The sequence below is a fragment of the Anolis carolinensis genome, chromosome 1, assembly GCF_035594765.1.
Source record: "Anolis carolinensis isolate JA03-04 chromosome 1, rAnoCar3.1.pri, whole genome shotgun sequence".
Classification (NCBI taxonomy): domain Eukaryota; kingdom Metazoa; phylum Chordata; class Lepidosauria; order Squamata; family Dactyloidae; genus Anolis; species Anolis carolinensis.
The window spans coordinates 169,292,661-169,436,839 of NC_085841.1; the positions used below are offsets into that span (position 1 = coordinate 169,292,661).

Below are 144,179 nucleotides of genomic sequence, written 5' to 3' on the forward strand. Positions count from 1 at the left end.
GAAGGGAATGACAGAATAAGTGAGTGATGTAGTGATGCTGCCCTATATTCACTGGAGTGAAATTTCTACCTCTTCTTTTTGGACTTCATCACATTTAAGCAGCGAAGTGATTGGTAGAATATATTTATAGTAGTGCTCAGTTATACTCTGTTTAGAAATGAAATGGATGATTTTCCTACCTTCATTATACTGTTAAATCTATGAGTGTTACTCAGTTGTACTCAGCAGTCTTTAGTTGATTTGCCATCACACTGTAGATTTGGCTGCACCTACCCACTGTCCCTCCCCTGTGATCTTTGTTGAAAAAAAATCTCCTCTCTTTGAAATCTTATAGTGGATGTTGCATGCAATGAGGTTATGGAGAGGTTTCCCACTTCTTTACAGGTTTAAAGACACACTACTTTGGAGTATTAAGGATTGAGTCCATAAAATAGTAAGAATATATTAGAATAATGCTGCCTTGGAATGTGTTGGAAACACATTCCAAGGCACACCTCTAATAATTACTATCATTTTTGTGATTAATCACAATGCTTTAATTATTTTCAATTTGTAACAATGAAAATACATCCTGCCTATCAATATTTGCATTATGATTCATAACAGTAACAAAAGTACATTTAAGAAGTAGCAACAAACCACAACATGAGGAACCGTATTAAAGGGTCATGGCACTAGGAAGACTGAGAACCACTGCGCCAAAGGAAATCAAAGTAGAATCCTATATTTCCTGCCAATTAGATTCAACCTCTCATTGCACATGGAACTCTCTTATGAGTTGTTGTTTGTGTGCCTCCAAGTCATTTCTGACCTATATCATGAGATTTGATTGGCAAAATGTGTTCAGAAGAGGCTGTCATTGCCTTTCTTTGCTGTTGCAATAGTAAGACTTGCCCAAGATCACCCAGAGCGTTTCATGTCCAAGTAGGAAATTGAATCATGGTTTCCAGAATCTTCATTCAATACTCAAACTATTCACTATGCAGGCTCTCAAATGTATACTGAAAGGCATCAAATGAAAACAGGAAGATCAAAGAGGGAGGGAGGACAGATCACAAAAGCCTCCCACAAGGATGGTAAAAACACCAAAAAAATCCGGGCGTCCCCTGGGCAACGTCCTTGCAGACGGCCAATTCTCTCACTCCAGAAGCAACTCCGGTTGCTTCTGACACTGTGATGACCCATGGGCCTTGTAGTCCTGCTCAGGACATTGTAATTCCTGATGAAGATGAAAACTTGGGTTTTTTACCTTCCCAGTCTGAACTGGATTCCTCTCAGCCAGATCTTTCCCAGGCAGATCTGGGAACCTTGCACCTGCAAGAAAGTTGTCTCCCAGAAGTATGTCAAACAAGCCCAGAGCCTACTTCTCCCGTATTCTTGCGCCGGGAGTTTTGTAAACAACAGAGAAGTTTGGATTCAGCTTCGCGCAGGAGTGCAAGGATTGCAGCTAAGAATGTGGCCAATTAAGTCTGCTTCTCGTGAGAATCTTTGGGGAGTCTCACATCTGGTCTCAGAGTTAGCTTTCGGTTCTGATTCCCAGAGAACTGCTTCGGCGGGAAAGCTAGACTCTATTTAGGTGTTTTACCCGCGTAGTAACTTCGCGGAGTCAATTCGTCAGCCTTCGGAGCGAGTTGTGTCTGGACAGCGCGCTCCGATTCAAGCCTCGCTCCTGCTCAAGCCTTGCCTTGCTATCCAGCCTTCGCCTTGCTTCCCAGCCTTGTTTATCTACGGACTTTGCCTTGTTTCCCAGGATCAATCCTTGCCTTGTTCCACGGATTTATCAAGTTATTCCACGGACCTTGTTCTTGTTCTTAGTTACCTTGTTCCACGTTCAAGCCTTGTTTCAAGTATCAAGTTATTTCCTAGCCTCGCTCAAGTTTCATGGACTAAAGGACCTTGTCATCTCCCCTCACTTTGCTTGGCAAAGTGAGTGTTTCGGTTATTGGATTACAACTTTGGACCTTAATATTTCTTATTGGACATTGCTTTTTTGGACTAATTCTGACCTTTCCTGAAAGGTCTAATTCTGAACTATTTTCTACACTTGTTTTTATTAACTTTATATATTCCTTCAATAAAGATATTAGATAGATTCTGGCCTCTGTGTATGGTTATTGGTGCTCTGCAGCCTGGGTCGTGACAGTTTGACTCCGCCACCCTAAGCACCAATTAACCTCGGCCAGAATGTCTACCGGAGTCGTACCTGGGCCGAGCGGCCAGCCGATTACCTACACCATCGACAAGGGAGAGGTGGACCGAATCCGTGATAAGCTCAATGCACAGGATGGAGAAATAAGGGGTTTGAAGGAACGCGGAGTTCGTCTTCCGGCCATGGCGTTGCCAACCAAGTTTACTGGAGAAGCTTCTAAGGTTCATGTCTTCCGTCGCCAATGTCAAGCTTATCTGGAGGCCCGTGCTGCCGAGTTTCCCCAAGAAGACATCAAAGTGGCATGGGTTTACAGTCTTCTAGACGGGCCAGCGGCCAGCTGGGCGACGGCACTGTTCGACCAAGTCTCTCCACACCTAAGATCAGCGCAACACTTCTTGGACCACCTCAAGGAGACTTGGGGAATCGAGGACAATTTGGAGGCAGCCGGTCACAAACTCCGTCGCCTTTTCCAAGGAGACAGACCTATGTCTCAGTATATAGCCGAGTTCCGAGTGCTGGCCCACAACACCGGCTGGAACGATGTAGCCCTCAGGGGACAATTCCGGGAGGGTCTCAACATTGAAATGCTGGAAGAAATCTCCAAGGTGGATCCTCCCCAGACCCTCGAGGCACTCATTGATCAATGTTTACGGGCTGAAGTCATGATTGCCAACAGGAAACAGTGGGTTCGAGGCCAGGGCAGTAGAGCCGGGGCAAAACCCCCCGCTCCCGCCAGCGTTCAGCCACGTCCGGTGTGGAGACCCCCACCGCCAACCCCATACCCCAGAGGAGGCGAGGAGGTGCCGATGCAGTTGGGCAATGTGCGTCCCAGACTAGATGCCGCCGAGAAGGCCCGTCGTCAACGCTTAAACCTCTGCTGGTACTGCGGGAACGGGGGCCACTTCGCCAGAGAGTGCCCAGCCAAAGGGAAGCCTGCCGCCCGTCTTGCGGCGGCGTCCTCCACGGAGACGAAGGCGTCTGAGCCGACTGGCACACAGCCGGCGGGGGAAGCCAACGACCGGGTGTAGAGAGGCTCGCCAACCCGGTCAAAAAATCCATCCAAGAGCCGCCAACCGGGGTCCTGTTCCTTCTCGTGGTCACATTATGGTCAGCAAAAAGAGGACCCGTCATGATCCACGCCATGATAGACTCTGGAGCTACCAACAATTTCATCGATAGAGAGTATGCCGACTCTCTGGGATTACAATATCATGATTTCAAGAATGCCCGTGTGGTGCAAGCCATAGACGGCCGTCCCCTCAAGACGGGCCCCGTAAGTCAGTGGTCGGAACCCACCAGGATGTGGATAAGGGAACATATGGAAGAGATTTCCTTCTTTGTTACCGAGGTCCCCCATTTCCCTGTGATTTTGGGAATTCCATGGCTGACTCTCCACGACCCTAACATCTCCTGGTCCAACAGAGAACTGCAGTTTGCTTCACCGTATTGCCAAAATCATTGCCTCGTAGCCAAGGTATGCCATGCCACAGACACCGAGCCCATCATCACCTTGCCAAAGAAGTACTCCGAGTATTGGGATGTATTCAATGAGAAAGAAGCCGAAAAATTACCCCCACATAGACCTTATGACTGTGCCATTGACTTGGTGGAGGGGGCCCCGATCCCGCGAGGGCATCTCTACTCCCTGACTGAACCAGAGCAAGAAGCTCTCAGGGAATTCCTAGAGACAAACCTTCGCAAGGGATTCATCAGACCCTCTCAATCCCCAGCCGCCTCCCCAGTGATGTTTGTGAAGAAGAAGTCAGGGGAACTACGCTTGGTGGTGGACTACAGAGCATTGAACAATATCACCAAGCGGAACAGCTATCCCCTGCCCTTAATCTCGGATCTACTGGATCGGCTTCGAGGAGCCAAGGTTTACACCAAGCTGGATCTTCGGGGGGCTTACAACTTAGTTCGCATCAGGGAAGGGGACGAGTGGAAGACCGCCTTCCAGACCAAATTCGGATTATTTGAGTCCCGAGTTATGAATTTCGGTTTATGCGGAGCCCCCGCAACGTTCCAGCATTTTGTCAATGACATTTTTCAGGACTATCTAGACAGGTTCTTGATAATCTACCTGGACGATTTTTTGGTGTTTTCCAGATCACAATCAGAACATGAGAACCACGTCAAAATGGTGTTACAACGATTGCGGGATCATGGACTTTATGCCAAGCTGGAAAAATGCGCTTTTGATCTACAAGAGGTAGATTTCCTTGGTTACCGCATCTCGCCTCTAGGCCTTTCCATGGATCCAGCCAAAGTTTCAGCAGTATTGGAATGGCGGGCGCCAACTAACAAGAAAGAGGTGCAGCGTTTCTTGGGGTTCGCGAACTACTACCGCAAGTTCATTCCAGATTTTGCCCGCTGGTCCGACCCCATCACTAGCTGCATCCGTGGAAAGCAGCCTTTCCGCTGGACTGATCAAGCAGAGAAAGGGTTCCAGCAACTAAAGAAACTATTCACCTCCCAGCCAATTCTACAGCACCCAAATCCTGGAACCCCTTTTGTGGTGCAAGCGGACGCCTCTGATGTGGCAATTGGGGCTGTACTCTTACAACCGGTGGGAGATCACCTCCACCCCTGTGCCTTTTATTCTCGTCAACTAACCACACCAGAGAGGAATTACACCATTTGGGAAAAAGAACTACTAGCCATAAAGGCAGCCTTTGAAACTTGGAGACATTGGCTAGAAGGGGCCAAATTTCCCATTGAAGTCCACACTGATCATCGTAATCTAGAACATCTAAGAACTGCCCGCAAACTAAATCAGAGGCAGCAACGTTGGGCTTTATTCTTTGAACGTTTCAACTTCCAGATCCATTATGTGACCCCAGCCCAAACCAAGCAAGCAGACGCCCTGTCACGTAAACCGGAATACGCTGCAGGACGCAAGGAGACCTTTGAATCCCAACTGCTACAACCTGAGAACTTTGCCACGCTCACGGTGGGGAACACCAAATCCATTCCCATTGGTTCAACTTCCCCTACTCCAGGACCCATCTGTGCTCAAGAAATCAGGGCTAGTCAGCAAGCAGATGCCTGGGCGCAGGACCAACTTCGCCAAGGTCTGCATTTCCCCTTTTCGCTTAAAGATGGGCTGCTCTGCTATAGAAATCATGTTTATATTCCACCCGGACCGGGCAGGGAAAAAGCGCTTCGTCTGTGTCATGACTGCAAACCAGCAGGACACTTCGGACTATTTAAAACTATGCATTTGATCCTAAGGGATTTTTGGTGGCCCAAGATCCGCAAGGATGTGGAAAAATATGTCAACACCTGCCCAGTATGCCAGCGCTCCAAGATACGAAGGGAGAAGCCCTCAGGGCTTTTACACCCCCTTCCTACCCCATCTCGCCCATGGGAAATAATTTCCGCGGATTTCATCACTGACCTACCACCTTCCTGTGGATTCACCACGATCTTAGTGGTGGTGGACCTATTCACCAAGTTAGCCCATTTCATTCCCTGCGAAGGCCTCCCCACGGCCAAGGAAACTGCGGATCTATTTCTTCAACATGTTTTCAGACTACATGGATTGCCCAAGAGTTTAGTCACAGACCGTGGATCTCAATTCACCTCTCGTTTTTGGAAGGCACTACAAAAACTATTGGGCATAGACTCTCGCTTATCTTCAGCTCATCATCCCCAAACAGATGGGCAAACGGAGCGCACCAATGCCACTTTGGAGCAGTATCTTCGCTGTTATGTAAACTATCAACAGGACAATTGGGCTTCTCTGTTACCACTGTCTGAGTTTGCCTACAACAATGGAGTTCAAGCTTCTACAAAAGAAACGCCGTTCTTTGCAAACTACGGCTTCCATCCACGTTTCTTCCCCCCTGTCATTGAAACTTCAGAGGTTCCCGCAGCAGAGGATTGGCTGCAGGAACTCACAGCGGTGCAACAACTTTTGCTCCAGCAACTGGATCAAGCCAAGGAGGACTATAAACGCCACGCTGACAAACATCGCCAGCCGGGCCCCGAAATCAAGGTAGGAGATCGGGTTTTCCTGTCCACTCGCTTTCTGCCCTCCCACCGCCCTTGCCGGAAGTTAGATGCCCATTTCATTGGTCCCTATCCAGTGGTGGCGCAATTAAACCCCGTGACTTTCAAACTCCAACTTCCGCGTTCAATGCGCATTCACCCAGTGTTTCACCGTTCCCTGCTCCTTCCGGCGGATGGTGTGCGACCTGATACAGACCAACCGGCCCCCCCTCCTGTTTTGATGAATGGGGAGGAGGAGTTCGAGGTTGAGGACATTTTGGATTCTCGCTTTCACCGCCGCCGCCTACAATATCTCATTGACTGGGTGGGTTTTGGCCCTGAGGAACGCTCTTGGGAAGACGCCTCCACAGTCCATGCTCCTGATCTAACCCGTCGCTTTCATCAGACCTATCCCACCAAACCACGACCTCGCGCCTCGGGGAGAGGGCCCCAGTTTGGGAGGGGCCTTGAGGAGGGGGATAGTGTGATGACCCATGGGCCTTGTAGTCCTGCTCAGGACATTGTAATTCCTGATGAAGATGAAAACTTGGGTTTTTTACCTTCCCAGTCTGAACTGGATTCCTCTCAGCCAGATCTTTCCCAGGCAGATCTGGGAACCTTGCACCTGCAAGAAAGTTGTCTCCCAGAAGTATGTCAAACAAGCCCAGAGCCTACTTCTCCCGTATTCTTGCGCCGGGAGTTTTGTAAACAACAGAGAAGTTTGGATTCAGCTTCGCGCAGGAGTGCAAGGATTGCAGCTAAGAATGTGGCCAATTAAGTCTGCTTCTCGTGAGAATCTTTGGGGAGTCTCACATCTGGTCTCAGAGTTAGCTTTCGGTTCTGATTCCCAGAGAACTGCTTCGGCGGGAAAGCTAGACTCTATTTAGGTGTTTTACCCGCGTAGTAACTTCGCGGAGTCAATTCGTCAGCCTTCGGAGCGAGTTGTGTCTGGACAGCGCGCTCCGATTCAAGCCTCGCTCCTGCTCAAGCCTTGCCTTGCTATCCAGCCTTCGCCTTGCTTCCCAGCCTTGTTTATCTACGGACTTTGCCTTGTTTCCCAGGATCAATCCTTGCCTTGTTCCACGGATTTATCAAGTTATTCCACGGACCTTGTTCTTGTTCTTAGTTACCTTGTTCCACGTTCAAGCCTTGTTTCAAGTATCAAGTTATTTCCTAGCCTCGCTCAAGTTTCATGGACTAAAGGACCTTGTCATCTCCCCTCACTTTGCTTGGCAAAGTGAGTGTTTCGGTTATTGGATTACAACTTTGGACCTTAATATTTCTTATTGGACATTGCTTTTTTGGACTAATTCTGACCTTTCCTGAAAGGTCTAATTCTGAACTATTTTCTACACTTGTTTTTATTAACTTTATATATTCCTTCAATAAAGATATTAGATAGATTCTGGCCTCTGTGTATGGTTATTGGTGCTCTGCAGCCTGGGTCGTGACAGACACGGGGGAAAAAAATTACAGTGAACCACCGCTTGCCTTTGCCATTTCTCTCTCCTCTTCTCTTTCAAGCTAGAGGGAGTAGCTTGGTCTGCCTTGCAGTATTACTGAATTTGGAGAAGGGAAAAGTAGAAAAATACGAGTCCTCTTTGGGCTGAAAAGAAATTTAACTATGTAAACTGCTTAACCCAGACTCTGAAAAAAATTCAGTTGAGAAAGTGTTAGAAGAACAAGATTCATGTTGGCGAATACTTTCGTTTCTTGCTTTAAAGAAGACACATTTGCTGCTGTGTTTGCAACCCTTTCAGAAGTTTGAAAAGTACTGCAGTCATGGAGATGCATGGGTGTTGTCCCTCTGCTATCTGCTGGGGTTAGATGTTGCTCTTTTGACCCAATGAGTGGCAAACAGAATCTTTGTTTTTCTTTACAAAACAATTATTGTGAAAGACAAAATAAAATGCAAGCCAGACAAATCTGGAGTATAAAGTTGGTTTTCTGGGAGGTATGCTTTAACGGGAGGCAACAGAAAGCCCTTTTCATACACTTTGGGAGATTTGGGACATGACGTCATCACATTAAGGAAATGGATTTTTTAATTAAACGGATGAATTACTTACCTTCGCCACACTTCCATGCAGTTTAGTATGTTCTCAGCATTCCTTGAGTAAATTTCTCACCACATTACAGATCTGAGACCCCCCATTCCCCCCCCCCATTATTTGTTGAAAGAAATCCTCCTCTCCTTGAAATCTCAGCCTCGCTCTGTATTAACGTGACAGCTGAGAAGTTTCTGAGCATACTCAGTTTGTCCCTTTGGGATGCTGCCTAAAAGAGAGGAGGAAGTAAGTAAGAAAGATAGCAACAAGAGGAATTTCGGTGTTACTTCTGGCATAAGGGAAGAGGGGAAGACACTGCAACTTAGTTGTATGTGCTCTGGGAACAAAGTGTTATACACTGTATAATACTTTCAAAGTCATAAACAAATTACATGGGGATACTTGCCTCATAGCATAATTGCAGCCAGGCTTTGAAGCTACAAGGCTATTCAATGCCAATCAAGGCGGCCAATTGCAACTTTCCCTCTTGCCTCTGATATTAATGAGATAATGCTTTTGGAACACTGCCTAGACAGCTCTGAAAGGCACTAGAGTTTAATGCAACTCAGTGGGTCTTATTTCCAAGGAATTTTATATTGAAGTGACATTATCAGCACTGCCATATAATCCAGCTTCTGAATCCCAAAGATCTGGATACTTGGATCATTGCAGAATTGCAGCCAGGCTTTGAAGCTTCAAGGCTATTCGATGCTAACCAAGGAGGCCAGTTGCTGAATTCCCACTTGCCTCTGATAATAATGAGATGCTTCTGGAACATGGCCAGGCAGCCCTGAAAGAGTTTAATTGAAATCAGTGGGCCTTATTTTCAATGATTCCCACTTGCCTCTGAGGATGCCTGCCACAGATGTGGGAGAAATTAAACCCAGCTTCTGAATCCCAAAGATCTGGATACTTGCTTGGTAGCATTACTGCATCCAGGCTTTGATGCAGCAGGGCTATTCCCCCCTCCTTTCTTTCTTTCTTTCTTTCTTTCTTTCTTTCTTTCTTTCTTTGTTTCTTTGTTTCTGTCTGTCTGTCTGTCTGTCTGTCTCTCTCTCTCTCTCTCTCTCTCTCTCTCTGACAGCCATCAGCTGCCTTCCTCCCCTCCTCTCGCCCCCTTCCTCTGTCTCTTGCTCTTTCTCCCTCCGTCCCTGACAGCGATGCATCGGGTGCCTTCCTCCCCCCTCCCTCTCTTGAGGAAAAGATAATAACTGCAGAATTCTTTTTACCAGGGTGGGTGGTTTAGCTCCTCCCACAACTTCCCCTCCCACATTTTCAACAAATGACATTACATTACAGAAAAGGCCAACTTCCAGATAATTTCAAAAAATCCAGTTCCTCACCACCTTCTGAAACGTTGAAAAAGACTGCTGGCCACCACACTTGAAAATACACAAAAAATGCTCTCTTCTACACTTGAATGTAGTGGGAGCAGTGGCTTCCTGGATTTTAAGTGTAGCAGTCAGTGGAATTTAGTACATGTGGTAAAGTGGATAATTGCCTTTCAGCATATGTTTGTAGAAGTTTTCTGTCAACACAAAAGGGGGGGGGGAGACCCCTACATATTTGTTGTACTGGATGATGTATTACAGGAAAAGATACACAGTAATTACTTATGCTTGATAAACCAACATAAATGAACCAGGAATTAAACTGATTTAGCTGTTAAGAAGAAGCTTTATGATATACTCTTATATACCTCATAGTGTTCTCTTCATTTAACTCAAACATTATCATACATTTCAGTAGTGAAAATAACAATTCTCAATGTAAGTCCCAAAGCCTTCTGTCACAGCGCAGCCAACAGTAATTGGTGGCATGAAGTGCTACAGCTTCCAACACAAGATCATCCCTCTGACAGAATCAGCTATGGAGGAAAGTGCATTTGTAAAAATGAATAACAAACATATCGCAATCCTCTTATATGTATGTGTATTATTCAGGAGCAGGAATTATTCACTAGTGAAATTCAGCCACCTTTAAGCTTTTTTATGCCATCCACTTAAGGAGGAGAGTGTAAGTTACCTATTGTAGTCTATTTTAACTGTGTAGGACTTTAACTTTGGCTGGATTGTCACCATTCATTTATTTCTTCATTTGCTCTTCAACAATGAGCATAAATCTGTTTTAGGCAAGTATCATGCCAATCTTACAATTCTGTTTTCCCATCTTCAGTTCAAGAGTTGCACACACAAGGAAACAAGAATTTAAATCAATCCTAGAATGAAACATTTAAATTTAGTTCAGGGCATTTCATGTAGATCAGCAGAGTACGTGCTTTTCAGTTTCCTCGATTTCAATGAAACCATGAATATAATTATTGCTTGGTTTTCGCAAAATCCTGTGCTTCTTTCAGAAGTGTATCTAAATCCTCATTATCCTGGTCTTGAAAATCTGGTTCCCAATCAGAATCTTCATCAGTAGCTTCACACTCTTCTTCCTCTTCATCATCATCTATAAAGCTGTCATTCAGATCATATTCATTTGGCTCACCATCATCATCACTATCCTCCAAAGAAATGCCTTTACCTGGAAAACAAAATACGTTTAAAAAGTCATTTGAAGCCTGAAATTTAGTTGCCATGACATAATTGTAATATTATTTGACACTGTAAAATGCCAATGTTAACATTTGATACTTTATTTTCCATATACAGGTTGCTTCATATTCATCACAGCTTTTCCCATAGCAATAGATAACTATGGACTTCTCAGATAAGATAACATTGAAGTTTGATGCAAATTATGGTCTGATTACACTCTAAATAGTGCCTTAAAGCTATCCATAGAATTCTTCCAAATTAAACCCCAACACAATCTAAAGAGATAAGAAATTCCACAGTTTAGCCTGTTGATCCACTTATTCGATATGTACAATGAAGCATCCGGTATCACTACCTCAATGGTGATGGAATACCATAATCCTCTCTCAGATGAGCATGACCTTTATATGTAATACAAACTGCAGTTAAACTCCAATTTCTAGATGAAAACATTAATCCCATTTTTAAAAGAAAGTGGAAAGCCCACAAAAATTAATTTATATGAAAAGATTAAAATGAGATATACATATACATATACATATGGGTATCTACATTATTCAGATAAGGCATCTCTTCAAGACTGCAGATAAAAGAAGCACAACCATATAAAGCTAAGGGAAATAAGGCTATGTTAAACCCCTCCCCAAAATTAACTGACAGATTAGTTCCTGATTTGTTATTACAAGCAAGAATGAGTAATTCCAAAATATTGGGACTTCTCTTGTCAAAAAGACATTCCAATTGGTCAGCAATGCGTTTGCCAGTTCAAGCTTTAATGATGTTTTGTATCAATTTATCTGAGATAATTATTTATTTCAGACATTTCTACCCACCTTTCTCAACCCCAGAGGGGACTCAAAGGACTGAAGTTGAGAAATCTAACACTCCTTCTCTTCCTGATCTACTTACTGTCTTTCTGTACCTCTCAGAGTATATAATGAGAGTGATCATTATGAATTCTCTAACAAATTCAGCTAGCTACTGCATGAATCCCACAACCATATTTCTCACCATATTTAGTCTCTACAATATATAATTGAAATAGTGATGAAGGCAAAATTCTTTGCATCAAGAGATATGAGGAAAACGTATGCTCTGTAATACCAATTACAAATGTAATCTTATACACATGGGAGGCAGGAGTACGTGTAGAAGTGTATGAAGCTGAATATATCATTGAAAGTCTGATATGGATCCTTGTCCAATGATTACTATTGCTGAATTAGGAACAATATTTTTACAAGATCAACTGCAGTATGTGAATAATAAGATTATGCTACCAATAGTCAAAAATTATTTCAATGTGTTATGCATAATCCCTTAAAATATTAAATGGATAATTTCCCATTTTCTAGAGCTTATTCATACATATAGCCTATATGTAAATTGACCGACCTGGTCGCAAAGCACATCACATATCATCATCTCTTTGCCTGCATCCTTTTTTACACACAGAATGATGTACCAAAGGTTTATGGAAATCATTGTACATTTGCTGAATGACACTTCATAATAGCTTACAATGAGCCAAGCTAAGTTTCAGTTTTTAAAAGTTACTAAATAGCAAATTACATCTTAGCCACGCTAACTTTTTAACAAGTTCTTGGCTTCAAAAATGCTGCAAATTTTTCCAAATTAGCCAAAGAGATTCCACAACATGATCTGAAGGCATATGGTACAGACATATTGCTGAAGGGAAGGAGGTCTACCCAGCATCCAGATGGGAAATAGCCCAGGATTTCTGTATATGAAGCCACTTTCTGAAGAAAGGGGACATATTACTGTACCGAGTAACCTTCATTTATTTCTTATGGAATACTGTTCATTACCATACATTTCAAAGGGGAACATCTGTTTCAAAAAGCAACATTGGACAGCAGCAGTGAACAAGCTCATTCATAGAACTTGTTCACAGCTAAGGTATACAATAAAGAAATTATTAAGAACTATTGCGTTTGTTCCATCTGGAAAATACAGATTCCTAACCTTTTTTAGTAGACTTTGCCCTCAATTGTCTTTTCTCAGATCCTAAAGAAAGAAAAAGAAATTACATTACTAAAATGACTACAAAGAAAAATGAAGTGTTATTCAAACTAGAAGAAGAATGCTTTTCTCTCTTCTGATTGGAGCCTTGTTGCCATACTGTGTCCCATATAAGCCCCAAAAACAGGTTTTCAAGAGGCTCCAGAGTGGAGAGGCAGGAAAACCTCATTCTGTGGACAAGGTTGATATCTGGATTTCTTCACTGAAGAGTGACATAGATATACATCTTGCGCCTTTTCTTTCTTTTCTACCTGTCAAAAGTACTTAAAAGGAGGCCTGAGGGATCTGAGACCTTACGGATGCTATATTGTAGATGGCAGACATCGCTAGATGATCTAGTAGTGAGTTTGGCAAATGGGGCCTACAGAGGTCTGTTAAGAAGGAAACTCCTTCCCCATAAGAAAACTAAGAGGGAGAACAAGAGAGGATAAGAAAGAGAAAGCCTTGCCAACCACTGGGATGTTGTTGAACTCCAACAAGCCATAGCCAACATTAACAAATGATGAAGGATGATGTGAACTGCAGTTCAATAGCATCTGAAGTTTCACATGTTCTGCACAACTGTATTAGGTACCCTTTCCCCATATATGTCCTCCATAGTATCTTATCCTCAATGCTACTTATTGAATTTGAGGTATAATAAACAAGTATGGTCTTGGGCCAACCATGGAAATATGGCAGCAGTGTCACTGCTGGAGAAGCCCTTGGTTATGGTTGTTTACTGAATAGCCTTCTAAAACATTGGCACATGACATGCACTGCAGACTACAGCTACCATTTCCCCAACTACTGGCCATGCTGCCTGTGCATAACAAGAGCTGAAATGCAATGACATCTTAAGAGAAATGGGGCATATGTTTTGCAGCCCTAATGTAAAATAAATACATGGAGTGTAAAGCAATGTGGAGACTTGCACAAAGAGCTTGCAATGATCACATTCAATTTGTAACCTTTTATCTGAACAGTAGACACCTGCGCCCTATTCATTTTGAAATTCTCTTCAGTGTGCCATGATTGGGGAAGGAAGAGGACCCCTGTTTGTGGCAGGCAGACAGGAGTTCAGTCTGAGCTTACATTTTTATAAGGGGGTAAAGCCTTCTACTATTCAGTTTGACATACATGGAAGTAAGTACAAATAATTGCAATAGAAGACCTCAAAGCTAATAATAATAATAATAATAATAATAATAATAATAATAATAATAATAATAATAATAATAATAATAATATCTTGCTTTTCTCTTCACAAGATGATTCAAAGCCATATATATTAACAGCAAAATAAAATCCTACTAAGCAGAGCAGAACATACAGATGAATAAATATATGTAAAATATGCTGAGATTCTTGTTCACCACACAACTCAAAATAAAGGGATATTTTTTTCCTCCTGTCTTAAACCAAAAATAAAAACCAGTCCCAGAAAACTAAAATGTGAATGAATCCCATTACACCTATCTAGTTTTTATCATCTGTCATCTCAGTGTAAATCCTAAACAGTTTGAAGCTAATGCAGAAACAGGACAACCTGAATACTGAGAACAGGAGGATGTGGTATATTCTTACTGGTTTCCCTTTCTCCGACAACTGTAAACCTCTTTTAAAATGTCCTGGTTAGTCATGACACTCTCTACATGAGGATGAAGATAAGCTGTAGAGGTGATGGAAAAACCTCAACCCCCACCCGCATTCCCATTCCTGCTTTGGAAGCCTTCTCTGAAGCCCTTCTGTTTACAGAGAGTTTGGATCTATCTTAGACTATTTGTACTAGCAAGCTGAGAGTTTTTGTTTAAATATTGGTAAACTAAGGAACAATTTCACTCTCAAATGTCTGGTGTAAGAGAGAGAAGATCTCATGTCTGCATTGGACAGAATACAATGAAGAGGATTCAATTGTATCACCTTACCTGGGGGTGCTGTGTGTTTGTATTCCAGCTTATGCTGTGGATTTTTCCTGCAAAGAAAGGGAGGGAGGGGGGAGAGAGACTGATAAAACTTCAACTTCCTATCATATTCTCTTTATAACTTGAAAAACATGTTTCTGAACATTGAGAAATCACTGCAATCATAACACTTAAATTAAATTCAAAGGGGTATATCAATCACTGTGTGCATTAAAACTTCAAAACGCTCTGCTAAGCCTTTCAAATAAAAAAATGGTTTTCATCCTGGTATAAAAGTAGAGAAAATACTTTTAAAAGGAGTTTTCTACCTCATTTACAGAGAAAGAAGATTTTTGCATAATGTATCAGTTTTGCCTGTTGGATCTTTATTAAAAGGGTCTAATAATGTGCATATCTACCCACACCCACCAATGGAAACAAAATAAGGTAGAAAGCTCTAATGACACAAAGTTCTGGTTGTTTTTAAATCACAGAAAAATGTAGAAACTTAGCATTTACAAAACCACTTGAATATCATCTGAGAAACTATAGGGTTTTTTGGCCCCTCCCTTGCCCCCGGTTTCGCAGAATTAACATTTGACACATAATACATTTTCATATATGTATTTATGTGCATATACGTGGTTCTTCTTCAGAATTAATTGGAAACCTACACAGCACCCATCAGATTTGGAAGTCTCTTTGTGGGAGAGAGGATGTCAAATACATACAGATGTGTATTTGACAGAAGGACACTCCTGTGAAACATTCCTTACCTGTAACAAGCAGTTCCATAAGGACATTCGGGTTTGTTATCATTCTCAGTTTCTGCTACAACTTCTGTGTCAGGATAATCATTGTCACCAGGGTGACTGAATTGCTGGAAATGTATAGGATTCTTCCTACGGATGTAAGAAATACACCATAAATGACTGTCGAGTGGTGATTCATATAAAGATTTAATGCCACAAACGAAACCAGGGATGTGGGTTCAAAGCAGAATTGCCCCCTCCACACACACACACACACACACACACACACTTTGGTTATCCATAGGTTGCACAGGGGCACCCTATCATTGTCATATAAGCCAAAAGTTCATTTCAATTCACTTTATCATTTGTATGCAGTCCCGAGTTACAAACATCTGACTTACATATGAGTCCTAGTTACAAACAGGAATGAAACAATAGGAAGTGATAGGAAATCTGCCCTTTGGAGGGGAAATTCACTCCTGGAAGAGTTATCATGGGGGAAAGGTGTCTCCACTGAAGCTCTATCACCAATCCTTGCTTCCATGACAACCCACAATTTCAAAATCACAGGGACAGAAAGTGAGGTGAAATCTTCTGAACAGGAGCAAAGACAGCAAAACAAACTTTACAGGGGCGTTGACCCTTCCCTATGCTATTCAAAGCTTAAAAAATTGACTGGAGTTACATTTAAAAATATACCTGTTCTGACTGACATCCAAATTTAACCTAAGAACAAACCTACAGAACCTATTTTGTGTGTTACTCTGGGACTGCTTGTAATACACAGGATTGTTCATATACAACTCCACTTGAAAAGGTTTCGCTGTTTCCTCTTTATAAAGAGCTATATTTGTCTGACTTACTTTCTGCCAGAACTGTGACGAGTGGTTCAAACAAGATTAACCCTCGCAAATAAGACATTTCAGTACAACAGAGTAACATTTTCTTGCAGCATTCATACAAGTCCAGCATTTTATGACACTATCACTTTAAAGGTTTATATTTTAAAAAACCTATTCAGTTGGGATAAAAATTGTTCTAATAACCTACTGCATTTTCCCATTGGGAGATTATCCTTTTTGGTCAAAAAAGTATTGGAATAAGAAATGTCATTTGCTGTTTCACAGGTGAAAGAAAAAAAACAACATCCTTAATCATAGAAGGGAAGGCAGCAAGTAGACACTCTCTTGAACCTGGATATGAAGGACCAAGAGACACTGAGATCATAAGAGAGGAACATGAAGGGACAAGGGCAGGTTTGAACAAAACAGTTCACTGTAGATCAACTCAAGACATCCTTCAGGAAAATTCAGGACTGAAGAAGGATCCAAAGGCACAGTGCAGTCAAACATCTGAATTGCTTTTCAAGAAATACAGAGAGAGGCACTACACACACCTATCCTATCTTCTGGACATGGAGCAGGAAGAATCCACTTCTGACAAAGTGAAGATGCTCCTCAATGCTATCAAGCTGAAAGGTATGCATTGAGCTATAGTTCCCGGATGAGTAAGTTGTAGATATAATTCCACTCACATTTGTGTTTTAAAAACTGAGTAAAAAGACCACAGTTACTGATACACTGGTTGCCTTTCAGGACATGTGGACTATATTTTCTGAGCAGTTTCAAAAGGAGTGGACACCAGGGACAGATAACACACATGAATAGCTGGGTTTAGAGGTAAATGTCCATTTCAGCAGTATGTGCCAATTAAACCATGAAAGTATGGCATTAAAGCGAAGTGCTACAGTACATGAAGAATAGTATATCCTCTGAAGGGAGGCAATAGATCTTGCTAGACTAGGGAAAGTCCCACTTAGTTAAGAATGTTAGGACAGCAGTGGTTGAAGCTTATTTCCGAACTGGATGAAATGTAGTGGAAGGCATTTTTTTCATCAGTTTGGAAATGAAAAATGATCTGCTAACTAAAGGACTATTGTACTTTGGCACCATCTAGCAAAATAAGCCTGCTTTCAATAAGGGTCTGCATTTTCTTAAAATTCACTTTTAAACATACTTCCAGAGAATCGACTTTTCCTTTCAGAAATACTGTTAATTCTTATGCACTTATTTGAACAACAAATATCACAGACTTATTTGGGGGGGGGGGGGGGAAATCAACAGGATGAGCCATCTCTAGAATCTTCCTGCTGTGACAGAGAACCATTTGTCACGGCTGAAGCTGCTACAAATTAAGGGTGATTCAATTGCTGAGATTTGTTCAGTCATTTTCTCTCCCTACATATTTATTATGAAAGCACTTGAGTTTGAACAACTCTCATATCACCTACATAGCAACCACCAAAACTAAGTTATAACGCTATTGGCTTCTGCGAGATTTATAAAAGTACCAAGAGACTCTGCCTGGCATTTTTCTTGAAATGTGGCACACTTTCTTCTCTTAAAAATAATTTCCCTCATTTACTTATATCCAGTACTGAGAAATCAGAATAAATATATGCTCAACTAGGTTCACTGAGTAAAGTTTTTTTATTTTACTCTCCTGCTGAAATTTTGGAAACACTGGGGCTAGAAGTAGGTGAAAGCTATTCCCATTTCTCAGAAAAACCATCAAATATACTGCAGAAGGGTTTGACTAATAGTTTTTTAAATTTCTGTATTAGCAAGGTGAGCTGTACATTTTCAGTCATGGTTCATGTACAGAACACTGACAAACTTCCAAAACCATGGAAAGAGAGAGTGTATAGCAGTGGACAAGATATAGATATGAGCTTTTGTAAATAATAAACCACTTCTTCGGATGCAATATCAAGTAATGTTAAGGTCACAGGTGTAAAACTTATTTACACAGTTGTGGAAGTCAGATTGGATGAACAGCAGACTCAGTTAACTGGCACCCATGGTGATTCGTAAAAGTTGGATAAATGTAGTTTCAGGTTTCTTTAGAGTGAGTATGAAATCTAACTGTTTTACTGTATTATAAAAACAGCTTTGTAAATGCAGTATTCTCTGTTTGATTTTTCTGCCGGTTGCTTGAGCTCCAGTTAACTGAGAGTCTACTTGTAACAAGATCCACAAAGATGCAGATCATGACCCTTTCTCTAAATTTTCAAAGGGCTATAGAAGTTCTTTACAGTGGTCAGTTAGTGTTGGTGTGTGAAAGCAATAACTCTGCATACCAAAAGTCTGTTTCAATGGGCTCAAAATATTTTCAGAGAAGATTTTTATTGTTGTTTGTGCAGTAGTAATCTTATATTATAAAATATAATGTGCCATAAAGCCATTGTCTTTGCCCATACTTCAGTTAATGGACTGGAATGGCTATTTCCATTCTTGTTTTGTAATTTTCTTGTTCGAGGACTGCAACCTATAAATCTCTTACTGTGCAACCAGGAAGGTTGAAATGTCCTGCAACTGATTTGGGGGCATTGCTATTTCTGCTGTCAGATCAGTGCAGTGACCATTGTCATGTGGCGCAGACTGAAGAGATGGTTGTAGCTTTTGCCCTGATTGGAATCACTCTCTCTGAATTCTTTTGGTGACTTGTAGATAGTGAAAAGGCAAATTTATAAAACAATTGTGTCCAGAATTCATTCCTAGCACTGAAAAAATTATAAGACAATTACAATGCTTAGATTCAGTGTTTCCAATTCAAAATTCTCCTTGATGACTCTATATTAAAGCACAAAAAAAGGATTGCCTTTTACCGCCAAATGTTAAGAGCATGAGTAGGCAACATGAGGACCCTAGGGTCCTAACTGTGAGAAGTGATGAGAATTACAATTCAACATTGTCTGGACAATCACACATCCTTCATCTGTGTTAAAGAGAACAACAGGTATGCCCATTTATCAAAATTCTCAACATTTGCTCAGCTATTTGAGAAACTAACTCCAAAACATTATCACACTTTATATAAAATACACAGAACAGCTGCTGTCTTCTGGTATATGCTGTATGCCTATATAAGCCATCACATGCTAAACAGATTGGTGATGCTGTGACAAGGTGCCCAGACTCTGTTCTGCAGACTTAATGTCTGCAGACGTAAACTGATTTCTTATGACCATCATCCTATACAAAAGTGTGGCACTTGCAGTGAGAAAAAAGCTGAGGATCTTTTAGCTAAACATTGTCTTCTGCCTTAAATACTCAGAAGGAAAACAAAATAAATGAAAGTAAAAGCAAAACAGGTCACAACACTGCCTATTCAAATAAGGTTACAAGGGTATAACTGCCCTGTAAAATTATTTTTTGCATTTCTTGTTACAAGTTGGACTTTTGTGTTCACTTCACCTGCACTATGTCTTTTGCCATGTTGTGTCATGACATCCATGACTGGCTCCCACAAATAAAATTGCCCAGATTTGCTTCCAAAGAGACAACTTATCTGTTGATTCCATCTTAATTAAAATATGCTCCCAAACACAAGAGCTGGCAGTAGTCACCACTGAATAAAGGCTATATTGCAATGTTTTCAACAAATGTGACCCCTCCCCAGGAGATTTACATTTTGCTTATTTTACCTGTAGCAGTTTTTCCCGTACTGGCAAGCTCTCCTCCGCTGATGAATAGATATGTTGGAGTTTTGCAGAACATTTTGACTTCTATTTAAATTAGAAATATCCGTTTTGGTAATCTGGTTAATCTGAGGAAGTTCCTGGATCTCGTCCTTATTACTAAGAGATTGTGAAGGCCTGTCCTGAGAAAATTGCTCTGTTTTAAAGCTATCGTCTTCCCAACTGTTATTAACTGCACCCGTTATATTGGTTTCTGTGAGCTGACACGTTCGTACATTTTGAGGGCTGAAGTCCACCTCTTCATTCTCGGACAGACAGGTGAATTGCCCTGCAGAACTTCCAGCTTTTTGTGGCTGTACTTTGCTTTCATTCCTTTCCAGTTCTCTTACAAGTTCTTCAGAGATTCCTGGCATATCCTGTAGAAATCGGGAGTAAAATTTGATGTGAAACACGTTTAGTTATCAACGTTTTCTGTAAGAGAAGAGTCTAGTGAAGATGGGTTATTTTGGGGAGCAAAATCAAGACTGGTACAAGAAAGATGAAACCACAAAAACTTGGGGGACAGAAGGAGACAAGCATATTAATGAATGAACGTGAGCGCACATGGTTACCTGTATAGAAACATGGGTTATGCCTGGAGTAAGGATTAAAGATTTAAAGAGTATTAGGAAAATGCTAGTCTTGATAAAGGAGTTCTGGAGATGGATTTGAAATGAGTGGCTGGAAACATTAACACCTTCTTTACATACTGTATATCTTTGAATCTCCTAACTACTTTGAGTCTCCTTGTGGAGAGAAAAAGCGGGATATAAATAATAACAATAACAACAAGAAGTACTTTTTCCTATATAAACACCTCAAAGAAATGGCCTTTTAGAATCTCAGGTGTATCTTATGTATTTTTATTGGTGGAGGTGCTACTGAAATTAGGGTGCATCTTACAATCAATGGCATCTTACAATTGAAGAAATAAGGTGTTAGGTAAATGCTACTGTGTGGAGAGCAGTAGATGGAAAAGACTGAACTCATGTTAAAGAGTAAAACAGTTCAAGCAGCAAAGAGTAAGTCAAGCTACTTAGGATATGGGTCACCAACTAGGATATAATGAATAAAGGCCGAGATAAAAGATGAAGCCAGGCAAGGGGGATATTTAAAATAAGGGGGGAGGTACTGAGAAAGGGCTTTGGGAAGAGGACAATGCTGCATGTTTTCGAATGGACTGAAAAGAAAAAATGTTTCCTAATATGGAATAAGTGACAATAATGTTCCAAAACAGAATTAGCTTACCCAATCCATATGTCAGGTCAAAAAGAGAACATCTACTTTTTGGTCCCAATTAACTCACATACAGGAGAAGGACTCACAGAAGAACAAAACAATGGTGGTTCTAACAACAAAGAGTGGATCTGCTCAGACCAAGATAGAAATCTGTGGTCCTTTCAGATTTAGTTGAAGTGTGCCTCCCGTAATTCTTTTCCATTAGTTTTGTTTACCAGGACAAAGCCTGGTGAGAATTGTAAGGCAAAAATGTATGGAGGAACACCACTGTCCCATCCCCCCCCCCCCCCCGCCTCCAATTAAAACTTTTGAAAACAAGATGTATCGTAACACAAACAAACCCTGAAAAAATATGAACTCATATCCTTTCTTCTCCTTCATTTTTCATTCACAACAATTTCAATCCTTGTTTGTAGCAAACCCTACTTTACCATTTCAAAAGAATAAAGATCAGAAGCAGTGAATTGCCCAGTGAAAGGACAAAAGAAAGTGGGCAGATATGCACCCAAAGTTTCTTAGGACTACTTTATATGCTTCTGAATAGACCCAGTCTCCTTTTAATACAGGAGTGTGTAACACACAAACTGGGAAGGGCAGCATGCAGCCCTTTATCCACTTTTGCACCTTCACCCTATTTGTTAACTGTACTGCTGTAGCATGTAGCATGTGGAAAAAAACCCACTTTATCTTTATCTTTCAACTTGAAAAAAGAATATATATGTTCCCTGTGCACCTTATTTTAATGGTCTTTTGCTATTTTGATTTTTTTTCTTATTATTGGTGGAGTGGCAGTAAATGAAGTGGCATTAAAATGTCAAGTGTATACACACAGGATTAAGGGGTGCAATTCAATTCAGAAGTTAGCAATCCCGGTATTAAACAGGCACATGCAATAGGACTCTGATTGTTACCCAGAGTAAAGCACAATTTATAGCTTAATGTGAAGCAAAACCAAAGCAAAAAGAGGAAGCAAAATTAAAATCAATACCACTGTTATAAGGGGAGTATCTTCATTTTCACTCATCTTCCGCTTTTTTCCTGAGTCTTTTATAATCTTGACACCATTTCCTATGAAAAAATCAAAGAAACTAAATATGAAGAGCTGCAACACTTAATACAGAGGTGAGAGGTAGGTGAAGAACATTGTTCATCACAGGAGAATTAGCACCAACATCCTTTTCAGAAGTATCCTTGTAATATATTAATATTATTCATTGCACTTTATTAATGTAGCTCTGGAAGGATTCAGATCCTGAATTGTGAGATGCAAATAATTCTAACAAGTAACAAGAGAATAAAACAATGCAAAATACAAAGCAAATAAAGAAAGGGAATAAACCAGGAATTGATGATAGCATATCTTATATCAATTTCTGTAGTTTGAGCTTCAAAGTTCTCTGCAAAACCAAGTAAATATTCTCAGTGTGAAATTTCACTGAAATGATCATTACCAATATTATCATTCAATCTGTGGAGAAACCTATCCAATATATGTGTCCCAAGCAGATGGTGTTTCAGAAAAAGATCAAGCAAAATTACCAACCAATAGTTATATCATATAAACCGTGTAACAAAATAATTGATGAATTTCGGCTAGATATAAATCTTCATTTGTTCAGTATTCCTATCAAATACTATAAACCATCTGCCACTTCCTCGTTGGCCAAATAAACAATTTAAAAATAAAAAGTGCCTGCACATTCCCTGTCCAACAGAACTGATTGGCTTATTCTCATGTGTCATGACACTACCAGTAGCTATCAGTATGCTAAAATAGTTGCCTAATGTAACATTATATAAAATAACATCAATACCTTTTTTGAAAAGTACAATCAGATGCTCTCAAAGAAGGATCCTGATTACTCTTGAAGTGTAAGAATGAGCATTATAGGGTATATATAGAAATTAAGCTGCCTGTATGCTATTAATCTGACCTGATAAAGACTAAGAAGTGGTTACATGACAGTAATGTGTATTAAACTGAAAGAAAAAAAGGCAGAAGGCAACAGGTAAGTCTTTCATGATAAATGTATTAAATATCTACCTGTTCCAGAGACGGAAGCTGATGGACTAGGATCTGCTTGCAGCATCCATGTTGGAAGAACCCTTTTCCTCTTTTCAGCCGGCTGTACTTCTTTCGTTTCAGAAAATCTAACAGAGAACTGAGAAGAGACCCATTGTGTATTTCCTATTAGGTATCAAATGTATCACAAATGATAGCCAGTGGTTTCTGTAGCTTTCCATATCCCGTGACCTGCAGAATGTTCTTTCGCTACCATTAAGTACTTGTACATAATTATTTAGGTGTACCTTTAGGACTACTATAAAAGAGAGAGGCCCTTCCTTCCTATAGTATCAGTGGAGGTCTACTTTCCCTTCATTACCTTCAACACAGAGGAAAGAGAAGGGGAAAATAGAAATGCATCAATAGCACCCTGAAGCTCGGAAGGACTATTTGAGAGTTGAATGAATTCTGCCATATCTGCACTGTGCAAATATTTGAATGTCATCCTGCAAAATCACTAATCTTGTCAAATTGTACATTGTCAGCTCTGCCAGCATAGCAATTACTATAGACAATTGTACACTGCATATCTAATGCGATGCACAAAAGAACATAAAAAACATGGCTGGTGATGGTTTGCACGTGGAGGTTGAGCAGATAAAGTGAATGTGTTATGAATTTATGCTTTTAGTTGCAACAAACATATTAGATTTCTTCAATTCTACAGACACACTTTTTCCTATATAAACATCTCTTAAAATGGGGTGTATCTTACAATTGATACGGTAAAGGTAAAGGTTTCCCCTGATGTTAAGTCCAGTCGTGACCGACTCTGGGGGTTGGTGTTCATCTCCATTTCTAAGCCAAAGAGCCGGCATTGTCCATAGACATCTCCAGGTCATGTGGCCAGCATGACTGCATGGAGCGCCGTTACCTTCCCGCTGGAGCAGTACCTATTGATCTACTCACATTTGCATGTTTTCGAACTGCTAGGTTGGCAGGAGCTGGGGCTAACTCCGGGCGCTCATTCCACTCCCGGGATTTGAACCTAGGACGTTTTGGTCCGCAAGTTCAGCAGCTCAGCGTTTTAACACACTGTGCCACCATTTCTTACAATTGAAGAAATACGGTAGTATTGGGATAACTAGGTTCAATGTTAACAACACAATCCTGGTGTTAGACTGCAATCCCATCAGGATTTTCCTAGGAACAAGCCCCATTAATTCCATTGAGTCTGAACAGAATTGAACAGAATGGTTCTCTAGGACAACTTTACAGAAATCTAGGCTTTATTCCATCTTTCAGGTGAAACTAAGATTTTTTTTAAAGAAAAAAACCTTGCTTATCTTGATACAACAGACGCATGGCTAAATTTATGTAAATAAATTCTTGAGATATACTAATTGCAGCACTGTCACAAAATTCCACTGACTTGCTTGTTACAAAAAAACACAACTTATTGAGTATTCTATGTATCTTAATAATGGCAAATTACCTTCTTTGGGGTTTCAGCTGCTTTCTCCAATACTAAGTGTGTTTCCAGAAGCTGGTGATTCTTGGAAGGGGTTGATTGCTGTCCTAGATCCTGTTGGTGAGGCATCCTGCTTGGCTGAAGAACTGAGGAAGTTTGATTTGGTATGTCTTCTACAAGGAAGTGACAGTGCTTTCTATAACATAAATGGCACAGTTGAAAGATGCAGTTGGCCTACCAATCATAACAGATAATAGTAAAGCAAAATAAAAATGGAAACCAGGACATGTATTATACGTTCATAACATTCAGTTAACAAGCTTCTACATATCTCATGATATTCTCACTTTCCTCCCATAGGAAAATTTTCACCAGGGCCTGTTTTGATTTTCTTCCCAACTTCCATATGGTTAGACAGACAGGAACAGTGTAATAACCTCCATTAAGTTGATAAAATAAAACGCTTCTGCACTCACACATTGACCACAGTTCACTACTGGCAAAAGATTTTGCTGGCACAGGTTGAGTATCCCTTATCCAGAATTCCAAATCCAAAATTGTCCACGTGGATGGATAATGAAATCTTTGCCTCCTGATAGTTCAATGTGCATAAACTTTATTTTATGTCCCAAATTATTTAAAATACAGTAGAGTCTCACTTATCCAACACTCGCTTATCCAACGTTCTGGATTATCCAACGCATTTTTGTAGTCAATGTTTTCAATACATCGTGATATTTTGGTGTTAAATTTGTAAATACAATAATTACTACATAGCATTACTGTGTATTGAACTACTTTTTCTGTCAAATTTGTTGTAAAACATGATGTTTTGGTGCTTCATTTGTAAAATCATATCCTAATTTAATGTTTAATAGGCTTTTCCTTAATCTCTCCTTATTATCCAACATATTTGCTTATCCAACGTTCTGCCGGCCCGTTTACGTTGGATAAGTGAGACTCTACTGTACTACATAAAATTACCTTCAGGCTGTGGGTATATGGTGCATATGAAACATTACTTTCATATTTAGATTTAAATCTCATCTTCAAGATATCTCACCAAGTACATGTATGCAAAGTCAAATATTCAAAAATCCCCCTAAACCCAAAATATTTTTGTACCCTTGCATTTTAAAAAAGGAGTAATGAATCTGTATTTTTTTTAGGAAAATGGGCCCATTAATTGCTCTAAAACAGGAGAAAGAAAAATATTTTGCCTTAGTTTTTTTTTAAAGTCTTCCAATTTACTGGTCAGATCCTCAAGGTCAAAGAAGTGCGATTCTCAGCTGTATTAACTTTAAAAAATCAGAAGCCCCTTCTACACTGCCATATAATTCAGTTGAAAGCAGATAAGCAGCAGCATAGAAGGCAGCCAGAATCTCCTTCTCTGGAGATTTTTAAGCAGAGGCTGGATGGTCCATCTGTTGGGGGGTGCTTTGATTGTGTGTTCCTGCATGGCAAAAGGGGGTTCGACAGGACAGCCACTGGGATCTCTTTCAACTCTATGATTCTATGAAATTGACAATGTAAAACTTCACGTGCCTTAATGTACAAGCGTTTTATTCAAGTCAATAGTTTAAATCAGCTTTCCTATGATAGCACAAGCCTAGGCTATTAATATATATAGAGAGATATTTCCAACCACTGATACTAATATGCCTGAACATTAGATGCACTATCACAATATTGCCTTTAATAAAATTCACGGAAATGGAAAATTCATATTACATTCAATGCACTTCATTTATTGTTTTCTAAACTGAAAGCAATGTTTCATACCCACTTTAACAGAGCCAAGAATACTCAGCTCAGTTCATTTATCAAAACATTAATAAAAAAGCAATTTCTTCAGTTCTGACCTCATACGTTTCTACTCTAATTTGTAATTTTCACTATTTGTTTTCCATTCTTGGAAAAAGATTCATTTTTCAATTACTCCAGGATCATAGGAGGAAAAGAGATTTATGTTATATAGTAACACTATAACTTTTCAAATTGCATCTTACATACATACAACCTTTGCAACACCTTATCGTTTTTTAAGTGTCCCTAATTAAAACTCAATATGGCTGTACTAGATAATATAGAATGTATATAAAAATCAACATCACTGGTGGGATTCTACCTCAGATATCATTACCTTTGAGTTTCCACTTCCAAAGGAGCGAAGAGAACCTTGAAGGCATATTTGTCTACCAACAGAGAAAACCTGTCACCAGGGCTTAGTTGGTGCCATTTATCAATGTCCAATGGCGAGATTTGGCCATTTTCAGTTGGCTGATAAAAGCATGGGTTTACATGCACCTGTTAATAAATAAAAGGGCTGCTCTTAATACAGATGATTCCACCACAGTGCAATCTTCTCAGTTACTCACATGCTAATGGATGGATCCCATTCAAACACTTGGAAATCAGGCTTGCTAATTATATCCTTCACACTTGGTTAATAGACATTGGTTCTTTCTCCCACTCTGGACACTCCACAGGTATATATACTCCACTTGCTTTATCACCATCAGATCCTCTGAAGATGCCAGCCACAGATGGAGGCGAAACATCAGGAGAAAATGCTGTTAGAACACGGCCATACTACACTCCAGTGATTCCGGCTGTGAAAGCCTTCAACAAAACGTGGTTGGACCGCCTGAAAATCTGACATCTGGTTAATATGTGATGACTACAAGTGCTTCCTGATTTTTATTTTAAAGAGAAACAGGTTTCCCCAACTTATGGTGACAACAACAAGAGACAATTTTACATAAAGCACTTCAGAAGGAAGCCCTCCCTCAAATCTAATCCAGGCATTTTGGTGCTGGGATCAAACTAAAGTCCAAGTTGTCCATCATTGTTCTAGACCAGGGGTCCTCAAACTTTTAAAGCAGAGGGCCGGTCCACAATCCTTCAGACCGTTGAGGGGCCGAATTATCATTTGGGGGGAAAAAACGAAAAATTCCTGTACATATCTTATTTGTAGTGCAAAACAACAACAATAACAATGAAAGAACAATACAATATTTAAAAATGAAAATAATTGTAACCAACATAAACCTATCAGGATTTCAATAGGAAGTGTGGGCCTGCTTCTGGGCATTGAGATAGTCAGGTTAATTAGGATTGTTGTTGTTGTTGTTGTTGTGTGTCTTCAAGTCATTTCAGACTTTGGGCGAGCCTAAGTCCAAAATTATTTATTTATTCATTTACTACATTTATTTACTACATTTATATCCCACCCTTCTCACCCCAAAGGGAACTCAGAGCAGCTGTATGCACATACAATATATTATATTATTAGCATAGCACAATATTAGCATTATACTATATTGAACTATACCACTATACTGTAATATTATATGTAATATATAACATATAATTAATATTATTATATGATATTATTGTTAGTATTGTATTGTATAAAATGATAATATTATTATCAATATTATATGTATATACAATATATTATATTATTATAACTGATATAAAAATATTATATTATAAATGAGGGCGGGGCCAGGTAAATTACCTTGGAGGGCCGCATCCGGCCCCCGGGCCTTAGTTTGGGGACCCCTGTTCTAGACCATGTCTTGCATTTAATTTCTCCTCCTCTTCCTATTGCTGTGTGCTGCATGTGTTTGATTTTCCCAGGCAAGGGGAGGGAGGAATTGGGTGCCTCTTTCTTTTTCTGCTTGCCCAATTCCTCACGGTCTACCTCCATCCAGGCTGCCTTCCCATATGCACCTCGGTCACCCTACAAAATCTGAAACCCTTCAGCTTTTCATTGCACTGAGAGTCAAGAAACATCCAATTACCGGTTTGATGCTAAGATGATTGCCAGCTACCTTCAGAATAGCATGTTTCCTGGATACTCTTTTATCTGTAACCTGGGATGAAATAAGCAATGAAGTGTTAAAACATATAGGGAATGAAAAGTCACAGATCAACTGATATATTTTAAATAAAAATCTATATAATTTTGTGTTGTTCATCTTTAGCACAACAGTATAGTTCACTTTAGGTAGAATGAAGAAAAATGCATCAAAGTCAAAACACACACAAACTAAGACCCTTAAATGTGGGTTCAAAATAAGAATCAAAACTGAGGGAGGTTGCCTTCAAACGCGAAGAGATCAGATTTTTCAAACTCTAAACAATTCCCCCATTTAGGTAACTTGCCCCAGGGAAAAATCTACATACAGTACCAATTTCAAGTTTACCTCATTTTTTGTAAATGCAAAATTAGACTACTTCTGGGGATATCAGAGCAATATTGGAATATCACTTTTAAACAGAACCACTGAAGGTTGCAGAAACAGACAGCCTTCTTTTTCTAATGACAAAGGTTTCTACCACCATAGAAGAAAGAACATTACATGAGATTTTACAGGCTCCCAAATATCTTAGAATATTGCAGACACAATGAGAAACAAGGGGACTTGGAAAATGGTGACAGGCCTCCAACTGTTTTAATAGTAGATAACTACTTGTTAGAATATCAACTTCTGCACTATTGCTTAAGGTATAGGATCCCTGTCCAGACAATAAGAATTAAAGCTCACCTTAATATAGCCAAGAGAGAAAATGCCTTATATAATAATTGCAATATCTAATTTTTTTAGTGCATACAATATAACTGTCCCTATTGGTATTCTCCTTCACACAGCAGAGAGAAATGAATGAAGCTACACGGAAGGCTTCCTCTTGTTCCTCTTTATATGTAAATTATACAAATCAAACAGAACCAGAAGGCAAAGCAAAGGCTCTAGCAGTAAAAGTGGGACTCAATTTATTAAGGATGAAACCTTTTCTGAGCCAGAGCTTAACAAAGGAGAAACTAATGACACAGGCTAAAGTAATACCTTTTCATTCCTTGGTGTAGCTAGCTAGCTAAGGAAAGGTTAGCAATTTTGTAGCTAAATGGCTAAGCTTAATAGACTTCATCCCAGCAGCCCTGCAGGGGTTGTTGGACCGCAACTCCCAACAGCTGCAGCCAGCCTTGCTAATGGAAAGGGATGCTTGGAGTCATAATCCAATAATATCAGGAGAGTCATAGTTTCCCCATTCCTGCCTCTCAACTACTCAGCTTTCCTAATTTTCCCTGTTGCAAGAGGAAGAGTTGAGAGAAGCTAGCAAACAGGCTGGGAAGGGCTGAGGTTGATAGATGAAACTGGTGTTTCATTCACTGCTTTGTGTCTCTTTCAGCCTTCAAAAGGGATTTCAAGAGATTGAAAAGGACCAATGCTATTCATTTAGGAGTACATCTTTCTCAGTCAAATCATTCTATAGATTCCATATTCATCTCATAAATAGAAATCCTTTCTAGATTACCCTAACCATCTATTAGATAAAGAGGTTTTGGCAGAAATTTAGAACTCTACACCACAACTCAAGAAGAAACTCATTAAACCGCCACTACAAAATCAGGTACACAAATCACAAAAACCCAAGGAACACATTAAAATAAAAAGCAGGAAAGTGATGGTACTTATTAAAATGCAAATAGGTTGGGCCCAATGAGCATCATCTGATTACTTTCAGACAGAGAACTATGAGATAATGTAAAAGCTTCAAAAAGGTTGATGAAAAAGGTGTTGGTGTTGGAGAAAATCTAGGTATTCTGCTTGCACTGTTAGTGTATTGTGACCTCTAGTGGACCACAGAGTTACTTGCATGTGAGCAAAAAATACAAATTGCCAGAAAATAGGTCAAAATAAACATTTCTTGAAAAACAAAAGGCATGTTGCAATCTATATTTTCAGTCTAAAACTCGTAATACATAGTGGAAACAGACAGCAAAATAAAAAGTGGGCCACATCAATAATTATCTGTATTTTAAGGTTGTTTAAAATGCTGTGTTTAATAAACATATTGTGGCACTGATTCAGAATCCAAAAGGAACAATAGAGTAGTGCATGCGACCACACAGCAAGCAGGCCAAACATGAAATCAGGCAATCTTCAGAAAACATGAGCACAGAAAATAAATAGGCCAAACATCAAGTGTGGGTACTCAAGGTGGGAATAAGTGTAGGAGGAGAATCAGCAAGGATTGTATTCAGAGAACTCTCCTCCATTGAACCTAATCCTGGTTTCATATACTGTACACACATAAGATATCATCTGAAGAGGAAACCCAACCCAATCAGGATTATAATTTCCATGGAAAAGCCCAGGGCATATCCATAAACAGGTTTGGAGTTATTAATCCGAAAAACAAACACACAGTATGTGACATGTATGATCATTCCATGCTGTCACTGGTGCTAGGTTCTGATGATGTTCTTGGGAGACTCTTTAATACAGTGGTTCTCAACTTGGGGTCCTCAGATGTTTTTGGCCTACAACTCCCATAAATCCCAGCCAGTTTCCCAGCTGTTAGGATTTCTGGGAGTTGAAGGGCAAAAACATCTGGAGACCTCAGGTTGAGAATCACTGCTTTAATATGTACAAGAAAGCGTAAACAAATTCTTGCTTAGTTTCAGTCAATATTAGAAAGGTAGGAAGGATCACTATGGAGAAGCTATGCCTTTCTCACATAACCTCACAAAGGCTATTTTCAGGGGTGAATATACAGTATATTCCAAGAGCTTGATTTCCATATATCTAAGAAAAGCTTGAATCCCATACTCCTCTAACACGTGGCAAGGCCAAAGAAAGATTTGGCACTTCTTTGCCACAGAAAGGATCCAAGGGAGCAGACAGGGTAAGTGGGGCCCAAGCGGACATAGATGCTCACTTGTGGCATTCCAAATGTTGCTAGATTTTAGTTTCCATCACTTCTCACCGCTAGCTTTGACTGAGGCAGATGGGAATAGCACTCTTGATTTTATTTAGATTTGTTTTTCTCTCCAGTGTGCATGCTGCCTTGAATACAATCACTGCAATTAGTTGTTAATGTTACTTTTCTATTCTACCATTTTTCAAAGCATTTCAAAAACATGCAAATGTAAGTAGAGAATAGGTTCCGCCCCAGCAGGAAGGCTCCAATGTGGTATTTAAAGAAAGATACTTCCACCTTGAACTATCAGCTAACAGGATGAATGCAGTGAAGGGTTGAAAAGATGGGCTCAATCCATTGGCTCCACTTGGTTTCTCGTGTCCAAATTGCTTAAATACTCGCTGGCAATTATAAGTCCATCCATGTAATTGGAGCCTAGGTTTGTGTTTGATTTTCTTTCTCATTCCTTTTACTTTTGTGTGTCTTTTTAAAGAATGTAAGGAACTGCATTTTTATAAGACTGAAGCCAGGAAGGCTCCAATGTGGTATTTAAAGAAAGATACTTCCACCTTGAACTATCAGCTAACAGGATGAATGCAGTGAAGGGTTGAAAAGATGGGCTCAATCCATTGGCTCCACTTGGTTTCTCGTGTCCAAATTGCTTAAATACTCGCTGGCAATTATAAGTCCATCCATGTAATTGGAGCCTAGGTTTGTGTTTGATTTTCTTTCTCATTCCTTTTACTTTTGTGTGTCTTTTTAAAGAATGTAAGGAACTGCATTTTTATAAGACTGAAGCCACTAGATCTGGTTGCTCTTGGAAACAAATCAGGATCAGGCTTAATTAGTACTTTGATGAAGAACTGCCAAAGAATACCAGCTGCTGTATCCTACATTTCAGAGAAAAATTATATCAGGCATCTCTGAGTATTCCTTGCCTAAGAAAATCCTATTAAACAAACAGGGTTGCTGTAAGTCAACAGATGACTTGTAGATATAAACACACAACTACATAAGTCACTTTAGGATGCTATTTGTGCCATCCGCTAATGTTTCACGGAAATCCGTTTTTCAAGACTCATTGTTGAAGTGCACGTTTTTAAGGGAAAGACCTTAAATTAATTTTATTGGCATCACCAAGGGAAATTACCTCATATAGTACATGCTGCAAAAGAGCTTTGTCTGCCTGATAGCTTGGAAAGTCTCAAAGGACAAATTAAAAAAGAGGTCAGCAAAAGGTAAAACTTAATCTGCTAGTAGATCTCTGGCTAATCTGCAGAAGAACAGCAATACTCTATGGCACCCAAGTGTTTATAGACAGTTACAAAATGACTCCATTGCCCTAAATTACATAATGGAAACAGAGAAAGCTTGGGGTGACTATGAATGAGTTTTTATATAAAAGTACTCCAGCCAGCTCTGCTACTCAGAACAGATACCTGGGCTCAGAACTTTCTGATTCTAGGGCCTCAGCTACACTGACCATTGAATGCAGTTTCAAAACAATATTGAAAAAGGGTTGTTGTGTGTTTTCTGGGCTGTATGGCAATGTTCCAGAAGTCTTCTCTCCTGACGTTTCACCCACATCTATGGCAAGCATCCTCAGAGGTTGTAATGTTTCGCCCACATCTATGGCAGACATCCTCACAATCTCTGAGGATGCCTGCCATAAATGTGGGTGAAACATCAGGAGAGAATACTTCTGGAACATGGCCATACACCCAGGAAAACACACAACAACCCTGTGATTCCCGCCATGAAAGCCTTCGACAACACAATATTGAAAAATGTGATTTCACTGTGCAGATGATTACATAGGAAATCCTAGAAATAGTTTGAGGACTGGGTAGCGATTACACAAACCACAAATCACTGATTTGAGCATTAAGGGCTTTCTTTCAGGCTTTTTGTGGGAGTTTGTCATCTGGCTATCACTGTCTGAAGGTAGCTTTGAACTGCAATAAATGGTCAGTGTAGATGAGGCCTAAGACAACAAAGAATCATATGGCACTTTAGAAGATTTTGAATGCACATTTATTACATCTTGAGCTCTCTGTGGCATAAAACCCATTTCATCACTGTTATCCAGATATCGGATAAATAAATTCAGGGAATGTATTTATCTGAATAAATTGAATGGAAGGTTGTCTCTAGACCAAAGCTTTCCAAACTATGTACATTGTGTAGGTGTGTCACAGTAACTTAAGAAGAAGCCTCTGGGTCTTTGTGAAATAAACAATAACAATTTGCATGCATCTTTATGTAGCCAATGTGAAAATTAATATACGCTTTGGATAGCATAGGTAAAGGTAAAGGTTTTCCCCTGACATTAAGTCTAGTTGTGTCCAACTCTGGGGGTTGGTGCTCATCTCCATTTCTAAGTTGAAGAGTCAGCAATGTTCATAGACACCTCCAAGGTCATGTGGCCAACATGACTTTGTGAAACACCGTTACCTTCCCACCGGAGCGGTACCTATTGATCTACTCACATTTACGTGTTTTCGAATAGGTTGGCAGAAGCTGGGGCTAACAGCGGGAGCTCACCCTGCTCTCCGGATTTGAACCGCCAACCTTTCAGTCAGCAAGTTCAGCAGCTCAGCGGTTTAATCCACTGCACCACCGGGGGCTCCTTGGATAGCATAGGTTAACACCCCTGTGGGGTTTGTTTTGCTGTCTGTGTCCCTGTTCAAAAGATTTCACCTCCCTTTATGTGCCTGTGATAATTGGATTTTGAAAAAAAAGCTTGTTGTGGAAAAAAGGATTACTGATAAAGCTTCAGTGAAGACGCCTTTTCCCAATAATAATAACTCTTTCAGGAATGAATTTTGTTCTGTGGGGTAGATTTCTCTCACATCCTATTGTCTCTCCCCCGTTCGTAATTGTTAGTCATTTGTAAGTTGAATGTTTGTAACTCGGGACTACCTGTACTCATAAATGACAAAAAATCTTGCAAATGCTGTATTTTGAAAAATATAAATGAAAGATTCTCATGAGATGTCATGTCTTCATACATTTTGTTATTACAAAATCTGTATCTGTTATGAGAGGCTGGTTTAACCTCTGACTTGTGTTGTCAAAGGCTTTCATGGCCGGACTCACTGGGTAGCTGTGAGTTTTCTGGGCTGTATGGCCATGTTCCAGAAGTATTCTCTCCTGACATTTCACCCACATTTATGGCAGGCATCCTCAGAAGTTGTTGGAAACTAGGCAAGTGGGGTTTATATATCTGTAGAATGCCCAAGGTGGGAGAAAGAACTCTTATCTGTTGGATGCAAGCGTGAATATTACAATTGGCCACCTTGATTAGCATTGAATAGCCTTGCAGCTTCAAAGCCTGGCTCCATCCTGCCTGGGGGAATCGTTTGTTGGGAGCTGTTAACTGGCCCTGATTGTTTCATGCCTGGAATTCCTGTTTTTTAGTGTTGTTCTTTTTTGACTGTATCGATGTTAGAGTTTTTTTAATACTGGTAACCAGATTTTGTTCATTTTCATGCTTTCCTCCTTTCTGTTGAAATTGTCCACAAGCTTGCGAATTTCAATGGCTTCTCTGTGTAGTCTGACATGCTTAATTTCTTTTGATGCCTTTGTTTAAATTCTCATGGCAATGGTTTTATTGGTCAGAAACCGCCCTGAGTCCCCACGAGGAGATAGGGTGGGATATAAATAAAGTTTCTTATTATTATTGCTCGTAAAACTCAATGACCATGTCGCAAAAGGATGCATATCTAAAAAGGGAGTCACCAACAGGAAATATTTGGAAAGCTCTGCTGTGGACAGTAAAGTCAGGCAGATATTAAAGGTTGATAGTCCATGCAACTGCACTTTATTATGGACCATCTCATCAGTGTTCTGCCAGCTATTGCACATGCGTAATTTTAACCGCCTGCCTCCAATTTCTGAATGCGCTCAGTGCGCCTTGTTGAGCTGCTTATAATTGATTTTATTGGATGTTTTGCTTTTACATGTTATAAGTTAAATGTACTTATGTTGATGTATTTTATTGCGTATTATTTGGCTTGGTCCCCATATACGCCGCCATGAGTGCCTCCAGAGAGATGGGGCGGGATACAAGAATAAAGTTTTTTATTATTAGTATTATTTGTATCATTATTAATGCCACTACTACTATTTTACTCCAGTGGGGAGATCTCGGGGGTTGAGGTAGAAACAAACAAAGATCTTATAACCCAGCTCACTCCAGATGACAGCAAGTAAGATTGTATTACAGAGTCCATTTTAGCGCAAAGGAGCGCCCTGTTTCCAGTCCTGCAGCTGCCAATGTCGAGACTGGGCCCGTTTGCAACCAAGTTGGCTAGGCCTCAGCGCTTCGACCTAGCCAACTGCTCTCTCCCGCCCCGCCGCGGCACTTACTCCCAGCAGGGCGCCTCTTCCTAGCACTGTCTCGCCGGGCGGCAGCTCCAAAGGGCGGCCCCCCTTCACCGGCGCCAACGCAAATCCCGGCATGGCAGCGCGGGACGGAAAAGCCTGCCACACCGTGCCTCCCTCTTTCACCCCCTCCTGACAACTGAGCTGTACTAAACAGTTCCGGCCGGTTTGGGCCACGGCGGGACGTTAGAATGCGTGTGACGTCACCGCTAGGGGTGGGGAGAAGAGGTGTCAACAGAGAAGTTCAAATGGAGGAGCCGTTCAACGGACGCTTGAGGTGAGCTGCTTAGAACGCAGGGAGCGCGAGCTCTTCTTGCTTGATTGAGCGGTTCCGCGAGCGCTAAGTCAACCAATCCTCGACTGGGGCGGCGTCGCGATTGGAGAAGGCTGAGTGGGGAGGGGGCGAGGGAAAGAGAGCCCCGAGGCTCTGATTGGCTGAGCAATCCAGGCATGGAGGATGGCCAAGGGCGTTCCCTCAGTCTGTTCTAGGGTGTCAGTCAACACAGTTCACCTTCCTGCTCTCCCCTTTGCATAGACATCAAAACATTAGCTCAACTGTTGGTGCTGGTAGCCCTTAACTGTCACTCCTCTGAGAAAATTCTTTCAGCCTAACTCTAAGGCATAAAAAGGTAAAAGTTTCTCCTGACGTTAAGTCCAGTCATATCTGACTCTGGGGGTTGGTGCTCATCTCCATTTCTAAGCCAAAGAGCCGGCATTGTCCGTAGACATCTCCAAGGTCATGTGACCGGCATGACTGCATGGAGCGCCGTTACCTTCCCGCCGGAGCGGTACCTATTGATCTACTCACATTGCCATGTTTTCGAACTGCTAGGTTGGCAGAAGCTGGAGCTAACAGCGGGCGCTCACTCTGCTCCCGGGATTTGAACCTGGGACCTTTCGGTTTGGTAGTTCAGCAGCTCAGTGCTTTAACACACTTCGTCATCGGGACTCCTAAGGCATGTAAGCCCCCTATTTTAAGAGGGTCAGCACACTGAGTCCTCAAAAGGATTGGAAGAGACCAGGCCCATAGCCAGAAAAATCCCCCCCCCCCCCCCGGAAATGACTTTTCAGGCCAGTGTCTCCTGACCTGGCATGAGATCTCAACAAGATCCTGAAATTATCATCATTGTACAAAGATTCTTCACAGGTAATAAATCCTGAATCATTGCTCCCTCTTTAAGATAGTTCTTGTCAACCACAAAGTACAATCGTTTCCACAGTTGACAGAAGTTTATTTCTGTTTTCTTCTGCTTTCTGACTTTATCATGATGATGGGTTACATCAGGCATTGGCAAACTCCAGCCCTCCAGGTGTTTTGGACTTCAACTCCCACAATTCCTAACAGCCGGTAGGCTGTTAGGAATTGTGGGAACTGAAGTCTAAAATACCTGGTGGGCCGGAGTTTGCCAATGCCTGGGTTACATCAAGACGTTTTCCACTGTGAATTAGCAAGAAGTTTTTAGCCGAACACAAGTTTGTTTACCATCTGTTAGGATTTCTGGGAGTTGAAGGCCAAAACATCTGGGGACTCACAGGTTTAGAACCACTGGATTAGATGAACCAGTGGGAGACACCACAGTTTCCTCCTGCAATCCAGGTTGAATCCCCCCCCCCTCGCCCCTGTGCCTTAGGCTTTGCCTGCCACCTATGGGTAGACCAACTTGGTCACTTCCACTATGTCAGCTATTGCTGCTATTGCAATGTAAATTGGTAGAAAGGTAGGCAATGACAGTGTGAATAATCAAAATTTGGTTGAGATAGTGCTTGCAGTTCTGGAGAGACTCTAATTTTTGCTTCTCATATACTTGGCATGGGTATTTGATTAACCAAGTAAAATTAATGAGTAAACCAGGTTTTTATTTTTTACCTGAAACATTTGGGGGGTGGTTTGAACCCCTAAACCACCCCCTTGGCTACAGGCTTCGAAGAGACCTCCAAGGGCTGCCAAATCCAGCCACAATCAAAGTACTCCCAACAGATGGCCATCCAGCCTCTGCTTCAAAACCTCCAGAGGAGATTCCGCCATGCTTTGAGACAATGTCCTCTGAACTTAAGACGTTCCTCATGCTTAAACCAAAACAATTTTCATGATTTGTTTGGTTTAGAATTTAAACCCTGAGAGAAAACCCATCTAGCTGTACTCTTCTTACAACTAAACAGTTCAACCAAATAGAAAGGAAAGGGGCATCCCCTATTAGCTGCAGCTAGATCGTGATTCATTGACAAGATTGAGAACCCTCCAGATGTTGATATACCAGGCCTCCTCAAACTGCACTCTTCCAACTGTTTGGGCCTCTAACTCCCAGAATTCCTGACCATTGAACAAGCATGCTATGGCTTCTGGGAGTTGAAGGCCTAAACAGCTGGAGAGCCACAGTTTGAAGATGCCTGTGCTAGACTCTAACACCCACCAGCCGAGTCAACATGGCGAACAATGACGGGAATCCAGTCAGATCTGGACTATCATGGCTCCCCAACTCATTTCTTATTTCCAGGTTACAAAATATTAAAATATACTCTTTTTTCTCTCTGATGCCATTCAAATGTCTTACTGTCGAGAGAAGTGGCTGTATGCAATGACAACTGGTTTTTAAAATCATGCCAAGTAGATGATGTGAGTCATCCAGCTTTGTCCTGACTGGGCCCCAACCTGCCATATTCCTCCAGGTTCTGACCATGACTCTCCAGTGTTTGCCTTGACTGATGCTCCTTATTGCTCATTGCTCTTAGATATGTCACTCAGTCAGTTTTACAGTAGTAATATACAAAACGGTTTTAGCTAAGTCCCTACTAAGGGAGCCTCCTAAATTCGGCTGGGGAACGATCCATTTTTTGGTTCAGCAGCCAAAAGATCCAGGAAGATCCAGCCCATTGACTGCAATGGGGAACTTACAAGACTTCCCTTTCCATCATTTTTAGGGTATCAGTCTTAAGAAACCACTATTTCTGGCATCCTTTCTTTTAATCTCCTTCAGCTAGATCCGGGTTAAATCATCAGACTTAAGAAACCATTGTTTCTGGGGTCTTTTCCCTTAATACCATTCAACTAGACTCCATTGATATCATATAAATGTATAGAAATTTCCAATGAAGGGGGTTAAAGGTGTGTGTATCACGGAGAGCTGGAAACTTTTGCTTCAAGCAAGAACAGGGAACAGTTCGAGCAAAGACATCTACATTCCCTGTATTAAGACAGCGTTGACACCTCTATACATGGTCATTTTTATAATCAGAAACATAAACAAGAGATAGATGAATTTCTAAATTTATTTCTGTTTGCACGCTTTTCTTGACAATGTTATTTTTTTTTCATAAAAGGTGACTCATACTTAATCAAGATCTAAACTATGAAGCAGACATCTTCCAGAAGAAATACACAGACTGCTCCTAATACTGCCTGTAAAAACATATCCATTAAATTATCTGAGCATCAAAAGGAAACAAGCCAAATTAATTTTTTCCAACTATTCCCACTAGAAGTCAACTTAAAGATTTTTAGTGAACTTGACATCCAGAGTTTATGCAGTGCTTCAATGACATGTAGGAGCTGGAACCAGATCATTGATAACTGTGACAATTTATGGAAACATCATTGCTTAAATGTCAGGACTATCTGTCAGAGAGAGATCGACGGTGATAGAGGAAACGGGTATTCATGGAAGGTATGTGAAGTGAGGTGGCCTCTCCCACCACAGTCTTGAGTCCAGTGCACAGTAGTACCCAGATTGGTAGTCACCATTGCCAGTGATCTAAAGCAGTTGCCACAAATGGTTCTGCTGCATTAAATCTTTTCCAGGCTTTTGTCTGAACTTCCCAAGGTGCTGAGCTTATTTTGCCTAATACAGTAGAGTCTCACTTATCCAACCTAAACAGGCCGGTAGAACGTTGGATAAGCGAATATGTTGGATAATAAGGAGAGATTAAGAAAAAGCCTGTTAAACATCAAAATAGGTTATGATTTTAGAAATTAAGCACCAGAACATCATGTTATACAACAAAATTGACAGAAAAAGTAGTTCATTATGCATTAATGCTATGTAGTAATTACTGTATTTACAAATTTAGCACCAAAATATCACAATTCATTGATAACATTGACTACAAAAATGCGTTGGATAATCCAGAATGTTGGATAAGTGAGATTCTACTGTATATTGTTCAGCACCTTGGATAGGTCCTTTAGTTTGAACTGAGACCTGCCACAGACTAATCTTCATTGATTTTAATAAATAAATAGTTCTATTCGCAAATAAATTTTATCATGCAGATAACTGCATTTTAGCTTTTTAGAAGTGACACAAGAGAAAGAATATCTGTTCAAGACTTATAAAAGTGATCATAGAATCATAGCATAATAGAGTTGGAAGAGATCACATAGGCCATCTAGTCCAACCCCCTGCCATGCAGGAAAAGCACAATCAAAGCACCCCTGACAGATGGCTATCCAGCCACTGTTTAAAAGTTTCCAAAAAAGGAGCTTCCACCACATTCCAAGGCAAAGAGTTCCACTGCTGAACAGCTCTTACTATCAGGTAGAATCCCCTTTCCTGTAATTTGAGTCCATTGCTCCTAATCTTAGTTTCCAGGGCAGCAGAAAACAAGCCTACTCCCTCTTCCTTTTGACATTCTTTCAGATATTTCAACATGGCTATCATGTCTCTGCTCAACCTTCTCTTCTGCAGGATAAACATACACAGCTCTTTAAGTGCTCCTTGTAGGGCAATCTGGTGTCATCTGCAAACCTGATAAGCATGCCCTCTAAACCTTTATCCAAGTCATTAATAAAGATATTGAACAGTACTAGGCCTAGGACCAAACTCTGCGGCACTCCACTAGTCACTTCTTTCCAGGATGAAGAGGAACCATTTGCTGGATGAAGAGGAACCCTTTGGGTTCGGTCGCTTAACCAATTACAGATCCACTTAATAGTAGCATTGCTTAGCCCACATTTGATTAAGTTTGTTTGCAAGAAGATTATTGAGGACTTTGTCAAAAGCTTTACTGAAATCAATATTTTCTTCATTTGTAATATTCCCTGTATCTACCAAGCTAGTTACTCTAATACAGTGGTTCTCAACCCTCCTAATGCCACAAGCCCTTAATATAGTTCCTCATGTTGTGGCAACCCCCAAACATAAAATTATTTCCATTGCTACTTCATAAATAATTTTGCTACTGTTAGGAATTGCAATGTAAATATCTGATATGCAGGATGTATTTTCATTAACTGGACTATATGTGATCCTCTTCCCTGAAGAAGTGTTGGCCATGTGTAGCCTTTAAATTACAACTCTGAAAATCCCTTTTACATCAGTCTTAGGTCAAAATATTTAGAGGGACAACGGTTTCCTATCTCTGTGTCAAGCTAAGTTAGGGACAATATCAATCACTCCAAAGCATGTTTCTTTCTTTGTCCAAGTGCTGGGAGTCTGAGTCTTCCGGTGGGAAGCATTGAAGTCTGCTCTAGTCCTTTGCATTCCCTCATGAGATCCAGGGTATAAGCCATAGCTGCTTCTTTTTGTTTGATTTGGCTCAGTGTTGCAGCTTCTGAGAACCGTAAACAAAATTGAATTATCCAACTGTATTCAGCATGACTTACAAGAAACAATAGGCTCAAGCTGCTTCTTAGAAAGAAACAGTTTCAACCATGTAGCCACATGGTTACAAGTGTTCTAACTGTTGTTGTAACCACTTTTAAAAATTGAAACCTTACTCTATGTAACAATTACACATGTAGACATAGTATGGATACTGTTTCTCCTCACACAGTTGGTGTTGCCTGCATTAGCCAGACATGGGTTCACAGTAAGACTTCGATTTTTCCCCCCTCAGCAAAACAGGTTTTAAAAGAGGTACTCTCAGGGTGGATCTACACTGATATATAAAGCAATTAGGATTGTATAGCTAGTGTAGACCAATATAATGCAGTTTGATGCAGTTAAACAGCATTATATGGGTCTAGTCCAGTGATGGCAAAAATTTTAGAGACCAAGTGCCCAAACTGTAACCCAAAACCCAGTTGTTTATCATAAAGTGCCAGTGTGGTAATTTAAACTGAACACTGAAGTTTTAGTTTACAAAAAAAACCTCATACTGCTGCTGCTGCTGCTATTATTATTATTATTATTACTATTATTATTATTATTACAAAGGCTAAACAGCCATCTGTTTGAATGCATTGATTGTGCTTTTCCTCCATGGTGTAAAGAGGTTGGACTGTATGGACTCTAGGGTTGCTGACATCATCATCATCATCATTATCATTATTATTATTATTATTATTATTATTATTATTATTATTATTATTATTATTGGTCTCTTCCAACTATGTGATACTATGATTGTGCTTTTCCTGCATACAGAAGGGGGTTGGGCTGAATGACCCCTTGGGATCCCAAGCCAGCCTCCACTAAGAGGGGGTTGGACTGGATGGCCCACGAGGTCTCATCCAACTCTATGATTCTAAGAGCTGAGGTGAAGGGAAAGACAGGAGTCACTACACTGTAGAATGAATGCAGTTTGACACTATTTTCACAACTTTCTTCCTTGGCGCTTCCTGTGGTTTAGTCTAAACTGACCAAATAATGCATTACATGGCAGTATAGATACAGCCTCAGTCGAGACATGGCTAGTGGCAGCGGTGTCAGTGGGCTGTTTTATTCATTCAGGTTTTTAGTCTGAATATTAAAGAAGCCATTTAAGGTACAAAACTCAAACACCCAGATGCAGGTTTAGCACCTTGGACTCATTCTTTTAAAGTCTGGAGTAATAGTCCAAGTAAATTCACCATCACATTGAAACTGGAGCCATCATCTCTCATTGCAGTCTAATCCATAGTGTTTCACTCAGTTTTTACCTACATTACTTTTGAAATTGGGTCTGGGAACTTATGGTCCCCTGGTTGTTCTGATTAGATATTGCAGAGTTTTACAAATAAATAGGAACAATGACTTTAAACATGAAAAACGTGCTTTCAGAAGAAGAAGATTTGGAGTGGATAACTGTTTGTTTGCTTGCTTGCTTGCTTTTAAATGACATTAGCTTTAACATAAACTACATACAGCACTCAGGCCCTATCTACACGGCCATATAATGCAGTTTTGAAACTGCACTACATGGCCAGTGTAGACTGCATTGAATTGTATTATGAGTCTACACTGACCATTTAATGCAGTTTTAACCTGATACTAAAGAATGTGGTTTTCCTGTGCAGGTAATCACTAATCACATAGGAAATCCTGGAACCAGTTTGAGGCCTGGATGGTGATGACATAGAGCACAAAGTACTGATGTACATTAAGGAATAACTTTCATTTGCTTTTGTGCAAGTTTGTTGTCTGATCACTACAGTTTAAAGCTAGCTCTGAACTGCATTAAATGTTCAGTGTAGATGGGGCCTCAGACATGAGAGAAATAGGGGTGTTGTGTGTTTTCCGGGCTGTATGGCCATGTTCCAGAAGTATTCTCTTCTGACATTTTGTCCACATCTATAGCAGGCATCCTCAGAGGTTGTGAGGTATATGGAGAAACTAAGCAAGGAAGGTTTATATATCTGTGGATGTTCCTGGGTGGGGGAAAAGAACTCTTGTCTGTTGGAAGCCAGTGCGAATGTTGTAATTAATCACCTTGATTAGCATTAAATGGTCTTCCTGGCCTGGGGAAATTCTTTGTTCAGAGTCGTAATAGAGAACCAATCCAAGCCTCAAAACCTTGGAAGTTGAAATTGAAAACAGCTGGAAGATCAAAGACTGAGAAGCCTGGCCTAGAGCTTCGGTTTTCCATCATCCACTAGTGGGCAGTAATGCATTGTTTTTCTAGGAATCCATTCTGAACACTAAAGGAAGGAGTAAACAAAGTATCCTTCCATATGTCATTGAACTGCAGCTCCCATTGACTAACCCAGTGGTTCTCAACCTGTGGTCCCCAGGTGTTATTGTCTACAACTCCCAGAAATCCCAGCCAGTTTACTAGCTGTAAGGATTTCTGTGTGATGAGTCATGGGCCATGTAGTCCCATTCCTGGCACTGTAGTGCCAGATGAAGAGGAAAACTTGGGTTTTTCACCGTCTCAGTCAGATTTGGAACTTTCCCAGCCAGATTTGGGAACCTTGCACCTGCAAGAGATTTGTCTTCCAGAAGTCTGTCAAACAAGCCCTGAGCCTAAATCTCCTGTGTTTTCTCGCCACGAGTTTTGTAAACAACAGAGGGGAGTTCAAGCGGCGTCTCGCAGGAGTGCTAGGATAGCTGCTAAGTATTCAGCTGATTAAGCCTGCTTTCCATGGGAAACTTTAAGGAGTCATGCATCTGGACTCAGAGATTAGCTTTCGTTTCTGGTTCCCCAGAGAACTGCTCTTTGGTGGGAAAACTAGACCCTATTTAGGTGTTTTGCCCACAAAGGGTTCTTGCGGAGTCAATTCGTCAGCTACGGGAGTAAGTTGTGTGTGGACAGCGCGCTCCTGTTTCCAAGCCTTCGTTCCCGTTTTCAGCCTTGTTTACCTCCACGGATCTCGCCTTGTTTCCTAGGACTTAGCCTTGTTTTTCCAGGACTCAGCCTTGCCTTGTTTCCCGGATTTTGCCAAGTAATTCCACGGATCTTGTCCTTGCTTCTCGTTCCTTGCTGCCTTGTACCAAGCCTTGTTTCAAGTTACTCCATAGCCTCGCTCAAGTTTCATGGACTAAAGGACCTTGTCATCTCCCCTCACTTTGCCTGGCAAAGTGAGTGTTTCGGTTATTGGATTACAACTTTGGACCTTAATATTTCATATTGGACATTGTTTCTTTGGACTAATTTTGACCTTTCCTGAAAGGTCTAATTCTGGACTATTTTCTACACTTGTTTTTATTAACTTTATATACTCCTTCAATAAAGATATTAGATAGATTCTGGCCTCTGTGTATGGTTATTGGTGCTCTGCTGCAGCCTGGGTCTTGACATTCTGGGAGTTGAAGACCAAAACATCTGGGGACCCACAGGGTGAGAACCACTGGACTAACTAGTAGTGAGGAACGAAAGGAATGAAACACCGTTTGGAGGGCCATATTCGCCCACCATGCTCTAAGGCCTAAATCCAATATTTAAATTTTATTGAAATAAAACAGTTGAATTAGTGGGATTTACATAAGAGTTGACACAATATTTAGCATTTGTTTTAATGGGTCTCTTTATCTAAACCAGCAATTGCATTTAGACTTAATACTTTTTTCTGGGCCAGGTAAGTCACATTTCACATGCACAATGTGCAATGTAAATATATAGCCTACTAGGGCCATAGCCAGAAAATAATTTGGGGGGGGGGGGGTGAAACCTTTTTTTTAGTGAATTATGAAGAGTAGTTCCATGATGCAAAATAATTTAGAAATCAGGCTGCATTGATAAACTTCAATGGACACTCAAGACAGATAAACTTCAGTGGACACTCAAGGGGATTTGGTTAATCAGTTAAAATTCATGAGTAAACCAGGGTTTTTTTAAAAAAAAAAAAACCTGAAAATTTCGGGAGGGGGTTGAATCCCTAAACCCACCCACCCCTTTGGCTACAGCCCTGCAGACTACATAGAAAGAACATTAATTTTACTTCCCAACCACTGTTGTATAGCAACCATTTTTAATCATCTAATATAAAAAAGGTTCATATGCACAACTTTGATGCAGGTAGCTTATGAATGAAAAAAAACAGGGTCAGTATTTAAAATAATACATTGTTTTAAATGCCACTTTTGAAATAATCAAAGCATGGTGATAGTTTTAATTAGATAATTCTGACTTACCATGTTCATATTCTTCTTGCTCTCATGCCTCCCCTCTTCTCTTTCTTTCCCATTTACAATGATCAGGTCACACTGCTAAGAAACTATTGGAAAAGCAAAGTAAAGTATGACTGGCTGACTGGGAAATACAGCAATATTCAGTCCCGCAGTGGTTTGCCAGAAAAAAGCATGTATCCTATGGATGTTGATACTTGGGGAGAAATCCTAGAAGCTGAACTGGAAAGAAAGGTGGCTCAAATAAGAGTCTTTCACCGAAGGAACTAGCAATAATTCACATCTGTAAAAATATTGCCCTATATATGTGCGTATTTGGTTTTTTTAATGTTATATGTGGCAGCTTGACACATCTTTGTTTTGCACCTTCTGAATTACCAAGATTTTATTGCCTTTTAAGAAGCTTGAAACGGTGTGTGTGCGTATGTCAGTATGCATGTATGATTCTCTCAGGTAGCACTTTGCAATTAATGTTGAGTACTTTTTAAAGACTAAGTATTATTTTCTTTATTTTTGATATGTTATGGGAAGAAGTTTTAAGAAAAGCTTACAATAGCATAACCAGGATGGTGTGTGGTGTGTGTGTGTGTGTTTTTCAAATTGTGCTCCTCAAGGTGTTTTGAACTTCAGCTCCCAGAAATCCCAGCCAGCCTACCAGCTGTTAGGAACTGTGGGAGCAGAGGTCCAAAACATCTGGAGTAGCAAGATTTGAGAAACACTGGTCTAAAGCATTAATAATTAATTCATGAAAAAGAGTTTAACATGGAATTTGAAATGAGAGAGAAATAAAGAATTCATTGTTTCCCCCTAAGATTTCCTCAATGTATTTTTCAGAAGCATACATCTGCTCCCTTTTATGTAATCACATTTATTTTGCAAGGATCTTTTGTAGCCTTTCAGGATCCAACAGTATGGTTCTGTTAGCACAGTGATTCTCAACCTGAGGGTCCCCAGGTAAACTGACTGGGATTTCTGGGAGCAGAAATTAGCAGAACTGCTTCCATCAGCAGAATTAGGAGATGGATGACTTCCCACCAAGCATCTGCTTTGTAGCCCCCTGTGCAATATAAGTTTGGGAAACAGGGAAAATGAGAAAGAGCTCTTTCATGCTGGTATGTATCCGACAGCATGACCTTGGAAGCAGGCGATAGTTTCAAGACTGCAGACAAACAATGAACTCATTAACTTGGAAATAATTCCATTTATTATTTCAAATTATCTTAGCTGTGATCTCATGTAAATCTCATACATGCAAGTACAGTATGTGCATTGCTGTATATGTTGTCAAGTCACATGTCAACTTAAGGTGGTTACATGTGTTTTCTAAGGTTGTTTTAGTCAAGAAATATCAACCTACTTAGATAAGGTAGGTCAGTGGTTCTCATCCTTTGGGTCTGCAGATGTTTTGGCCTTCAACTTCCAGAAATACCAAAACAGACCTTTATTTAAAGGCCTGTCTGGATGGGCCTGTTAACTGACCACAGAGGAAACAAAATGGGCAGGTGAGGAGGAGGGGGGGAATGAACAGAGTATAAATTTGCTCTGAAATAAGAAATGCAAATTGTAATAGGAACCTAAAACCATTGCTGGAACATAGCCCATCATCTTCCTAATAAAGAAGGACTTTCCAGTCAAGGAAAAGAGTTAAAGCTTGTAGCCCACAAACAAAGGTTGAGATGAATCACCAGAAACAGTCTGTGGGAAGGCAAAGGATGCCAGGATCTCCTTCTTCACAGATACATTTACAAGTCTTGCAAGGGATTTCCTTCCACTGGTTGCCAAGCCATTTATTAGCATTTGGCAAGAGGAAGGGAAGGGAGGAGTGAGCAGGTTATGCCCACCTAGAATGGGAGAACTTGATGGGACATATTGGTGAGAGTTGAGGGAAATCTAAGGGTTCCTATGTAACTTTTTTTAGGCCTACAAATCTTTTATAAGGAATTTATGAATCACCATGAGGAAGCAAACCACAAGCAGACTGATTCTATAGTTTTTAAAATACTGGTAGGCATATTTTGTTCAATTTCAGGGTTTCCTCCTTTCTGTTGAAATTGTCCACATGCTTTTGGGTGTCAATGGCTTCTCTGTGTCACTAGCACATTAAGTACTGACCACAGTTGCTGACCACAATTTAAACACAAATGCACATACAGAATATTTCCCTGTTTAGGAATTAAGATAGAAATAATATCTTCCCAGATAATGGTGAAATGAAAGAATCATTCCTTCACACTTGGTTAAGATGACAGGATAAGAAAACATTTAGTCTAACCATTTTGCTTCAAGATAGAAGGAGAATGCAAAGCAAAGCGGAGGGCAGACCTGGTAGTGCAATGACTAGTGAGGAGGGAGGGATGAATCTAATGAAGCAAATGCACAGTCCTCAGAGAATCTTCACAAGTTGCAGCAACAAATCAATTCATTATAAGTTGTATCAAGCTTTTACAAAGACCTTTTCTCTTACCGGGATGCAACCAACGCTGGAGAGTGCATCCTTTTCTCCCACCTGGAGATAGCTCATGAAAAGTGGAGATTGGGAGCCAGACCCCAATATCTGGCAACTAAACAGTCGGAAAAATATGTCCTGGCCATTTGAAGTTAAAAGAGGTGCGTTGCTTGTCTCTATCTGTCTTGCATTTTTATATAACTATGACAAAAGTGCTGGAGTGATTATCCTTTCTATGTTAAGCCAATTATGTTTGTGTGGTCCCTAAACTTCCCACTACTCAAGGAAATAGGAAACACTAAACTATTTCAAGTAACTTGAGGGTAGAAACCCATAAATGATTGACTAGTCTAGCTAACACAGGAAAACACATTCCATTCTCCTCTTAAAACAGTGGTTCCAACCTTTGGGCCTCCAGGTGTTTTGAGTTTCAACTCTCAGAAATCCCAGCCAGCTTATCAACTGTTAGGAATTGTGGGAGCTGAAGTCCAAAACTCCTGGAGGCCCAAAGGTCGGGAACCACTGTTTTAGAAGGACTGTCAAGGACAGGCCTCTATTTCAGGGGGGTCGCTGTTTGAAAAAATGGCTAGTCCAAATTTGGCTTAAATACCATGAATCATGGATCCATAAATTCGATATCCACAGTTTCACTCATGTGTCAAAACATATTCTCCCCATAATTTGTGGGTTTCTCCAGGTCCTCCAGTGTAATTCTTTGATATGCCAAGCATGTCAAAATGTAGGATTCACTATTATCCACAGAGTATGTTTGTGTGTACGTATCTTAAAACATACCCCCCACAAAAAAATTACTGTATAATTAGTGTTTCCAAATCTACAATTGTATAGAAATTGGCAACTTCTTTGGCTCTTCTTTTGAGTGATGCATCTTTCTGGTTTTGGCCCTATTGACCTTTTGATATTTCTGACACATCACAAAGTACGTATTTCTTTTAAAGGCTGACTCCTAGCTGCCTTGGTTTGCAACATAACAGTGTATTTTTAGTGGTAAGCTGCAGTGTTAATAACCACACAGCAGTTATCAAGAAAGCAATAGCTGAATGAGTCGGCTTTATCTTCCTCCCCGGCTTCCCTTTCAGTTCTAGGGCCAGTGGCACACTCACAGCCTTGTCGGGAGTGATGCTTTTACAGGAAAGGCTGGCTGTGAGTAGATTTCTTTAGAACAAAAATGTTTGCAACTCATAAATACTGGCAAAAGATTATCAGAAGAAGAGAATAAAGGAATAGAACCAGAGGGTAAACATGACTTTTCCTGATAAATATTTCTATTGCAAGACTATTACAAATCCACTAGGGAAGTACATTAGTCTTAATAGTTAACAATGAGTTTCTGTGGGGTACTGAGTTCTTTCGATATCCAGGGTCAAATACAGTTGGATCTCTAGATTCATGGGTTCTGTATCCATAGGCTAAACCAGCCACATCTCAAAAAAGTTTGGGAAAAAAATCCAAAAAGTCGATTTTGACTTTGCTACACATTGGGCACTATGCTCATGTGTAGAAAAACCCTGCTGTAGGCTCCCACCATTCAGCACATCCTCAAGGTTCTTTGAAGGGGAGGGGGTTCCCGGAACCAAATCCCAGTGGATACTGAGAGCCCACTGTACGTTTCCTATGACAGAGTTTCTCAAACTGCTCCTCCAAATGTTTTGGACTTCAGCTCCCACAATTCCTAACAGCTGGTAAGATGGCTGGGATTTCTGGAAGTTGATACTTTGAATCTCTGGACTGATTCTTGACTACAGATTTTGGATTTCTCCTGAACTCTGGATTATCTGGCTTGACCTTTGGAACTATGACTATGCTTTGTACTTTTGAACCTTGGAACTGTACTTGTTGAACCCTCCATGTTTGACTCTTGGACAGCAACCTTGCTCCCAATGTTAAGGAGGCTGCTTTGTTACTTCAGCTGTGTGATATCTTTATGTTTGAACTCAAGCCTTGAAACAGCCAAAGTGTTAAGTTACTGTTTTGAGTAAAATAGTTTTGACACAAGCCTGGTGTTTGGTTAACCTCTGCGTGCATACTAGCAGAGCCCTGGATCCTGACACCGCCAATCCCAGAAGTAGACTCTGAGCTGTCATCCCCTAGCTTTCCACATGCTCTTACTGTAATGCCATTTTAGCAGAATTGCATTCTTATATTTATTGACATCTTCCCGACGGTGATGACTAAGCTTCTCAGGAAGCTAATTTTGGGGTCAAATACCACAGTTTTCTGTACTGTGGAAAGAACACACCCTTTAGCATCAGTTTACAGCTCCTATCGCACATAATTCTTGCTGCAAGGTTTTAAAAACTGTTAACACCACCTTTTAAACACAGCTTGTTAATATTTTTGAACACACTTAAAAAAATGTTTGTGCTCTATAATCAGAACTGTACTTTTAAACTACATGGACCCAAGGGAGGGCCCTGTTCAATTGTCATTCTCAATGTTCTTCAGTTGACCCTTAAATCACTGTCTCTCAAATATGTGTAAAATGTCATGTAAACCAGGTATCGCCCTGTTGTGTTGAAATGTCTATGAAAATGTCAACCCCCACGCATGGTTACTTTTTTAAAAGGCATAATTTTGTAAAAAGGGAATTGGAATTCCTAATACTATATTGTTCATATACACATCCATGAGGTGATCACACATCAGGCTCATGGTCCACCATACTTTATATTTAACTTTTAAAATGTTTGCACTTGCCTTGTGGAATTATGTATTGGATAATGGGGGGGGGGGGGAGAATAGAAGAGAAATGCAAGTTATTATGCAGCGTTATTCCTCAGGTGCCTCAGTATTGTGATAAGTATGTGACTTTCAATGGATCATACTTCTTAGATGGCAATCCTTTGAGCAAGATATGCAGCATAGGATGCTGTGGTATGCCACATTTTTTTCATCAGTCTGGAATTGTTTGTTGTTTACTTATGACCTAAGTGAAAACTACAACCAGAAGCTACCAAGGTTTTCTCATGAGAAGGATAGCTCCTGGAGAAAGTGAATGTTTTGATTAGTTGACAAATTGAACTATTGCCTACCTATTAGGCCTGTGCGATCAATGAAAAAAAATGTTTCAGTATTCCTTACAAAATAAAGGGGCACTGGCAAATCATTTCTAAAGTGTTTCTAAAATATCATAAGTGTCAGGTTCCTTACTATAATGAGATTAACGAATGTATATCAATTGCGGAGGGGGGGGGGACTTCTGTGGCTCCTTTCTCACTCATTTTTAGAGCTGTTGGAGTGAAACTTGCTATAATGACAGAGCAAATTTACCACTGTCCATCCCCCAAGGTTAAGGACGTTTCACTCTATTAATTTTTTTGGAATTGTTTAGGTTTTTGCAAAACCCCTTAAAAAAAACAAACAAACTACAAGTGCTATAACCTTGAATTTCTCTACAATTACATAACATAACCAGGGCACCACTCACCCATCCACCTCCCGCAAGCTTAAGAAAGATTAGTACATCTCCTGATTTCTGGACATTTTTTAAATTTTGTCAGTTATTAGAGGAAGGCTAGTCAACAATATGTTGTATGGTTGCAGCAGTAAAGCTTCAGCTTTAATTTTTGGTGTGCGCAATGCCCACATGTCAGATATCATGTTGTATGCATGGATCTAACAAATTAGATCTGACTTACTGATGGAGAATTGAAATTTTGCATGGCCCTACTACCTATACATTGTGTAACTGCTATGTCTTCAGTCCTAGCAGCAACTATGTGGAAAGATATATTCTGCTTTCTGAATCAAGTTTCTATGTCTTTGGAGATTTTTTTTTTTGAACCAGTTAAGTAGTGCTTAGAAGTTCAATTACTTACCACATGTGGAAAACTGTGCATAGTTCTGGTCATTGCACTCATTCAGGTCACTCATTCATAGGGTCATCATAAGTTGAAGATGGCTTGATGACAAAAAATATATATTTCTGGGAGGACTCAATTATAATAGATGTGTTTCTGGAAAGAGTGAATAACCTTTAAAGTAATTGAACTTCCATGCATATATATAGTATTTCATTATTTAGTAATTGTCCAGTTGATGATTTCTGAGGGAGTCAATTACACTGGAGACTTGGTGGCCAGGTTTTATCTGATAATATCAGAAGTGACTCAATAGTTTTTGCTATAGTCTTTGGATGGGTTGAACCCCTTGTCCTCCAATTACAGGGTCCACGCCTCATTTATTTCACATGATTCCCTTGAGAATCAAATTGGAGGGATTTGAGTTCAAGGAAAGGGCAGAATGAAATGAATAAACAATACATTTTTATTTAGTTTTCTATTCTTTATTGTTTTTCTCTTGTGATTATTGTTGAATTGTTACTCGTGATTCAGCAATTTATTTTTTTGCGTTGAAAGTGTTTAATGAAAGTCACATACAAATGTGATAAATAATACATTACATATGGATATGTGTGTATATAAAACAAAGAGATAAAATGCATATGAATATTCTACCGACATTCCCATTTTTGAAAATGTATATCGAGTCTTGAGCTTAGACGACTGCTTACGCAGTGCAGACATTGTCACATAGCCATAAATGCAGGACCTTACAATACTATACTGACAATTAAGGAAATTACTATGGTTTTCCCAGCCAGTTGATGTTAAAGTTTACCCATGTGATTCCACATTTGTGTGCTTGGTAAACAGAAGTTACATTTGGTGTGTGAACTAAAGGTGTTGCTAGGACTAAAGTCTTTGTTTGGGCTCAGTTGCTCATTCTACAGCTGTGTCAATATAGGAGAAAAATGAATATTTGCCAGCTTGCTTCTTATATGGTGGTGATTATGTTTTTCCACCTTGGTCACATTAAGCCAGGGGTTCTCAACCTGTGAGTCCCCAGGTGTTCTAGCCTACAACTCCCAGAATTCCCAGCCATTTTACCAGCTGTTAGGATTTCTGGGAGTTAAAGGCTGAAACATCTGGGGACCCACAGGTTGTGAACCACTGCATTAAGCTATTATAGCACTTTCATACCACACAGTTATGGAATGATTATTCTGCATTAAGTGCCCTGACTTCACATCCTAGGAAATCCTAGGATTTGCAGTTGAGGAAGGAGCCTTTGGAACCAAGACAGCTCCCCCATTGCATCTGACCAAAATACAAACCCCAGGATTCCACAGAATATTGCCGAAGCAGTTATTGGAATTGGAAGCTGTTAAAGTGAAAACTTAGCACTATAACTATGTTAGGCAAAAGCCCCCAATTTGACTGAAAACAATGAGCAACAAGATTGCTACCTGGCACTGCAAACATGCTTCTTTATAGAAAAGCTGGGAATGGGCAGAATTTCAATATTAATCAGTAGACGTTGCAAGAGCCTCTCCCCAACCTGATGGCCTCTAAATTTGGGATGATGCAACCCCAGTCCAATATATCTGGAGGATGCCAAGTTTGAGAAGGCTATGACAGGTTGAATATATTCTATCTGAAATGCTTGGGACTGGAAGAGTTTTGGATTTTGAAATACATGTATATACATCTTGGAGATGGGGCCCAGGTCTAAGCTCAAAATTCATTTTTGTTTCATATCCACCTGAAACACATAGCCTGAAATAAATTTTGCACACCGTATTATTAACAATATTGTGCGTGATGAACCACCAGAAAGCAAAGGTGTCTCTATTTCAACCACCCATGGGGACAATTTTGGATTTTTGAGAATTTTCAATATTGGAATTACAGATAAGAAATGCGCAACCTTTGTCAGCAAATCTGTTAAGTTAATCTATAGGAATGGGTTTAATTAATTAATTTAGGTATATGCTGGTACCACTGAGAAGACAGTCTTACTAAATTAAAGTTTTGTGTAACTCAACTGTTTTTCTCATACAAATATTGAGACAATGTCACTTTGAGATGTGATATCTCAAAGTCCCCACACACTTTAAAGTCAACAACTACCGTTATCATTGATTAATTAAAAAGAAACACAATGAGAAAAATTATGCTTTTTGGCCCTTTAAATATATATTTCCATAATGTTAGCCCTGATTCTGAGTCTTCCGTATCTTTGCTAGCACAAACATGAGTAGGGACTACCACAAGGAGGCTGCTTTAGACAAAATACTTATGTAGAACATTTTCCCCATTATGTTCATATGCAGAAATCATAAGGCTAACCATCCTTATTCATGCTTCTACATAACTCTGCTTGGTGTTGCAGAATAACCTTTGGCAGTTCCATTCAGCATTCTGATTATGTCAGACTGTTATGCTTTAGATTATGGACAGATGCAGTATAACCCCCATGTCTACAGAGGATTACATTCCTGGAGTTTGTGTAGATATACAAAACCACAGAAAACAGTGAACCCTAATGAAAGGAAGGGCTTCTGGTTAAAGAATATCATAGTGTCATATTGGACAAACCTGAAAATGCCTAAAGAGGGAATATTTGGTTGAATATGGAAAAATGAAACTATGGATACCTGTCCTGTGGATATGGGAGTCAAGCTGGATATTTAACATGTCTCATTGGTTTTCCATATCAACTATTCTTCTGGCCTGCCTACCCCACAAAAAAAAACCCTATGGGAAAAAAGATTCAACTATGCTCCAAACTCCATCAGACTGGACCTCCTTTTTTATGTAGCTGATGAAGTGGATTCAAGGAGGGGGGGGGGGGTGTTACAATTACGACAATAGTGGCACTAATTGGCAACCTTGAATAGGAAACAGTTACAGATGAGCGAATCTAGTAACTGTTCCATATTCATGACTGCTACCTATCACCTTATCACATTGAGAAATTTCCCAGGCGTAGGACACTTCAGTCTCTTTTCAAGTATGGAGAGGCACAGAGCTCATCCCATGAGTTAAATTTCTTCTGGCCATAATGCACAGCCCTCCATGGTTGAAAAGATGCAGAAGTGTCCAGAAAAGAGGGAACTCTAGCAAATGACCTCATCACATGGAGACATTTCTCCTGATAGGACACTTCAGCGTCTTTTCGAGCATTAGGAGACACTGAGCTCATCACATGTTCCAGGGCTGAAAAGAGGCAGAAATGTCCCGAAAGGAGGGAACTCTGAACACAGGCCAACAATCAAGTCCAGAACTCCTTCCTCTTATGATACTTTACTCCCATGTTTAAAACTGAAAAACAGGTGGGATGGGAATCATCAAAAGTTTCCCATTCTCTTTCATTGTCCAACCATCAGCAGCCTCTTGTATCCTATGGGGTTTGCTGCAAAACAATATGATCCTATGGAAAGAAATGTCTTTAACCTGGATCACTGTCCTTTGTATCCTATGGAATTTGATACAGAACAATAAAATCCCATGGAAATAATGGTTTCAACCTGGATCATTCTTTCTTGTATCATATGGGGTTTGGGGCAGAATAATAGGATCCCATGGAAAGAAGTAGTTTTAAACTGGTGCCAATCTCCCTTAATGTAAGGGGCTTTGGGCAGGGCAATGGATCTCTTAGTTTTTGGATACTGTTATGTCTCCTGATTTTTTTAAAAAGTATGTGATGAATGTAAAAGATGAATGTATTACCAGTTCTTAAGTTTCCAAGTGTGAGTGTGATGAGGAGGCAAAACTCGAAACAGGACTGCTGACAATGTAAGAGGGGCAATTCTCTCCTCTTAAAGAGCCAGTCACCCATGCTTTCTCCTCTCAATGTGATGAGGTGGTTAGTCACAATTAATTTCCCTCATTCTACCTACTTTATCAGCTATCATCAACTCTGTGCTGAGAACGTGGTCCATTCTGCCAGTGACAGGAACATAACTGAACAAGTTTGGGGAAAGGGGGCAGTATCGCTAAGTATATTACGTAGCTTGATGCAACATTCTGACCATCACTTTTAGTCATGCTCTTGCAAAAAAAAAAAAAAGAGAGAGAGTAACTTTTAAAATGATATGGCTATATATGAGCAACATAACAACCAGTTGGCTCTTTAACAAAAGACATTTCTATTTGCTGATGTAGGTGGTTCTTCACTTTCCAGTCCTGGCAACCATCTGAATGGCCTTGATCCACTCGGTGCGTTCTGCTGAGGTGGCTGCTTGCAAGACGTAGTGCACTTCATTGGCAGTAATGATTTCAAAGAGATTTCCTCCAACTTCATTTTTCTTGCCTGATTGTTGGAGAAAAAAAGAATGTGAGTGAAGGAATGCTTGTTTCAGTGTCTTTCCCACAATACAAGAAGACCTTCTGTTTCTACATGATAAAAAGAGGGAACTTTTCCCGTTTCCTCTCAATAAATCCACACCAAGGTAAGCTTCGTCTTCATTATGAATTCAGAATAACAATTGACAGGACTGGCCAAAACATTTGGCTGCCTGAAAAAGAATGAAGATTGATGCTCCCACTTCCCTTGAGTAAATCAAGATGTATGGCAAGTTTACCCTCCTTCCCTAACAGCAAAAATGACACAGAAATCCCAGCAATCTTACTGGCTGTTAGGAATTGTGGTAGTTGAAATTCAATATACCTGGAGGGCTGAAGTTTGCCCATGCCTGACATAGAGCTAAAATACTTAGGAGTCAATATCTCGATATACACCGAAGGCACCCTTTTGGTGAAGGGCAGAAACAGGACCATTCCCACCCCCAATGGTTCGGGCAGGTAAAGGGTGGGCAAAAGGGATTATCCTTAGAGCAGCCTTCAATTTTCTAACTCCAATGCAATCTCCATGGTTTGGAGTTGGAATACTGAAAGCAGATTTCTGTTTATGTTTCAGAAGACAATATTTTGTATTTAATAATTTGCTTCTAGGTCTTGAATGCATTATGAATATTTGCAAAAGAAAAACCACTGACTTGAGAGAGTGATAATTTATTTCTGCTTAATGCCTACCATCAGGTGCATCTTCAACTGCTGTGACCACACAACCTCTCAGGTGAATAGCTCCAAGTGGCTCTTCTCCCTGAAAGCAATTTCAAAATGACTTGAAGGCACAACAACAACAACAACAACAACAACAACAACCACTACTACCAATGGACTGGCACATGCAGACTTACAACCTCATCACATGCGCTTTCAGCCTATCCTAAGACACTGCCAAGACTCACTCAGCACGGAACCCGACGAAGCCCATTGCAAGATGCAGGGCACCATGCTAAGTGGCAGTCCTGAGAACATTGGTGACTATCCGTGTTCTCATAGAGAAAGCTGGGGACAGTGTGAGATCAAGATCAAGATGGGGCCTGATGGATTTCAGCGTGGAATGGTAAGAGGGTGATGCAGGGTGTTGCTCTAAGGTGCTAATGATAAAAAGCAACTCATACCAATAACAAAGTAAACATTCTTTGAAAGGTGGTTTCTCATGTTTCAAAACTTTTTAAAAACATGCTCTAGTAAAATCACAGAGAAATAGGCTTACCCCAGCAGGATCATAGTAGTGCATGTAGGCAGGGTCTTCTCTCAGCACAAACTTTCGTACTTTCCAGTTTTTCCTCCTATGACCCTAAATTAAATTTAATGAATGAATAAAATAAAGTTAAATGCTATTTGTTGAAGCTGGCCAACATATCATAGTAAATGCTGACATTTACATTTATTTCACTGGAGTCAAACTACATTCATGGAGCAGTTTTGTTGCTATAGCACAAACATAACTGTAATAGTCATTATACCTAGTTCTTCATGACATTATTATTATTTGGATATGAGAAACCTGCATGTGAACATCATATAATAATAATAATAATAATAATAATAATAATAATAATAATAATACTCTGGCAGAAACCAGTGCAGGTGGTCCCAGTGGTGATGGGTACACTGGGTGCCGTGCCAAAAGATCTCAGCCGGCATTTGGAAACAATAGACATTGACAAAATTACGATCTGCCAACGGCAAAAGGCCACCCTACTGGGATCTGGGTCGACTTGTGATTTTGTGATACGAAATCCAGTATATCGATCTTGTTTGCTGTGTCATAATAAAATAAGCCAACGGCAAAAGGCCACCCTACTGGGATCTGCACGCATCATCCGAAAATATATCACACAGTCCTAGACACTTGGGAAGTGTCCGACTTGTGATTTTGTGATATGAAATCCAGCATATCGATCTTGTTTGCTGTGTCATACAATATAACAACAACTCTATTTTTGTATCCTGCCTCCATCTCCCCGAAGGGACTCAGGGCGGCTCACATGGGGACAAGCCCAACAACAATATAGATTAAAACACAGATCCATAAATTAAAACATTGTAACAATATAAAACAAACACATCAACAGAATTTAAAACCTGGACATAATAGTAACTGAATATTCAGAAGGTAAAATTGTGCTGAACTCTGACTAGGGCTCCTGGGTAGAATAAGGGCGATAAGTGATAAGGGTGGAGGAACAGTCTCAATAAAACACTGAACACCTATAAAGGTGAGGAACAATGATAAAGTGCGGTAAAAATTGTAAACAGGCTAAGTATCTGGTGGGACTATTTACTCAAAGGCGCACTGGAACATCCACTTTTTACATCCTTGTGGAAGGGGGGCAGGGTAGGTGCCAGTCTGATCTCCCTGGGGAGAGGGTTCCAGAGCCGAGGGGCCACCAACTAGAAGGCCCTATCCTTCGGCCCCACCAACCATGCTTGAGACGGAGGTGAGAGAAGATCTTAAAGCTCACATGGGTTCGTAGGGGAGGAGGCAATCGCAGAGATAAGCAGGTCCTGAACTGTTTAGGGCTTTATAGGTGATAATCTGCACCTTGAACTGGAAACTTATTAGTAGCCAGTGGAGCTGCTTGAACAGGAGGGTTGACCGCTCTCTGTAGCTTGCTCTAGTTATTAGTCTGGCCACTGATCTTTGTACCAACTGTAGTTTCTGAGCCATCTTCAAAGGCAGCCCCACAAAGAGTGCATTGCAGCAATCCAGCCTGGAGGTAACTAAGGCGTGGACCACCATGGCCAAGTCAGACTTCATGAGGTACGGTGACAGCTGGCACACAAGCTTTGACTGTGCAAAGGCCCTCCCGGCCACTGCTGACACCTGGGCATCAAGCTTCAGCACTGAGTCCAGAAGGACCCCCAGACTGCGGACCTGCGTCCTTGGGGGAAGCATAACCCTGTCGAGCACAGGTTGTCACCCTATGTCCCAATCAGAGCCGGCCCAAGATAATTTTCAAGTGTAAGCGAATAGAAATTTTGGTGCCCCCCCCCCCACACACACACACACACCAAACCACATGAACGGGCCAGCAGAGCATTGGATAAGCAAAAATGTTGGATAATATGAAGGCCAAGTGTGAATAACTGCAGTTGATCACCTTGATTAGCATAGAATAGCCTTGCTAGACATGGTTATGGTTGTTGAGCATTATTCCTAGCAGTGCAATAATTGAGGACTTTTTAAGTATTGACCACTGGACTGATTCTGGACTATGATTTTGAATTTATGTGGTTGTAATTGTTGTTTTTAGTAGTTTTTGTTTTAATGTTTGAGTTTAATTGTCATTATATTATTGGAATTTGTATGTCGGCCATCAAATTGTTGCCACCCTGAGTCCTCTTCGGGTGAGAAGGGCGGGACAGAAGTATGGGAAATAAATAAATAAATAAATAAATAGTAAAAAAAGGACAGTAAAAAAAGGACAGTAAAAAAGAACACTCAAAAACAGGGGAATTCCAAACATGAAACAATCAGGGCCAGCTAACACCTCTCAACAAAGATATACGAACCCCACTTGCTTAGTTTCCAACAGACCTCACAACCTCTGAGGATGCCTGCCATTGACTGCCATAGATGTGGCCCTCCTCTGGACACTTTCCAGCATTATTTGGCAGAGAAGGAGAAAGAATTTGGGCCCTTCCACACAGCTCTATAACCCAGGATATCAAGGCAGGATAACCCACATTACCTGCTTTGAACTGGATTGTCTGAATCCTTACTGCCATATATCCCAGTTCAAAGCAGGTAATGTGGGTTATTTGTTTGAAGCCATTCTTCCATGTTCTAGTCTCCAAGGCAGAAGACAACAAGCTTGCTCCCTCCTCCCTATGACTGCCTCTCACATAATTATACATGATGAGGAAATTCCCAGCTTGATTTCGTCCCCGCAGGCTATATGATTATGTGGGATGCAGGACTTCTTTGGGGTCAGAAACACCATTTCCCGCCAAAGGGAAGGGGATGGGGTCTCAGAAACATAATGAGGCAACATAACACATGGGCAAGTAGGAACACATAGACAGAAACACTGAGCTTTTAGGGCAATTTTATATACATGAGAGATGTAGTTTCCCAAAGTACCCTAGCAAGCCAGACTCCTTGGCACATAAATCCTGGGGGACTCTAAAGAGAGGGATGAAGGAAGGAATGTCCCTAAGTTTGGGAAGGCACGGGGCCAGGATGGCCCCGATAGAGGGAAAAGATGAACTGATTGCAAGAGAGAGAATAAGTATAAGTTCCGAATTGCTATTGTTACAGGGCAGTCGGTGGCTCCCAGAGAGAACACACCACTCTCAGAACCACGAGGCTGCGAGTTCGAATCCCGCTCAGGGACAAAAATGTCAAAATCAGTTGGAAATGTTTTGCCAGAGAAGGCAAGGCTTGACAGCTCGATTTATTTATTTACTACATTTATATGCTGCCCTTCTCACCCCAAAGGGGACTCAGAGCAGCTTACAAATTACATTCACATACAATACATTATATTATTAGCATAGTAAAATAATAGTATTAAATTACTATATTGTACTAAATCATTACATTGTAATATTATTAGTAATATTACATTTAATATATAATATATAATTAAAATTATTAAATTGTATTATTATCAGTATTATATCATAATAAATAAATAAATAAAGTTTTATTATTATTATTCTTAGAAGGTAAAGGGAAAAGATGAACTGATTGCAAGAGAGAGAATAAGTATAAGTTCCGAATTGCTATTGTTACAGGGCAGTCGGTGGCTCCCAGAGAGAGTACACCACACTCAGAACCAGGAGGCTGCAAATCCCACTCAGGGACAAAAATGTCAAAATCAGCTGGAAAAAGGCACGGAGGGTACGGGGTGCACGGAGAGCTGCCAAGGCACATGTTTTGCCCGAGAGTGCCCCCCGTCGATGTGCGCCCAACTCCGAGGCGTAATTGGCGTCCCATGTTGGACCGGCCCTGGTCCCAATCGGCCACATGACTGACCTGGGGGACCTCTGTCTTGTCAGGATTAAGTTTCAGCTTGTTTGCCCTCATCCAGTCCATATGTTCAACCGGCATATGAAAAGGTTTCGAGAGTGCATTGGCATATACTGTATATACTCGAGTATAAGCCTAGTTTTTCAGCCCTCTTTTTAAGACTGAAAAAGCCCCCCTCGGCTTATACTCAGGTGAGGATCCAGATTGGCTTATATTTGGGTCAGCTTATACTCGAGAATATATGGTACATTTATTATTTTTCTCTATTATTATTGGTATTATTACATTTATTATTTTTCTTTATTATTGTTGCTACAATTACATTTATTTTACTCTATTTTTATTATTATTAATACATTTATTATTTCACTCTGATATTATTATTATTATTATTATTGCATTTATTATTTTACTCTATTTATTATTACATGTATTATTTTCCTGTATTTATTATTATTATTATTATTATTACATGTATTATTTTACTCTATTATTATTAAAAGGATACATAAGCACATTTACATTGAAGAAGATGAGAATGATGATTTGATCAGAGTTGGACAGTCTTATCTTAAATTTGAGCTTTATGTAAATAATCAAAAACATTTAACCTACTGATGCCTCAATTAATGTAATTTTATTGGTATCTATTTTTATTTCTGAAATTTATCATCCTCGGCTTATACTGGAGTCAATGTTTTCCCAGTTTTTTTGTGGTAAAATTAGGTGCCTCGGCTTATATTCGGGTCGGCTTATACTCAAGTATATGGTAATATTTCTTAGGAAAATTATATTCAGAATTCTGCTTTATAAACAAAAAACCTTTAAAAAAAACCCTATATTGTATATTTATTTTAAAATACCACACATACACAGACATACTTTGAACAGCATAGAGAAAGGTGTTTTGTTGTCTGTGGTCCTTTTCAGAAGATTTCACCTCACTTTCTGTCCCTGTGATAATTGGATTTTTAAAAAGTTGGCTTGTTGTGGAAACAAAGATTGATGATAAAGCTTTGGTGGAGACATCATCTCCCCATGATAACTCTTTCAAGAATGAAGTACCCTTCCGAGGGGTAGATATCTCTCACTTCCTGTTGTCTCACCACTCCCCTTCTTAACTATGAGTCATTTGTAAGTCAGATGTTTGTAACTCGGAGACTGCCTATATTTATAATCATATGTATATCAAACATATGTATAATGGCCAAACAGGTTTAGAGCATTTTAATGCAATTTATTTTTGGTTATCAATTTTGGATTCTAAGTGTGATATCTATATTTGAAGCTTGAGATACATTAATTCAGATTATTTTTCATACATTCTTCTAACCTACCCTTTCCCAAATAAATTTGTTTTTATATTGAAGCAAAGCAAAAGCAGAACAAAGGTCACAAAGTGGGCTATAATAGAGTTTCCAAAGAATGAGTGTCTCCTATTTGGGTTTATAACAAGCACTACATCCTTTGATTGCAATTTTTGGCTCCTTCCTTTTTTCCTGAACCAGACTGATATGTAAGAAGCAAACAGTGCTTCACTCTCTCATGATTGGTGGCTCAGAGTTAATGCCCAAAAATTTGCAGTGGGTTCAGTGTGTAATATTTCCGGCGAATGTTAGAACTTCTCAGTTACATACTAGGCTAGCATGAGTCATGTTGCAATCTCAAGGAGTTACGTGATGCACTCCATACACTCTGTACGTGATGCCAGTGTGGCTATTCTGCTAGAACAGTGCAAAGCTCTTAATAAATTACCAGAAGGAGAATGCCATATTATATACATCCATAACAGGGATCTCTTACACAGAGACATGTTACGGTCTAGTGTTTCTGTCCTAAATAACCTTCCAAAACTATCTTCAGTGAAGGTTTCAATATATGAAGGTGAAGAAAGTGCATGGGGCAATCTTGGGATGTTTGAATGGGCTGGGCCGAAGAGAAGCCTTTTTAAAATCAGGAAGTTAACTTCCTTCCCCAAAGTCAAAAAAATAATTTAAACATGAATGGAGATGCAGCCAGGAAGCTGTTCTCTGAGGTCCCGTTGAGGATTGTCCACACCAGCAATTCATGCACTTTATAATGACACATTTGAGTGCCATCCCACTACCAGGCAGGCTGAAAGGATTTTAGTCTGGAGTACGTCTTTCTTTCGTGCTGGGAATGGCTGGTTCAACACTGATCATATAATGCAGATTGGACTGCATTGCAAGGACAGTGTAGAATCATATAATGCAGTATGGTTCCATAATGCAATTCAATGAAGTTTGAATTGTATTACATAAACTGTATTTTGCAGGCATAGTAGCCAAGAACTCTGTGGGGACCCATCCAAACAAGCCCAAAAACCGGAGCCTGTCTTGGTTTTACTGGAGGCGTCCAAATGACACCTTCAGTAAAATAGAATTAATTTGGAACAAACAAGGATTTCCCTGTTTTTTCCAAATTAATGAAATACCTGGTAAGATTTGGATCTTATAGTAAAATCCGGGTCTTACCAAGTGTGGACCCTGTGTAGATTGGGCCGAGGGACCACGTCATGCGATTCCCAGGCCCAATCCACACAGCCATCTTGGTTTTTTGGGCTCCAAGAGCCTGAAAAACCAAGAAGGCGCCCAACCCCTCCTCCAAACCCCAAATGTACCCCTAAAAATAAAATTAAACTTACCTGTCCACCATTACATTCCTCCTTGCGCCCTCCTGGCATGAGGAAATGATGTGGAAGGAGACAGGGGGGTGAGAAGGGATTTTTCTCCTCAGCCCTCCCCCAACTCCTGTTGCGAGGAGGAAACTAATGGCAGCCAGATAAGTTTTATTTTCTTTTTAAGGGTACATTTGGGGTCTTCAGGGTGGCTACATGCCATCCTGATTATATTTGGGATGGCATGTAGCCGCCACCACCTCTGGGAAAGTTTGGTTTTTTTTGGGAGAGTGGGGATGGGAATCTGTGCCAAAGTGGCTTTTTAAAATCCGCTTTTAAAACCTGTTTTGGTGTGCATTTAGGACCTGTCTGAAAGCACCCTGAGTTTGTTCTTGACTAATGGGAGTGCTTTATTTGCTGCACCCATTTACAGTATTTAGCAGCAAATTGCCACCTAGCAATACAATGCATGATGCTGCAGGTGAAAAGAGTATTTTAAATTGTTTGAAACGTGTTTTTTCTTGAGTGATGGGAAATGCTAGAGGAGAATCTTAGACTGGCAAGAAACATGGCAGTTCGAAACTTATTCTGCATGAAAAATGCATGGGTTTCTTTTTTGTCGATGTCTGTGCAGAAAGTTTTCTGTACACACAATGATACTATTCCTCCATCCCACCCTGAACTGTAAAGAGTTTTTCAAAACTTCATAGGTTTCAATAACTATCTCACAGCAAGTTCAAAAATGCTGCAAATTATTCTTTCTTGCATTCAAAATATGATTCACGAAGACTTCATCCCTACCACACACCGAGAACCCACTTGAGAAAGTCAAAGGAAAGTTTGGAATATCTCTTCTGGAATGACTTTAGAGAGATTTCTATATTTGCACGAGATGGATTTTCTTTCTGTGCCATCTCAGCAAAAAGGATTTATAGATACTGACCTGTTTCAGTAGACATCCCTGTTTGATCACCACGCCTCTGAACTCCTCCTTGAAAACCCCATCATCGTCACTGGAATTTCCTTCACAGAAGAATCCACTGTCTGCCTGTTTAAAGACATTGTGTTAAGTTCTTTTATTTTTTTTTAGTTTTTACTTCAAAGTGATTATTAACGTTTTCCTTTTCTGTCCAAACTATCCAGGCTTTTTAAAAAAGAACATTTATTTTGCTGCCATTTGCTACATAGTCCAACATCAGAAGAAACAGGAAAAAGTAGCTGGGAGACACAGTATGAGGAAGCGCAGGCACTATCAAACCAGGGTCACTGCTGCTTATAGAGGAGGGGAAATAATGAAATATATTTTCAGCCTGTGGACAGTGAAGCAGAGGACACAAGCAGATTACAAAATGTGGCTGATACATATATTTGGAAGGATTAAGTAGTCTTAGTGTAGATATTCCTACTAATATTTCCTTAGACAACATTTGCATCTAGCTCACTGCTTTCTAAATTGTGGGCCCTGACCCCAGATGGGGTCCTCATTGAAACTGAACAATTTTCTGAATGTCACCTGGTGACTGTTTTAATCATTTATATGACCCTATTATGCAGTGTTTACAGTGGACTCTGCAGAAAAGACTTCAACTGCACTTTGCAAAAAGGAATTAGCCTGGTTAGCAAGTCTTACAAATACTGGTATGTTATCAGTAAACGTTTTATTTTTATACCTGTTTTATATACATATATACCTAGGGTTAGGCTGCAGTGGCGCAATGAGTTAAACCCTTGTGCCAGCTGAACTGCTGACCTGAAGGTCAACGGTTTGAACCTGTGAGAAAAGGGGTGAGCTCCCATCTGTCAGTCACAGCTGCCCATGCGGGGACACGAGAGAAGCCTCCCAGCAGGATGGTAACACATCTGGGTGTCCCCTGGGCAACATCTTTGTAGACGGCCAACTATCTCACACCAGAAGCGACTTGCAGTATGTTCTCGTTTTGCTTCTGACACGATTAAAAAAACCTAAGGTTAGGTAAATATTTCTTGGGCCAAAAGAGGATCTGAGTGGGAAAGTTTAAGGCCCCTTCTACTCTGCCATATAAAATCCAGTTTATGTGCTTTGAACTGGATTATATGGCAGCGTAGACTCCTATAATCCATTTCAGAACAGATAATGTGAATTATCTGCTTTGATAATTTGGATTATATTGCAGTGTAGAAGGAGCCCAAGAAGCCCTGGTCTAGCTAAGGCATATAGAACAATAAGAAATTCAGTTCTAGGAGCAAACTAATTATGTACATGTACCATAAATATATATTTGGTGATTTGATAGCAGAGAGGGGCAGCAGGAGATGTGAGTAAAATCAACTTGCTTGCCTTCTCCAAACTCTGGAGTTTAACTCTCCCCTTCCAATTCTGAAACCCAAAAAGGTGTGAAGACTGCTCTATTTTGTATCAGAACTGCTCCCACAGTCCACTTACAGCTAAAACAGGAAATGTGTGGTTTGTACAGCAAGTAAGTAAGCATGCTCTTCAAACCAATGCACCCAAAGGTGAGAGTTGGTTTTACTGACCTCATTTCTAAAAGTTTGTTCAAGGGCTTGGACTAATATGTGGTTGAATGTCTAGAGCCAAAAAAAGAATTTGCAGAGGCATTTACAGATCAATACAAAGCAGGCATCCTATCAAATGTCAGGTAATTGGGACAAACTCTCCCTCCACTGCAGTGATTCATGGCCTCTAAGGTTTCCAAGACACTGGCTTGCCAAAAGAAGCCACATGATGTTTTATAATCAAACAAAGGCAGAAATGTGTACCTGCGGGAATATAGTACAGGTAAAGGTTTTCTCCTTGACAGCTGATTTTGGGTAGTTTATTTTTTCCTATAACTAGAAGAGGAATCCCTTAAATTGGGTCATGAACACAGTGGTTTAGTCTCCACACATCAATCCCACAACTATGAAGACAGAGAAAATGGCAGCTGGAAGTGCCAAAATATGGGAGTGTGCTCCGTTGGAGGGATGCGGTGGTGTGGAAGAAATGCATTTCTGGTCCCACAGTGGCTATAGAGATATCTCATGCTTTAAAACATACAAAGTAATAATAGGCGTCCTCATTGTCAAGGAAGGGAGTTTCTGACAAGCCTTCAGCTGCAGTTTTGGATATCTCCCCAGCAGCCTGAAAATAACCTTCATTCAACAGGGCTGATGCCACCATTAGACCACCTTGGCGATTTTGGATGGCATTGTTGGATAGAAGCCAGTCAATGACGCAACTGCCTGGTAGCAAAGAAACAAACCATGGAGTGTTAGTAGACAAGCAGTAGATATCTCAGGCTTAATTAGATAGCACCAATTAAACAAAGGGAAAGCGCTGTTCTGTCATACTCATAGTTTTTAAAGTATGTCTTCCACAGGTTTGCAGGTTTAACTTTTGCAGATTCGATTAGTTGCAGATTTGAGTAACACATTCTCAATAAGAATCTCTAAGTCCTCCAGCATGACTCTTTGTCAACACCAGCCATAGAGTTACACTGTAGGACATAGACATTCCCAGAGAGCACACTTCTCTATGCATTTATAGACCTCCATTTTTAATTTGACTTTTTGTAATTTGCAGTTTTCCCATTTTTGCCGGGATTCTGCATCCCTAAGCCCAGTAAAGGCCTGGTTTATATCCTGCCTTTTCCCCACAGCTAAGACCCAAGACAGTCTACAAATCAAAACAAACACAATATAGTTGAAACATGTGAAAGGTGAACATTACAACTGAAATAAACTATCAATAACATTTTAAACATTTCAGATATCCAGTTAAATATACCACAGAGTCCTATCAAACTGAGGCTGGATCTACCTTGCCCTATATCCCAGGATCTGATCCCAGATCATCTGCTTAGCCCAGATGATCTGGCTGTGTATCCTCATATAATCCAGTTCAAAGCAGATGATCTGGGATCAGATCCTGGGATATAGGGCAAGGTAGATCCAACCTATGATTTGTCCAAATTGCAATTAACATTCAGTAATATAAAACCTATGATTAATGTGTTTGGGATTCAATGAGCCAGCACTGTTATCTGTTTTAACACTCAAAGCAGATACGACATATAATAATGGATTGCTAGGTTTGCATCCAGTGTTGTTCTACTTTTGAAGGAATCTTTGTCTAATTGAATCCCCCCATAAATAGAAAAGAAATGTGAGGGATTTAGGGATTGTCTCTTATGTTCTGTCCCATCCCAACTACCTTAAAATCTTTGCTGGTTACCAAATCCTTTATTTTCTTTTTACAGTCACTGCTAAACCAAAAATTCAGAAGAACATCAACAATAAAATTTCCACTGTTCAGCAATAATATGTGACACATTTGAGATGTCACCTGATTGTTTGCTGCAGCATCAGTTTGCTCCAGACTAAAAATCCAACATTTTTTTCACATAAAGCACCTAAGTATTAGAGCCAACATTTTTGTCTCAGCTTCTGAGCTGGTGCTTGCCTTACAAAAGACTGTACCAATGTGACCATTTAACTTTGGGGTGTGTGGAGCAAGATTAGACATGAAAACTTCATCAGTTGGAAAAACCAGAGCATAGATGGATTTGTCACGAGAATCATATAACTCAAATTATTTCTTTATGCTAAGTTGTTCTGTTGCCAAAAATAAATATGACATTTCATTTCTCTGGTCACACTTTCAATAATGACCCTATTTATAAAAGCAAGCTTTTTGCTTTATATATTTATCAAGCCTCTTTAGGATCTGTTATGTTTTAACTATTTTGTATTGACTGTTGAAATGCAGCTCTTACTTTGCTTCACGTGTATTAGCATAAGTGTGAATAAGTCCCACAAAGTATCTATCTGGACCCCAAACAGATAATCTCATTATAAGTTTATTTTACAGTTCTCTCTATAAAATGCTGGTAAAAGTTCTTTACCTGTAAAGCAGTGATTGAAAATTTTCTTGTCTTTTTCCAGTTTCATTTCTCGTATCCCTTTGTCAGGGTCTTTCATCGAAACATACAAGGAACTGTTAGGAGATAGAAATTATGAACAGTTAGGAAAGAATGTTGAGTTGGGAATTAATCATAAATCTTCTTGGACCTCTTTCCTAACAACTTTTCAAATTGACCTATGGTTGTAGCTTCCAAGGATTATCTTATCTGTTTCCTGATCACTAGAAGCAGAATCTTTAGCAAGCTTCTACCAACAGCTGCGTGTGGCCAATAGTGGGTGTGTTTGATTTATGGAGAATGGATTAAGCCAGATCCCACATGTTCAAACCCTGGGATCACTATGGAGCCTTGTGGAAGCTCTAGGGTAAATCATGTCTCCCCTTGAGTTGAATGGTGGAAGCACCGCTTTTACTGCAAATCCAATGGTGTGTCATAGGGATGCTCCACAGCAGCTGACACATCTTTAATTAGGGTTTCAATATTCATATTGAACATATACACTGAGAGACACTCTGCATAGGAGAAAAAGCAGCTTGGAGGTGATGTGGAGGATAGAGGTCTCAGAAAAATTAACACCACTTTAGAACACCATTATTTCACATTAAATCTCCATCTCATGGGGTTGCTCGCTCCTCTTCATTAAAAACAATGACAAAACACTATCAGAGGTTTGGATTAGGTGTGATTATCCCCTAAGACAGTGGTTCTCAACCTGTGGGTCCCCAGGTGTTTTGGCCTACAACTCCCAGAAATTCCAGACAGTTTACCAGCTGTTAGGATTTCTTGGAATTGAAGGCCAAAACATCTGGGGACCCATAGGTTGAGAACCACTGCCCTAAGTGAAGAATGCTACTCCTCTCTTATTTACTGATGACAGCTCAACTCTCTATTCCAGGGAATGAACTAAAGTGAACTTTCACAAACCTTAGATTGATTGTGGTTGGAAGCTTGACAGACTTCCTGGTTGATCTCCTGGAAAATCGTTGGCCTCCCAAAATGCACTTAATGGCCTTCTTGATGTCTTTCACCCATGCATCTCTCTCCTCAAGGTGAGAGGCTTGGAAGAAATGGTCCTGCTGTTTGTTAGTTGTGAGTTTGAAGACAAACTGGAGAAGAAATTGATTTTTTAAAGGTCAGCATTTATTTCTTCCATGACTATGGGCATAATTTATTTTACAAGCTGTGACAACAAGCAAACAAGTGATTTTGGGTTCTGCAGTCAAAACAATTAACATCTCTATGCTCTGATTTTAGAAAAGAAATGTAAGTGTGCCCTTGTTACATCATGTAACAAGGGCACATGAAAAATAACACCTTATAGCAACACCTTTTTATAGGTCTCTGTACTTGCCTTAATGAATGTTTGTAATTGTTCTATTTTGCAGTAGGACATTTTGTAGTTTCAGGATGTGTGTCCTCACTAGACACTCCTGAGCTGGGGAATTACAAAGTAACATTGGATAAACCAATCTTTCCAAATCTGATGTCTTTCATCTGGACTACAATACAGTATAATACAATACAAAGACAGTCTCCATCTTGTCTCCTTGCTCCAGCTGAAGGCCCCTCCTACCAGTAACATGCTTTGTGTGTGTGTAAGTGTGTGTGTATGTGTATACACATGCACACACACGCACACGCACACACATGAATATATATAATATTAATATTAATAATAATATTATGTTGTAATACAATGTAATAATAATTATAATTCACTATTATAATTGTATATTTATATTACATGCAATATTACTAATAATATTGCAATATAGTTGTATAATATAATATATTGTATGTATATATACTTGTAAACCGCCCTGAGTCCCCTTCGGGGTGAGAAGGGCGGTATATAAATGTCGCAAATAATAATAATAATAATAATAATAATAATAATAATAATAATAATAATAATAATAATGGCCTAGGGGTGATGGGATTTGGAGTCTAACAGAGTTGGAAAGAACTACATTGAGGAATTTGATATAGGCAGCTTCCAGTTTTTGATTTTCCTGCTTGCCCTAGAGATCCACAAAGATCATAATTCTCCAAAGACATCTAGAGATCTCATCCCATGAGTGGGGAGGGGGAGTGGTGAAAAGTAGAGGAAACCATTGTACTTCATTCACTACTGTTGAGGTCCTTCTCCTGGGATGGCCAGCCATCCCACGTCCTTTCCCTGTTTATCCCCCATCTTTCGTCGTCTTCAGCCATTTGGAATTGGGTAGCACCCGATTCCGCAAAACGCATTCTGGGCTGTTTCCATGTGCTGCGGAAAAGGAGTCCCGCTGAGTCCCACTGGAAGTGCCCTTACATCATGTAATGGCCTTCATGGGACTTCATTTCCCAAGCAGATTGAAATGGAGCCCAGAATGTGTGGGACAAGGTCCTAGGATACATAATGAATCTTTTCAATAAACCTGAACTTGATAGATTTCCATATAAGTGATCCCTTAAAGTAGGACCAGGAAAACAAGAAAAAATGACAAGCATTGTTTTCTAGGCTGACTTTTCCTTCATGGCTTAGGTAGCCAGCAAGATCTGGTAGAACCATAACTTTGGTGAAAATGTCTACCAAATGCCACACTCTTTGTTCAGTGTTCTTTAGAAGGCATACATACTTACCATCCTTTTACCAAAATCCTGGCAGGGACTTGTTAGGGTGCTTCCTTTTAGAGGAATCATTCCTTTAGGGCTGGTGTCAGTCTTCTTCTTAAAGAATTCAATGGCATCTTCTGACAGCACAACCCACATTGGTTTCCAGGTGTTAAACATGCTGCCCTGCATTCAAAACAGTTGGGACAATATCAATCTGCACATTCTGTGACAGCATAAAAAGAAACACCTTTAAACAAAATTGTGTCTGAATAGAAATGTATTTATACATAGCATATCAGACTCCACCTTTCACTAAGGATTTCTAAAAAGGCTTAAAAACAGGTTGCAAAATATGATATTCGGCAATGGACATAATAGTTAATTATTATTTTTTCTCATTCCTTAGCAGATCCATAGCAATAAGGGAGGGTAATTCAAAAAAAAAAAAGGGCTAGGTAATGCTAGTCGTGACAAATTTATTGAAACGCTTTTAATGTAAGTCACTGAGTCTCCTTGTGGAGAGAAAAAGCAGGGTATAAATAAGCATAATAATAACAATAATAAGTATGTGTTTTTTTCCTTCTCATAGAGTTGCTCTAATCTACTGATCATTTTGGTTTCTCCTTTCTGCAGCTTCATGGTAAAGAGCCACAACTGTGCACAATATTACAAGTATGACCACACCATACATTTGCATGTGGGTCATTTTTATTTTCACTCTCTTTCCTTCAAAAAACGCCCTTTGCTCCACTGTAAGAACTGTTTGCTTATTTCTTTTATGCTTCAAATTCTTTAAGCAGCTGTCTTTCCATTTTTTAGATTTCCTTGCCCAGAGAGGCACATTTACCACCCCCATTAACTTTTTCTGAGGCATTTTTCTGTACAATAGGCTTTAGACTCATTCAGTGATGTCTTTCCAAAGGTGTAGAAGTGTTACTACATTGCTCTGGAACTTGGAGGTGGCCAGCGCAGTTGACACAATCGCTCCCAAACATCTCCTTTTACAAAGCAGAGCCAAAACTGCCTCGAGTCCCCCTCTGGGGGAGAAAGGAAGGGTAAAAATAAGGTAAATAAATAAATAATAAATAATAAATTGGCTCCTTGGTACTCTAAGGAGCTGGCGGCAATGAAGTGAACAAAAAAGGAGACTAGAGATGTGTTGGCGTAAATCTCATAACAAATCCAATCGAGCACAGTGTAGAGCTCATTCAAATGTTGGCTCCACAGCAACGAAGGCAGCACAAAGACGGTTTGTAGCCTCCAACATTGAATCTGCAAAGAACTGCCCTAGGGAGCTGCTTCGAGTGGTCAGAGGACTTTTGAACTCTGCCCAGCCAGGAGTCCCTGACCAATAGGCAGCTCATTGTAATGAGTTTGCTAAGTTCTTTGCAGATGAAGTTGCTCAGATCCACAGCGACTTGGATTCCATTGTTGATGCAGTCTCTGTGGATGTTACGGAAACACTTGCTTGTCCTTGTTTGATCAATTCTTTTCAGCTTGTGCAGCCTGAGGACGTGGACAAGATTTTGGGAGAAGTGAAAGCGACTACCTGTTCTCTGGACCCTAGCCTCTCCTGGCTAATAAGAGTGGCCAGGAGGGGACTGACAGAGTGGTGAAGGTGTTGGTTAATGCCTCCTTGACTCAGGGCATAATGCTCTCTAGTTTCAAGAAGGCTGTAGTAAGACCTTTATTGAAAAAAACGACACTGAATCCCACTCAATTGGAGAATTACCAGCCAGTATCAAATCTCCGCTTTCTGGGCAAGTTTCTAGAGAAGGTGGTGGCCTCGCAGCTCCAAAGTTTCTTGGATGAAACTGACTGTCTAGATCCATTTCAATCTGGTTTCAGGCCCAGTTTTGGAACTGAGATGGCATTGGTCACCCTGGTGGATGATCTACAAAGAGAACTAGATAGTGGAATTGTGTCCCTGTTATTCCTCATGGACCTTTCAACAGCGTTCGATACCATCGATCTTGGTATCCTTCTGGGCCATCTCTCTGGGATGGGACTTGGGGACACTGTTTTATAGTGGCTCCGGTCCTTCCTGGAGAGGCGGACCCAGATGGTGGTGCTGGGGGACTCCTGTTCAACTCCCACTTGGACTACTGCAATGCTCTCTATGTGGTGCTGCCTTTGAAGATAGTTCAGAAGCTTCAATTGGTTCAGAGTTTGGCAGCCAGGTTACCAACTGGAGCACCATACAGGGAGTGAATAACTCCCATGTTATGGCAGCTCCACTAGCTTCCGGTCTGCTTCTGGGCTAAATACAAAGTACTGGTAATTACCTATAAAGCCCTAAACATTTCAGGCTCAGACTATTTGACAGCCCACATCCCTGTGTATAAACCTGTTCAGACTTTGCAATCATTGGAGGAGGCCCTCCTCTCAGTCCCACCCCCATCTCAAGCGCGGCTGGTGGGGATGAGAGAGAGAGGGCCTTCTCCATGGTTGTCCCTTCCCAAAAGAAATCATGACAGCCCCTACACTCCTGTCTTTTAAGAAAGAGCTAAAAACCCATCTTTGCTTGCTTGCGTTTGGAGAGGAGGATGAGTAACAACATTGACTCTCTAAATGGAAGAAGCTGACAATTACTATTTTATTGTAATTTATTGAAGAGCTATATTTTTATATCTTATACAGTTTTAATTGTCTGACTGTATGCTTTATGATGCCTGACAGTTTGATTTATATTAGTAGTCAATGTCTTTTAATTTGTTCAATTTATATGTCTTAATGTTGAACTGATGGCATTTAATGTTTGCCAGTTTTATGTTTTATGTTTATGAGTCCCTTCGAGGAGAGAGAGAGGGTTAAAAATTACTTATTATTATTATTATTATTATTATTATTATTATTATTATTTTCTGAATGTTCTTGTCACTCAAATGATGCTTCTTCCAAGGGGGTAGTATATGTAGGAAGATGGGGGAATACAAAGTCACTGCTATGCAACTTCCCTAAAATGTCACTTCTCCTTTCCTTTCTGTCTGTTATACCGCATGCCTAGAAATAATGGTTTCCCCTGCTGTTGGACACACAAAATCTTACCACATATATTCTGTTGGTAATTTAACCCCACAGCTAACATAAGAAGCTGGCAAATTTTTCCCACAACTACTGTCAAAAGCTAGCCTCCGTTGTTCATTCTTTAGCTGCAATCTTATGAGAGTACGGCCCACTGTATGGAAACAAATCTTGTCAGTGTCAAATTCACTAGGTTTATTTTATGCTAGGTTCATTGATGTTCAATTTATTTCAATTCAAGGTGTTGACTTTGTGTTTTAAAAATCCAATAAGGAATTTCCTCCTGCTATATAACATTGTCGAAGATCTGTGCTCAGTCCCCACCATTCTTCTTATTATCTTGTTCTAAACTGAAGTGTAGCTAGATAGGATAAGGGAGAGAGCCTGTTCAGTTATGCCAGCCAAATTGTTCAATAAACTGTAAGGGCAAGCTTATAAGGCTCAGTCTTGCTCATTTTAAGAAGTTATTTAATCCTATGAGCTTATTTTAGCTGAGCTTTTGATAGCTTTTAGTCTAGTATTGTTTTAGATAAAGTTTTCATTACAATATGAAAACTGCTGTCTATTGTTGGTTTTAATTTGTGGGGGTTTTTTATCCCAACTTATATTTGGATTGTAAGTTTCCCTGAACTTCCTTTTATTGCGCAAAGAATGGATAGTTAATGACCCAACAAACATCTCAACAAAACTTTACAGAAAAGGGGAAATAAATGCCATGGTTGAAAATAGACTTACAATTTCCCTACAGAATTACTTCTGTTTTGAAAGTGTCTTAACGTTATTTAAGAACTCTATTTTGATGCCTCCCATGCCAGCTGCAGTTTCTGTTGTGGTGTGGGCACTTCCTGTGCTTCCATTTAGATTCCTCCTACACACTGAACATTCCCTTTACCTTATATTGCCTATGTGCAGTGTTAAAGTTTTGATTGCCCTTTCTCTCATTAGATAGTTTTAATTTAATTTAGTTGTTCATTGCATGGGTGACTGCGATTTAAAGTTCTCTACATATGGTACATGTGTTTTCCTCTTTAAACAGAAGACCGTAAGGAACTTTCCCTAGAACATGAAATATCATCTGCTTAGAAAGGATGACTGAAAACCTGCAGGTGCGTCTGGCTATAGGTCTACATGGAAGCCACTTCATCATAGCTACAGGCTTTTGGACATTTTTATTCCTGGTGGGAAAATGTGTGTCATGGACACTTGTACAGAGTCCTAGTACTTAATCCTAAACCCTATCCACAAAATAAACAGAGCTGAATCTATCCCATCAGTTGCTGAAAAATCCTTTTCATGTTTCACTTAATCAGGATACAGGTATGCCAGGATTAACCAAAATGTTAAACGCATGGTGATGTATGTTTTTCAAAATAAAAGGCAGGAAGGTGTTTTAAAGAGTGTGTGGACAGGCGAGAACTAAATTTTGTCCCCATTATACAAATACAGTAGAGTCTCACTTATCCAACACTCACTTATCCAACATTCTGGATTATCCAACGCATTTTTGTAGTCAATGTTTTCAATATATCATGATATTTTGGTGCTAAATTCATAAATACCGTAATTACTACATAGCATTACTGCGTATTGAACTACGTTTTCTGCCAAATTTGTTGTCTAACATGATGTTTTGGTGCTTCATTTGTAAAATCATAACCTAATTTGATGTTTAATAGGCTTTTCCTTAATGCCTCCTTATTATCCAACATATTCGCTTATCCAACATTCTGCTGGCCCGTTTATGTTGGATAAGTGAGACTCTACTGTATAGGACATATACACCACCTTATAAGTATTAAGGGAAAATCTTTCCATTAGTACATGTGCAAAAATTGGCATGTAGGGAAGGGGTAATTTTCTAGTAATTGTAGCTGAGGAGGGATGCAACCTTGATTGTAATCTCCTACTCACTTTCATGTGCCTGACATTTAGTTTAAAAAACATACATGTTGGTTGCTAATGTCAAATAGAGGTTCATTTTCATCTCAGTTTATTTCATATGAAGGAACACACAAAATCTGATTATAAATAGTCATAGAAGTATGCTTCCTAGGAATAACTAGTTGTGTCTAGTTTAACTTTGGTTACTACTTTCTGATTATGATGATTATCAATAATAAATAATCATAATCAGTGGACAGGAGCAAAAAAGTTTTTGTCATCATTGCTGTTAACTATTATTATTATTATTATTATTATTAACATAAAGACACAGTATGACACAGCAAATGAGATATATATGCTGGATTTCGTATCACAAAATCACAAGTTGAACACTTTCAAAGAGTTTAGGACTGTGATGTTTTTTTGGATTATTATTATTATCATGATTATTATTATTATTTAGAAGCATTAGGTGCCTCACAAAATCCTACTTTCATTCTAACTCATGTCTGTCATCCAAGAACCAAGCTTGTGGAGTTGGCTTTTAGGTAATTAACTGATCAATTGGCAGGGGGGGGGCTATCTACACCCCAAAAATATATAGATCTTAATATTCAAGGTAAATCCTACATCTTCTAATATCTAATAGTGGCTGTAAAAAGAGCAGAGTCCCTGGAAATGCATCCCACAGTTATGATGGCAACATTCATCATGCAAGAGAGAGAGGAGTAGGGAGACAGTGGGTAAATGGGTCCCAAGCCCATGATATTTTTTTGAGGGAGCATCATCTCTGCAAAGCTGCTAAATACCTTGAAGGCACCAGAACCTGTCTGATCTTGGAAGCTAAACAGGGAAACACCAGACCTGCCAAAAAATACCAGGTGCTGCCGCATATATTAAGCGGAAGGCAAAGGCACACCACCTCTGAGTATTCCTTGCCTAAAACATTCATGAGGCACGTACTACTCCTACTGCATTTTTGCAAAAGAACATGATGGGAATGACATTAGCATGGTTGCATTAAACAGATGCAGCTTTGTACACTGGCAGTTTTGAAACACTGTGAGCTGCCTGAGAAGAGAACAAATATCACTCCAGGTTCCAAATATTCTAAAGCTCTGCTATGAATCATGAAGATATTTTTCAATGTAAATAAATGCCATATAATTGCTCCTATCCACTAGACAAAGCTCACAGTTCTCTTTGCTTCACAAATAGTACGCTCAACATTTAAGTTTGCTTACAATAAATTTCCTCCTTCAAGACTTTAACTGAAAATTGTGTATATTGCATACCTTCTTTACTAGATACCCTTCTCTTATCAGCCTGGGTTCTCTCTCAGGTTCTTGGTTCATCATTCTGCTTTTCTTCCTGGCCCAGCCCAGTTCAAACACAACTGACACATGCAGACTCTTTTGGTGAGCTGAATTTATACAGTTGTCACTTTCGCAAGTTCCCCTGATTGTCAATCACATGAAAGCAGACTCATTTCCCCTTTCCGGAAGAAGGAAATGCAGAACCAACTGTGAGTGTTAAGTCTTTTTTAATCTTAAAAGAAAACCCATAGTATTAATATTAGGAGAAGACAAAAAATAAATGGAAAAGAATAAATAAATATACAATGTGTTGTCGAAGGCTTTCATAGCCAGAATCACTGGGTTGCTGTGAATTTTCCGGGCTGTATTGCCATGTTCCAGAAGTATTCTCTCCTGATGTTTCGCTTTGCCCACATCTATGACAGGCATTCTCACAACCTCTGAGGATGCCTGCCGTAGATGTGGGTGAAGCATCAGGAGATAATGCTTCTGGAACATGGCCATACAGCAACCCAATAAATATACAGTTAAATGTTTGAGTTCCTTCCAGAATTTAGAAAGAACAGATTCTCTTGTTAATGAATAAATAATGTGTGCAAACATTTTAAGAAAATAATAGTGGAGTATTTCCCAGACAATTCTAGCATCTTCCCAATAAAAAAAAATCAGCTTACCATCAAGTAAGGAGCCTCCAGTGGCTCCGTGTGTTAAAGCGCTGAGCTGCTGAATTTGCAGACCGAAAGGCCCCAGGTTCAAATCCGGGAAGCAGAGTGAGCGCCCGCTGTTAGCCCCAGCTTCTGCCAACCTAGCAGTTCGAAAACATGCAAATGTGAGTAGATCAATAGGTGGGAAGGAAACGGCGCTCCATGCAGTCATGCCAGCCACATGACCTTGGAGGTGTCTATGGACAACGCCAGCTCTTCGGCTTAAAAATGGAGATGAGCACCAACCCCCAGAGTTGGAAACGACTGGACTTAAACTCTTACCTTTACCTACCATCAAGTAGGTCCAGACTATTGGCAACCACCTGTCACTACTTCACAGTTTGCCAAAAATACATCATAGGACATGTTTTTTTTTAATCATTATGTTTGATGGGACAAAAATGCTATTATAATGGAAAAGATTAACATGCTCTTTTTCACAACTGTGTAAAGAGCAGGGTGTCTGCTAGGGCTGTGCAAAATTTTCGTTAGTCATAAGTCAGATCAAATTAGTTAAATTTGTATTTAAGAGGTGATATCTGACACGCGAGTGTGGTCTGTGCCATAAACTTAAGCATCGAAACTTACCAAATACTTTCTCATTTGAATTTTGTAAACTTTGGAAGCCTCCAAATCTCAGTCTCATTTTCAGTGCAAGCAAGTAAAGCCAAGCCATAAAGGCTGCCATTTCTCTTTAAATTAATGACATTTTGCCATTAGGAGAGGGAAGCAGCAGGAAGAAAGCAGAGTTCGCTGAGAAAAAGACTGAGAAAGCACAGAATTCTGGGAAATGTAGTTTGGGAAGGCGAGGAGCCCTATGTTAGAGAATACAAAAAGCCTGACCTTAAACTACATTTCTCAGAATTCTGCTCAGCATCAGAAAGCCCAGTCAGAAGAGGGGAGAGATTTGTCCCTCAGTAGCAGCAGCCAGCCAGAGTTCCAATAAATTGTTAAATCTCCAAAGAAGAGGACTGGCTGATACTTAAATCTTTGTGCTGGGCTGGGAATAAATCCCTAAATGGAAGTTCTGTTGGTTAATATGAGAGACATTCCATGAGATACCTGTTGTGACTTTTAAAAACACTTTTCTGTCATAACTTTTAAACATCCCCGAATCAGTAGATGTATAATATTTCTAAAACTTGGGAGGGATGGGGGAATGATCCTTTGTTGTATATAAAATTCAAGAAAATGGCTTTTGCGATTTTCTTTAAAAATGTTGTTTATAATAACTTTGAAAATACCCCAAAAATCAGTGGATATGTGAAACATTCTGAAACTCGATGGGCTAGCAGGGGTAAATATATTCTACTATTGTAGCAAGTGCACCCCAATAGCTGTAAAAATGAGGGAGAAAGGGGTCCCTGAGGTTTCTCCACTTGCAAAATTACAATAACGATAAAATAACAAAATTTCATTACTCTCATTATAGCAATAACATTTTCACTAACAATGCTTTAGAAACACTTTAGTAATGAAATGTCAATGCCCCTTAATTTTGTAATGAGTTTTGAAACATTTATTTCATTGATCACACAGCCCTACTGTCTGCATTATAGGTTTCATCCTATGCAGATTCTACCATGAAATGTCACTCTGAGGGGATTACAATAAAAATTTCTGGCTGTTTGGTAGTACCAAGTAAAAACTAGAATTGGTGTTAGTCAATGGCCTATCTCCCAGCTTTAATGTTGCTGTTATTCTATATTTAGTCAATTTCTATACCAGTTCCTGGAAGTAATGTTCTTTGTAAAGTAGCTCCCATAATACAGGTCTCTGTGCCAGTTCTAGAATTTCCTATGACTGCCTGAACGATACTCACTGAGAGGCATGTTTATTTTCTAAATTGCCCCAACTTGAGTTGCACTATATCATTTGTTCCATCCCCTTAAGGAGCTTTCGGGCATCTGACTTAACTTCCATCAATCCACACTTCCATCTCTTACAGTTAACCAGTCATAATTTTATACCTGATTCTGACAGATGGACCTTGGAATTGTGTTTTTTTTTTTTTTTTTTTTGTTGAGAAGAGAGTGGGACTAGGAGAATCATGGAGAAGCCATTTGTCAGTCTTCTGAAAAACTGTTCTAAAGAGTCAAAGACCTGAGCCAAGGTACTATTGAGCTTGAGACATACTGGGAAGAATACATCCCAGCACTAGCCTTTGCTGGATCTCAGTTTCTTTTGGAAACAGATGGAATCCTTCTGTTCCTATAAAGAGCCATGTTGGGACCAATGCTATGAAGAGGTCAGAAAGAGTGTAGACTTAGCTGAAGGATAGGTTGTCATGGTCACAATCCAGTAAAAGTTTGTAATAGAATTTGCACAGTTACATTAGCAACTGATATTTTAGATACAGTATAGATATTGTGTTGAACATGTCATTGCATCCTGATCTGGCTTGTTCAGTACCACAAATGCCCTCTACTGGTATAAGTAGTGACATGAGTTGTTTTCCATTTAGCCATACTGATTAGGAGACCAGTTCAGGGCAAACATTGCTAGACTCTAACCCATATGAACCTTCTCCATTCGATCTGTTGATTTGGGACTGATGGAATTTGCAGTCCATCAGCATCTAGAGGGCCATAGGGTCTTGCTACTCATTTTAAGGAAATAATTGTATCATTACTATTGCTTTGAACAAAAGACTGTCAGGAGTCATCAAACCTTGTTGAAATTGTTGTTGTTGTTGTTGTTGTTGTTGTTGTTGTTGTTATTATGCTTTTTCTCTCTTAAAAGAGACTCAAAGTTCAGCTCTATATGCAGAGCTGAAAGACCAAAACTATAGCTTAGAGTAGAGGTTCCCAACCTTTGGTCCTCCAGGAGTTTGAGATTACAACCCCAGAAGCCCCAACTTGGGTAAGAAACCACTGACTTGGGAACACCTTTTCAATCTGGACCAGAAGTATGTGTTTCCTGTGTATTTTAGTTTAGGCGACCATAGCTTGGATCACAGCTAACATATATTCAGTCATCTCGGCCCAGTTTTCATTGCCGCTTTTCCCTTTACAGTTTCAGAGTAAAAAGCTGTTTCTTATTCAACCCTATTTTTTTGCTCCTCTGGCATTCAAATGACAGTTAACTGGGAAATATGTGGCCAAGGCCAACTGTGAAAAATCCCACTCTCTGTCACTTCAGGCCTCTGCTATTCCTCAACAACGTGGGAGTAAATTTTGTCAAGAACATGCATTTAAGCAATCAATGCTTATTTTTGGAACTGTGACCAAGTAAACTAAATGAAAAAAAAAACCCTACAATAATCTGATAAATTATAAAGTGATTAGAAAAGTGCATGTAGATCTCATGATGTGCAGCTGAATTTTTGGGATTGTAGTACAGCATGGCATTTGATATAAAAGGGGACAAAATGACATTCTGTATAACGCAGTGGTTCCCAACCTTTAGGCCTCCGGGTGTTTTGGACTTCAACTCCCAGAAATCCCAGACAGCTTACCAACTGTTAGGACGTGTGGGAGCTGACGTCCAAAACACCTGGAGGCTCAAAGGTTGGGAACCACTGGTAACCTTCAATACACCATGGATATAGAGAAGCCAGGACATCATATAGTCGAGAGCTAATGTGGCATGGTGGTTTTAGCATTAGACTATGACTACCTCATTCTTCAAATATCCTAATAAAAAGATTATTATTATTATTATTATTATTATTATTATTATTATTATTATTATTTTATTTTTATACCCTGCCTCCATCTCCCTGAAGGGACTCGGGGCAGCTTACATGGGGCCAAGCCCGGATAGTTACAGTCATCAGAAAATAAAAAAACATATCAAAATAAAATAGAGTCTCACTTATCCAACATAAACGGGCTGGCAGAATGTTGGATAAGTGAAAATGGACCATTATGGGGCCTGAAAATTGGATGGACTGCAGTAAGTATTAATGACTTCATGCCAAGGTTACATGGTGGCATTTATTTATTAGACTGTGTTGTGCTAAAAGCCTACTCTTTCCCACGGAGTCTGAAGACAACTTTTTATTCAATTTATTTCACATACCTAGCCAGCTAAATCACAGCTGTGTGCACATAGATTGGGGTTGTGATCGCATGGTTCATCACCTAATCAGTTGTTAATGACACTCACTGAGGCCCAAAGGGCAGAGCAACAGGTGATGGTTTACCAGAGGTGCACAAGTCTTTTCAATCCCCAACATTTCATACCATGCAAAAAGCAGAAACTGCAGGACATTAAATTTTACATTGTCAATGCAAAACAATGGAGGTGGGGGAATCCACAGATTCACACAGCAAGAACTATTTTGGATTCACATTTTCTCACTCCCTCAACTTTCATTGTACATAATGATCATGCGGGGGAAATGACACAGAGCATTGGTGAGAACAGTGGCAGTCTATTGTTTTCTTTATTTTAATGCACTTTGTTTCATTGGAGCCAACTGTGGAATATTTGGTCTGTTAAATCTATGATTTGTGACAGGGTTGGGGAAGAGGCATCCTTGCAGAAGTTCTTGTATTGAAGTTTCCATCATCCCTTGCTCTTGGCTATGCTGTTTTGGGCTGATGAGAAGCCACACATTACCCATTTCAGATTTATGCCAGTGTGATGTTAAGCCATGTCAGGATAGACCATACTTGCTATATGGGACAACGAGCTGAAGCTACTTCTTTTAACAAGACAGCACATCGGGAAATAAAATGATAGATGCACTTGGGTGAAAGAAGGCCTATCAGGCAAGGAATGGTTGGAGATCCAACATTATGAATTGCACTGAGAAGATAAATGCATAGGCTATGTGTATAGTGGTTGCTAATTCGGTACCATGGCAGAGTTTATGGTGCTGCATCAGCATTACCAGTTGACTCAAGCTGTTGTAGTTTCATTCCTAAAGTGTTTCTAAAGTGAACATTTCATTACTATAACAAGAATAACAAAATTTCATTACTTTTTCGTTACAGGGGAAACTTCAGGGGCTCCTTTCTCCCTCATTTTTACAAGTATTTGGGGTGAAACTTGCTACAATAGTAGAACACATTTACCCCTCTTAACCCATCAAGTTTCAGAACAATTCGGTCATCCATGGAATTTTTGGGAATTTTCAAACTTTTTACAAACAACTTTTAAAAACCTACAAGAGGTATCTCCTTGAATTTTCTATACAATGACACAAGGTAACAGGGGATCATTCCCACCAACTTTCAGAAACTTTCATGTATCTACTGATTTTAGAAAATTTAAAAAAAGATTTGATAAAAAAAAATTTAAAAGCCATAACAGGTATGTCTCCTTGGCAGAGGAAGAGGAAGAAGCCGCTGCTGTCAAGGAAGGTGAAGGACAAGAAGGGAAAAGTGCATGCCTTTCCCTTCTTCTCCTTTGCGCTGCACATGCCTTCCTTGGCAGCAGCGGCTCCCTCCTCCTGGGTCTTACTTTCGGGGGATGTCTTATATTTGGCAATTTCCCCAAACCTCTACTAGGTCTTATTTTCAGGGGAAACACGGTACTAGAAGTATCAGTCAATACTCCTCTTTGCAGATTCAACAATTTATTGAGACTAGCTGGCTGCTGCTACAGAGAGAAAACAGCTCTCCCCTATCCTGATTGGGCTTTCTGATGCTGAGTAGAATTCCGGGAAATGTAGTTTTGAATTCACTGGCGTAGGGCTCCCCACTTCCCAAACTACATTTCCCAGAGTTCTGTGCTTTCTCAATCTCTTTCCCAGCGAACTGTGCTCCCTGCTTTCTCTCTCCTAGTGGTGAGAGGCTATTAATGACAGCCTTTTGGGTGTTGTTTTGCTTGCTCTGAAAATGAAATTGACTTTGGGAAGCTTCTGAGATTTACAAAATGCAAATGAAAAGGTATTGGGTACGTTTTGATTCTTATGTTTTTGGCGCAGGCCATGATCATGTGTCAGATATTGTGTTGTAAATATAAATTTAACAAATTTAATCCGACTTACGAGGACTTTAACCCACAGTGCTGATGAGCCACCAAAAGCCCTCTCTCCATTGACATTTCAGGTTATAGCGAGCACCATGAACCCCTGCCAATGTCCTCCCCACACACTACGGCCTACCACCCAAGGAATGCTTTTATTCAGGGACCATTTCACCATAGATGTAATGTGTTTCCTTCACTACATGAAGGCATTCCAGTGTTCCTTTCTCCATTGGAATGAAATTTGAATGATCCTGCCCACTGCCTCTCCCTTAACCTTTTCCTATTCTGTTCCACTCTGACATCATTACAAACAGAGCAGAACTGAGCAGCAACTAAATATACTGGAGGAGTTTGGGGGACTGACTCCACATGATGGAAGTTGTAGTTCACTGTGCATCAAGTCAGAACACTGTGACCCCCATTGACAATGGACCTGGACCACATTTGGCATACAGAACCCCCATGACCAAAGAAAATACTGGAGAGGTTTGCCAGGAATTCACCTTGATTTATAGTTGTTGAAGTTACTGGGATTTATAGTTCACCTGCAATCAAAGAGCACTTTGGACCCCACCAACGATGGCTCTGGACCTAACTTAGCACACAGAACCCCCATGACCACCACAAAATTCACAAGGGATTTGGGGAAAATTCACCTGGCTTTATAGGAATTATGGTTCACCTACATCCAGAAAGCATTGTGAATGCAAACAACAATGGATCTGAACTAACTGTGGCACGCATACCCAATATGCCCAAATTTGAATACTGGTGGATTTGAAGTGGAATTGGGCTTGACATTTGTTAGTTGTAGGTACTGGGATTTATGCACTCCTAATTGGGAATATTTCAGAGAAAGAAACTGACAAAATCGCTCTTGAATATTCCTTGACTATGGAATACATGGAGTTGCCAGAGGTCAACAGGCAACTTGCACAAGAAACAACTAGTCTCCATTTAGAAGCAGAAGCATCAAGAGATACATACCAAGCTAAAGCACACATGCACATTCACAGTGGCAGATATGTTTCACAGCTGAGATCACAGCCTGTAGCAGAATTTTTCACATGGCACTATTTTTAGGAAGATGTGGTTTTAAGCTTCTTTCTCATTGGTTCAAAGCCTTCCAATTAGAGTAGCGGCGTCTTCCCATGCCTATTGATTCGAAACAAGTGCTCATGACAAGAAATATTTCTCATTTATCTTGCAGTGGCTGAGAAAGGCAAATAACAAAAAACAGACAATGCCCTAGAGCCATGTGAAAGCTTCTATGTGCATTAGGCAGTACAGGTGGGCAGGGAGGCACCTTGTAGGCTCATTTGTTGTCATGTCTCTGAAGCATAATCCATGTTTCTACTTTCTGCCTTTCAAAAGACAGCAGACAAGCTAAGAAAGATATATTTCCAAAAGCTTCACATTCCCAACACACATATTGGAAAATTCAGAATGTAGTCATGATATATAATTGGTGTAAGATTGGGAATTGTGACTATTGAGTTGCTTTTCCTAGCTCAAGACAAAACACAGTTTGTCCAGGGCTGGAGAACTGGCTCAAAATGCTCAGGTCTCTCCGGCCTCGTTAGAATGGAACCACTTCATAGTAGGGTAGGTGACCATACTTCCTGTTATCACAGCCCTTTCTACACTGCCATGTAAGATCCAAATTATCTGCTTTGAACCAGGTTATATGGCAGTCTAGACTCATATAATCCCGTTCAAAGCAGATAATGTGGATTATCTGTTTTGTCAATCTGGATTTTATGGCAGTGAAGAAGGGGGCACAGTATCCCTGATGAAACAGAGTCTGCTGATTAAAGGAGATGCCCACAACTAGGCCTTGGTCTTCTTCAGACATCTTGAGCCCATGATCTGGTGATGATGGGCAACACCAATGCCCACCAAAGTCCCAGAAATATGACTGATTAGACAGATGTTCAAAGAAGGAGTTCAGGTTCAAAAAGTGAAAACACAATATGTGTAAAGGTAGAAGCCATAAGTCTTGTGAAGGTGAACATTTCCTTATTTAATCACAAGTCTTTACAAACCACTGACATTTGAAAATTTCAAAGTGGTGAGCAAAAATAATAAAAGAAAACAATATACAATACAAGGAGAATACCATATTAGCATCATCTGGTAAGAATGTGGTAGACTGAACTGCACTGGGAAGTTCTTTTTAAAATAGCTATATCTTGAAAATGCACCTAAAAGCAAGTATTGTCAGAACATGCCTAGTATCGGGGGAAGCATATTTCACAGTGCTTGCTTCTGCTTCCTCCACAACTCTCAGCTGGGAGCAACCATGCATACCATAGAAATTGATTAGATATGGGCAGGCCTGGTCCAAGGTATTTTACTGTCTGAGGCAGACCAAAAAGTCATGCCCGCTCTCCATCCTTATAAAGATACATAGTGTTCTAGGTCAGGCAAGTTATTTTGGGACTTGTGGCACAAAATTCCACCAATGCCCCCTTCTGCACCAATCCCAGCAGTCCAGAAAATCTGAACTTGAGATTCCTGAAGTGGCTTCAGTTTACCTTAAGGTCATACCTATGAAAGCCTTCCCAAAGACAAGCTATCCAGATGTGTTTGACTACAGTACCCATCATCCTTAGACTGGGCTATGGTGAGACTGACCCAAGATAATGGGGACGGGGCAACCAACAACCCAGATCACTTAGTTCTAGAAAGGAGACATATGCATGTGTGTGCATACACATCACAAACACACACACACATATGAATATATTCATATCCCCTTAGTGTACATAACTGAGCAATCAAACTCTGAATTGCAAATAAATACTCCAGTAGAGATTTATAAGAAAACCACTTAAGTCTCATTCAGCATTAACACAGCATGACCTGCATTTAATTAAGAAGATGGAGATTAAAAGTCACATGAGTATAAATTCAAGCTTTTAGTTTGATTATCTCTGAATACAGTCAATCTACTATATCCATGGCTTTTGTATCCACCACCCATAGCTTGAAAATATCCTCGCCCTTTCCCCCCCAAAAAATCTTAAAGCAAACCTTGATTTTACTATCTCATACAATAAATGCCATTTTGCTACATTTGTGTATATAATAGCATCCACGGATTTTGATGAAGCAGTCCTGGAACCAAACCTATGCAGATAAAAGGCCCACTGTACTGATATAGTTCTTTATTAGAGGGAGGATACTGTAATAGCAGAATTATTGTGACCTAGGTCCAATTGCTATCTCCAAGTAAAGTTTGCCCTTGTTTGCCTTCAGGTTGTTGTGGCTAAGCAGGGATCTGAATCCTGGTTGCCAGAGTTATAGTTCAACATTCAAACCACTACGTCATGCTGGCTTTCTCAACTATAACTACCCAAGGTATACCAATTGAATCAATGTTTCCCTCCATATCTTCATTTCTTGGTTGGTATACTCTAGGCTGGGGCCCCTGGTAGCACAGTGTGTTAAAGCACTGAGCTGCTGAACTTGCGGACCAAAAGGTCCCAGGTTCAAATCCCGGGAGCGGAATGAGCGCCCACTGTTAGCCCCAGTTCCTGCCAACCTAGCAGTTCGAAAACATGCAAATGTGAGTAGATCAATAGGTACTGCTCCGGCGGGAAGGTAACAGTGCGCCATGAAGTCATGCTGGCCACATGACCTGGAGATGTCTATGGACAACGCCAGCTCTTCGGCTTAGAAATGGAGATGAGCACCAACCCCCAGAGTCGGTCTTGACTGGACTTAACATCAGGGGAAACCTTTACCTTTACTATACTCTAGGTAGAGTTAATAATAAGATGGGTTACAATCCTACACAAACTGACATGGGAGCAAGCCTACTTCTAGACCTCTCAGCGCCCTTTGATACCATCAACCATGGTATCCATCTGGAAGGGATGGGCATCAGAGGCACTGTGATACAGTGGTCCTGGCCATACCTCTCAGCAGATTCCAGGTGGTGCTGCTTGGAGATAGTTGCTCCTCCAAAAAGGAGCTGTTATGTGGTGTCCCACAAGGTAATATTCTGTCCCCAATGCTTTTTATTGTTTACATGAAGCTGCTGGGAGAGATCATCCATAGGCATGGGGCAGGGCATTATCAGTATATGAATGACACCTAAATGTATTTCTCCATGCCTTCAAAAACAGCATCAGGTAAGGATAGTGTGTCTCCTCTGAATGAATGCTTAGAGGAGGTAATGGGCTGGATGAGGAAAAACAAATTTAAACTGAATCCAGACAAAACAGAGGTGCTTGTCATCAGGGGTCCTAATCTGGGAGTGGAGGTGTGTTAACCAGTTCTGGACAGGGTTACACCCCCCCTGAAAGACTGTGTTTGTAGCTTGGGAGTGCACCTGGATCTGTCCCTCCAAATGTCAGCCCAGGTAGATGTGACAGTCAGGGGTGCCAACTACCTGCTTTGGCTTATATGCCAGTTGTACCCCTTTCTAGATTTGGAGGTCCTGAAGATGGTAGTGCATGCACTGGTAACCTCAAAGTTGGACTTCTGAAATGTGCTTTAGATTGGGCTACCCTTGTACCAAGTTCAGAAACTTCAGTTGATTCAAAATACAACAGCCAGATTGGTTACGAGAACATCCAGGAGTTAACATAACACACCTATCATAAAGTGTCTGTTATACCTATCAAGTCATATTTATCTTCCTGCTGTGATAGATAGAATTACTGCTCTTCTTTTCTGTGTATAAAGCTGCTCAATGAAATGGAATAAATAGAAAAGGCTGGCACAACATTAAACTCATTATAGATTTGACCCATCATTTAGGAGGGAAGCCAATGAAAATCAATACCTTCAAGCTTCACACAATTTACCAGGACATGATATGCTTCACCCGAGTGAGAGTCCTAATTGACTGTCAATGTGAGGCAGTGTTTATAGACGCTTTCCCTTTTGCTGTTTCATGCTGCGGCAAAGGTGGATTTGTATTGGATAGCCATATTTTCCATGTGATTGTTTCTGCTGGAACTTCCACTGCATTTTGGTGCTCTGGCTCTTCAACACATGTCAATGGCAGCCACTGATCAGAGAAAAGCCCACTTGCTTCATCATGTCAGTTCATGCATCCAAACCTCTGTGGTGCAGTGGGTTAAACCCTTGTGCCAGCAGGACTGATGACTTGAAGTTTGGGTTGCTGACTTGAAGGTTGCTGGTTCAAATCCAAACCAGGGAGAGAGCAGATGAGCTCCCTCTATCAGCTCTAGCTCCATGTGGGGACATGAGAGAAGCCTCCCAAAAGGATGGTAAAAACATCAAAACATCTGGGCATCCCCTGGGCAAAGTCCTTGCAGATGGTCAATTCTCTCACACCAGAAGTGACTTGCAGTTTCTCAAGTTACTCCTGATACAAAAAAGGCATCTAGATCAGATCTAGTAACATCAGTGTGTCACGGGGTAGGAGTTAAGGTGACTTAAAAGATTAAACCAAACATGGTTATGAGTAAAAATATACAAAAGATTGTCACTAAAATGTAATTTACCACCAGTGAATTGAAAATAATGTAGATAATAATAATTATTATAATAATTATAATTATAATAATAACTTCTTTATTCTTGTATGCCGCCACCATCTCCCCAAAGGGACTCAGGGCGACTAACACAAGACACAAGGTAATGCATTAAAAGAATTTTTTAAATGCAGCATTATGTTAGAGCCAAGAAATTTCTTAAAATCTCTGCTGATGGAAGGATGGCAAGGATGGGTTCAGCTTCACGGCATAAGAAACCCTTAATAGGACAGCCCGACCTGATGATATCAGGTCATAATTTAGAGGGGAGAATGCTCTTCTTCAGAGAGCCTGGACCCCAGTCATATCAACTCTCTGTGGAAAAGAAAGAAGGAAGAGATGGAGCAGAAAATCCCTTTATGGCTTTGGAAGAAGTGTTAAAACCATATAATGAGGAAATGAGAACTTATAGGGAATATCTAATTGAGGAAAAGGGACAATGGAAACTAAAAGGGAGAAAAGGGTTAGGGATAAATGATTGGTTTTGTTATCATCAATTACAGCAGTGGTTCTTAACCTGTGGGTCCCCAAATGTTTTGGCCTTCAACTCCCAGAAATCCTAACAGCTGGTAAACTGGCTGGAATTTCTGGGAGGTGTAGGCCAAAACACCTGGGGACCCATAGGTTGAGAACCACCGAATTATAAGATATCTATAGGAAACACAATAAAATTGAGTTTGCCAAAAAGAAATTGGAGTTAGAAAATATTTTGGAGAAAGAAAAAGGATTGATTTCCAGGTTATACAAATATATTTTAGACAATTGAATAAACACGATAATGATTTCCTGGTCCAGAGACTTGGGGGAAAATATAGATTTGGATAATTGGGAATACTTACGGGGGGAAAAAGATGTAAATTTTCAATAGCAGATTCTATCAAATAATACATGTGTAAAATGTTTTATAGAAGTTATATAACTCCTGAATTAATGGCTAAAATTGATAAATCCTAAAGAGGGAATGCTGGAGATTCAAAACGCAGAAAGGCACCTGTTTGGTGACCCTGTATGATGGTGAAAAGGTTTTGGAAAAGGGTGACTAAAAAAACCAACAAAACGATTACTAAGAAGATTAAGAAAAACCCAGAAATGTGCTTATTGGGTTTGTTTCAGGATAGAATGGCAAAAACGATGTAGAAATTTGCCAATATAGTTAGGTGGTAGCAAGAATCATTCTAGAAAAAAAAGGGGGGGGCGGAGAACTACTTATTAAGGATTGGAGAAGATCAGTAGTAGAGTACAGTAGAGTCTCACTTATCCGACCTTCGCTTATCCAACGTTCTGTATTATCCAACACAGTTTGCCTTTTAGTAGTCAATATTTTTGTAGTCAATTTTTCAATACATTGCGAAGTTTGGGTGCTAAATTCGTAAATACAGTAATTATTACATAATGTTATCATGTATTGAACTGCTTTTTCTGTCCATTTGTTGTGAAACATGATGCTTTGGTGCTTAATTTGTAAAATCATAACGTAATTTGATGTTTAATAGGCTTTTCCTTAATCCCTCCTTATTATCCAACATTTTCACTTATCCAACATTCTGCCGGCCCGTTTATGTTGGATAAGTGAGACTCTACTGCAGGGGTCCCCAAACTAAGGCCCGGGGGCCGGATGCGGCCCTCCAAGGTCATTTACCTGGCCCCCGCCCTCAGTTTTATAATATAATATTTTATATCAGTTTTAATAATATAATATATTGTATATACATATAATATTGATAATAATCTTATGTTATACAATAAAATACTAGTAGTAATACCATATAATAATATTAATTATATGTTATATATTACATATTATATAATAGTATAGTGGTATAGTTCAATATAGTAATATATAATGCTAATATTGTGTTACACTTTCCATTGAAATCCTAATAGGTTTATGTTGGTTAAAATTGTTTTCATTTTTAAATATTGTATTGTTCTTTCATTGTTGTTGTTGTTGCACTACAAATAAGACATGTGCAGTATGAATAGGAATTTGTTTGTATTTTTTTTTCAAATGATATTTCGGCCCCTCAACAGTCTGAAGGATTGTGGACCGGCCCTCTGCTTAAAAAGTTTGGGGACCCCTGCTCTACTGTATATCCAAATGTCCAAGATCTCCAATGGCAGAAGGATAGGAAACAAAGAATTCACTAGAAAATGGAGACTAGCCTTTGGGTATTTAAAAAATAAGACAAAAATAGATTTTGAAATAGCAGAATTGGGGCTTTCTTAGTATATTGATAAAGACAGATTTTTGTGAGATACTATTTCCATATGGTGTGGTGTCAGAAGTCATGTGTGGTGGTTCACGGGTGGGGATGGGGATGTGGCGGGAAAGGAGAAATAATACTTGTATTGTTGATTGTTGACTCTTGAAGATTGTATATTATTGTTGTTTTTCTCATATATCACAATAAAAATTTATACAAAAAGTTGTATAATCTCTCATTCTTTTTTACACAATTGAATATTAGCACATAATGTGCACAAAGTTCTGTGTTTGCTTGATGCAGTTAGTTTCTTGACTTTCATAGTGTTTTCATATATTCAAAGGAAAGGAGAGTTGTAATAATAATAATAATAATAATAATAACAATAATAACTTTGTGCGGTTGAAGGCTTTCAAGGTTGGAATCACTGGGTTCCTGTGAGTTTTCTGGGCTGTATGGCCATGTTCCAGAAATATTCTCTCCTGATGTTTCACCCACATCTCTGGTAGGCATCCTCAGAGGTCGTGAGGTCTGTTGGAAAGGAGGCAAGTGGGGTTTATATATCTGTGGAATGTCCAGAGAAAGAACTCTTGTCTGTTGGAGGCAGGTATGCTTAGTGGGTCTGTAGATAGTTTGTAGGTTGTGTTTCAACCTACAAATTCAATTTCAACAGAAGGGAGGAAACCATGAAAATGAACAAAATCTGTCTACCAGTATCAATTAAAACAAAAATCAGAACAGTAAATAAAGAACAACATTCAGAAAACAGGGTAATTCAAGGCAAGAAACTATTAGGGCCAGTTAACACCTCCCAACAAAGGATGCCCCCAGGCAGGAAGCACCCAGGCTTTGAAACTGCAAGGCTATTCAATGCTAATCAAGGTGACCAATTGCAACATCACCACCTGCCTCAAACAGACAAGAGTTCTTTCTCCCACCCTGGACCTTCCACAGATATATAAACCCCACTTGTCTAGTTTCCATCAGACCTCACAACCTCTGAGGATGCCTGCTATAGATGTGGGTGAATTGTCAGTAGATAATGCTTCTGGACTCGGGGCAGCTTACATGGCAACAAAAGTGCAATACAGAACATATGAAGTACACAAAAGTACATGAATACTCACTCTTTTCAGGAAAAAAATACTTTTCCATTTTCTAATCTATATTAGAAAAAACTGCCAACCTAGCAGTTCAAAAACATGCAAATGTGAGTAGATCAATAGATACCGCTCCAGCGGGAAGGTAACGGCGCTCCATGCAGTCATGCTGACCACATGTCCTTGGAGGTGTCTACAGACAATGCTGGCTATTTGGCTTAAAAATGGAGATGAGCACCAACCCCCAGAGTCGGATACGACTAGACTTAATGTCAGGGGGAAATCTTTACCTTTATCTAATCTATAAGAACAGCCTGCAAAAGGAAATATCCTATGCATTTCTTTGCATGTTCCTTCTTATATTTTCTTTCACAGCCACATTCTGTTTCAATGGATTCGCAGTTGGATTATGAAAGGGTGGGCTAACTGGAACTAACAGGGTCTGGCTTTGTGGGGATGAGCTGATTTTGTTGAGCAGGTTTCTTTGCAACAGTGTAAAGCAGCTCCTTGCTTGATAACTGTCCATGTCAGTGGTGCTGAAATCACCTGGATGGGAATATTTGTTCTCATGACAATAATTGACTCCAGCAAGGGCACACTTCAGTCTAAGTTAAATATTGCAACATTGGGAGAAATGCCAAGAGTTGTTTGGTTTTTGAAAAACCCACTAGTCTCTTTCCCACATGCTTATTAACTAAGCCAAAGCAAAGATGGTGCTTTGCGATTTAGTTACACTATCTTTTTCACCTCTCTGCTCTGTATCTTTGGCTCCCCAGAAAGATTTTGCAAATGAGTAACTTGCTTGTTAAGTGTAGCTGATACATCAAGGAATCCATTTTCCTATTACTTCACCATGGCATGATCCTTTTTTTTTTTTACTATGAAAATCCTCAGAGACAGTTTTCAGGGTTATTGAACACTAAGAATCTACTTCTTAACTACAGATGCAAAATAAACATTAATCACCCATTAATTGCCTATACAATCGGGATGATCTGTAAAGTTGGTGAAAAAAAATACTAATTCAGTACAAACATGTATGTGCCTTCAAGTCACATGTTGATTTATGGCAACCCCATTAGTTTTAAATAGTTTTTTTCTTAGGCAAGGAAAGCTCAGAGATTGTTGTGCCAGTTTCTTCATCTGAAATACAGCTGTTTATTTTTATTTATTTGTTTTTTTTTTTTAAAAAAAACACTTCTTGCATTTCAAATAGAAGTACAAATCATAATGGAGTGAATAACAGTGAAATACATAGTGAACTTTGCTTTAAAAAAGGATATTGATTGTGATTTGGTATGGACCCAAAATATAGCAACATTATACTGTAAGCAGCTCTGATCATCCCCAACAAGTGAGATCTACTTGTGTGTATTGGCTCATTATAATTGTTTGGCTTATTGTCAATACAGCCAGAAACCAGGTTAGAATAACAGGGTACAAAATAAAACAGCAACTGCCAGCTGTGTGCCTTCCATATGCTCAGTAACTGAGAATTTAGGCAAGGAGAAAAATAAATAATTCAACAAGAATACAATCTCTGCATTTGAAATGGCTCACTTCTCCTCCTTGTCCTACTCTTCCTGGCAACACACATTCTTTTCTCATATATAGTTCACATACATAATTCAATATCCATTGCCTTTTTTAAAAAAAAGTTCAATGCACAGTTTCTCAAAACTTCAAATACTGGGGCCTTATTAATATAAATCATGGGTAGGAATCATGCAACTCTATTGTTAGACGGAAATCCGCACCAGTCCTGGGGTGCTGATTCAGAAAATTGCATTGGATAGACCACATCACCTCTAGTTTCTGATATGCCATCCAGTAGTCACCAACTGCTAGCCTGCAGAAAACAATATTTAATAATCTAGAGCTGATTTTCCCCACATGTCTCATGGATCATATGATTCTATGGTCTAAGCACTGAATAAACTGACTGAATCAGCTGAGTAGTCCAAAAGTTTTCCAAAAACTAAAACTTTTTTAATTTATATTTTTTATTCAGAAAGACTGACACAAAACCTACAACAGATACAAAAGGCAAGGATATAAGAGGAAATGTAAAGCCAAAAACAGTAGAGATACATTTATTAATATAAAAACATATTACTATTACCACCACTAGAACCCCCACCACTAAAACTGAATACAAATCTAAAGAACCTAATCTAAGGGCTTTAGATTTTTGCCTGATGGATTTTTTCCCCTCAATTTTCCATCTCCATTAAAAGAAGAAAAACCATGAATATATCCTTTTCCCCATAAGATGACACTCTTCTAGTTTAAAGAAAAAAACAATTAATGGAGGTTTGACCTCATCTTTGCTGAAGAAATGTAATACATAGGCCCCAGTTTTTCTTGAAACTGATTAGAGATTTCTCCTTAATCAACATTGTCTGTTTCTGCTGGTTCACACATCTTGGTAATCTAATCTTCTTGTGTTGGGGATAGTCCATTCTTTCCATCTTAAGAGGATAGAAAACCACAGATGGGCTCCCTCTGTCAGATCCAGCTCCATGCGGGGACATGAGAGAAGCCTCCTACAAGGATTGCAAAAAAACAAACATCTGGGTGTCCTCTGGGCAACATCCTTGCAGACGGCCAATTCTCTCACACCAGAAGCGACTTGCAGTTTCTCAAGTAGCTCCTGACATGGAAAAAAGTATGCACAAGGATTTTTCAGTAGCTTGCATTTCTTCTCAGTAGCTTACCTTCCCCCCTCTCTCCCCGCTTCCTCCTGAGTACACTTTCTCTCTCTCTCTCTCTCTCTCTCTCTCTCTCTCTCTCTCTCTCTCTCTCTCTCTCTCTCATAGAATCATAGAATAGTAGAGTTGGAAGAGACCTCATGGGCCATCTAGTCCAACCCCCCGCTAAGAAGCAGGAAATTGCATTCAAAGCACCCCCAACAGATGGCCATCCAGCCTCTGCTTAAAAGCCTCCAAAGAAGGAGCCTCCACCATAGCCCGGGGGAGAGAGTTCCACTGTCGAACAGCCCTCACAGTGAGGAAGTTCTTCCTGATGTTCAGGTGGAATCTCCTTTCCTGTAGTTTGAAGCCATTGTTCCTTGTCCTAGTCTGCAGGGCAGCAGAAAACAAGCTTGCTCCCTCCTCCCTATGACTTCCCTTCACGTATTTGTACATGGCTATCATGTCTCCTCTCAGCCTTCTCTTCTGCAGGCTAAACATACCCAGCTCTTTAAGCCGCTCCTCATAGGGCTTGTTCTCCAGACCCTTAATCATTTTAGTCGCCCTCCTCTGGACGCTTTCCAGCTTGTCAACATCTCCCTTCAACTGTGGTGCCCAAAATTGGACACAGTATTCCAGGTGTGGTCTGACCAAGGCAGAATAGAGGGGGAGCATGACCTCTCTCTCTCTCTCTCTCTCTCTCTCTCTCTCTCTCTCTCTCTCTCTCTCTCTCTCTCTCTCTCTCTCTCTGGGTCACAAAGTCCCTTTGAACCCTTTTACCTACTTTAATCTTTCTCAGTTTTCTATCTAAGGCTCCTGCTGTGCTGCTGTCTTGACTAGCAGACTGGCAGAGTAAACTGTAAATCCTTTTTCAAATCCTGCAATTCTTCCCCCTTCTTCCTGTCTCAATATACCTTTTCCAACTTTATTAAAACTTCATTCTTTTAAAATCTTATTCTCTTCATGACTCTCTGGAAATGGGTCATTGGACCCAGTCCTTTTCGGGCCTCAGTCCTTCTGTGGTGCAACACCTCCCACCCCAACCTGATTGAGGATAAAATACATTATCGTCAGCATATTGTAGTTCTATAACAGAAGTTGTTGTGACTTTACTTTTGGCTTCCAGTCTGCTAAGGTGAAAGAGCTTGCCCTCTGTTCAATAGGTGACTCCCACATCTGTTGACAAGGTGTGGAATCACAGCAATGAAAATAAGTCTGGGGCAATAACGCATCCCGGTTTGACATCTGATCCCACCCTAAATGGGAGCCCTTGCTGTCCAATATGTCATCATGGAGCAGCTGCAGGATGTTCAGGGATCCAGAAGAGGTCTTCACTTATGGATCCACCACCAAGGCTCTACCTTTAAAAGGCAATCATACTTAACCACAAGGGATTACCTATAGCAGTACTGAAGAGAATGAGATTTTTAAAAGTGTGAACTTAAATAAAAATGAAGTTTAAGAAGCTTGGGACAAGCAGGGGGCAGAGTGAACAGGATGGCAAAGTTCACACTACTAGCCTGTTAGGCAAAGCAAGCACAGCAGGGGATTTGGAAAGCAACTGAAGGATGACATTAAGTGAAAAGGCTTTTGACCAGAAGGGGAATATGGGAGGAGGGGAAGAGAGGGAGCAATTGTTTTGGAAATGAGACACCAAGAAAAGGAGAAAAAAAAAAGAGAAGCCTAAAAAAAATTGCAAATGGGAAAAGGTTGTGTGCACATGTTCTCATGCTGTCTTCCTTTGGACTAGCTGTGACTGGGATTTTGTGGCACATTCCTAGGCTTTGTCACCCTGTTAATTCTGATCAGAAATAAAACTGTAGTTGGATCTCCTGCTTCCAGTACAGTGGAACCTCAGCTTAAGAATGTCCCAACTTAAGAACATTTCGAGTGAAGAGCTGTCATTTGGCCCAGTTTTGCTTTGACATACAAGCAGCATTTTTAGTTAAGAGGGAATGCTTCTGCTTTAGGGCTTCAAGGGAGCAGCCTCCGTGCCTCATTCTCTTGTTTGCTATGGGAGATTGCTGTCCGCTTTGCTCTCGTCCACTTTGATGAACTTTGGGTTAGTTGAGTGTGTGTAGTTTTTATTCCTGGTATGTTTGGCTTCATGAAGAGAGAGAGGAAGAGAGAGCAAGAGAGGGAGGGAGACTGGAATGAGTATAGTATGAAGAGAATGATGCTTTTGCCTCTTCACTTTGTGTTTTGTACCTACGTGCCACAACTTTGTGCTTATACCATTGTTCCATGTGAATGTGCAGGTTTTCCTTTGCTGTTTCACTGGCCAACACATATTTTGTTGCTTCGAATGTGATTCCTTGCCACAACTTTGTGCTTCAACCATTTTAAAGTTGATCTTTCTTGTTTATTGTGCTATGTGAATGTACATTTATACATTATTTATGAAGTACGTTTTCTTATTTTAACAGACATAAAAAAAGGGGGGGGGGGGTAGCGGAGCCTGAATGGATTAATAGCATTTGAATGAGAAAATTGCTTTGATATAAGAGCGATTTGAGTTAAGAGCTCAGCCAAAGAACCAAGGATACTTGAGTCTCTTTTCAAGCATGGAAAGGTACTGAGCTTAAATTACTTCCAGTTATCATGCATAGCTCTCTGTGGTTGAAAAACAGCAGAAGCGTCCTGAACGGTGGTAACTCTGTCACATGCCCAGCTCTTTAAGACACTCCTCATAGGGATTCATGGTTTCCAAACCTTTGATCATTTTTGTCACCCTCCTCTAGACACCTTCCAGCATGTCAATATCTTTTTTGAATTGTGGTGCCCTGAATTGGACACAGTCTTCTAGGTGAGGTCTGACCAAAGCCGAATAGAGAGGCACCATGACGTCCTTTGATCTAGACACTAGACTCATAGAATCATAGAGTTGGAAGAGACCTCGTGGGCCATCCAGTCCAACCTCCTGCAAAGAAGCAGAAAAATGGCATTGAAAGTACCCCCGACAGATGGCCATCCAGCCTCTGCTTAAAAGCCTCCAAGGAAGGAGCCTCCACCACATTCCAGGACACAGAGTTCCACTGCTGAACAGCTAACACAGTGAGGAAGTTCTTCCTAATGTTCAGGTAGAAGCCGTTGTTCTGTGTCCCAGTCTCCAGTGCTGCTGAAAACAAGCCTGCACCCTCCTCCCTATGACAACCTTTCACATATTTATATATGGCTATCATGTCTCCTCTCAACTTTCTCTTCTGTAGGCTAAACATACCCAGCTCTTTAAGCCGTTCCTCATAGGGATTCATGGTCTCCAGACCTTTGATCATTTTAGTCGCCCTCCTCTGGACACCTTCCAGCTTGTCAAGATCTCTTTTGAACTGTGGTGCCCAACATTGGACACAGTATTCCAGGTGAGGTCTAACCAAAGCAGAATAGAGAGGCACCATGATGTCCCTTGGTCTCCTGTGGTTCTCAACCTGTAGGTTGCCAGGTGTTTTGGCCTTCAACTCCCAGAAATCCTAACAGGTGGTAAACTGGCTGGGATTTCTGAGAGTTGTAGGATAAAACACCTGTGGACCCACAGATTGAGAACCGCTGATCTAGACACTAGATTCCTTTTGACGCAGCCCAAAATCCCATTGGCTTTTTAAGCTGCTGCATCACACTGTTGGCTCATGTTCAACTTCCGGAAGATCTTTCTTTCCATGTGTCCAAGAGGAGGGCGACTAAAATGACCAAAGGTCAGGAGACTAAGAATCCTTATGAGGAGCGGCTTAAAGAACTGGGTCTGTTTAGCCTGCAGAAGAGAAGGTTCTTTCCCTCTCCCTCCTTGTGTTTGCAGCTGGGAGCAAATCTTAGCGCTGTAGTGGAGATGGCGAGACCCGCCCTTCTTCTTCTTCCTCCTCCTCCTCCTCCTCTCTGCCGTCATCAGGGTGGCTGGATTAGCTGCGGATGGGCCCAATGCCTCCAGTCCCTCTCCCTTCCCTCCGGATCAGAAGCGGGGCTTAGACAGCGGGGGACTGAAGGGGGGAGAGAAAGGGAGGGAAGGGAAAGGAGTGGAAAGGGAGGGAAGGGAAAGGGAGGGCACCGTCCTCCCCCCCCCTCCTCCTCCTCCCTGCGCTGCTGCATCCTCCCTCCTCCTCTCCCTCCTCCTCCTCCTCCTCCCTCCTTCCCTGCCTTCTCCCGGCCGAGGGCAGCGCCATGGCCGAGGTGCCCACCGTGGTCCGCATCAAGGTAGCCCTCAAGATCCAGCCCAACGACGGGCCCGTCTACTTCAAGGTGGACGGCCAGCGCTTCGGGCAGAACCGGACCATCAAGCTGCTGACGGGGGCCAAGTACAAGGTCGAGGTGGCCATCAAGCCCGGCACCGTCCAGGCCACGTAAGTAGGGCTCTCCCCCAGCCCCTCCGATGCCGAGATTGGCTCCCCTACGCCCTGGATCACAGCCTCCCGCTGTGGTCCCCTGAGCCACGCTCCTTGGGTTGCAGAGGAATAGGAAGCCAGGGAGAAAGAGAGCCTTGCCCTGGATTAGGCGCTGCAGCCGCGGCTCCTGGTTATGTAACTGGCCCTCCCTTGCGCTCATCCTCCCTGGCACGGGCGAGGGGCTTCCGACCAGTGCGCATGCGCCCCTTCTGGTGCTCTCTGCTCATTCTGCCATCAAAGGGACCCCTTTCCTGGACTGCATTCCCTCCCCGCTCTCACAAACTGCTGCCCCAACTCCATATCTGGAGGCTTTTAGGAAAGGCATCTCAACAAAGGCCAGGTCTAGGTGGAGAAGCCTAACAAAGGCAAGGCCCATCTGGCCAGAGCAGGCATGGGCAAACTTGGGCCCTCCAGGTGTTTTGGACTTCAACTCCCACAATTCCTAACAGCCGGTAGGCTATTAGGAATTGTGGGAGTTGAAGTCCAAAACACCTGGAGGGCCCAAGTTTGCCCATGCCTGCTCTGGCCAGAGTGTCTTCCCTTTCAATATGTGTCAAACTCAAGTCCTGAAGGCTGATTCTGGCCTGCTCTCTGCCATTTTTGTAGCCCTCTCAATGCTGGACTCCCAACTCCTGTCTTGCTCATCATGAGGCATCATGACTAGAGCTGATGGAGGTTGTGATACTGCAAGGCTGCAGTTTGTTTGTTTTTCAGGCCAGTGGATAGGGTGGCTGTCTTTAAGTCATAGGGAGGAGGGAGCAAGCTTGTTTTCTGCTGCCCTGCAGACTAGGATGCGGAACAATGGCTCCAAACTACAGGAAAGGAGATTCCACGTGAACATCAGGAAGAACTTCCTCACTGTGAGAGCTGTTTGGCACTGGAACTCTCTCCCCCGAACTGTGGTGGAGGCTCCTTCTTTGGAGGCTTTTAAGCAGAGGCTGGATGGCCATCTGTCGGAGGTGCTTTGAATGAGATTTTCCTGCTTCTTGCAGGGGGTTGGACTGGATGGCCCATGAGGTCTCTTCCAACTCTACGATTCTATGGTTCTATGATTCTAAGATGTCCTATAATCCTTCCCCAACCTCAGAGCCACACATGCTGCTGGGTTGCAATTCCCACTTTCCCCAGTCCGCTCATTCCATAACATCTAGGGACCCATAGTGGGTAAAAACTAAAGAGCACTGACCACTATGTGAATATAATAATAATAATAATAATAATAATAATAATAATAATAATAATAATAATAATAATAATTTTTATATATATACCGCTCCATCTCCTCAAAGGGACTCTGAGTGGTTTCCAACATGTGTGCAAAAACAGTCAGTTGGCAAGAACATCATACAACAACTTGAATTTAGTAAACATAATAAAACAACATCATAAGACAAAAACTAAAAATAGCTCAATTAAAATGGACACAGTTACAGATCCAATCAATATATTCCATCAAGGAGTGAAAAAAATATAGTTGATAATCAAAAGCAATGGGAGTTCTCATTCCATAACCAAACCCAAAGGGTGCTCAGTAATCCTCTTCATCTTGGAAAGAAGTGATGAGTGGAGTGCCACAAGCAGGGTTCCGTCCTGGGCCCAGTACTGTTCAAGATCTTTATTAATGACTTAGATGAGGGTTTAGAGGGCATGCTTATCAAGTTTGTAGATGACACCAAATTGGGAGGGATAGCCAATTCTCCAGAAGACAGGAGCAGAATTCAAAATGACCTTAACAGATTAGAGAGCTGGGCCCAAATTAACAAAATGAAGTTCAACAATGACAAATGTAAAATACTACACTTAGGCAGAAAAAAATGAAATGCAAAGATACAGGGTGAGTGACTCCTGGCTCGACAACAGTAAATGTGAAAAAGAGCTTTGAGTCTTCATGGACAACAAGTTGAACATGAGCCAACAGTGCGAAGTAGCATCTAAAAAGCCAGTGGGATTTTGAGCTGTATCAAAATGAGTATAGTGTTTGGATTGAGGGAAGTCATTGTGCCTCTCTATTCTGATTGGTTAGACCTCACCTGGAATACTGTGACCAATTCTGGGCACCACAGTTCAAAAGAGATATTGATAAACTGGAAGGCGTCCAGAGAAGGGTGACTAAAATTACCAAAGGTCTGGAGACCATGAACCCCTATGAGGAGTGTCTTGAAGAACTGGGTCTGTTTAGCCTGCAGAAGAGAAAGGTGGGAGGAGACATGATATAAATATGTGAAAGGGAGAGGTAGCAGACTTGCTTTCTGCTGCCCTGGAGACTATGACTCAGAACAATGGGTTCAAATTGCAGGAGAGGAGATTCCACTTGAACATTAGAAAAAACTTCCTGACCATACGAGCTGTTCAACAGTGGAACTCTCTGGTGGAGTCTGGTGGAAGCTCTTTCCTTGGAGGCTTTTAAACAGGCTGGATGGCCATCTGTCAGGAATACTTTTTCCTGCATGGCAAGTGTTTAGACTGGATGGCCCATGTGGTCTCTCCCAACTCTATGATTCTATAATCCTCCAACTGCAGAGCCACACGTGCTGCTGAGTTGCAATTCCCATTGTCCCCAGTCCGCTCATTCCATAATATCTAGGGACCCATACTGGGTAAAAACTAAAGAGCACTGACCGCTATGTGAAAAAATTATAGTTGGTCCTCTATATCCACGGATTCTCAGTCTGTGGAATTAAGAGCCCTTTGAAGGCAGCTGTAAGACTAATGTGGCCCTCAATGACACTCCTACATTTGATGATATGTTTAAAATGTGAAAAGCCTTTTAGTAACTTGAAAATATAATCGTGATGATATTATGTTGTATTACGATTTTAATAAAAGCGATTCGTGAAATATTTATAATTGTGGCTGGGACCCCTTTGTCTCCTGGCAACCAATTTTTCTAGACCCAATCTGTCACTGGTCAAAAAGTACTGCCGCTTTTGAAACACTATAGCTGTAGCCGAGTGGTGGAGCACCTCCTTGGCATACCTAAATCCAGGTTTCAAACCCCACTATCTCTAAATGAGGTTTGCAAAGACTTCTTGCTAATGTAGGCAAGCTGGGTGTCTGAGCGCCTGCAAGGCAGCTGTCCCAATGTTCCCAGCATAAGTGTGCACACTTGGATACACAGACAATTTCTGGGCAAACATGAATGGCCTCCATCTGTCTCTTCTGATCTGGACAAAGGGAAGGCTGCTGTGGAATAAATCCCTCACATTGGAGTTTGTTACTTCCCTTTAGAGCCGCTTCTCTTTTTTTCCCCCAATTGCGATGTCAGATTAAATGGGGGAGGGAAGTTGGTGTGCTGTATTTTGTCCATTCAGCTACACACTTTTTCCTATAGACACATCTCTGTAAACGGGGTGTGTCTTTGAATGGCAGATGGCAGTACTGAAATTAGGGTGCATCGTACAATCAGAGGCTCTTACAATTGAAGAAATACGCTTTTCAGTGAGGAAGGAATCGTTTTGGATAAGAGCCGGATATTCTGTGCAGACAGATGGCATTTTAAAAAGCAGCAGGGCATTTTGAATACATCCTGTCTGTGTGCAGGGAGGAGGATAGTAGCACACATCTTTCTCTTTGATGTGCAGGACTTCTGTGTGTCTGTGAGTGTGTCATGCCATTACATGTGTATCCCCCTAACCAGGGAAGCAGCAGGATATCCCCCCTCCCTGTCCATTGCATTTACAATGACAGATGGCTAAGGGGGTGGCTCAGCATCACAGGGGGGGAGGGGTTGCTTGTGAATTCATACTACCAGTATTAGCAAGCTAGTACAGGAAAGAACAGCTAAATATTGAGGAAACCAAATCTCCTTACAGGACCATGGGTATAGGAGGAGTAACTATCCCCCTGGAACAGACGTCAAAAGAAGCCCAGCTTGTTACTTACACCGGCATCTATGACACAGAAGGCGTGACTCACACCAAAAGTGGAGAGAGGCAGCCTATACAAGTCAACATCCAGGTAATGTATATTTCTGGTGGCATGAACGAAAATAAGTTCTTGACATGTCCTGGTATGAAACAAATAACCAGAAGGAGTGAAGCTTACATTGGTGATACAACAGAACAGCACATAAAACAGACTTGTATTCCATTCCTGTTCTTTCCAATGTTCAGGACCTAGGGTTATGCTTCTTAGATATGTCTTTACCCTCATTTCAAAGAGCAGCCAAATGTTTTCTTTCTCACCCCAGAATTCTGTCTCGGAACTGAGAGGTATATCAACAATGCAGCCTTTATGCAGATACAGCCAGGCTACCTTTATGCCGGTGGTTCCCAACCTGTGGGCTGCGGCCCACTGGTGGGCTATGGGACCTAAAATAAGGTCTGTGAGACATGTGGGGAAAATCAGGTCTAGATTATTAAATATGGTTTTCTGTGGGCAAGCAGATGGCGACTACTGGATGCGGCTGGCGGGGATGAGAGACAGGGCTTTCTCAGTGGTGGCTCCTCGGCTGTGGAACTCCCTCCCTAGTGACATCCGGCAGGCTCCATCCCTTTTGAGTTTTAGAAAGAAAGTGAAGACCTGGCTATGCGAGCAAGGATTCAAAGAATAGGTTTTGTTGGCTTTGACTCGGTCTGGACTAAGGTTTATGTACAATGTTTTGTGGATGAATGGCTCAAGTATTTTGTATTATTTTAAATCTGTATTTAATTGCTTATGTTTTATTCTTTTGTATTGTTGTGTATTGGCATTGAATTCTGCCAGTTTTGTAAGCCGCCCTGAGTCCCTTCAGGTGAGAAGAGCGGGATAGAAATAATGGAAATAAATAAATAAGTTCTGTATCAGAAACTATAGCTGATGTGATCTATCTAATGCAATTTTCTGAATCAGCACCTCAAATAACCAACTGAATCTAAAGTTGGCCAAAAAATAATTCGTAATCCTTTTGGTACTAATGTTGGAGAGTGGTTTCTGGTCAAAGTAGTCCCTGGTCAACGTGGTTCCTGGCAGGGCCGGCCGGAGATATTTTTAAATGTTAAGCGGGGGTGCTAAAAAGCGCCCCCGCCACCGGCCCTGCCTCCCATGCCCTGGCCCCGCCTCCCACGCCCTGGCCCCGCCTCCCATGCTGCGTAGGAGGCGGGGCCAGGGCGAATAGTGCTGGGGGCAGGGCCAGAGTTGGCCCCGCCCCCCGTCCAGCGTGCCCTGGCCGCGACCAGGAAGTAAGGGCAAAATGGGCTATCTGTGCTGTGCGCATGCGCACAGCACAGATAGACCATTTTGCCCTTAGTTGACAAGCCCTTACTTCCTGGTCGCGGCCGCCGATCGCCCGGAGGCGTCGGTGGCGCTACGGGCCGCTGTCGACGCCTCGACAGCGCCCCTAGCGGCCAGCGCCCGAGGCGGCTGCGTCAGCGGCCTCGTATAATCAACCGGCCCTGGTTCCTGGTCAAAAAAGGTTGGGACCCACTGCTCTATGCAAATACCCTCACTGATTGACTTTGCAGCTTCATGGCTACTCAATGCTATGCTAATTGCAACATTCACACTTGCTTCAAACAGACAAGGCCCTTTCTTCCACCCTGGACATTATACATACACACACACACACATACACACACATACATACATACACATACATACATACACACACTCCACTTGCCTCACTGCCTACAGTACCGCTGAAGATGCCAGACATAGATGCAGGCAAAACATCAGGAAAGAATGCTATTGGAACATGGTACCAGTACATTTATGTACCCTGTACATAAATTAGTTTTAAAAGTGGATTTCCAGCTTCTCTTTTGTCCATTTATAAATTTAACATCCTTTGCGTTGTTGAAGGCTTTATATATTTTTCTTCCACTTTATATCCACTTTATATTACTTCTTCCACTTTATATTACTTCTTCCACTTTATATTACTTCTGCTTGTTTTGACATTTACAAGTGAATATCTCAGCGTTTTACATCTCCAAACCTGTATATACAGTTTTTCCTTTTCCCTCAGATATATACCATATTGATAAAATCTATTGATAAAAATCTTTCCATTCTTCTACGAATGTATCAAGTGACTTATCCTTCAAAAACACTGTGTACAAGAGTATAATGTTTCCTATTTTAATTTCCTTGGTCCCTAGACTTTTACTTCTTCCGTGTCTGTGAAAGCTTAAAGCTGCTAGGGTGATGAACCAGTACGCTGCTGAGATTATGACCTCAGTTGCCCCATCAAGGGCTCTGGTTCATTCAGGAGCTGCACACAATTGGCTCTGACTAGACAGAGGCTCACAGCTCAAGGGAGAGAACGGGCAGAAGAAAGACTTCACAGCTGACATCACCTCTCTCTATTTCTGTTTTGTACATAAGCATAGGATATAATGCATACACATAATTTACCATATATGTTCATGTATAAGTTCACTTCATGCATAGGTATTTTGATATGACTCGTGGATAAGTCAAGAGTCATCCCACAGGGAGGGGAAAGCCCCCCATGGCCACCATCATCCAGGCATTCAAAAATCAAGGGAGAGTAAGTACAGTAGGTTTGTTTTGTTAATGTTCAACCTGTCTTTGCCATTTCTTCCTTAACCTTCTTTAGCAATTGTTCAAATACTTTCCCATTTTATGCTAGTACTATGGTGTCATCTTCATACCTTAAATTGCTGGTGTTCTTTCCTCAGAAGTTAGATAGCATACAGGTTGAGCAGATAGGGTAATAACATACAGATTTCCCTGACCTCCTTGCCAACTAGAAACCATTCTATTTTGCGATATTCTCTCCTGATAGTAGTCTCCTATCCAGAGTATAGAACAGGGCGATCACATTTCTTCAAGGGCGACCTAAAGTTTTTCATGATTTATCAAATCCAGTGGTTCTCAACTTGTGGGTCCCCAGATGAATTATGCATTCTTCTCTTGTTACCCTTTCCTCCCCACCCCCTTTTGTGCCATTTGTTTCAGGTAGAAACCTCTTCTCTCTTTTATGTTATCCTGAAAAGTTGCATATACATTGGTGACATTATACAAGCTCACAGGAAGCTAGCACATCAACTAAATCTCTTAGATGAGACACTGAAGCTTTTGATTCTGAGTAACCCAAAAAGTCATCCTGGAAAGGAATATTACAATAGTCATTGCCATGGAAAATCTTAGATGTATGCAGATGAGCAAAGGTCACCTTCTGAGCATTGAGATGAAAATTTGACAAAGGGTAGCTGTCAGTATTAACATGGCCGACAGCTTTTTGATTTTCAAAAAACCCAGCGTCTATTGAGACCTCTGTCTTCAAATACAAGTTAGAGTTATGGCTAGGACAAGTCTGTCAACGATCTGTAACATAAACTTTGGCCTTTACATTTCAGTTGATAATGTGAAGTCAGTTCAAATCTATGCTGATGAGACTAAAATAACAATTTCAGTGTATTTTTGAAGGAAGTGAATTTGTGATTGATATTCCCCTTCCTTCCTTCCTCCACCATAGGATTTCTGGGAGTTGAAGGCCAAAAACATCTGGGAACCCCAAGTTGAGAACCACTGACTTAAAGCGAAAGAATAGTTAGTGATAACTTTAAAGGGACTAGCCAAGGTCCTAAATCTATTTAGGGAATAGGCTCAGCATTAGTTGAGATTAAAATTTGGCGTGGATTCATTGCACAACAGACATGGAAACTACCACCCTCTATTTGGGAAGTACTGAAGTTCACACAATTCAGTGGGATGAGCAGACCTATGGCAAAGGGTTGCGATGTGGAGCCCTTCAGTTCAGGATTCCACCCACACCCTTCCATTTGTGTTCACATCCAGTCCCACATATCAACCACTATTGCACGAATATTGAATATGCTCTGTCTTCCTTGGGCTATTTGTCTAGGGGAGAATTTCTATGCTCCCTTTGTTTTTTGATTTTCTGAAATATTTGTGTACGCAAACTAGGGGTTTTCCAACCCTGCTTTTGGGGTGAAGACAGTAGCATTTAGGCAACATAAGGAATGGTCATCATACATAAGGGGAATAATTCATGCAGGATCATGTCTTTAACACAGTTCTGCAAAAGTGCAGCATGTAGAATTCAGCATGAACATGCCACTTAAAGGATCTCTGCTTTGTTTTTTTCAATTGCATCTGCAGTCATGCTTGTAAGTGTTTAGGGTTTCTGTGCTCAGCATCTCTCAATGCTTCCAAAACAAAATATTGTTGTTTGACATGTACAACCCATACAGGCTGGAGTATTTAGCTTTCTTGGGTAAGGAGAAAAAGGGACTTTTGGATGCATCTCTAGCTTAAAATGCCCAAGTGTAGCCTACCAAATGTTGGACTATTACTACTATCAGCATAGCTGGTAAAGAATGCTAGAGGTGCGAGTCCAACCTTATCTGGAGGACTACTCTTTGCTGTGTCCAGATTTTCACCTGGGTCACAAGTTGAGCTGATCCAGGGTGTCAGATTTTAGAGAGTTATAGGATATTTTTGGAATCAAGTACATTGTAGCCTCTTAAAGGCCAGCAACGTTCTTGTACAATAGAGCTTGGAATGAGGCAGATGTAAGTCTCTTGTGAGTTGGGGCATGGCAAGCTTCTTATGCCACAGTCAGATTCTTAGTCATTTAGGTCAATATTCTTCATCTTCTCCTTTTTTCATATTCTCTTCCTACTTCTTTTCCTTCTGCTAATTTTTTATAAAATATTTATACCCTGTCCTATATCAAAAAATCTCAGGGTGGCTTATAAATACAGTAGAGTCTCATTTATCCAACATAAATGGGCCAGCAGAATGTTGGATAAGCGAATATGTTGGATAATAAGGAGGGATTAAAGAAAAGCCTATTTCACATCAAATTAGGTTATGATTTTACAAATTAAGCACCAAAACATCATGTTTAACAACAAATTGGACAGAAAAAGTAGTTCAGTACGCAGTAATGCTATGTAATAATTACTGTATTTACTAATTTAGCACCAAAATATCACGATGTATTGAAAACATTGACTACAAAAATGCGTTGGATAATCCAGAATGTTGGATAAGTGAGACTCTACTGTACCATTAAAACAGGTTGAACAGTGTGAATAACGTAATTAAAATAAGCTAAAATACATGAAGCAAGGTAATAAATTAAAAAACAGATTTAAAAGATTTAAAAACCATGTACAGCAGTATTTTGAATGAATTAATGAAGCCCAAAGGCTTTGATGAACAGCAGTGTTTTAACTTGGTATCTAAATGACATGAGTGTTGGTGCCAGTTGGGCTTCCAGGGAAAGAGCATGCCACAGTTGGAGTGCCACCTCTGAGAAGGCCCTTTCCCACGTCTCAACACAGTGTATTAACTGCACTGGTAGGACACAGAAAAGAGCATCCCCAACAGTTCTTGATCCTGCAACAAGCAGATATGGGGAGTGGTGCTCTCTCAAGTATTTAGTAACAATACTGGCTGTTTTTGCAGCATCTCCCAGAAATGTCTTCCCCATTACCTGCTACCACTGATCCCAGTTTAATTGAGTATACTAGAAACGAAACCCAGGCCATTCAGTGTAAACCGAACTAAGGATCCTCACCAAATTAAGTGCAAGTCATCATGGGTCTGCTCAGAAGGTTGTATTGTGTTCTGCGAATCTTAGTTTGCAACCCAAAGCATGTTGACTATAGAGAAGACTCCACTGAATAAACATGTCTGAGCAGACATGTTGTGCACCTATCATAACACTACCTGACAAAAATATTCTTTTTCTTAGTGTATTGGTTTTTAGGTCTGTTTTGGAGTTATTTGGGTGCACTTTGGAAAATTGCATTTGATAGACTGCATTGGCTCTAGTTTCTTAGATAAGGTGTATCTAATGAGAGGATTATTTGTATGATAAATCTGTGCTTTTAGTATGAAATAAGTAAAGTTTCATGTAGTACACTTTTCTTTTAATTTTTAAAATGTTTCCTTCATGATTTAAATATATTATTTTAAATACAGCATTAAAATATCCTAATTTTATGGGTCAGAAGAGCCTATATATATATAGCATATGTTCTGTATCCCAAAAACTAGAGCTGATAGGGGGAAACTGGTGCCATTTTGGGAATCAGCAGGTCAAATATACCCAGAAACAGGTCTAACATGTGAGGCACCAAAATGTGTGTTGGCAGTGTAATGTCAAGACCTCAAGTGGGCTGGGCCCCACAAAAAGCTTTCTGCCATAATAACTTTGTTTCTTTAATCTGGGAAAGGCCTGCTGCTGAATATCAGAATACAGGATTGTCATGGGGGCTCTGTATTTGCTGTCACCAAGATAGATTTGCACCTCACCTATCTATCCACCTCATATGAGTTTATTATCCGCAGGTCACTGACATTGGGGCTTTTGAAACAGTCTGGCAAGTTAAATTCTACGACTACCACAAGCGAGACCATTGCCAATGGGGGAACAGCTTTGGCTGCATTGAGTATGAATGCAAACCCAATGAGACCCGCAGCCTCATGTGGATAAACAAAGAAACCTTCTTCTGAAGCAAAATGGAACAGCTGTGGTGGGACAATCTCTGGATAAAAGAACCTATCTTCAAGCCAGTGTAAAGCCTTAACAGAGGCAGTCTTGCACAGATGCTTTTGTTGAACAAATGAAACTACAATCCAAAGCACACTTACTTGAGATAAAGCTCCTTAAGACATGCTAGGGACTTTTTCCAAGTAAATATGCTTAAGATGATATGTGGGTATATGTATATATGTGTGTATTAAAATTGGGGTATTTCTGGAATTTGATATTTATTTACTCCACCCTACAAATCTGAACTCTACTGCACCTTCAAGCTAGTGAGCCTACCAGATCCCAAAACTGCACTTTCCATTGAGGATTAGAAATTTCCCACTATGCAGTCATCTTTGAGATGGAGTGCTTTTTGCAATATGCCCTGATTCTTTGTTTTTAATATCCAGCTGCGACCTGGTGCCGCCAGCTTCTGTATTTTTGTTGGTGTTAAATCTCTGCACACCTTGTGAGTTTGGTGCAGTGTGACTTAGCTCCTATTGTGCCATACGCTTTAACAAACCTTACTTCCCGTCATCCTTCTTTTAATATCTCTATATAGTATGGTATGTAGTAACAGTGCAAATTCTGGCAAGAAATAGCAACAGCCCTGCTGAAGTTCAGTTTGCTTCTTGCAATGGGAAGAGGACTGTTGAATGTTGTACACTGTTTTGACTTTCCTATCATGTGAGGTTTGTTGATGGTCTCCCAATCCCCAAATCAGTCCCTGAAGCCAATGACAGTGGTGAATTTTTCAGCAAATGTGTAGTGAGAGTGGTGAAGCAATACAATCTGTGGTTGTAAGTTATTAATGAAAATTGCTGCTATCTGGATATGCAGTAATTAAGTATAATGTATGCACATCAAGCCCATTGAGTTCCCAGATTACCTGTTCCAGTGGTGTTTGTATATGTAAATCAGAATAAACGCGGTTACTAGCAGCTTTAGAGCTGCGACAACTCTGTGACACTGATTGGTAGCCTTTCAGATCAAACATGGGGATTCCTTCTGGGTTAAAAAAAAAAAAAGGAAAGTGATTTTCCATAAGCTTGCACAGGAATCTGAACTCTGGTGCTATTGTCTTATGTAAACCTGTTTACAGTTCTGGCAAATGAGAAGCACGTTCTGGATCTCTAAAAAATCAAATAGGTGGAAAGTTGCTTCTTTCCTGCTTTACTGCAGTGGTTCTTGGCCCCCCTTTTAAATACTTCTGTGTCTTCAGACCCTCAAGACTGAACTCAAGATTAAGTTCACACCAAATAATTATTTCAATTTTCTTATGAATATCCCTCAAATTTAGAGAGGGTATATAAATTAATCTGTTACTGCATATGCTCCTATTATAATAATTTGATTATAACAATTTCAGACAAATTTAAAATAATGGTATCGACACTAATAATAGTGAATCATTTAATAATTTAATCCTTCACAGACCCCTTGTGAAAACATTGTGGAGCCCAGGTTGAGAACCACTGCTCTACTGAATTAAGATGATTATGTGTTTGCATTAATTTGCATATCAACTTGTGTCCTTCATGTGCACAGTCAATAAACTATTATAATTCTTGACCTTTGTAATAAAGGAGTGGACAGCCAGTGTTTGCTTTAACAGTTTTGTCTCATTTGATTTGACCAATGTTTATGCCACTCTTCAAAGACATCACTGATCCTTAGGAGAGATATCCTTCACCATTTATTTAGCTGTTCAGTAGATTCTTTTTAAAAGTACCTTACAGATGACATATTGTCCAACTGTATGATTAGTGAAATACTAAAGATTCAGTGACTGTTGTGGAGTGAAAAGGAAGAAGTGGGTAAGAATTTCAGTGTATTTTGGACTGAACACACTTTTCTCTGATTATTCAAGTCTAACTATTTTAACAATTACTCTAGCAAACGAGGTGTACAACAATGTACCAATTCACATATTAAAGTGTCAAGTGTAGAGATATATAATTGAATACCAAAGTCAGGCTTGTCCTTACCATCATATTTCTGGTTTCTGTATACGTTGTGAATGATGGGCAGTGAAGAAATTTGGCAGGAAGAAAATCTACTCATTTTAAACGTGGCATCGGAAGAATTCTACAGACACCATATATTACAAAGAGGAAAAATAAATGGATCCATAAACAAATCAAGCTTCTGAGGGTTACATTACCAACTGTAAGCAGATAAGCAGGCATTCCTGGCCAAGAAATGCTCTTTCCAGGTGGGCATTGCGAAGAAGAAGGTGAGTTCTCCATGAAGGAGTCATTATATGAAGGAGGCAGTGAATACCACCTCCTCCATGACCACAAAATAATGTCACAAACAGAATGCCAGCTATAAATCAGCAGGAAACTAAAATAATAAATAGCAACAAAATAGCACACTAAACACTATAATAATAAATTCAAGAGCTCATGCAACGCACTCATGATATCTATGCTCAATTCGACCTAGAAAGTATAGGTTGGTCTTCTGCCACAAAGTTTTTAGCCTCCCACAAAATGAATACTCATTTAGAACACTATCTGACTATTCCAGTTCCGTTGCCCTTAAGAAGAATATACACCAGGGCCAGGTTTGAACAACTCGGTATTATGATGCAAACTGGTCGCTACTGTAACATCCCAAGAAATGAGAGATTCTGTGTCTGGGGTGATCAAAAAGTGGAAGACATTGAACATTTTTTGATTGACTGACCAGCATATGCCGATCTTTGACACAGATATTTACATCCATTATTATCTAATTTTAAGTCTCCCAACAGAAATGATCTTCTGACAGTCCTCTTGCAAGGACAAGAAAGATCCACCATAATTAGAGTCAGCCTCTTTACCCTGAAAGCTATCAAGAAAAGAGCACATTTCCTGAAAGAAGAAGAATCAGGAAAATAAGATTTTGGCAGCAAACAGATGGTCAGCTGCCTGTCCTCCCATCCTTTTTGCCTTGTTTTTATTTATGTTGCACTTTGAAATGGTCATATGACTGGTCAAACAAATAAACTATTATTACTATAATAATAAATACAATTGGTTATATTCAGTAACATTTGTACCCTATACAACTAACATTCCTACAGTTTGGGTCATCCAATTTCTAATAATCCCTTTTGCCTACTGTTGCCTTCTATACTATACAGCTCCCAATGTGGGGACATGAGAGAAACCTCCCATAGGATGGTAAAACATCCGGGCATCCCCTGGGCAATATCCTTGCATACAGCCAATTCTCTCACACCAGAAGCAACTTGCAGCATATTCTCAAGTCACTTCTGACAAGATTTTTAAAAAGTTAAAGGTTAGTAGCCAAATAAAGGTTAAATTTAATTTCCGCACTCACCTCACTTCCCATACCTACTTTCCACGCAGAGGGATTGATTTCTTTCAAGGAAGAATCTATGGGGTGAGCTTCTAACTACAAATTGTGCCCTCCCCTCCTGAAGCAAGTTAATACACATTTTATTCAGGTCTTTCCCCCCAGTATTCTTGACAAATCCTTGTCCCCCTTCTCCACTAGATGGTGGTAAGAAGAGAGAAATCACTTTTACAAACTTCTTCCAAGAGAATGTCCTTCCTGATATTCTGCCATCAGCTGCTTACTCCCCTGATTGATGTGTGTAGAGTTGCAATCTTTAGGTATTTCTCAAATCAATAATAAAACAGCAATTCTAATCATTAGAAACATGCAGAACTACCCTTAAAAAGTCGACTTCTGATCTCTATAGAAGTGAGCAACATGCTGGATGCTAAAAGGATCACCTGTGAAAGCCGTAGAAGAAAACAGAAATGGACAAATCTATGCACCTGCCCTTCCAATAATGTTACTATATAACATGACAAAGGTATACACCACTCAATTTTCACCAAGAGCAGCTTTCTGGAATAAAATCAAACCAGAGCAGTCTACTTTCAATGTCTCGTTTAGACCAATTGCAAACAAGAGCCAGCCTTCTGCTGCACCGTGATGATGGGGGGCGGGAGAGAGAGAGAGAGAGAGAGAGAGAGAGAGAGAGAGAGAAAAGAAGCACAATTCTCAAAAAATTGCTAAGGAAAGAAATAGATCTAACTTTCAAGCTGTTCTGCTGCACCCAGTAAGAATGATAAACTCTCAGATTGTGTTAACAGCCCCAGCCTACATTGCCTAAACTAAGGACCCTTCCACACAGCCATATAACCCAGAATACCAAGGCAAATAACCCACAATAAATGCTTTGAACTGGATTATCTGAGTCCACACTGCCATATTATTCAGACCAATGTGGATTTTATACTGCTGTGTGGAAGGGGCCTACACTGAACTGGCTGAGCACCTTTGCTTTGTTCCATTCATTTACACCAGCAGTTCTCAAAGTGTGCCTCATGCAGCCCATGGGGCTCCATGGTTCCCTCACCCTCCTCCTCCAAGCTTTTCTTCCTCCCCAGCTATTACTACTACTACTACTACTGCTACTACTACTACAAAGGCTGGGTGGCCATCTGTTGGGGTTGCTTTGATTATGCTTTTCCTGCATGCCAGAAAAGGGTTGGACTGAACACTGAAATACTGTTAAGTGTATGTTGGTTAAAATTGTACTTCATTTTAAATATTGTATTGTTCTCTTTCCCACTTTTGCACTGTAAATGAAATATGTGCATTGTGCATAGGCAATTGTTCATTTTTTTCCCAATTAGTTCACACAAACTCTCTCCATCTATCTGCCATTGGCCTGGCCCGTCTGGCAAATTTTAAAACACAACGCGTTAAAAAGTTTGCCCATGCTACACACACACACTTATTGGGGCTCCACTAGAAACTTCTGCTTCAAAAAGAGCTCAGTGACTGAAAAAGTTTGAGAACCTCTGATCTACATTATTTGGAAAGGCATTTTGGGGCTAACTGAGGCCGCTTCCACATAGGCCTAAAACTCAAGTGAAACCACCATTTTAAACGCCGGTTTCACTTGGTGTAGAGGCCAGATGATGGCCCAAAACCTTGCCTTTTGGCAGGGTGGTAACCAGATACCCTCCTGATCATATAACCTACTTGAGAGGTCTCTAAACTGAGGCATGAAGCTTGTACAGAGCTCCTGGTGCATCAAAATGCTCTTTGGAGGGAGAATTCCCTTCTCCCCTCTCCAAAGCTCCAAGAAGATCCACATCTTCCCAGGTATTTTTAACCAAGATTTACTCCTGCTTAAATTTGATTAATTTGAGGCATTTTGGGGGGCCCTTCTACACTGCCATATAATCCAGAATATCAAGGCAGATAATCGACTCCTTCATCCCACCCTCCACCCCTGTAAAATGAATTATCCTTCTCTGTCTAGCACCCCGTAGTGGCCTCCGCCCAGATAATGGAACAGTACCCTTCATTGTAAATCACAGACATTATTTAGGTTGCAAATTAAAAGCAATCCAGTCAGACTGCAGCATTGAAGAATGAGAAAACATCCCCCAGCAAACAAAAATGTTGTCAGAAAAGTGTTCTTCTGCAAAGGCAAGGATGTTATGTAGTCCAGTTACAATTTTCAGGCCATTTACTTGAAGTATCAAATAAACACAAATACGTTGGCATTGTAAACTTTACTACTAATAATCTCATTTCAATAATTTTCATAATTTTCATGGCTCTCACATTCAAAAATCCTTGCTCAGTACACGAGGTGTTTTTGAGTTTGTGCAATCCCCACATGTAGGTTGTTGTTGTGTGCTTTCAAGTAACTCTCAACATATGGAGACTCGAAAGTAATTCTATCACGGGATTTTCTTGGCAAGATTTGTTCAAAGAGTGCTTGCCTTGGCCCTCCGATTAAGCTGAAATATTGTAATGTGACCAAGATCATGCAGTGGGCTTCCATGGCTGAGCGGGGATTCATACCCTGATTTTCCAGTGTGGTTTGCTTTAAAATGTAAAGAAACCTCAACATAAAATTTCAAAAAAAGATGCATGCTTGGATTAAGGCCAAAACAGAGATCACATAAACTGCTGATGTTTCACACCAAGGACTTTTATTTGTGTGCATTACTCCTTGGTAGAGCCCTTGATAAGTATTTTTAATCCATAGCCTTACTCAGTTTTACAGTTGTTACCTTCTATGCTTCCCCTAAAGTGGGATCAAGCAAATACACTGATGGTTATTTCCAGGGCTTTTCATCCTTTGGTCAAATTTTTTAATTGCAGGTTTGCAAACCTAGCAAATATCCCAAATTAAGAAATATCCAAGTTCTATTGAAACAGGGGAAATAGATTGATGCTTGACGTGCATTTGTGTGTCTCAGTGGGAGAAAATTATATTATTCTGACTAGATAATATGTTGTGTGCAAGAAGCATTTTATTACAATTTGTAACTGCAGTTGAGAAAAAGGAGGCTTCATAACTGTTTATTTTTCTATATTAAGTTAAACGAACCAGTGAAATACTGAGCTGCAGATTGCCTACCTTGTACCTTTCATCATACTCAAAGAGAAAGTTTTTTTTCATTATGTAATTGCCAGTGTCACTCTTAACAGAGCACAACTTTAAGACTGAGCAATCTGTTGTATATGAAAGCTCAGCTGGAAGTGCAATTGACAATCCTGCCATTTGTTTAACTAGAACGCTAATCAATTTCTGGTGTAGGTAAAGGTTTTCTCCTAACATTAAGTCTTGTCATCTAAACAATGTCCCAGAATACTTGTAAGGTATACAAACAAACACAATAGAATCTATGCAAAAAGAGAACTGTAATGACCATATAGCATAAAGTGACACCAAAATCCTCAATACAAAGCTCAATACAGTAACATGAAAAATACAATGAAAAAGGAGCAACTGCTCTCAAACAGAAATTTATTTATTTAATTATTTACAGTACTAGCTGTGCCCGGCCACGCGTTGCTGTGGCGAAGTCTGGTGGTATGGGAAATAAAGTATTGAGGAATTGGTGGTAGTTAAGGTCAAGGGTAAAGGTTTTCCCCAGACATTAAGTCCAGTCGTGTCTTACTCTGGAGGTTGGTGCTCATCTCCATTTCTAAGCCGAAGAGCCGGCGTTCTCCGTAGACTCCTCCAAGGTCATGTGGGATGACTGCATGGAGCGGCATTACCTTCCCGCCGGAGCAGTACCTATTGATGCACTCACATTTGCATGTTTTCGAACTTCTGGGTTGGCAGAAGCTGGGGCTAACAGTGGGGGCTCTCTCCACTCCCCCAATTCAAACCTGTGGCCTTTCGGTCCAGAAGTTCAGCAGCTCAGTGCTTTAACACGCTGCGCCATCAGGGGATATTATTTCCTAAAGGTTGTGAATATACAATATTTCTGATTGGTTTTTTTGTGTTTGTTGGAGGCAAGTATGAATGCTGCAATTAGGAAAAATGATTAGGATGTAATGGCCTTGCAGCTTTAAAGCATGGCTGTTTCCTCCCTGAGTGAATTTTTTGTTGGGAGGTGTTAGCTGGCCCTGATTGTTTCCTGTCTGGAATTCCCTTGTTTTCAGAGTGGTGTTGTTTGCGATATTTTATGCGCTTCTACTGTCTGAGGCCCTGAGAAAACAGAGGATTTTCCAGACTTTGATGATGGGAATACTTTGTTGGGAGGTGTTAGCTGGCCCTGATTGTTTCCTGTCTAGAATTCCCTTGTTTTCAGAGTGGTGTTGTTTGCGATATTTTATGTGCTTCTACTGTCTGTGGCCCTGAGAAAACAGGATTTGCCAGACTTTGATGATGGGAATACTTTGTTGGGAGGTGTTAGCTGGCCCTGATTGTTTCCTGTGTGGAATTCCCCTGTTTATTTACTGTCCTGGTTTTAGAGATTATATTATTCTGCATTATTCTATCCCAGTAATTATTTCATATTAAAGAAGAATCTCACTTATCCAACATTCGCTTATACAATGTTCTGGATTATCCAACGCAGTCTGCCTTTTCATAATCAATGTTTTTGTAGTCAGTGTTTTAAATTCCTTGTGATATTCTAGTGGTAAATTTGTAAATACAGTACAGTAGAGTCTCACTTATCCAACATAAACGGGCCGGCAGAACATTGGATAAGCGAATATGTTGGATAATGAGGAATTAAGGATAACCCTATTAAACATCAAATTAACTTATGATTTTACAAATTAAGCACCAAAACATCATGTTAGACAACACATTTGTCAGAAAAAGTAGTTCAGTACACAGTAATGCTATATAGTAATTACTGTATTTATGAATTTAGCACCAAAATATCACGATATATTGAAAGCATTGACTACAAAAATGCGTTGGATAATCCAGAACATTGGATAAGCGAGTGTTGGATAAGTGAGACTCTACTGTAAATACTACATAGCATTACTGCGCATGGAACTACTTTTTCTGTCAAATTTGTTGTATAATATGATGTTTTGGTGCTTAATTTGTATAACGATTACCCAATTTGATGTTTAATTGGCTTTTCCTGAATCCCTTCTTATTATCCAACATATTCACTTATCCTGCCGGCCTGTTTACGTTGGATAAGTGAGACTCTACTTTATATTTCTAATCTTATATTATTTGCTCAGAACTGGATTATATGAGGCCCCTTCTTCACAGCTGTATAAAATGCACACAGAAGTGGATTATATGGTAGTGTGGAGTCAAGATAATCCAGTGCAAAGCAGATAATATAAGATTATAAATGGGTTATATAGCTGTGTGGAAGGGCCTTGAGTCTACACTGCCATATAATCCAGTGCAAATTAGATAATCTGTGGAAGAAGTCTAAGTGAGGCCTAAATCTGCCTGTCCCCTAACTGAAACCTGGCTGTCCCTTGGTTGCTAGGCAACCAAGTGGGCAGAGATTAGCCCTCTAAACTGGTAGCAATTGGATAAAAAAAATTATTGCTCTCCCTCTAATTAGGACTTTATTTTTCTTTTCTTTTTGTTGTATAAACCTTGAGGCGTGGATGATGGGTTGTGTTGTCAAATTTTGAGGTTGGGGGGCCTGTAGTTTTGTTGTTTTGTGAATTGCCGTGATGCCATCACTCTTTTATATATATAGATTTATATTCCGCCCTTCTCACCCCGAAGGGGACTCAGGGCGGATCACATTGTACACACATAGGGCAAACATTCAATGCCCATAAACACATCAAACAGAGATTGAGAGACACACGCAGAGGCAAGTTAACGTTCTTCTGAGGGGATGTTCAATTCTGGCCATAGGGGGGAGCAGCTGCTTCATCATCCACTCTGACGGCACTTCCTCATTCCATGTCGTAAATTAGTTAAACTTGCCTCCCCACTTTTATAAGTGGTACCTTATTTCCTACTTGATAGATGCAACTATCTTTCAGGTTGCTAGTTGAGCAACAAGCAGGGGCTTTTTTAAAAAAATTTAATTTACAGGTGCTCACCCCGCCATGGGCTGGCCTCGAACTCATGACCTCATGGTCAGAGTGATTTATTGCAGCAGCTGCTTACTAGCCTGCGCCACAGCCTGGCCCCCTAAGTATCTTAGTCGGATATCAGTCCCAATGTATGTAAGCTTCAGGGGTCCAAGTTCAATGAGAAGTTCTTCCAAAATAAGTAAAAGTGAACAGACAGTTGGCTACGTAGCTATTATGCAAGATGAAGAAGATAATGGAGCACAACAGGGGTGCCTGTTTTGGGGGGAAAAACTCCCTTCTTCAGGTGATAAGGTGGTCAGGAACTAATGACTCACATACTGTGCCTGATGGAATCAAGGGAAAATGACTCTGCTCATAGGTAGTCTAACAGCAATTCTAACATTCTGTATTCTAATGTTACTGTATTGAGCTCTGTATTAGGGATTTTGGTGTCACTATATGCTATATGGTCTTTACAGTTCTCCTTTTGCATAGACTATATTGTGTTTGTTTACATTAAGTCTAGTCTAGGTAAAGGTTTTCCCCTGACATTAAGTCCAGTCGTGTCCGACTCTGGTGGTTGCTGCTCATCTCCATTTCTAAACCAAAGAGCTGACATTGTCCATAGACACCTCCAAGATCATGTGTCCGGCAAGACTGTACGGAGTGCCGTTATCTCCTCGCCGGAGCAATACCTATTGATCTACTCACATTGGCCTGTTTTCAAACTGCTAGGTTGGCAGAAGCTGGGGCTAACAGTGAGCACTCACCCCGCTCCCTGGATTCGAACTGCTGACCTTTCGATCAGCAAGTTCAGTAGCTCAGCAGATTAACCCACTGTGCCACTGGGGGCACAGAAATGGTGTCAAAATGTCCATAGTAACTGCAATGTGAATTTCTCTTTCTGTGTGTACTTCAGAACACAGACCAGGGAGAATAAAGCACAAGGCTTCACCCTTACACATTCTCTTTGGTCTCGTTTCTATTAGTCCTTTTGATAGTGCTGGTTAAACTCTTAGTTATGGGAATTACACAACTGAGAAGGCTACACCCCTGAGATTTCAACCAGCAGTAATAACATAATAGTAAACATATTTTACATGAGGCATTCATTATACCAGAGAACTAGTCCATTTCTATACACACACATACACACACGATCCATTCAAAAAGTGTGTTTTGCCGTGGGTTATAAAGCCATAAATTACAAAGGAGCAATTAATTCAAAAGTCCTGTCAGCACTCATATATTTACCATGAAGAACAATTTGCTCTCCTGATGTCAGAAGACGGAGTTCAAAACAAATTGTACTTGTAAGGTGAATGCACACAACATGAATTATTAAGCATTGAGAACTGCTCTTGCAAACGTAAGTCCAATAAAGCGATTTCCCCCAAATTACCTAAACTCTGGGTAAAAGTCAGTGGTAAAAACAAGCAAGCTTTTAAAAATTCATGTGCCTGTCATTCTCACCTAGAGTACAGGATGGGGGTGGTATTTTTGACAGTGAAAAAGAAGGGGGAGAGGGAGCCAAAATCCTCCCTCAGCTTGTGCTATTGCTTCAGATACATTTCACATCAGCGGAGCCCTTAGAGAGGTATGCTATGGTAGAAAGAGTTCAGCTCACCTCCCTTTGTGTGCCTTTTGATTAAAAAATCCAGGGGAGGGGGAAACCAGTGATGATCAACTGGTCTTTTCATGAACAGAACTTCTTCCTCGTGCTCCTTCCACTACCCATCCCTGATCACTCCAGAGGGTTTCCCCAAACAGATTTTGAGGTCATTCAGGGGGTTGCAGAAGCATGGAGGGAACTATCCTCTCTCCATTCCATTGCCTGAAACAATGGTTATAATAGTTTAACTGTATACCATCTTTGTCCTCCAGCTCCTTATTGATGTGAAGAAGAAAAAACATAGTTACTGTCCTGTCTGTTTTGCCTTTCATACCAGCTCCCCACACCCAAAACACTTCATTCCCTACAGTTGAAATTATGATGCCACTCCTGAACAGCATTCATCAACTGATTAATTATACTGAGTTCAGCAATTCAGATGATACATTAGAACTAACTGCAGCAGCATGCTATCTAGCCCAGAGACTGTTATACTTTACAGCTTCTCAGGGAAGAACATACAATTTTACAGTCGTACAGGTGCCATCAAACACAAATGTATTTAATCTAAGAAGATATTGTGCGAATGCCTCAGATACATACATGACAAATTAGAATTAGACTCCAGAAAACTTGCCTGCAATACAAAGAAGTCAAGGGGAGCACACCAATATGTCCATATAAAAAAAATGGAGTGAACAATTAAGTCCATGACAATGTGGGAACTTCCAAGTTCTGGTTTTCAAAATATTTCAGACATGTATTCTCAAAGGCTTTCACGGCCAAAATCCCTGGGGTGTTGTGTGGTTTCCAGGCTGTATGGTTGCGTTCTAGCAGCATTTTCTACTTATGTTTCACTTGCATCTGTGGCTGGCATCTTCAGAGGATCCTTGGAAGATGCCCGCCATAGATGCATGCAAAAAATAAGGAGAAAATGCTGTTAGAACACAGTCATACAGCCCGGAAACCACACAACACCCCACATTTCAGACATGGTTTTTCACAGTATCTTGAAATATGTGTGCTTCATATAGTAGTGAAGCAAAGAGTGGCAGATTTATATGGAACCCTTTTTCAAGCTAGATAATACACTTAAAGCTATGTGAACAAAAATTGAGATTAGTGACCCAAAACTTCACTATTCTCCACAGTTTAGTGCCACGAGACACCACTGGAGTTGAAAACAACTTATGACATTCTGAAAGGATATAAAAACAAAACAAAGGTATTAACACAGGACAAATGAGATAACTTGTTTGTGTGGTGTTTAATGGGCCCCAGAGGGAGGAGCAACAGCTGTGCATGATTTGGTTGCCAATTTCTCCCCTATGGAATTCATCAACCTTGTTCTAAAAACACACTGCGCAGGTAGAAGGGCTCTCCTTTAACAGCATTTATCTTTGGTCTGCTATATCCATAAACACATGGCTGGAAGAGATGCACAGTTCTCAGGTTTCAGCATGCATCTTACAAATGCTGTCAAAGAGGTATTTACCTTACCTAGAAGTATTTCAAACAAATTGAAAGGATGATAGCAAGGTGATATAGTTATGGAAACATGATGAACTCATAAACATGTGCAGTAAAGATGGACTTTGTGTTCCAGTACAGATTTTAAGAACCCAACCCAGTAATTAATCTGCCCGGTACTAATGGTTAATTAATGGATAATTTAAAACGAACATGTCATTGCCATTTCTGCTCAACTTCTATTCATATGTGATCTGTGGAAACAAGCAGACACAACTTACAAAATAAAGTAAATTTTGCAGAACTATTTCAGCCAACATTTAGAACTTTTCCAGTCTAATTATGCAAAGTCCTTTGTGAGGAATGGAGGCATGTATGCTAGCTTGAGCAATCTGGAAGAAAAGCAGGATGTAAATATGACTAACAGCTCTGATTCCTACAGTCTCATTTGTCTACTAAAAGATATTGGGAGAGGGATATATTGAGATATATTGAATGCCATACTGACATTTCTACACCAACCTCTAAAAAACATACTGTCGAATGATTTGAATGGGGTTCTGAAGCCTGGCATGTCTAGCTAATCCAAAGGGCCAAATCAGACATGGGCAGATAGAAGGCAAAACCAGGGTTCATTCTCAATGGCCAAAGAGGATGTCAGTGGAGAAAGAACTCCAAAGTACTGGAAATACAGAGCATTTTTATATCATTTGACAACTATTCAAGAAACCTGTGCCAGCTCCTAACTGGTTCAGAAACTGACCACTAACTGTCGGATGCCATCACTGGTTGGCTCTTTGTATGGTGCAAAATTCAATAAACTATCATTGGAGCATTTGAAGTGTCAGTCTGCTTACTGATCTACCTCTGAGAGGCGCACGATCCAAAAAGAATGTGGTACTTTGTGATGAGTTTAATAGTCTGGCCCTGATGAATACAATAGGGTTAGTCCAATGTTTGGAATGCATACTTGGGAATGATGACCCAATAACTTAAGCTGGCCTGGGTCATGGCTGCCAAATCTTTTCCGCAGATAGACCCACTCTTACAAGTGGGGAGTTCTGGTGTATATTCATTGAGGAATTTCTCCCAGTCTCCCAGTTCATTGGGAGGGGATTATGGAAATTAGAGGAAGGGATTTTTAGGAGTGACCAGGCAACATTCTAGAGACAATTTATACAAAAGGTTAATGTAAGACAAAAGGTGTGGGCTCCCTAAGTTTTGTGAGGCCACAGTTTCCATTTCATATAATTTTATGCATTTTATAATGAGGATTTCAATTTCTCATTATCAGTATCAAAATTAGTTTTGTGGTTTCAAAACATAAATACCATGCTTAGATTTTCTATATTACTTTCCAATTTACTGTAAAATGTAACAGGAACATAAATCAATAAAACTTCTTTTGAATACTGAACACTGCCAAGATCACCATGCACTGTTTCTATGATACACTGTTAATATACAAACGTTTAAAACCTGCTATCTATTTCTGGGTAAGCTTCTAGCCAAACTGGATTCTAAGCAAGAGCACAATAAGGGGACCTGAATAAGGTGGTCATGTTTCTTTTAAGGCAGATGGCCCCACACACTATGTAATAACGTAGTTATTATTGAATGTGCTACCCACAAAGTAACTAATGGAATGACACCAGAAAAAAGCTAGGTTTCCTCACACAGCCTGGAAACCCTTCATCATTGAGAACTCCCAGAGCTGGTTGTGCAAACCTAGGTAACTGAGCAGTAAAGACATTTAGTTAGAGCAAAAGCTTTGAAAAGCTAACATTTCCTCCTGGGCAAGATATTCAAGAATGCAGTTGGTTGCTATGCAGCCCCAGACATGCTTTATATGTGCTCTGAATGCAAGCTATTATCTAGATTGATTTCTATCCAGTTTCAGCATAAAAGGAGCCTTGGTATTACCGAGTGATGGTGTATGATACAGGAGGGACAAGAGAAATGTGATTCCCTTACTTGTCCTCAATCTTTAGCCTTTTGCACCTATAGAATTTTAAATAGGTTATCTGAACATTTAATTGACCCACCAGGAATATGAAATTAAATAAAATGGTGCTTGAAACATTCATCTTGTATATTGCATACTCCTGCAAAGGATCCTAGCCATACTGGTATATATCTATCTATCAACGGAGAAGAGCTGTCATTGAACTCCAACACCTGTTTCCCCATAAAACACATTATCAGGGATGATGGGAGAGCTAATTCAACAATATTAGACAGGCCAGAGATCTATGTAAAATCATTTTTATCTAGTAATTTGGGGGGTTATATTCAGCTTTCTTTCTCTATTAAATCCCATTCGGAATCACTGGAAGAATTGAATCCATAATTGAAATATGGAATGGATGAAGGCAGAAAGGAGTGATGCCAATTCACTTCCAGTTGTCCAGAATGCTGTGCTTCTCTGGAATGTCAGAACAATCCATAATGGGCATGTGTGGCCATTAGGATCTGAGTATATCTGTTGTTGAGCCACAGCATCCCCCCTCCTCCCCAAAAGGTATAGAACAATAAAGAGATTGCAAGCAAAATATATGATTTTTTTCTTTTTATGCTTTAAATATTTTTTGAGGCTCCAAAATTGTGCAGGGTCTCTGGAAGGGCTTAGCAGCAGCTGTACCCCAACTCTATCAAATCTAACACCTTAATAAATTTATCAAATTGATGCTTTATGTGTAACTTATATCATTTATGTACTGTGTCAATTCTTAAAATGTACAAAATATATTTTGAAAGCAGCTACTCCCTGTGCCCGCAGTTTGCATAATCCCCTGGGAACAGAAATCATGACCAGGGTCTCTCAGCTATTTCCCAAGTCAGTTAATATAAAAACCTTTGTTTGTGTATGCAAGACAGATAATCCCCTTTCTCACCTAGATGAGCTTAGAGTGTTTGTCAATTTAACTTGAGGCTGAGAGTATGCTGCTCCTGCAGATGAGGAGGCTCAGCAAACATGAATTCATTAACCTTCTGAATGGGCAGCCAAGCCTTTGATTATCTAAAATTACTACCTTTGTCTTTTGAATCTTGCATCCTTTGTTTCAATGAGCTGAATGCTTAAGTCAATGAAGGGATCATCTGCATACCCACTTCACCACTTCCTTCAAGTTTGCACCCAGTGTTCTCTGCTACAGATTGGATCCTCAAATTCTCCAACCACCCGCTGTTCTCTTTTTCACCTTGGGAATCTCTGCCTTCAGGCTGTGACATCAGGGTAACTCCCAGCCAATCCCTGTGTGGATCCTAGCTGGCCTTGCTTTTCAGCCAATCGGGGGAGGAAGTGGGATGTCTGAATAGCTGTCAGAAGTTGATAAAATGTCATGTAGTTTTCTGTGAGTTTGTGCTTGTACCTTTGGGAGTGTGCTGCTTGTACTTGCATCCTTTTTGGCCAAATTGTAATATACCTCTGTAGCTTTGCCTTCAACCCAGAGCGGTTGTTCTCTGTCCTGGCTGATTTGGTTTAGCAGCAGCTCACCTCACGGACCTCCTTATCCATGCTCCTTGCTGAAATCACTACATGCCTACTCCTATTGTAAAACACTGTATGAGGGACAGCTTTTGAAGATTGTTTGGAAACTGCTCTGTTAGTTCAAAATATAGTTGCTAGCAGAGCCAGCCCTAGGTATTTTTCAAGTGTAGGCGAACAGAATTTGGCGCCCCCCCCCCCCCCAAACCAATCACTGAAAAATAAAAGCGTTGGATAAGCGAAAATGTTGGATAATAAGGAAGGATAAAGGAAAAGCCTATAAAACATCAAATTACATTATGATTTTACAAATTAAGCACCAAAACATCATGTTTTACAACAAATAAATAGAAAAAGCAGTTCAATACATGGTAATGTTATGTAGGAATTACTATATTTGCGAATTTAGCACTAAACATTGAACAGGGATATAGGGCAGTGTGGACTTAGATAACCCAGATAGCCCTCAGTATAAAAAAAACTCTAAAATCAGGACAATAAATAAAGAACAACACTCTGAAAACAGAAAAAATCCAGACAGTAAACAATCAGGGACAGCTAACTCCTCCCAAAAAAAGATTCTCCCAGGCAAGAAGAAGCCAGGCCTTGAAGCCACAGGGCCATTAAATGCTAATCAAGGTGATTAATTACAACATTCACACCTGCTTCAAAGAAAAGTTCTTTCTCCCACTCTGGACCTTCTACAGATATATAAACCTCACATACCTAGCTTCCAAGTTCCCACAGACCTCACAATCTCTGAAGGCCCCAAAGGTGGGCTTGCGTGGTGCGAAGGTGGGTCTGCGCTGGCCGGAAGGCCCAGCGCGGCCGCTGGAAGGCCCGAAAGAGAAGGAGGTGGAGAGTGGTGCCCTCCTCCCAGGACGATGGTGCCCCCGGGACGATGGCGCCACAGGCAAGTGCCTATTTCGCCTTATGGTTGGACCGCCTCTGGTTGCTAGTTTTCTATTGGGACTAAGTTGTGGGAATATATCTCACATATGTAAAAAGGATGGAAAACGGCTATCTATGTGCTTCCAGGGTATTTCTGAGCATAGTTAAAAGTGCTAATGCCAGCTTTCAAAATCCCTAAGTGACCTAGGTACTTTAAAAAAGGCATTCAGTATTTTCCTTCCCATCCAATGAGGTAATTTTTCAATACCCCAAAATGGTGCTGGAAGAAAAACACTGTTGTACAATAAGTAGACTGATAGTTGAATTCTCTCTTCAGGAAAGCTTTCTGCCTTCTACTTTGACATCTTTTCAATGCCAGCAGAGGTTCTTATTTCTCCAAGTCTGTTAACTCTTGGCTTTATCTGTGCTAACTGCATTGCTTTCCTTTGTTGACTGTAGTCTTCAGAGCTGCATTTTATTTTACTATGTTAGGTATAAAGTCAGGAAATATTTTTAATTGATGGACATCCTATTCAATTTTACATAAAGGAAAAAATAGAGCTAGTTGTTTTGCAAGGTGAATATCAATGTCTCCCAGTTGGTTAATAGTAGAGGCACATGCTACAGATGGAATTATAATAAACATTACTGAATTCATGGGGCTTCTGCAATGGGTCAGACTTTGAGCATTTCCAGATCATTTAAATCTTCCAGTAGTTATATAAATCCAGTATTACATTACTTAAGATATGCAACTAAGATGGAGAGAGAACATTTACACCTTCTTTCTTTGATCCACTGCCACTACTAGTTATAGCTAACTGTAGTCTGTGAGCCGTCAGGCATCCCTCTGAATTATTCAGAGGCCATTCTGCTTTAAAATCTAACACTCAATCTGGAAAAGATGGCAAGATAAAGGAAACACTGATTAGAGTGGAATTTAAAGTGTAGATGGATTTGAGACAGAAAATAATTCTCCAGCAACTTAGGTGGAAGTCATATACAGAAAACGTTACAAAACCAGATGAAATACCCTCTACATTTTAGCACATGGCTAAGCCATCCACAAACTCAAATTGTGGCACAAACACCACAAAATAATAATAAAGTGTGATCATTTGATTTTTTAAAACCATATCAGCCTAAATAGTAAATAGAAAAATATGAACCACCTAGAATTCATTTGAATGAATTATGAAACCAAAAAAGAAAAGTAATTCATATAACATGACCTACTTTGTAAATGTTGTATAACATAAGAGGAGCGAATTCATCCAAGTTTACCTCCATCTTCCTGCCAACTGGAAATACAAGAAAAGATTCAAAATCTGACATGACTTCATAGATCTTACAATACAGGGCTCACACAAGTTAACTACGCAAACTAGTCAGATTCTGACATATAACTAAATTGATGATTTACAATACTGTTTCTTATTTTAATAAATCAGCTGGTTGTAATAAATAAACAGAATGCTTTTTGTTTCTAAAGTGTAATGGCATATGATTTTCCCTGTGAAATACTGGAACCACACAACTGAAATGCACAAGACAGGCTACAGTTGCTTGGTGGTAGCGTACTGCCTGCAAAATCAGAAACCTAGAACCATATGAAGTGAGCAGAACTGGGAATTATTTAAAAAAGCAATTAGGCTTATTACTTTTTAAAATTATTATTAGCATTTTTAAGCATAAAGTCATAGTAATGAATGGCTTTTAGTTACTTTTAAATCTTTTTTTCCTAAACTTAAAATACAGAAGGTCAAAGATTCCTCCTTCCCCCTTCCCAAAGCAAAGTTGCAATAATGAATAGCAATTACAAGTTATACTAAAAATGAAACGTTAAGAGGGTACACTATGTAATAAAATAAACACTGTACTGCCCTATGTTGCTGCTTATTGTTACTTCAAATTACTGCTAAACTCTCAAAGTGAAAGGATATTATGCCTGGTAATCAGTAATTTTAAAATAAAATGAGCCAACATGGTGTACTTGTTTCAGGATTGACTATGAGTTTAGAGACCAGGGCTTGAATCTCTCCTTGGCCAAGGAAATCCACTTGGGTGACTTTGAGCAAGTTGCACTCTCTCAGCCTCAGAGGTAAACCCCCTTAAAGCAAATCTTGCCAAGAAATCCCTGTGATAGGATCGCCATAAGTCAGAAGCAACTTGAAGGCATACAACAATAAGAAATCATTGTTAAGCTTAATTATAAATATGGATATATTGATCCCCTAAATGCACCAGATCCTGCTTGATCTTGGAAGCCAAACAAGGTTAGCCCTGGTTAGTCCTTGGATGGCAGACCACCAACAAACACTAGATGCTGTAGGCTTTATTTCAGAGGAAGGAACCTTTGAGTATTCCTTGCCTAAGAAAAACCTTACAGAATTCATGGGGTCACCTTAGTTTGACAGGCAATTTGAAAACACTTACACATACAAGCTACAGTATCATAATTTGACCCGGAACATTGCCTTGTGACCGTCAAACTTCCAAATATAACCAATATGTGAAAGTGGTAATTAGTGAAACATTTTGTCCCACCTCGTTTCCATAAACGAATGCCTCATCCTGCCCCAGAAAGGTTAGCAGGCCCAGAGCAAATTTAATAGTACAAACGCATAATGGAAGACAGCTCTCAGGCCAACTCATTACTATTGAACATTATATGCAATGCACTGGGTTCTTCTTGAAGCCCTCAATTCCACCAGATGCCCCAAATTGTCCCCTTTTTTATACCCTCTTCTTCTTCATTCAGATGTTTAGGAAAAAAACATTCACCTTTTAACTAAGCTGCAGACTCTTCTAGTACTATTTGAATGTGTTGTCCGAAATCTCAGGTTCTCCTGATGTGCTAGAGATCCAATGAAGACATATAAGGATGAAGTCAGGAACACAAATTATTTGTAGATGGCCAAAGCAGATGTCAGAGGACACAGTGGATCCAAGATCTGACATGCCTCACAGTTACAAGCATGGAGATTTTATAGACATTTTACAGATTTTGAAAAGAGTGGGAAAAGTGATGATTGGTGCAGTTTCTGAATTTGCAGCCCCATAGTGCTTTCTGCTCCTGGCTGCTGACTAGCTAAGTTTAAAGGCCCATCAATCTCAGCAGCTGGTTGGTGGAGAGGTCTGGGGGAAATTTCAATAAACTGTTGAAGGCTTTCATGGCCGGAATCACTGGGTTGCTGTGAGTTTTTCAGGCTGTATGACCATGTTCCAGTAGCATTCTCTCAGGATGTTTCATCTGTATTTTATTTTATTTATTTCCAGAATTTATACCCCGCCCTTCTCACCCGGGGGGACTCAGGGCGGCTTACACAGTTGGCAACATTCAATGCCAAGAACACAACAATAAAACAAAAACAGTACACACAATCAATTAAAACTATAAAAATACATCATTAAAATACATTAGAAAAATTAAAACATATGTAAATTAGCTCCATTTGTCTAAAAACCTCATGCTTCAGCCTTCAATTGGACCATGTCGACGTTATCATATTACTCGTTAAAAGCTTGTGCACACAGCCATGTTTTCACAGCCTTTCTGAAACCCAGAAGAGTTGGGGCTTGTCGGATATTTGTGGGGAGGGTGTTCCACAGCCGGGGAGCCACCACCGAGAAGGCCCTGTCCCTCGTTCCCACCAGCCGCGCCTGCGAGGCAGGTGGGACCGAGAGCAGGGCCTCTCCAGATGATCTTAGGGATCTAGCTGGCTCATATGAGGAGATACGTTCGGATAAGTAAATTGGGCCAGAACCGTTTAGGGCTTTATAGGTCAAGACCAGCACTTTGAATTGGGCTCGGTAGCATATCGGCAGCCAGTGGAGCTGGCTTAGCAGGGGGGTGGTACGCTCCCTGTATGCCGCCCCAGTTATTAATCTGGCTGCCGCCCGTTGTACTAGTTGGAGCTTCCGGGCCATCTTCAAAGGCAACCCCACGTAGAGAGCGTTGCAGTAATCCAAACGAGCTGTAACCAGAGCGTGGACCACCGTGGCCAAGTCAGACCTCCTAAGGAACGGGCGCAGCTGGCGCACAAGTCTTAGTTGTGCGAAGGCTCCCCTGGCCACCGCTGAGACCTGGGGCTCCAGGCTCAGCGATGAGTCCAGGAGGACCCCCAGACTGCGAACCTGTGTCTTCAGGGGGAGTGCGACCCCATCCAGCACAGGCTGTAACCCTATTCCCTGTTCAGCCTTACGACTGACCAGGAGAACCTCTGTCTTGTCTGGATTCAATTTCAATTTGTTGGCCCTGTATCTGTGACCGGCATTTTCAGAGGATCTTTTACAAGGGCTTTAATTGTGCTTTTTTGACCTAGGTGATGATTGGAATTTTATGTAGGTATCTATCAATGTGCATAGGTTTTGTGTAAACTGTGTGGCCCAATTATTGATTTGATTTGTGGATGACTAGGACATCTAGAAATGATAGTTTTCCTTGATTTTTCTTTTACAACCATCACCCAGGTAAAAAAGAAGCACAATCAAAGCCCTGGTAGACCACGCAAACAGGATCTGCGAACCCTACCTCCTTCAAGGTGAACTGAATCACCTAACGGTTCTACAGGCCATTGGGTATTCTACAACAGACATCAGAAGAGCTGTAAGATCAAGAGCCAGCATGAGAGTAAAGACAAAAATTCACTTAGAGGAAAAGTGTTCTTATTATACATCAAGGGAACCACTGACCACATAGAGTAGCTGATGAAGAAATACAATCTCCAAAAAAATCTACAGACCTATCAAGAAAATTCAGCAAATGCTACATTCAGCGAAAGATAAGAGGGATCCTCTAACCACTGCAGGAATCTATCATATACCATGCAGCTGTGAACAAGTCCACATAAGGACCATCAGATGCAGCGCCCAAACACAAATCAAAGAACATGAAAGGCACTGCAGACTAATTCAACCAGAGAAGTCAGCCATAGCAGAGCACTTAATGAACCAACCTGGACACAGAATCTTATTAGAGAAAACAGAATGCTGCACCACTCTTAACAACCACCATGTCAGACTACATAGGGAAATCACTGAAATCCACAAGCATGTGAACAATTTCAACAGAAAGAAGGAAAAATGAACAGAATCTAGCTACTATTAAACACCAGAATCAAAATGGTAAATAAAGAATACCACTCAGAAACAGGGGAATTCCAGACAGCAAACAATCGAGTACCAGTTAACACCTACCAAACAGAGGATGCCCCCAGGCACAACAGCCAGGCTTTGCATCTTCAGGGCTACTCAATGCTAATCAAGCTTGCCAATGCAACATTCACACCTGCTTCAAAGGGTTCTTTCTCCCACCCTGAACATTCCACTGATATATGTACACTCCACTCGCCTCACCTCCAACAGACCTGAGGATGCTTGTCACAGATGCAGGCGAAACATCAGGAGACAATGCTATTGTAACATAAACATACAGCCAGAAAACTCACAGCAACCCATTCCAATAAATGGTCATTAGCTAAACTTGAAGCTGTCTGCCATCATGTGTGTCTGCTCACTCTGAAAGCAGGAGGCTTTGGGAATGGTATGCAGGTGAGGTCTTGGGACAATGGGTGTTTGATAGGCTTACCACTGGGGACATTGGTCCCACAGTGTTCCCAGGTTTGGGTCAATGGATACCTAGATGTCTTGATGGGTCCAAGGATTAAGACAAAGTGATGAGAAAGTGGGTTTTTGTGAGACAGGGGAACCAGTGGATGGCCAATCCCTGTTTATTGCAAAAGATGCAAGTCAGGGGGATGTGGGGTGCTTGTGAATACATAGAGAATGAATGAAGCAAGACCTGGGAAGAATGGTCTTGACTGATTTTTCAGGAATGTCTTTGCAGTCTATGTGGCCCTTGAAGGATTCCGGAGGCAGAGAATTGGCCCGTGTAGTCACTACAATCGCGCACCTCTGATTTAAAGCCTCTTCGAAACATTTGATATTTAAAATGATTGCTAGTTTTATCTTTCAATTGGTTTTTTATAAAATTAGTTCAGAGTAATTAGCTGAAGAAACAGAATCACAGCTCCTGTCATGAATGGTATTCTACTGTTGTGAAAACACCATAATTCCTCCATGACCGTTTGAGGCCAAGGAGAAGAAAAAAAAAACCTAACATCTGGAGATTTGAGGAACTTCTCATGAGAAAAGACTGATAAGAACTGATTGGGACCTTTAGGAGAAAAGGATGAGGACTGCTTCAGACCGACCTATAGTAAATCCAGACAGAGGGTGACAGGGTTTAGCAGGGTAGAAAACCCATTGTTTTCACGCACAAGCTTCATTAGCGACTTTTGCTGCAAAATAAAGATCAGTTTCCAAGGTTCCTTTTGAGTGGTCTGGATTTGCTGAAGGGGATTTCAGATCATCACAGCTTCTGGTGTACCAACAGAGTCATACCATTGGGCAAAAAGAAAAACAACAATCCTCTTCATGTCACTTCCCCTATTCGCTGTTCTCAAACTGTCATAAAATTTCTTTATCATGAAAAAAGGAGAAAAAATACCTACTAACACCAACCTCGCACATTACCAATCACAAAGTAAAAAGGCAAATTGCTAGAACCTTGGAATCAGAAAGACAAATGTACTTGTAAGGATTACCGTCTCACTGCTATGAGTGAAGACATCAGCCTTCCCATTTTTCCTAACTGTTGTCTCCTCTAACCCAGATCAAGTCCACAAATTATGTGTAACTATTACCCAACATTCATACAAAGCTGTACTACATTGACAACTGGTTCCATTTCTACTACAGCAGTACATGATATAATTTAAAAACAATTAGTTACATTTTACTAGACATTATTTTGGAATACATTTCAGTTATTATCTTGATTATAGTTTTTAAATCACACAACAAAAATATACCCGATATAGTTATCTCTTCCAAATGCAGAATGTTTTAAAACAAAGTAATTAGGCAGGTGGGAACCCCCCCCCCCCCCAACAATTCCAAAAAGCAGAGACCCAGTTATTGTAAGACCTGGTTGCAGTTCTTGTACTAATATTTATTAGGTAACAATTGCAGTATACCAATCCAGTTTTACATGCTATTTCTGGTGATCTTCTTTTTTAGGATTTTGTTCTAGCTGCTCATCAATTTATGCTTATCATGTGTGCCATTCCATTTCGTTTTCCATATACAAACAGAAGAATATTCCATGAAGAGATTCAGAGTGCACATGTGCTTCAAAGCTTCCCTTAATAAATACCAGATGCTCTGGCTGGGATTTCTTATATTGTTTTCTTTCACACAAAAACACTTCACTGCTGCTGAGGCTAAAAGCAGATTTAAACTTATGGTTCAATGTGGTGCTTCATAAAGGGCTGTATTACCACACTATGCTGATCCTCCTGAACAAGATTCTTCCACAACATTTACTCAGTTCTATTAATTAATGGGCTCATAAATATTTCATTAAGAGTTACTACTCCCCTCCCCCTCCCCCCCCCAATACCTGTAAGTTTTTTCCAGCAGGGTCAGAACATTGCTGATGAATTTCCCCTTATTTTTCCATTCTTAGTCATCACAGGGATTGCTGCTATTTGCCTCCAATGTAACACAGAATACAGCTTCAACTTTGGCAAATATTCTCTGCAGTTTCTTTCAAATATGTTTTTTACTGACTTTTTTGGTGCTACTTAAGGAACGTACATATGTATCTATTCTTGAGATGCCGTGCCCACACATTGCATCGAGGTGGTGATGGGGAACAGCAAAACAATCCACTCCCCCTAATTAATTGCAAGAGCTTTGAAGTTACATTAATTCAAATTAAAACCCCAACTGTAAGTGTGTACGCCATCAGATACTGAAAGCAAAGAAAACCATTTCCCTGCTGCATTTAAACCACTCTCGCCCACAAATCAAGCATTCAGTAACCTGGGCCCTCACATGCATCCCACTGCTTGGAGAAAGAATGGATTCAGCAAGGTTAACCTTACTCTAAACCAGTAAACTGTAAATTATGCAGTTATGTTCCCAGTGCTAGCTATGGTCCCATCTTTTCTTTCTGTTCCTCACCTAGAAGTCCCCTTTCCTTTTGATTTTGCCCTAGATGAAAGACATAACAGAGACACATTTATTTTCTCAGTCCTCATATCATCATCATGCTTTTTCTCTTTAAAGAGACTCAAAGTGGTTTACATTAAAATAAACATAATACAATTTAAAATCTTAAAATATACAAACGTTATAACAGAATTAAACATCAATGGTATTTTTAAAATTCAGTTAAAATCCATAAAAACATATTCAAAGGGAAAAGCCACAGCACCCCCTGACTTGATCTTTAACATCTTCTTCTTTAACAGCCTGCCTGAATAAAAAGGTTTTGGTCTGTTGCCAGGATAGCAGGGAGGTGGCCATTTTGGCTTCCCTGGTAGAGATGTGCGCGAAATTCGTTTCATATGTTTCCTTTGTGTTTCTGTTTCGTAACGTCCATTCGGATTGCACAAAACAGAAAGACCCCCAACGAAACAAAAACTGCCTTAAAACGAAAGGCAGGCGGGAGCCGATATCAGCTCCAAGCCTGCCTTTCGGATTGATCAGCTGTGGGCTCTGCGGGGCCGAGGTGTGTTGGCCCAAAGCCTACACCCATAGGCCCAAAGCTATGCCCAGGCCTCACAGGGGCCTCGCAGGACTTATAGTAAAGTGCCGAGTAAGGAGTGATCCTTACTCTGCACTTGACTGTAAGTTCTGCGAGGCCCAGCTAGGCCTGCCCAAAACCTGCACCCATAGGTCTGTACATCTGGGCCTATGGGTACAGGCTTTGGGGCTATAGGCTCAGGCCCTGCAGGGCCTGGTGCTTAGGCCCAAAGCCTGCCCCCATAGACCCGGACGCACAGGCCTACGGGTGCAGGCTTTGGGCCTAGGTGCCCGAGCCTTGCAGACTTACAGTTGAGTGCCGAGTAAGGAAGGATCCTTAGTCAGCACTTGAGTGTAAGTCCTGCGAGGCCTGGCCCAAAACCTGCACCCGTAGTCCCGAGCATCCGGGCCTATGGGTGCGGGCTTTGGGCCTATGCACTCGGGCAGGAGGTTGGGGGTGGATGAGTCATCCTGCGCCTCCCCCTTCCCTTTGCCCGGCTCCTTACAGTGCATTTGAGCGGCGCTGGCCGCTGCTGTGGCCTTGGCCGGGGCCTTCCCCCCTTCTGAAAAACAAAAACAAAAACAAAAAAAACACAAAACAAAACAAATGTCTAACATCCCAATTTGGGAAGTCAGATGAAAAGAGATCAGGCCTTTAACGAAAGCTGGGACATGAAACAGAACAAGATAAGTCATGAAAGCCCATCCCTATTCTCTGGGAAGAATGGAGCTCTAGAGTCGAGGGGCAGCCACTGAGAAGGAAGGCCATCTCTCTCGTTCCCATCAATTGAGTTTGAGATTGGGGTGTGACTGAGAGAAAGGCATATAATGAAGATTTGAGGGCCTGGTCAGGTTTGAACAAGGAGATGTGGTCAGCCAAATTGCCTGCACCTGAACTGTAGGCTGTACTTACTTTCACCTTGAGTCCAGTTGTGTCATTTGCCACATCGCTATTCATAGTTGTCAACTGTTCTATCCAGTTGCTTGTCAATTGCATTTTAACATAACAACAACAACAACAACATTTTTACCTGACTCTCCTCATGGCTCGAGGTGGGTTACAGCATAACTAAAACACATAAACGTAAAAATTCTATAATTTATCTATAGAAAATGTATTTCTATAAAATGGATATTAAAAATGCAAAAAGATTAAACACAAGACACAATTTTATAATTCATGCTTAAAACTGGCTGCGTGGGCCTGCAGGAAGAGATAGGTCTCTAGATGGTTTTTAAATTCCGACAGCTGATCTAGCTATTGGAGCTTTTCCGGCAGGTCATTCCAGTCTTGTTTCACTTTAGATTGCCTCATCATAGCGTTTTCATGGTTTAAAATCAATTTAATGATATAATGATATATAATATTATACTACACTAATATTATAATACATTGTATATACATGTAATATTAATAATAATATTATGATGTAATACAATGTAATAATAATTATAATTGACTATTATAATTGTATATTTATATTACATGCAATATTACTAATAATATTGCGATATAGTTGTATAATATAATGTATGTATATATACTTGTAAACCGCCCTGAGTCCCCTTCGGGGTGAGAAGGGTGGTATATAAATGTCGCAAATAAATAATAAATAAATAAAAAATTAAAAAGGGAGTTCACCATACCTTTCCCTGCATAGTGCTAACAGGCATTAGTTGTGATGCTGCTATTGCTATCTCTGACAGCTCCTCCCCCAGTGTCAGCCGGCACTACTGCTGCTGTCTACAAATCTAACCAAAAGCAAGATACTATATTTTAAAAGGCTCCAGTACTCCCCCAAAAAATTAATAGGATTTCCTTCCTTCCCAGTTTGTAGGATGAATACTTCTGTAAACAATGCAAACATGCCTAGCATTTTTCAAGATAAGTTTTGCAAGTTTGCACACAATTAAATGCACAGAACTTGAAGAGCAAATACACTCACCAGCACTTCCTGTGGAATGGGATTTCTCTTGCTTTATTATGTGCTCCCCTTTTGCTTGAGTTTGGGAAAGCACTCACTTGCCTTTTGTGTAGTAGATAGCAAGAAGTAACGTGATGATTTCTCAAAACATTAAAAGACACATAGCAACTTATGCTAAAAATAAATGTGACTCTGTACAACCATCATGAAAAATTATATGTGTGCTGTTCTAAAAAGACATTTTAGAGTGTAACTACTGAAGGGTTCGCCATCCTTCCTGGGAGATGCTGCTTATGGCCTTTTAAGGGTCACAGGAGAAGATTGGTTAATTAGTTGGAGTCCCAGACCCTGAGTTAACTACAAGTGAATCATATAGTAGAAAAGCAGCTTGTGCCAGCTGTGAAAGCAATGGGAAGAAATTGTAAAGGGCAAGAGGCTAAAAGGCAGTATTGAAGAACAGCATGATGTATCAAACCAGCAAGATATTTCTTTCTGTAGTGAAAAGATATCATTGACTATACACAGAAATTCATGTAAATTGCATTATTAGATGCAAGTATTTTATTAAGTTAGAGACAAGATTTCAAATAGCATTGCTAAACTAGAAAACAACAGCTAAGCTAACTCAAAATTTCTTATGTTGGGTAGGGTCTGTAAGACTTGACCAGGGCTATTGAGGCTAGGATAACCTAGAGGTTGCTCATTCACCATAAATTGAAGTCAACCTGAAGGCATTTAACAACAACAAAAATCTATTGAGAAGAAAAAGAGTACACCAGGTTAGTTGCCTTGGCTCTCGCTTTGATAGAAAGACAAGATATAAATACAATAAATACCGTAAATAAAATAACTTATGTAACATGCAAAGTGCCACAGTGTGCACATTTTGTTTTAGAAACACATGCCATGGTTATTCACATTCTGACCCTTCTACTTAGTGCACTTAAATCTATTTTTATCAAAGGAAGTTATTACAGAGCAATCAAGTTTCAAGGAAATATGAATTATAATATTTTCAATAATGAAATCCTTTGTAAATCCACAACTAATCCAACACTAACATTTAACCTGTATGAACATTATTCAAGAAATACCTAAGTCACTGCTTTCTCTAAAACTGAGCTATAACAGAGACACGCTATCTAGACTACTATCCTGCCTCTACCCATTGTGAACATTCACTATTTCAAAGTATCCTCAGTCCTACACAAGTTTCAAGTCTAAAATTCTAGAGCTGATTTCTCACAGAGAACATTCCTTCCTCAGTTACATCTCCAAGTAGACCATGGCTTTTAAAAGTGTAAATGATTCTTTAAATAACATAATTATGGATAATTGGAATATATTCAGTCTATTCTAGCTGTGATTAATAATTAGATTAATGACTGTATTTTACATGTACTGATGCAACTCACATAGGGGTGCCAAAAATCTTGAAGTGCATAGGCCATGTACACTGAGTCTCATTTTCTACCTGCAATTCCCCTGCAGTTTATATTTCACCCCCTAACTAACCTTTGCCAGGTGAATGATGTTGCTGAAACAGCAAAACATCCTGTCCTTGAACATTGTCCAGCACCACAGCTATGGTATTTTGCTACAGGAGGAGCTTGCCCCCTGGAATACACATCAGTGCACCAGTCAAAGGTAAAGTTTGTTGACAGCAGTGGAAAGTTGCAGCCTTACTCTAAACCAGCAGTTATGTTATGTTCTTTCTATTCTTCACCTGGAAGTCCCCTTTTGTATTTTTCCCTGGATGCAAGGCATAATAGAGATACATTTATTTTCTCAATTCTGTTGTTGTTGTTTATACCCTGCTTTTTCTCTCTAAAAAGACTCAAAGTGGCTTACAGCAAAACCAATATAATGTAGTTTAAAATTTTAAAACAGACTGGCAACAAGTGGATCGACTGCTCCCTGTGGCCAGCCCCAGTGAGCAACCTGGCTGCAGCTCTTTGGACCAGCTGAAATTTCTGAGCACTCTTCAGAGGCAGCCCCACGTAGAGAGAGTTATAGTAATCCAGATGGGATGTAACTAAGGCATGTACCCCTGTGGCCAGATCTGGACATTTAAGTGTGCAAAGGCCCTCCTTGCCACCAGAGATACCTGGGCCTCCAGGTTCAGTGCCACGTCGAGGAGGGTCCCCAATCTGTGAACCTGTGTCTTCAGGGGGAGGATGACCCCTTGCAGAACAGGCTGGACCCCTATTTTCTGGCTTGCCTTCTGACAAAGAGTGTCTCTGTCTTGCCTGTACTAAGTTTAATTTGTTTGCCCTCATTCAGTCCATTACTCATGACAATCACTGGTCTAGGGTCAAGACAGCTTCCTTGGCATTAAGTGGAAAGTAGTAGTAGAATTGGGTGTCGACTGCACATAGGTGGCACCTTACTCCAAAACCTCTCCCAGAGATTTCATGTATATGTTAAACAGCATGGAAGACATCACAGGACCCTGAGGAACCCCACAGGTCAACAGTTGGGGGTTTGAACAGGAGTCCCCCAACACCAGCTTCTGGGTACAGCCTTCCAGGAAGGACTAGAGCCACTGTAAAACAGTGCCTCCCAGTCCCATCCCAGCGAGACAATCCAGAAGGATACTGTCACGACCCAGGCTACAGAGCACCAATAACCATACGCAGAGGCCAGATTCTATCTAATATCTTTATTAAGGAAATATAAAAAGTTAGTAAAAGCAAATGTAAAAGTTAGTCCAGAAGCAGACCTTTCAGGAAAGGTCAAATTTAGTCCAAAGAAACAATGTCCAATATGAAATATTAAGGTCCAAAGTTGTAATCCAATAACCGAAACACTCACTTTGCCAGGCAAAGTGAGGGGAGATGACAAGGTCCTTTAGTTCATGAACTTGAGCAAGGCTAGGAAATAACTTGATACTTGAAACAAGGCTTGAAACGTGGAACAAGGTAACGAGGAACAAGAACAAGGTCCGTGGAATAACTTGGTAAAATCCGTGAAACAAGGCAAGGTTTAGTCCTGGGAAACAAGGCAAGGTCCGTAGGTAAACAAAGGCTGGGAAACAGGAGCGAAGGCTGGAGACAAGGCAAGGCTTGAGCAGGAACGAGGCTTGAATCGGAGCGCGCTGTCCAAACACAACTCGCTCCGGAGGCTGACGAATTGACTCCGCGAAGTTACTACGCGGGTAAAACACCTATATAGAGTCTAACTTTTCCGCCGAAGCAGTTCTCTGGGAACCAGAAACGAAAGCTAAACTCTGAGACCAGATGTTTGACTCCTTAAAGTTTCTCACGAAAAGCAGACTTAATTGGGTACATTCTTAGCTGCTATCCTCGCACTCCTGCGCGAAGCTGCTTCCAAACCCCTCTGTTGTTTACAAAACTCATGGCGAGAGAACACGGGAGATGTAGGCTCAGGGTTTGTTTGACATACTTCTGGGACACAACTTTCTTGCAGGTGCAAGGTTCCCAGATCTGCCTGGGAAAGATTTGGCTGAGAAGATTCCAGTTCTGACTGGGAAGGTAAAAAACCCAAGTTTTCTTCTTCATCAGGCATTACAATGTCATGAGCAGGACTACAAGGCCCATGAGTCATCACAGATACCATGGTCAATACCATGGTATTGAAAGCCACTGAGAGATCCAGTAGAATCAACAGGGACACATGCCCTCTGTCTAGTTCTCTTTGTAGGTCATCCACCAAGGCAACCAAAGCTGCCTGTGTTCCATAGCCAGGCCTGAAAACAGATTGAAATGTATCTAGATAATCTGTTTAATCCAGAAATCCCTGGAGTTGGGAGGCTATCATGCACTACAAAATCTTGCTCAGAAAGGGAAGGCTGGACACTGGCCAACAGTTGTCCATTATAGAGGGGTTCAGGAATGGCTTTTTAAATATAGGTCTCACAGCTGAATTCTTTAGGCAGGTTGGAACTTTGCCTTGTTCCAGGGAGGCATGGACCACCACCTTCACCCACTCTGCCACTCCCCCTCTGGCCTGTTTGAACAGCCAAAAAGGGCAAGGAGCTAGAATACACATAGTAGCTCTCACCTCTCCAAGTATCCTGACCATATCCTCAGGCTGAAAAAATTGAAAGGTAGCCATCAACACTAGACAAGCAGGACCCAAAGTTACATCCATTGGAACTGTATCAATAGCAGCATCCAAGTGGGAACATATCTGAGTGACTTTATCTGCAAAATGCCTTGCAAATTCTTCACAGCGAGATGCTGAGTGGTCAGGGATTTCTCCTTGAGGACCAGTTTGTAGAAACCAGAACAGCTCAGCTGGACGGTTCCTTGCAGATGCAATTATGGCAACAAGGAACTATTTCTCTGCTTCCTCCACTGCCACAGAGTAGGCTATGAAGTACACTCTAGCCCGTGCTTGGTCAGATTCACTTTGAGTTCTCCCCCAATGTTTCTCTAAGTCTCCATCTCACTTGCTTCATTGCCGCCAACTCCTTGGAAAACCAAGCGGCTGGTTTGGCTCTGTTCCAAAGGGGGGGGGGCATTCAGGAGTGATTGTGTCCACCACCCTGGCCATTTCTCCATTCCAGAAGTCAGCCAGAGCTTTGACTGCAAGATGACAGGGAAATTCCCAAGAGCTGTCTGGAATCCATCTGGATCCGTAAGCCTCTTGTAGCGGACCATCTTAATCGGTCCCCCACCCCTGCGGAGATTTGAAGTCCCAGCAAGTATAAACCTGACCAGGTAGTGATCGATCCATGACAATGGAACTGTGAAAAGTTCCTCCACACCACAATCACCACCATCCCATCCTGCACATAAAACAAGGTCTAAAGTGTGTCCAGCAGCATGGGTAGGGCAAGACACCATTTGGGATAGACCCATGATTGTAATGGAGGCCATGAAGTCCTGAGCCACTTCTGACATGGCAATCTCAGCATGGATGTTGAAGTCTCCCAGCACTATTAGCTGCTGATACTCCAACATCAACCCCAAGACCAACTTGGCTAGCTCAGGAAGGGAGACTGTTGAATAGTGGAGTGGGCAGTACACCAACAGAATCCCTATTCCATCCTGGTTACTAGGCTTGCTCAAATAATTCGTTTCCCCCGTTAACCGTTATTAATTCGTTATTTTCGTTTGTTTTGAAGCAATTTTGAAGCATTAGTTGTCCACACGTCTGATATCGCGGTTTCGAATCGCGAGAGGCCGTTTTTCGTTATGTCGTCGTTTTCTTCGTTAGGAAAAAAAAGCTTTTGCAAATCACCCAAACCATTCAGGCCCTTTCCTTTTGCCCCTCAGCAAAAGGGGCGTCACGGGCTCAGCCAATGGGAGTGGGCGAGGGGGAAGGAGGCCGAGGAGGAGGAGGAGGAAGACGGAGGGGGGAAATGGCCGCCGCCGCCTCGCCTCAGCTCAGGCCTGGTGTCTCTCTGAGGCGGGAAGGCGGCGGATGGAGCCGAGACCGAGAGAGACAGAGAGGGGCCCGGCGGTGAGGTTTTGACGTCTGTGCGAAGCTAGGCAAGTGGGGTTTATATATCTGTGGAAGGTCCAGGGTGGGAGAAAGAACTCTTGTCTGTGGGAGGCAAGTGTGAATGTTGCAATTGGTCACCTTGATTAGCATTGAATAGCCTTGCAGCTTCAAAGCCTGGCTGCTTCCTACCTGGGGGAATCCTTTGTTGGGAGGTATTAGCTGGCCCTGATTGTTTCCTGTCTGGAATTCCCATTTTCTGGGTGTTGTTCTTTTACTGTCCTGATTTTAGCTTTTCTGTAGCTAAAAATGCATATAAAATTGATTCTATAGGGAGGATAAATGATTGGATTTCAACTCCTACAGCTTGGCTTTCTCTGCCAATAATGGTACCCATCTTGGATATTGTAAGGGATTTATTATTATTATTATTATTATTATTATTATTATTATTATTATTATTAGACCTTGCTCCCAGGAATGTGCCTTCGCTGTGGCTCCCAACTTATCTATCTATCTACCTTTCCACATATTCTCCACATTGTGTGTATGTGTATGTATATTATATATACATGAGCCCCGATGGCGAAGTGTGTTAAAGCACTGAGCTGCTGAACTTGCAGACCGAAAGGTCCCAGGTTCAAATCCCGGGAGCAGAGTGAGTGCCCGCTGTTAGCTCCAGCTTCTGCCAACCTAGCAGCTTGAAAACATGCCAATGTGAGTAGATCAATAGGTACCGCTCTGGCGGGAAGGTAATGGCACTCCATGTAGTCATGCCGGCCACATGACCTTGGAGGTGTCTATGGACAACACTGGCTCTTGGGCTTAGAAATGGAGATGAGCACCAACCCCCAGAGTCAGACATGACTGAACTTAACGTCAAGGGATACCTTTACCTTTACCTATACACACACACACACACACACACATTATGCAGGGACTATATACACAGTATATATCACACACACACCAATTTAACAAAGTTTCAGCCACAAAAACAAAGTTTCTGAAGTAGAACAATGACTTTCACAGTAAAGACAACCCAATTTAACAGGAAATAAGACTTTCAAAGCAGGAACAGATTTCT

The 144,179-nt window shown here is 40.6% G+C and overlaps 3 protein-coding genes and 1 long non-coding RNA gene across 8 annotated transcripts; 2 read left to right on the plus strand and 2 right to left on the minus strand.

Annotated features, from left to right (window-relative positions):
- Positions 1-9,844: 9,844 nt before the first annotated feature.
- Positions 9,845-35,863, minus strand: aplf (aprataxin and PNKP like factor). 2 transcript variants are annotated; one of them, XM_062958470.1, is made up of 11 exons: positions 35,731-35,863; positions 28,455-28,526; positions 26,789-26,952; positions 24,670-24,841; positions 23,214-23,331; positions 22,158-22,237; positions 19,898-20,307; positions 15,433-15,558; positions 14,681-14,727; positions 12,717-12,758; positions 9,845-10,716 (listed from the first exon to the last, which is right to left on the minus strand). In XM_062958470.1, exons 1-11 carry the CDS (start codon positions 35,821-35,823, stop codon positions 10,505-10,507), a joined length of 1,536 nt encoding a protein of 511 aa, XP_062814540.1. In that variant the 5' UTR covers positions 35,824-35,863; the 3' UTR covers positions 9,845-10,504. The 2 variants fall into 2 exon arrangements, with proteins under 2 accessions (XP_062814540.1, XP_062814547.1); XM_062958477.1 differs by lacking the exon at positions 28,455-28,526 and having other exon boundaries at positions 35,731-35,853.
- A 56-nt stretch (positions 35,864-35,919) lies between these two features.
- fbxo48 (F-box protein 48) lies at positions 35,920-57,470 on the plus strand. Of its 4 annotated transcripts, XR_001730649.2 has the most exons (5): positions 35,920-36,022; positions 39,064-39,407; positions 45,579-45,813; positions 55,923-56,209; positions 56,799-57,470. It is a non-coding gene; the product is annotated as an F-box protein 48 (long non-coding RNA). The 4 variants fall into 4 exon arrangements; XR_118663.4 differs by lacking the exons at positions 55,923-56,209; positions 56,799-57,470 and having other exon boundaries at positions 45,579-46,317; XR_010000001.1 differs by lacking the exons at positions 35,920-36,022; positions 55,923-56,209; positions 56,799-57,470 and adding an exon at positions 36,034-36,892 and having other exon boundaries at positions 45,579-46,317.
- Positions 52,237-77,578, minus strand: plek (pleckstrin). Its single transcript, XM_003215239.4, has 9 exons — positions 77,427-77,578; positions 71,251-71,406; positions 69,550-69,731; positions 68,608-68,699; positions 66,762-66,946; positions 64,671-64,775; positions 57,322-57,405; positions 56,793-56,862; positions 52,237-56,070 (listed from the first exon to the last, which is right to left on the minus strand). The coding sequence occupies exons 1-9, from the start codon at positions 77,487-77,489 to the stop codon at positions 55,931-55,933; spliced, it is 1,077 nt and encodes a 358-aa protein (XP_003215287.2). The 5' UTR covers positions 77,490-77,578; the 3' UTR covers positions 52,237-55,930.
- Positions 77,579-99,467: 21,889 nt separating this feature from the next.
- Positions 99,468-112,015, plus strand: cnrip1 (cannabinoid receptor interacting protein 1). Its single transcript, XM_003215238.3, has 3 exons — positions 99,468-99,908; positions 103,763-103,907; positions 110,220-112,015. Exons 1-3 carry the CDS (start codon positions 99,730-99,732, stop codon positions 110,382-110,384), a joined length of 489 nt encoding a protein of 162 aa, XP_003215286.1. The 5' UTR covers positions 99,468-99,729; the 3' UTR covers positions 110,385-112,015.
- Positions 112,016-144,179: the final 32,164 nt, after the last annotated feature.

Excerpts from the sequence above, each read along its gene's own strand:
- aplf (XM_062958470.1), bottom strand. The coding sequence starts at position 35,823 with ATGCCGGGATTTGCGTTGGCGCCGGTGAAGGGGGGCCGCCCTTTGGAG. Across the intron at positions 24,842-26,788 it reads TTGGAAGTGGAAACTCAAAG|AAAGCACTGTCACTTCCTTG; the intron begins GTAATGATATCT and ends TTTATGTTATAG. Across the intron at positions 23,332-24,669 it reads CAGCTGAAACCCCAAAGAAG|TTCTCTGTTAGATTTTCTGA; the intron begins GTAATTTGCCAT and ends GTCTCTTCTCAG.
- plek (XM_003215239.4), bottom strand. The coding sequence starts at position 77,489 with ATGATGAACCAAGAACCTGAGAGAGAACCCAGGCTGATAAGAGAAGGG. Across the intron at positions 71,407-77,426 it reads AAGGGTATCTAGTAAAGAAG|GGCAGCATGTTTAACACCTG; the intron begins GTATGCAATATA and ends TTTTGAATGCAG. Across the intron at positions 56,863-57,321 it reads ACTACTATGATCCTGCTGGG|GGAGAAGAGCCACTTGGAGC; the intron begins GTAAGCCTATTT and ends AATTGCTTTCAG.
- cnrip1 (XM_003215238.3), top strand. The coding sequence starts at position 99,730 with ATGGCCGAGGTGCCCACCGTGGTCCGCATCAAGGTAGCCCTCAAGATC. Across the intron at positions 99,909-103,762 it reads CCCGGCACCGTCCAGGCCAC|GACCATGGGTATAGGAGGAG; the intron begins GTAAGTAGGGCT and ends ATCTCCTTACAG. Across the intron at positions 103,908-110,219 it reads CTATACAAGTCAACATCCAG|GTCACTGACATTGGGGCTTT; the intron begins GTAATGTATATT and ends TATTATCCGCAG.